We start from the raw sequence: 103,584 nt of genomic DNA on the forward strand, positions 1-103,584 counted from the left end.
AGAGGGTACATGATGGAGACGACCCAATGGCACGTGAGCAGGAGCGGGTTTGAACTGAGTGCATGTTAGTCTTAAAGGGCCATCGCCTGTGCATTGTGTGTTTGATGGCATTTAAAGGGTTAATGCTTCCAACAACAACAACAACAACAACAACAACAACAACAAAAAGCACACACACCACAACGAAAGACCAGATGGGACAACACAAGACAACGTGGCAAAGGAAATGCAGAATTGGTTTGAGGAACAGCAAGACAGAAGATGATGGGACACCTAAAATAAATGAAGAGACCGGAAGAGGACCTTACCCAAGGGCTCGCCCTGAGTCTTGTACATAAATATTACCAATACAAACTCATCAGTTAATTGACATGGCAGGAGGCCGTAAATTAACTTAGTCCTGTATGGGGCTAATGTATGCATACATGTATACACCACAATTAATGTGAGATCCCACACACTGTATTATCTCATAGCAGGGTGGACAATATTACAGATAACAGGTCATGTGGACTTATGAGGCGGCATTCAAGGATTGGGCAGGTTGGGCTGGAGAAAGAACAGTGATTAACATGACGAGTTCTGTGCTGTCACTTCCCAAACATTCAAATTATATATACATATACTGTATATATATATATATATATATATATATATATATATATATATATATATATATTTATATTTATATATATATTTATATATATATTTCCCCCCATCCTTAAGGTGTTTTTTGCAGCCATACTATTTACTATTAGGTTTAAATGAACAGTATCTTTGCTTGCAATTTCTATTTTTGTTATGTTTTTGTTGTTTTTTTTTCAGAAGAGACAAGACAATACACATACACACACTGAAAGAGAGAGGAAGGAAAGAAAAGAAAATATATATATAAAAAAAAGCTGAATGTAAAAATTTCAGAGAAAGAGATAAGAAAGAAAGAAACCAATGTAAAAGAAAGAAATGAATGAGCACCATTATGTTGAGAAATAAAAGAATCAGAGGGTGGAACTGACTGAAGTCTAGTTAAAGCTTTAACAAAGCGTTTTACTTATATTGCAAGCAAATTAGTGATATCAAAGTGGCTGTAGATTCTAGCCTGATAAATGATGGCGGTGATGACTATGGTGCCATGGCAGGTAGGTAGGTGGGTGATGACAACAACACTAATGATGAACACCAATAGAAACAGAGAGAATCCGCCTCTGGCCCTGACATGGTCCTGTCTGCTGAAGTGTTGAAGGATGTGTCGTTTTTTGTTTTTTTTTAACTGGATGTCCGTCCCCATCTCTCCCCAACCCACTGTCACTCAGAAAAACGCAGCGAGAGCAGACCTGTGCGAGTGTGTGACAAGTGTGCGTGCAGTCAGGCAGGGTGGGGTGGGCAGGTTCTTCAAGGGAGGGCGACAGATAGGGCGGTGGGTTCGAGGGTGGAGGGGGTCGGGGGTGGTGTTGTCAGCGGGTCAGACTGAGAGGGCTGGAGCAAGGGCAAAAGGAGGGAAAGTCGCAATGTTCTCAGGGAGTTGCGAGCAGAAGTCTCCAGCCATTGTCCACTCCCTCTGGTACCTCCCCCTGTCCTTCGCTCCCTCCTGTTGGCTTGTTGTAAGGAAGATTGGATGAAAATGTCATGTGTGAGTCCTCAGCCCTCTCTTCGGCTCCCCTCTCCTCCCCCTCCCCTTAACCTCTCCCCCCGACCCATGTTCAGCTCAGTTATAAGGAGGTCTCCACGCAATAGAGATGAGCCAGGTGAGGGGCGGAGGGTTTCTCCGGCCTGTCCCTGCCATGATGGATATGGTGGTGTTGGTAGTGGTGGTGGTGGGGGCTCCGGTTGCTGGGGGTTACTGCGTTGGTGCTGTTTTTGTTGCCGTGGGTGACTGTTGAACTGATGCTGCTGCTGCTGCTGCTGTTGTTGTTGTTGTTTCGGTTGCACGGGGTCACCGGGAGGCTGTACTGGCGGTAGGGGCGGGTGGGGCGGACGCGGGCTGGGGGTTGGGGCTGGGTGGGAGGGGGTGGCGGCTTGCGAAGGGCCGGGTGCAGGTGCTGGTATCTGCTGAGCTCTGATTCGTCGTCCACGTCAGTGTCGTCGATCAGCGGGATGTTGTGGATGAGGTCATTGATGAGGAACTCCGGGTGGGCCATGAAGTTATGGATGGAGTTGCGGGATTCCGGTTTCTCCCGGCCCTCGTACAGCGAACTACGGAATGCTTTCACCACTCGCATCTGCCGAGAGGAAGCAAGACGAGGGAGAGACCACAAGAAAGAGAGAAGTGAAAGTTAGATATAATAAAGGGGGAAAAGAGGCAAGGGAACCCAGAAACAGACAGACTTGTGTCCTCCAGCAGACAAACAGAGTGACAGAAAGACAGGTGTACACTCAGGGCCAGGTGGCTACCATCAAAATTTAGGCAAGACAACTTCTAATGGTGTTTTGGTTTATTTTGAATTTGCCTAAGAGGTGCTCTGGAAGCTGAAAATACTGTTATTGGTTGGATTAATGCAAAATGTGTGGGGCCAAGGCAAATCCGTTCTGGGAACTAGGAATCTATAGTACTGAAAACTATTCTCTTGGGATTGATTTTGGGAAAAACGCTTATTTACTTTTTCTTTTTTGCCAAGAGTTTGTTTAGAAGATTGCTACCCCTCTCATGTCAGTGTACTTAATATAAAACTAACCATAGCCACTAGCCAGTTAGCTTAGCTCAGGACAAAATCAACTATCTTGGCTGTCCGAAAGGAACAAAATCACCTACCAACACATCTAAAAGCTCACTAATTAACATGTCACATCTCTTGGTTTAATCTGTAAAAAACAACAACTGAAGTGTAAAAACCCCCAGATGTTTACGTGCCGCACTTTTTCTTGGCTGGGAGTAAAGACTCTCTGAAGACGTGGTCTCACACCACAATTTTAGGACATCAGATCGGGGTGGCCTTTGTCCGACAATCTATCAATTTCTAAGGTTGACAATCCAACATTCACACCTACTTCACGCTGATAACTGGCCAGCTGTGGGGTGTTGAGAAAGTAAGCATGATTGAACTTCTCTCTCAAGCTCTCTTTTTTCATGTCTTTTTTCACAACTATTTTTGTCACGTTTTATGTGAGTAACAAAGTGCAACACGACGCTCTGTTATTCCCATATTTTAACAATATTGTAGCTCTCTCCTTTCTTTGACGACCAGCTTTTCACAGGGTATCTACAGGTACTAGACAGAGGTGGGACCAAGTCGTTGTTTTGCAAGTCACAAGTAAGTCTCAAATCTTTGCACTCAAGTCCCAAGTCAGGACTGACAAGTCACATTCCAAGTTCTTAAATTGAGTTTTGAGTCCTAAACAAGTCAAAATGCACTCTTCCCCAAATTAAATGCCATTTTAGCAAGTGTATATTAAATTTACAGAAATCATGAATGGTTTTAACAAATAGTATTTATTTGTTTAAGTGAAGTCATGAAGTCAAGTCGACTCGCAAGTCTTTTTTGATTTTGTTAGGTCAAGTCTAAAGTCATTAAATTTGTGACTCAGGTCTTTTCAAGATGATTTTTAACCAAATTAAGACTCATTTTTTGACAAATCATCTTTTTCTTATTTAAGTGTTGCAGGTAAATATAAAGGTTAAGTACATAGTATATAGCTAGTCCTCGGCACAGGTAAGTCTATTTAGGAATATGGTTATTAGAATGAGTTAGATTAATCTACATTTTGCCAACAATTAAGCACAAGTAGTAAAGAGACAATATAAGTACAATGGAAGGTTTAAGGATTTGTATATGAGAAATGTTGAATTTCATGTAGAAGAGCTTGACTCATTTTGACAAAAAGAAATTGAAAGACTGATAATGTTAAAATTAGATAAAAATGTTTTGGGCAATTAAGAGCTCTGAAATTCAAATTTATTAAGGCCTAATTTTCATAAAATTGAATTTCAGGAATTTGAAGACTTTCTAAGGATCTGCACACACCCTGTTTTAGTCCTCCTTCCACATCGGGTAAGCTTTCAAGAATTTTTTTAAACCCAACATGTCTAACAAACTACCTTTTTCAAGCATAACCTGACCCTTGGTAGGTGGGTTTTCTTGCCTTTGCACAGAGCCAGGCTAGTTGTTTCTCCCAAGTTTACAGCTCTTTATGCTATAGCTAAGCTAACTGGCTAACATCTGAATCTGGCAAATCTAAATTCCAAAGAGCGAGAGTTCTGAAATACAAATGATATAAAATGTGTACCCCTTACCATATGGCCTCCAGTGCTGGGAAGGTTACTTTTGAAATGTAATAAGTTACATATTACTAGTAATTTTACCCTGTTAAAATGTAATGTAGCTATTTTAATTACATCATCAAAGTAATGTAATTTATTACATTTGATTACTTTTTGATTACTTTCCTAACAAAAGTCTTAAACTGGGCAATAAAGCTGAAACATATACGGAAATAGGCTATGACAAAAGAAGGCACGCACAGCAGTGCAACTGAATGGATGTTATACTGAAATGTTTAAGTTTTACCAAAAACTAATTCAGAAGTAACCCCTTTGTTTTTTTTGTTGTTGTTTTTTTTTTTTTTAAGATATTTTTAGGGCATTTTTTGCCTTTAATTGATAGGATAGCAAAGTGTGAAAGGGGGAGAGAGAGAGGGAGATTCATGCAGCAAAGGGCCACAGGCTGGAGTCAAACCCGGGCTGCTGCGGCAACAGCCTTGGGGCGCCTGCTCTACCACTAAGCCACCAATGCTCCAGAAGTAACCCCTTTGTCATCACCAACATTCTGATTAGTCAGTGTAATTTAACTCAGTAACATTTATATTGCCATTGAATTACATGTAACTTAAATGTAACAAGTTAGTCCCCAAAACTGAAGGCCTTGTTTCCACAAAATTTTGTTTGTGTCCGTATTTCTGTATAGTTTATGGAGTACACCCCTAGAGTCCGATGCAAGGAAGTGCATCCCTTTATGGCTGGATTAAAACACCACCACAAAAATGGCATAAAAATAGTTTTTCGCTTGTAGAATATGCACATGGAACAGTACAAAGACATAAACAGGATCAACAACAATAATAATAGGCAACAAATACGTGGTGGTGGTGGCCTGTGAGTAGCCAGTTTTCTAAAATATCTTGTGAAGACGTATATCCACTATGCATGCACTGTATATGTTACATAGCTAGCATGCTACCAATGTTAGCGAGCTAGAAATGCCAACAAAGTTTTTAATTAGAAAAAATGTATAAATAGGGCTGTATTACATTATGTTGGCTAGTTTGTTTTTATGCTAACTTCCTGTGGCACAGTCTGTTTGAAATCTGCCACACAAGTTTTTTTTTTTTTCAGCCTACTCAAGGTCAATTCTGGACCCAAAAAAAAAGAAGGAAAAAAAAAAACAGAAGGAGGGTTTTTGCAAACTCATCAGAGATTACGGAGACTGTCATAGGAAAGAATGGACCTCTGGTTGACTCACGTACACACAGCTTTGGAGAAACAAGGTATAAGAGTTAAGTGATAAAAGCACAAATTGGGTTGATCACTTTTACCAGTTTGTCTTATGAGAAGGTTAATAAGTGGTCATGTTTAGGCAACTCAACTTTGGACATGGTTTGAGCTAACTTTACCTGTTACAGGATAAATAAAATGTTGATACAGGGCCACATAAGCCCATAGTGAGGTTTGGCACTATCACCAAATTTATAGGCAAGTGTATTCGCAACCTCACCTCGCCTCTGAACTATTACATCTGTTTTTTAAGCAGTTTTCCTCTGTGTTATTCTTTTAGCAGGGAAATTGGATTAGTCTTCACTTATTTTGTACAGAGCACATTATACCATTGTAAGATATAAAGATCATTTTTCAAACTTTGTAATCATATTACTGTAACCGAACACAAATATCTTGACTCAGTATCAATAGAGCGTCCACCTGATCCTGTCTGTCTCCAACAGACAAAAAAAAACCCAAAACAAAACAAAATCAGAATGAGTTGGCTTATGACTCACATTTTTGTCAGTTCTCACACACATCAACCAAACTTCACAAGACGAGAGCATTCAGTAGCCACCATCACAAAGACTGAAGAAGCTGCAGACACGTCACATGATACAGAAGTGGCATATATGTGTGTGTGTGTGTGTCAGGGGGGTGATACAGTATGTGTGAAGAAAACACTCACACCTTGGCACACTGGATCACATGCATGCACACACGCAGATGAGGGTGGTTAGGCACAGATGGAGAAGAAGCAGGAACTGTGAGTGTGTTAGTTTAATGTACAATAAAAAAAAAAAAGGCAAGAACCTATAGCAGTGACCACACACACACACACACACACACACACACACACACACACGGACATGGACACACAAACACACACACACAAACACGTGCATGCAGCAGCAGTGTAACTGAGTGAACCAACAGTTCAGTTGTTTCCACATCGTGCGGCTTGGAGGTTGACGTCTGCATGCATCACACAGTTGTCAATCATGGGTGCTGTTTGTTAAAGAGAGCTGGTTTATACACGCAAATACATCGACAGCCAGACAGCAAGCTAGTCTGTCAGCATCTCTGTGCACACACACACACACACACACACACACACACACATGCATATGTGCAAAATGTACTGCGGCCATGCAGCAGATAGGGACAGAGGAGAGCAGAGTGGTTAATGATGATGATGCTGATGAGGAAGTTGCCGCAGGATAGAAAAAAACAAGTCTTGCAAAACAGAAAGGTGACATCATGGAGAATCAGCAGGTTAGAACAGTATGTGATTGGTTAGATTACTCAAAACACAAGGTGATTGGTTCAAAGGCCAGAGCAAAGCTCGGGCGTCAGCCCTATCGCAAATAGAGAGGCAGCCAGGTCATGCTGAATCAGATCTTTGTCACTTACGCTCTCTTTCTGTCTCTCTCACACACATAAACACACATAGTGAGGTCTATGAGTGTACTTGAAGGTGCATTATGCAGTGTATGGTGTATGCGTGCGTAAACACATTCCTTTGCCATGGCAGTTGGTCCATGCACCCTTCCCCCAAACCCAAACAGAGGAAAAGAAGCAGCATGAGCTCAAAAGAAACAGAGACAGTTCAATGCAAATACACTGACAGGCACAGGCAGGCAGAGCCCTACATAGAGACAGTTTGGCTACATGAGATCAACAGAGAAGACGCTTTATGTCAACAGCAACACTAACTGGAGTCCAAACTGTGATAATGAGAGGTGGATGGTCAGGCAGCTGAATGGAGATCAGTGCTGCAGCTGGCCAAACTAGGAGAAGACTCTATATATGACTCTGCCATATATGATAGACTGACAGACAGACAGACAGACAGACGTACAGACAGACAGACGGTCAAGCAGTAGGTTCAGTGCTTATCTGTTTTTCCAAAGAGCCTGTCAGACAGTAGAAAAACACCTCATGCAGACTGAGAAGGTTTCAGAATGTTACTTTCTCACTTCGTCAGCGCTCGGTTTGTTTTCATTTTGTCTCCGTGGACAGAGTAAACTTTCGAGTATATAACGTCCCCAGTGTGACCAGAGCAGCCTGGAGGTCAGAGCACTGCTGTGTTACTTATGTCTCTCACCCACTTTCCTTTTCTCTCTCCCTCTCTCCCTGTCGGCTCTTTCAGCAGTGCTTGATGGAAAAACAATGATGGTTAAAGTACGAGGAGGAAAATAGGCGCTGGAAGGTAGAGAGGCTGCTGTGTGCAAAACAACTGCTTATGGGAAGAAACTGCAACATAAATACAGGGAGAAGCTGTGAGGTAGATGACTGGTTAATGGCTCCCATTTCCCAACTCTGAGCATTACCGCCCTTTGATATGTGATGACTGAGCTCTAATCCATAGCAACCCCTCAGCAACGCCTTCCTCAATTCAATGCATATTCTCCTCCATGTCGTCTACTCATAGCCCATTTAAAGAGTGAAAACTGAACTGTCGTTCTTTTTGAATGTGAAAGAACCTAAGCAAAGAATTGAGGAGCTGAGGATGGATTTGAGATTTGGTCTCAACATCCCATTCCCCTAAAGTTTCCAAACTTTTATATTCGTTTCTTTTCCCAAATTAACTGTAATTGCAGGCAGTTGAAACTAAGTCAGTCTGAAATGAAAACAAACTGGATCCATAGATCGGTTCAAAAGATCCAGTTGGATCGCTAAGGTCCAGCACAGCTCAGGTGGATGAAAGCATGAAACAGAGACATCTCCTTATACATGTGATATCTCTTTTTAATATTTAAGGCTTTGTGTTTCTTTGAGATAGTCCTGGACTTTTTTCTCACCCAGTGATGATAGATTTGGCTGTAAAAGTCAGGGAGGTGATGGTGTCACTGTCAGAACTTACACACATCATATTGCAAGGGGGCACAGTGCCAAGACTAAGGGCTGGGTCTGCTTTGCAAAGAACTCTGGGTAGTGGAGTAAAGTAATGACCCTGAAGCGGGTGTGTGTGTGTGTGTGTGTGTGTGTGTGTGTGTCAGTCAGCCGTGATAACACATAGGCAATCATTTTTGGTGTGTTTGTTGCTCAAGAATTCCCAATTCAAGTTTTGTGGGATTGAGTCTAAATACACTATAGTTTGTGTGTTCATGGTAAAGAAGGAACATCAGGTCACCATGTGCAATGGTGTGGCTCATTGGTGTGTTTTTAGCCAAGCTGGTGGCATGGCGCTATGGATGTCATTGTCAGTCCATTTCTTTGGACCAAGTGAAATATCTCCACAATTGTTGAATGGATTGCCATGAAATTTAGTACATAATTACATTAATGTCCTAATATGGATTAATTTTTAAAACATTTATTTGTAACTTTTTACTTTATTTATAACCTTTTATTTATAATCTTGGTGACTTTTCATACAGCACCAATCAGGTCAAAATCTGATTTTCTCTATATAACCAAATACCTGCCTAACTACTGACACTCGAATAAGCCTTGGTGTTCAGTGCTAATAAACAACGGTTAGCATGCTAATGCACTGAACTAAGATGAAAAACATGGTTAACATTAAACCTGCTACTCATTAGCATGTTAGCATTGTCATTGTGAGCATATTAGCATGCTAATATTAGCATGTAGCGGTAGGGCCCTGACACACCAAGCCATCTGTAGGTGCCGGACATGATGTAGCTCGTCGGTGAATGAAATCACTCTGATTGGTAGTTCAGCTTACTGCACAAGAAGAGCAATGGAAGTAAGGAAAACAAGTGGACCACTAAAGTCAAGAGGGCGCGAGGGCTTAACAAACTTGTTATATTAGATAAGATTATTCTTTTTAGCCATTAAACTCTTTAGCGGAAAATGAATCATAGGTTGTGGTGTTGTTAATGTGCTAACTGGCTAAGTAGCATCTTGAAACTGACCTGCATGTCTCCTGGCTTACTTTTTTGAATGACGAATACAGACTATTGCCACCTGGTATGGAAATTAGTTCTTCTCACTCGGGTGAAAAACATACATGCTAGTTGGCTGTTGGCTGTAGTTACAATGATGATTGTAACCTCTTTGCTTTGTGTTTAAGTGCATTTTCTTGGCTGAGATACAGGCAATGCAACAGTCAGCCCTTGTCACCACTTAAACTTTGATGTCAGTTTGGTGTGTCTGGAGCACTCCTGTATATAACTACAGCCTCACAGAGCCGCTGGCATTGCTTGAGACTCATAGTCTTGTTAACAGTTTCTGGACAACAATTAAGCTCTATGACACAGAGGAATGAGATAGCCTATATCAGGGTTTGGATATACACACAAAACAGTACTTGTTTGTAGGATCAGTTCTGTGTCTGGAAGAGTATTTTACACGATCTGGATTCTGCTTTTTGAATAAACCTCATCCTGAAAGCTCAAGCAAACAGGAACAATTTTTACATTTTATCTGACCATGGGCTGCCTCCATACAACATGAAGTGAATCAGAGACGCAGACCTGAGTCACAGTAAATTCTAAGTTGATGCTTGCTCCTTCAAATTTCCCTCCTTGTCAATCAATTTGGTTTCAGGAACTGAACCACAACAGGATGACCTCAAAATGCAAGTATGTGTCATACTACTGTTGAGTAACAGATTTGGACACAACATCTTCGAATTAAGGAAAAAAATTGAAAAAGCAAGCCATGAGCTAGCAGCGGTGGGACCTGAACTGCACATCCCTGCTTCCACACCTTTGTCATTTTAGCTGTCTTTTCTATCAGGCAGCAATGTTGCAGTGATGTCCAGTTCTGAGTAATGATATAATACATTTTAATACTTATTATAATGATGTAAAGCGACGTATGTGTTTCCAAAGTACCTAAACAAAGCCCAGGTAACTTCTAGTGTCTGCAGGATGATCACAACAATGAGGTGTCAGCAACGCCTCTCTGTATCTATACCTACAGGTGATGGAGCAGCGTGGGGAGGAAGGCAGCGTGGAATGGAATAAGGGAAGGATGGACCAAAGGGAGCAAGGAAGGTAGGGAGAAGCAACTGAGAAGACAGATGGAGACAATCAAAATGAAGAGACAGCACAACCACACGCATGCACACACACACACACACACACACACACACACACACACACACACACACACACACACACACGCAGACACACACTCGTACACTAGCACACTGATAAAGGAACACAGAAGTCAAACTACGGCTCTCGGATATGTCAGCAGATGCACACACATAAAGACACTTGCAAACAGACGCGTGCGGAACTGACATACAAAGAAATCAAGAGAAAATGTGAAGGGTGGTTGCTACTCTAGTAAGGAGATGGGAGGATGACAAAAAGGGATGAGGTCAAGGACAAAGTAGGATACAAAAAAAAAAAAGAAAGAATGAAGAGAAACCTACTAAAGAAATCTTATCAGTATGCTACACAAGAGCCTGTATTTAGATCTGGTAAAATCTAAATACCTCTACAAAAGAACAACTCTACTTATGAAGAACAATAAGAATACATTTCACAGAATATTTCTGCAAACAGGGAACCTGTAATATCTCATAATTATAGAAGAAAAAGGAGAGAACTGTGATGGAGAGAGAGAGAGAGGAAAAAAACCAGACTGCATAGAGAGAAAAATCAGGACTTTTTGGAGACATCGGGGGGAGCCAAACTTGTGGCGTTGGAGCTGGAAATACTGTTACAGAAACAACCAGTTGACAACAATTGCAGCACCGGACATAAGTGAGAGGAGCAAAAGAAGGAGAAAGAAAGCAGCAGTGATAGAGCAGAGGGAACTTTTTTGTCTTGGAAACAGCAGTGTGTTATGGGGCTTTTATACTCGAAGGTTTACAGTTTAGAGAATTGCAGAAGCGATATGAAAGCCATTTGGTAATGAATATGAATTCTATGGCAGTGAAATCCAATTGTAGCATTTTCTACCAATAATAGTTGTCACAGAATTGTTATAGCAACACTATAGTCTGTTTTTTTTAGAGAAAAGAAATGACACCACTCCTTTACATTAGCAATGTTTATAGCAGGGGTCAACCAAAGTAACCACGCTTGACCTCATTCACAGACAGGAAATAACACATGGTGCAGGAGGAGCAGCCATTTGCTCTCTGAACTTCAGGATGCGTCCTTGGCTTGTCGGAGAAAATTAAACTTTTTTCGCTGCTTTAATCTCTTCTTTTCAATCACTTTCTTTCTTTATAAACAATGCTGCTCCATTTCTGTCAGGACGCCTCAGACAGAGAGAGAACAGCAAGCCGCCTCCTGCGCCGACCAACACTCAACAACAAAACAGACTCTGGGCTGGAACCGGGACTGGATTTGGACCAGACCAGATCAGACCAGAACTACACAGCCGGTCAGGACTGGGTGCTGTTTGAAAGGGAGAATAAGAAAAAAGAATAGAGGAGACATTGCACACATACGAGCAGCGAGCGAGCCGGAGGGGACACAACCATAGAGAGTAAAAAATACTGCAGTCCACGTGCCGTGCAGCAGTGTGTGTGTTTGTGTCTGCGAATGAGTGTGAGGGAGAGAGAAGGTGACTGCAAGTATGTATGCAGGTATACGTGTGTGTGTGTGTGTGTGTGTGGTATGTGTGTGTATGTGTGTACATGCGTTCGGCGGACTCACTCCCGGGGGCTGGGCTGGTATTGGCTGTTGCGGTGGAGAGAGCTACGTGAGAGGGGGTAGAGATAGTGTTTACGTCGTGGAGCTGACTGAGCACAGAGGAGCGCCGTCTCACCGCTCCCTGAAACGAACCACTTCGCTTGAACGTGCTCACTACCTCCATCTGCAGGACAGAGACAAAACAGCAGCACTCAGTGAGGACAGGAGAGGCCAGTCTGAGTGTAAGTGGATGTGTGTATGCGTGATGTGATTGCTTTAACGGAACATTTCACCCACAAAATAACTATTCCTATATTTATACATCACCACGTGTCACATTAAATTCATGAAGAAAACTTTGTGTTACTTGCATACCTCTATGGTAAACGAAGTATCCAAAAACTGAGAAAATTCTTGATGAATTAAAATAAATGGGGTCCATGTTTAACAATAGCAAAACTATATCACAACATCCACTGACAAACTCTCACAAAACTCTTTCGTAATAATCCAAGTCTCATTTATTCAATCGTACCGTATGTTCAGTACTTCCCAAACACACGCATTTTCAGTGAAACCTCACAACTTAAAACACTTGTCGACTGGTGCATTTGAACTCTGCTGAATGGAAGGCACGAGCAGTGTAGTTCAAAGGTGCACGCATGCCCAGAACATTCAGCATGTGCTACTCATAGGCAGAGGTATTGTAAGGTATTAGACTTGCACCAATTACAATTTTTTACAATTCACAAAATTTTTGGCCTGATCCTGATTTCCGATTTGCAGTGTTTGGACAGCCAATTTTGATTTTGGCTGATTCCGATTTCATTTTTTTCAAAACACTTTACAGCACATAAGATATTGCAATATTTTCTATCTTTCCTTTATTAGAGCATCATCTCAAACAAATAAACAAAAACAGTGACATAGGTTAAGAAACATTTTCCTTTTTGCTCAAATATAATTTCAGGTACAGTATTAAAATAAATAAGTACATACATACATACATAAATAAAAACATAGATAAATAAAATAATGATTCTTGCTGTATAGCACTTGTGGGTAATTTCTTGAATAGATAAAAAAGTAAAAATATCTCCTGTGGAAAACTCACACAGGTCTACACATCTACAAAGTGCAGTGTTATGGACATTCTTATTTTAACAACTAGAAAAAGGTGCACATTCACGGACACGCGCCTACTCAGTTTCAAGCGGCACAGTGCAGCAGTGAGAGCTCCGCGGTTAAGTTTAAGACGGACAATTAACAACTTTCTCCTTCTCTCTTTTGATGTGTATGCGTGAATGATTAAAGTGAGAAGCCGCCCATGTTTCACTTCCTCACATCGCCCAAGCCGTGAGTTGCACATGTGTGTGTGTGTATGCTGCTGATGTTACATGATGTCAATCATGCGGCGTGGCGGGAATTTGACCGGCATTTTAAATCGGCATATTTTAGACTGACCGGCCGGTCACAGGTCATGGCCGATCACATGAAAATCAGCCCAATTACGAGCACTGCCGATTAATCAGTGCAAGTTTATAAGGTACTTTAATGTTTTACAGTGTTTCCCCTAGGATTTTTCCAGCATTGGTGAAGAAGTCTGTGAGTTTTATTTTGCACTGCCAGAAGATATTTAGCACGTCTACTGACATCAGTGGCGTCGCCTGGCCTGGGCATCCGGGGCTTTAGCCCCGAACGTTTTTTCTTAAGCCCCGGATAATTCAACTTCAGAAGAAATAATGATAACTGTACATTAACGAGCCACTAAAGAAGTTGTAGTTTTCCATTTTCAGTGAATGCAACACAGGATGACGTCGAGAATGGTTAATCAGAAAGAGGGGTTGCGTGAAGCATCTGTGTTTTATTGGCTGATAGCCTCGCGTCACCAGGCTCTTCCGGTATCTAAACCGTTGGCGCGCTGGAGGGAGACGTTTTAGCAACAACACGAAAGATCATGGATATAAGACGTTTTTTCAAAAACAAGGAGGCTGACTCGGCTGAGGCTCACGTCTCCGGGGAGCCGTTACCAGAAACAGGTAAATGAATAATTTAAATTCTGTTTATTCCTTCAAAATTATGTGAAACGTGTAGTGTTAGGGGGGGCGTGCCAGCGGAGCTGCGGGACAGTCCTCCCCGGTGATAGACGCTCTTAGGCGGGCTGAAAATCCCCGAAGGCTCGTTACGGCTGGCGACTTTTCCCACACATAAATTCAGTGATACTTTTCTCACATAAGTTACCAAAGATACCGCACACAACTACGTAACTGTTGTTATGTCCTTCTAACGTTGCTGTGTGGGTTGAAGTGTTGGCCTTTTTCTTTTTATTGTGAAAGCTGAGCTTTCACAATAAAACTCGAGACTTCCGAAGGGCTGCCGAGCACCTCTATCTCATTTTGCCTGCATGTATACAGTTATTCATGTAGATATTTGTCAATGTTGTTACTGATTAGGCTACTCATATATTGTTGCAACATTTAAACTCTTTACTACCATCTCTTGTATTTCATAATTAAAACAATATAATTGAGCCCAGTGAGTGCCACTTTAGCAAGGAAGGAAAAATAAAATACCAAAAATTAAACTGACTCATGTAATGTGCATTTTTTGGGGAAAATATGGCTCCTGATATAGTCTGTAGGCATCATCACTCAACTTTTTCACATGGTCTGGTGTTAAAAAAAAAAAAAGCAAACTAAAAATCGCAAATCATGTAACCTCTAACATTTTTTAAAAATTGAGGGGGAATATGACTTGGCTTCAGTCAAAATATTTACAAAATATTTATTTTTTTGACTTTAATTCCTGTGTTATCTATAAGTGCATCATCCTGTTTCTATCAATATAATATAATTTTATTTTGACACATTTTGAAGTACATGTTGGCAGTATTTGGCTGTAGACAAGACGCAATAAGGCTCAAGAAAGCATAGAGCTTTTTTCCCAGGTAGGATCCCCTAGACTTCCCTATAAGGTTCTGGGCTCAGCCCCCAATGTTCTCAGTCCCAAGAAACGCCCCTGACTGACATGATTTGTACTCAGTTGTAGATGCCAAAATGAAGCTCAGCGTAAGTTCAATCAGGAAGACTTTCTTGCTCCTTCATTCACAATCCTCTCCCTCTCACTCCCATTGCTTCCACCAATCAGCTGTCTATGGGCGTTCTCGCTTCTAGTTATTCAATCAAACTTTGCCACAATCTCTATCAGCCAATCAGGTTGCCACTGCAAAATTTTAAATCTGCTCTTTCTTCTGCTGCTGTCAGCTGTCATTTTAGGCAAAGTTGTCGCACTCTCTTCAACCCCGTTAACCTCCAGCCATCGTATCCAGAGTCCAGGACAAGCTCAACAAAGGCTCCCTGGGGTTCCCTGTTCGACTATGGATTCATCATCCTCCCTAAATCATACCATATCCATGGGGTCTAATCACCAAAGACTTTCCACATTTTTTCATTCTTATGTGCACATGTTAATAAATACTATTTTACTATAAAAAACGAGTCTCTCCTGATTGAATTACACTTGATAAAATGTTTCCCATACCCCGCACGTTGTTACAACTCTACTACTCTTGCACGTTAGGGAAGATGTAACATTTGACATCTAGTATTTCAATCAATATTGTGACTCTAACATTGCTTGTAAAAACAAATGACTGATAACAAGTGGAACACAGATACAAGTTACTTGCATGAAAGTTGAATCCACATAGTTCCAGAGGTTTTTGAATAATGACATCAAAACCAAAAATTGTTACAATTGCCCCTGGTCTCCCCTAATCAGCCCTGTGTTTCCAGTCACAAAGACAAAATGACTCAAATCCTGAAGAAATGCAGATGAGAAAGAACTTGTATACAGGGGCGGAAATCCCGGGGGGGACAGGGGGGACATGACTCCCCCTGCAGTAAAGCTGTATGCCCCCCCCCCCAGAATAATTTCAGACATAATTAATAATTTTTGAACAATGTAGTAGTATTTATTAAAAGCACACTGTAAGCGGTGCTCATTATAATTGCACAATAATGTGCTATTTAAATCTTAAAAGATTTAGTCCCCCCCTCCCATTCCTAGTAGTGGTATATCCCACACTCTTTCCAATGGGCGGGGCTGCTTGGCAGCAGCAGCAGTGTGTGGCTGGACCCACTGCCCACATCGCGCATCGCAGGGTAAGATGCACACTCACACAGACACAGTTTAACTTACACAAGTTACAACACATCCCATTTACTGTTACAACAAGCCCCAGGTCCAGGCTGATAATATAAACTGTCTGCAACATTTCTCCTCCATTGTTCAAAAGCCAGAGTTTAGTGATAGTCAGAGAGGACAGGAGAGAAAGAAGAGGGAGAGGACAGGACAAGAGCAGTCAGTGGCGGAGCAGCTCGTAGCTAATGGGTACCTGTCTGTAGGCTCTCCACCTGTCAGTGAGACAAACATGAATGATGTGCAGTCTAACTGATGAGGAGCGGTCATTCCGCGTGACTATTACGCACGGTTGTGGCAGAGCGGCTCATATGGGTACCTGTCTGTAGGCTCTCCACCTGTCAGTGAGACAAACATGAAAGATGTGCAGACGAGGAGTGGTCACTACGCGCGACTATTACGCATGGTTGTGACGGAGCGTAGCTAATGGGTACCTGTCTGTAGGCTCTCCACCTGTCAGTGAGACAAACACGATCAAACACGACTATTACGCACGGTTGTGAGGTGCGCAGCAGCAGATCTCACAGCACACTGTTTATAAACCAGTTTACCAGTTTAATTGCAGGAAATGTTTAGTTGTTAAGCCATTTCTCCTAAGTATAGACATTCACTCTGCCTGTTGGAGAGATAGAGAGAAGATTAAAGCGTCAAATTGCGGTAAAAGATGCTGTATAAAAGACAGGCTACAACTTTTTTCCTTGTCCCCCCCTTGGAATTATTCTCTAAAATTTTACTGTTTATTGTCCCCCCCAACTACGAAATGGGATTTTTACCCCTGCTTGTATACATAAAGATACCATGTCAGTTGTGTGGGCACAATACAGGGAAGCATTCCATTAAGCAGAGTTAAAACACACGGCTTGCAGAGTGTTTTAAATGGTAAAATTTCAGAACAAATGAATGTTTTTGGGAGTACTGAGCATATGACTGGATAAATGAGACTTGGATTATACTGTACAAGATGTGTGAGAGTTTTTAAACAGATGTGGTGTTTTGATATAGTTTTGCTGTTGGTATGCTGTTTGTGAATGAGCTTGCATTTACTTCAATTCATCAACAATATTCATCGTTCTTGGATTCTTTGTTCACTATTGAAGCATGCAAGAGAAAAAAAACCCTTTTCCTCCTCAATCCAACGTAACACAGGGTAAGTAGTTGATCTACAAATGGTCATTTTGTGGGTAAAGTGCTCCTTTAAAACATTTCCTGCCACAGCAGAAATGATAGGAGCAGCTTTTAATTTTGATTTCCTTTGATGACAACTGTGCATCAGTGATACGCATCACAACTGCTTTTTGAATACTGCTGATGAACAAGAATTATATAAATGTTGACCGTCCGTGTATATGAGGTTGTGTGTTTGCATATATAGTTGTTGTCTGCACACTCAGACCAAACCCTCCTAATGAAAAACTGACCACTTTACGCAAAGGCACTTAAGCAGAGACTCTTGACTGGATCTCTAACACTGCTTAGGAGGCTGTTAGCGGATTGTTGCTCATGTTGATGCTGTTTTGCTGTCTTAATGTACGTTCTCACACAAAGCAGTGCAAGAATCAATCAATTAAAGCAACCAAGCAAGTCAACAGCCTGTCTACTTAGCATTATCCTGTACACACCGTGTAAACACTCGCGCACACAATCACAGCATTTATCATCTCTCATGATGTTTATGAGCATCTTAAATACCACTTCCAAGTTTGATAAAGCCATTACACGAGGTTTGAGCAGAACAGAAAAGTTGGCTGTGTGGGAGAAAAAAGACTGAAAGCATTATGTTTGGCACAAGTCAGAGGAACAGCACAGACAGGGTGAGATACAGACTGACTTTTAAAGAACAAATCAGATACAGTGTTTAAACTTAACTAAATCAGTATATTTGTCATAGATGAATCAATAATGCAGCAGAATGACTTTCTTTCCAAAAGTATATTAGTGTATAAAGGCCATGATACCGGCAGTTTATTTATTTAGGCAGTATTACACAATTCAGAAACAACACCCCCCGCAAAAAATATATAAATTTCATCATAAAGCACTTGATTAAAAAAGTGGAAACATCAGGCATTCATATTCAGATTCCTACATTCTTTATGATACGTACTTTTGTCTTTCATGTATTCTGTTTTCATCCCCATTTATCTGTAATTCACCTTAAACAAACTGCCTGTGTGTCATGACCAGGCAAAGCTCCAGGTTGAGGTATTGTGCTGTCTGGATTATCTCTGTGTCTATTCCTGTGAAAAAGGTTTGGTTAAGTTTCGTTTTGGTGATCTGGTCAAACAGTACCTGAGTCTGGATGCGGTTCAGGCCTCTGAACCAGAGGATCTGTCCACGGCGCAGCTCTCTCTCAGCACAGTCAATCTCCTCCTCATCCTCTGCCAGCTCCTCCCCCTCCTCTTCCCCAGGCTCCAGGCCCAGCCCTGCCTCCTTCAGGCATGGCAGCCGCTCTGTTGGCACTGTGGCTATCACCTGGAGGCCAGGTTAGTTAAATTGTTATTTGATCAGAAGATGCTAGTATGACATTATACTGAGCAGCTATGAGCTTTTCCAACCATCTTACACACGATGGATCAGATAATACCAGATTATTAGTTGTATTATTACAACAGAAATAAGCACACAGAACAGCGGCGTTATCTAAGTCAGTGTAAACAATGTTTCCTTAGCCTCACCTCGGAGAAAATTCCAGGTAAACCAGGCCTGCCAGCCTACACCTGCTCTGTATGGTTTGACTCAGCAGGCTGAAGTGCTGCTTACCTGTCCCCAGAGGAGCTCTCCAACTCCCACGAACAGACACCAGAGCCACTGCTCCACGTTGAGAGGGGCACAGCTGAAGGGCTTCCCTCCCCACTGCACAATCACGATCTGTAGCAGAAACACAGGGAGGGACATCATTATTGTCACACATACAAACACAATGTCGAGGGAGAAACCTACAGAGCCTGGGAGTGGCCATAAAATTAATAAATAAGAGAGCCATGAGTCAAACTCCAGCCTAGTTTGACCTGTTTTTTTTTCCTATAGTGGTCATGGCACCACAGCATCACTATTACAGATATCTGATGCCTTGTTGCTGGATAAGGACCGGGATTCAGTGAGGTAATGTTAGCAAAGGTAGATGTGTGTCAGTTTATTTCTGTGGACATTATTCCTCATGGCCTTCACGAATTCATTGTTCTACAGATTGTCGAGTTCTGCAGATTGCAGAGTAGGTGGTTTAACAAGTTAGTTGTGTTGCTTAGCGGCACAGACAAAACTCTTGCACACTCTTTGCGCATGTTTGTTATCTCCTTAATCTAGAATACTTCCAAACAATGGATGATGATGGTTGATAGCAGATAACATTTATGACATTTATTTTGCTTGTTGGCAGTTGTAACATTCAGTGAAGTTCATCACAGGCTGCTGCTGCTGCTGTAGGGTGCATGCGTGCCAGCATGACAGCTCTTCATAAGCAGAGGCTGGCTGTTAGTTTAAGAAGCACTTGATTTAATATGCAGCTGAGTTTTCTAATGGTGGGCACACATTTAAAAGGTCAATACTGCAGATGATCATGTTCATTTAATTGTGGGAAGCCAAAATTGTGATTGTGATTAAAATTCTATTAATCGTGCAGCACTAGCAACCACCATCAAACTGTTGTAAAATAACCACAGAACCCCTCGTGCTTATGAGCACATCAGATGTGTCATTTTGATGAGATATTCTAGTCAGTTTCTTTTGCACATCAACAGGTGTGTTGGATACTGCCACACTGATATTAGTTTTAAGAGCTCCATGAAAATAGCAGGCACCAGCTCCAAATGAACTGCCTTTCAGCAGCAGGCTGGTGCCCATTGGCAGTGCTATGTCTCGCCTGTGTAAGAAACTACAGAAACAGACACCTGGCACCAGGGTTCTGATCTTTTCAACACCTTTATCTGTCACAGTTTCAAGTAGGAAAGTAACAGGTGGCATTATCACTGCAATCTCTGGTGTATCTTACAAACATCAAACCCAGATGTGTGATAGCATATGCAGACATTTTGTGTTTGAGTATCTTATTTAATAATTCATGAGATATAGCCCACCTGTCCAATGGCTATTAAGATTATAAACCTTCATCTCACAATTTGACTTGGCTAACATCAGATCATAGAAATTCATCTGAGTGTATACGAGGAACATTTGAGGAGAACATTATGTTCTCTGGGCCAGTATGTATAAAGCTGCAGTATATGTTTGGTCTTTAATGCATCAAGTATTGGCTCCTTTTCTTAGAAATAAAATGAATAAATGTTTCTAAGTTTTTACATTTAGTTTAACAGGGCTTCCAACCTCAGTGGATCAATGTCTCTCTCTTTTCGCAACAGTAACTGGAATTTCCCAGGGGGTCAATAATAAAGAAAAAGCAAAATCAAGAAAAGTAAATGAAAAAGGTGCTGTGGCTCATGGTTTATATCATTTGTATGAGCCCTTGGTTACAACAAAGAGCCTGATGGAGGTCAGTGGAACATTACAATGTCCATTCTCACGCTCGCATGCTCCATCATAATTAAAAAAAAAAATTAAAATTCCCTAACAGGTGATTTCACAACCAAAATCACCATAGGGAGGCACAACTTAACTCATTTTCCAGGCTAGGGAGAAGGTATATGATCCTGCTGTACTCTATGGTAGAAGCCTGGTGAGGGTCTCCACAGGGATGCCCTCAGTCTTACTCACATGGATAGGTCCAAACAAATCGTCAAATCCTGCGCTGCTTTGGAGGCATTACCATAAGTAGCACACCCTCTTGGCTTGCACATGAATCATCTATTCCAAGCAGCGTGCAAAACTTTCTCCTTGGTTGTAAACTGCATGAACTGGACCACAATTGAGTGCAGTGTTAAACCTGTGGGTGGTTTGGGGGCAAGTGCTCCCTACGCCCTTTGTTCTTTAACTGGGCATTAATCATAAATCTCCAAGTCCTTGACATACAACTGCATGGCAGCGTCCTCGATTTGGCCAGTGGCAACTTGAATATTCTGGTTGATTTCAGTTTTCAAGTCATCTAGTTGTATGACCTTCGCTACCGTCAGCTTCTTTTTCACCTCTCTCTCTTTGTGAAGCCCCATGACCCAGACCTCATCTTTCTATTTTTCTCCCAATTCCTTATTCTCTCAAATTTAGGTGAGAAAAAGTAAACGAAAGTACTTGAATCTCAGGAATTTTATTTGGCCAATACCTGAGCTGTTTCCAATCTGCATCTTCAAACTTGGACCACAGTAACACTATGCTCCTACAGGTCTATTTTGCCTCAGTGTATGTAGTGACAGCATTTTTAAACAGCAACATGATCATCTACAACAAGAGCAAGGCTTATCATAGTGACACTATCATCCTGAAAGAAACTGCACAGTCATAAATCTCACCGAGAGTACAATACTCTGTATCACATACAGTAATAATATCTTTCCGCAGGAGGAGGGATCCATCCTTCTTACTTATCTCTCGCTTTCCCCTCTCTCAAGCTGCCTCAAGTCTTCAGCTCTCTCTCATGTCTAATTTTCTGAATCCCTCTGAACTGTCTTTTCGTTGCTCTCACACTTCAAATCACTGCCATCCCCTCCAGGTCTCTCTCTTCTCTTTTTTCTCCCCAGAGTACCACCCAGTACTGAAGGGCTTTGGGGAACATTCCTCCTTTTCTCTTTCCATGCCTCACTCTGTCTTTGCTTGTTTGTCTGTGTTTTTGTGTACTCAAAATTCCCTGCTCACTGCATTTCGTCTGTTTTCACTGTGAGTCAACTCAACAAACAATCCTCCTTTTGTTGGTAAAGTTTGGAATCTAAGATCTGGACTTGTATTTTCTCTGGGAATGAGTTACAAACAGAAGAAAATGTTACAGGTAACATGCTGACAATGCCTGAAAAAATCACATCCATTTCCTCTACGTTTATAGACTAAGGAAGTGACCAAGACCACACAGGCCATCACCCAAATGCAACATCTGTCTGCATGAGATATTCAAGCTCATATTGTTTTAGAAATACAGTACAGGGACCCAACAACCACAATTATTACAGCAGAAAGTTAAAGCTTAACTCAACAATATAATCATGCTACTTTCAACACTTCCTCATCTAAGATGTTGCTGTTCTTTATCAGTCACTGTGAGTGTATGTGTGTGTTAATGTCCCAGCCAAAATCTATTTTGTAGTTACATGCAACTACCACAAAATGGCAATAGCAACATTTGAAATATGTATGGGAAACAAGCAAGCAACTGAATTTTCCACTACGTGTCCTTGCAAATGTCTCACAATAAAAGCCTTGTCAGGAAATCAATCAATCAATCAATTTTATTTATAAAGCCCAATATCACAAATCACAATTTGCCTCAGAGGACTTTACAGCATATAACATCCTTCTGTCCTTAGGAACCTCGCAGCAGATAAGAAAAAACTCCCCCCAAAAAAAACCTTTACCGGGGGAAAAAAATGGACGGGATTCTGGAATGCTACAGGGCTTTTAATTTTAAATGGGCACAGGGAGTAATAAGCTTGTCTTAACAGCACGAGTGCACGGTCACACATGAGTGAATGTATGCGACCACTGCCAGCTGACGTGATATTCTGCCACTGAGAGTGAATTAGAAATAAAACCCTATCTCTCATAAAAGCCTTCTTCAAATTAAGGCCTGGGGCCCTTTGCAGTTGGAGTAAATAAAGGCCACAGACACTATTTGAGAATTTATGGATGAATTAATACCTCTCTTACAGACTCAATCAAAACTGAACATTGTTATAAAGTTGTAAAGATAGAATTTATAGATGAGCTGTTGTATTGGATGGCATTAGACTTTCAGGTGTCACCTGACAAAGTCGCCAGTTAGTGTATAGTATATATAATGTGCAGTGGAATAACAGTATCATTATACTGAAAATTTAAAATGAATGAAAAAAAATGTGAGCAATATTTCCTTACCTTTACCATTAATGGACATCTCAACTGATTGGTAGATCATGTTATAACAAACTTGCATGTTAAACTCACAAAGAGATGCTCCGTCAGGTTGAGTTAAGTACAACCAATTTACAACAAGAAAGCACAACTCACAGGACATTTGGTAGTGGTTAAGATTCCAGTCAGGGAATGTCTCTCTTACTCCCTACATTTCCTGTCAGTATGTCTACTATCACTATGAAATATGCAAGGAATATTGCCCAACAAGGTGTCCATTATCAGGAATTAATGGACTCCGGGGAGGCAACCATCTGCAGAGTCCATTTATTCCTGACACCTCAAAGGGCGTACCATGGTCACTTGCCATATAGAAACATTAAGAATATTCAATTACATTTTCATGTGCTTTGCAATCAAAAGTTTTCACAAGCCATAACAGCTGAGGGTTTGACTAATATCTGGAAAAATCATTACCATCCTGCAAGGTTCCTGTGCAATGAAAATGTTATTTACTACTACTTTACTACAGTAAATAGGACAAACCTTAGACACAACCTAGCAACAGGAAATATTTCTAGTCTGCTCAACTTATGGAAACCTTTGGCTATTAGCCAGAAAGCTAACATTGTGCTAGCAAAATTCAGAGTCAATAACACTGCGTACAGTTGACAAACAGTAAATATAATTTGACAGTATGTTAACAACAAGACTAGCTAGCTATCCAGCCATGTCAGTAATATCAAGATTTTCAGAAACAAACAATACGCCCAAGGGCGGAAATTCCATTTCAGTTTTGGGGAGGGGGGGGCAACAAAGTTGCAGTCAGATATACTGTTGTAACACATATGAATGGAACCGGCATGGACACATGTATTTAATAATTATACTAAAAGTATTAATAATATTTAGAACAGCATCCATCCAGCACCCATATCAAATATGGGTGTCATTTTTCTTATTACATTATCACAAGAATATAAATCTCTAAATAAATGCAAGTTTATAATAGGCAGAATAAATTCTTCAGTGAACAACCCCATGAAGACTGCCAAGATTATAAACAAAATCAGACCATGGCAATGACTTTTAATGCAGGAAAAATATACTTGAAACTTATCTGTTTAAGGTATGTTGATTTTAAATATAGAAATATTACAGTTACTGTTTGGAAAAGATAAAAAATGGTTTGAGAATGAAGTATTCTCTTTTGTAAACACACTTCTGTAACTTGTTACAATCCTAACTGCACTAAAAGTGGTCCAAAATTCTTAGAGTTTGAATGATTTTTAGCGGCTGGGCTGTTTGTATGACTGCATTCACAGAGAAAATTCATCCGCAAAGTAAATAAAGGTGTCCGACAACTTTACTGGAACTACTTAGTAGGTGTCCTAAATCAGGAATTAATGGACATCCTGCAGCCAATCACAATCGAGTATTCACCAAGACCATGGTATAAAGAAAAAACGCCAAAAAAATAATCTTTAAAAAATCATCTACCAAATTCATGACAAAACAGTGGAGAAAACCATCAAAGGGTGTTAAAGGGTGAACATACCTGCACGGCGAAGGTCCCCACAACGATAGTGCAGAAGATGGGGTTGGCAAATATGCCGTCAAAGACGTTTCTCTCTCCGTGGATTTTGCGAGCGTTGATCTCGTTGAAAAGTTGCATGAGGACGAAGGTGTTAAAGATGATGGTGTAATGCTCAGAGGGTGGGGAGTGGAGCGGAGCGTTGCGGCCACTGTCAATGTTAAACATGCGCTCGCCTGGAAGGTAAAGAAAACAAGAAAAGGCGATGAGAGGTGTAAAAAAAAATAATAAATTAATTGCTGTGTTGTTTGTTAGGAAGTGTGGTTGATCTGCTGCAGGACAAAAACAAGTAACTTTGGTATTCTCCTGGACCCTATTTTCCCTTTTTTTTGTGTCTAAATGAATAATGGACACAACCATTTATGAAATTTGGTCTGGTATTGAGTGAGTGGGCTGCAGCCGGCAGCCAAGAAACAGGTAGTAATGTAACCATTTGGGGCCTGTGTGCACCGTAAGTTTACATCCATTTAAAGGGCTTGTTTTTGCCACTGACAGGCTCAGATTATTATTTTAAGTGTCTGACAACATTATGGAAAGGATCCCTACAGAAATAGACCTTTTTCATAAAGAGTAAGATCTGTTTTGTTTAACCAGAAAGTAAAATTACTGCCATCCATCCCACCAGACTATATTTCATAAAGAGTGACTTTATCATTGTAAAACACACTTTATTCAAAATTGAAATAAACAAATAAAACTCACAAAAATATGTCTTGGTTGATTTGTCCAGTGTTCCCACAGTCACCAACTCTGGTTCGGTTGAAATAAACCCTTAATCCACCCAGTTAGATGTGAAAATATGTACATGCTGGTTCTATACACGCTGAAATTATTTAATGGATTTTTGGGGTTTGGCAATGGTGATTTTGGCTGTTTCTGATTAAACAAAAAGGATATAACTCTTTGACAGAAAGGTTGACCTCTGTAGAGATCCTTTCCATAATGTTGTCAGACACTTAAAATAACAATCTGAGCCTGTCAGTGACAAAAACAAGAACTTCCATTGGACATAACATTCCCCAAGTGGTTACACTCCACAATGGTGGCTGTGCCTTTGCACCATTTGTCTTGTCTTCTTTTGTTGGTGGTTAAAAGCATACTGACATAAAAACAGATCAATAACAAGATTCGGTTTGAAATCTATCGATCAATGCTATTACAGCCTGTTCCAATAAAAGATGAAATTGTATTCCTGGTTGTGTCTGCATGTGTTTACCTATGAACAGTAAGGTGAAGATGATGACCAGCTGGTACACTCCATGGCCCAGGATGTTCTTCATCATGGTCAGTGAGATGAGCGGGTTGTTCCGACCATAAGGTTTCCGTAGTAACAGGGCCTCAGTGGGGGGCTCAGTGGCCAGGGCCAGAGAAGCAAACGTGTCCATGATGAGATTCACCCACAGCATCTGCACTGCCTTCAGAGGAGAGTCCTGAAGAGAGATTGGCAACCAGAGGGCTGTGTCACGAACCATGGAGACTGTGAAAAGGCTGTTCCCCTCCCTTTCTTCAAGACCCCAGTTTCCAACATCAACAGTTTTTTTTGTTTGTAAAGTCATTAGAGTCCAGTGTTTAAGTTCATCTGTTAATTTATCAGTCAGTGTGATTTAATTTCTGTTCCACATGGTTATGGTCTGATCAAACGGTTTAGAACTACTGTGGTGATGTAATGTCTGTACTTCTTGTTGTTCTTTTCGTGCAGGTTATCTGCTCAATGGTGACAACAGTTATGCCTGATTAGGTGCTCTAAGCAGTGAGTGACTTTGCTATGTCAAGTAGCAGAAAGAAAATGTACTGGAATAGAATATGGAAACAATAAAGTTAAGTAGAAGTGCGTTAAAATAGGACTTGAGAACAGAACTTCAGAAGTAAATCTACTGTCCACCACTGACAGACAGCCATGCAGAACAGAGTAGGGCCACTGGTCTAATCTACACCCAAAAAATACAGAAGAAAATGTCAGTGTGATTAATACATAACAGTAAATCTGATGTATTACTTATACTGCAATAAAGTATGTGCTGATGTCTTGTTTCATAGTCACAGTGGAATACTGATGCTAATCTAATGCTTATTTCAATTACGAGAAATCATGCATGGATCATTATAGTGGTTTTACTTAGAGTGCTTTCGTTCTTGAATGTGACATTTGTAACACTGATATAACAGCAGTATTTCTGTCCATACTGGGACTGAGTGTGTAGGATTTAGTGGCATCTGGCAGTGAGGATTGCAGATTGCAACCAGCTGAAACTTCTCCCACGTGCCACACGTTAACTCCTGGTTAGGATTCCTTCACTGTTCTTTGTTCATGAGATTTTTACCAGGAATTAAATTATCTGTGGAGGCCTCTCCAAAACACACAGACCTAGTGATTTTAGTAGGTAAAAACAATGAATATGGCAGTTTGAAGAATGTATGGGAGCAGTTTAGAGTTAAAAATCTGTATTTTACGTGGCGCTGGTGGCTTAGTGGTAGAGCAGGCGCCCCATGCACAAGGCTGTTGCCGCAGCGGCCCGGGCTTGATGTATACTGAATAAAAATGTAAACATGACCCTTTCGTTTTTTTTCACAAGTTAAAGTTTAAGATCTAAAACTTTTTTCATGCACTCAACAGATGAAAGTTTGTGTTAGTGAGCACTTCTTCTATTCCAATATAACCCACCCACCTGACAGGAATGACATATCAAGATGCCAATTAAACAGCATCATCACTACACAGGTGTGCCTTGGGGTGGTCACAATAAAAGTTCAATCTAAAATGTGCAGTTTGATCACACAACACAATGCCACTATCATTTTAGGTAGCTTCGTGTAAAATCACGGCCAGTGGACAACAGATGAAAACTAGTCTTTTGGCTAATTCTGGCATTTTTATACCATGTGTATTTATTAATTTGCAGTGTCCCTTCTGAAATAAACTAAACCAGAAGAATTCCCTAAGACATTCACCTGAGACATTGGGTTGTGTGATCAAACAGAGAGGCCGTGTACACGTACACGGTGATTTTGATAAACGGAGACATCTTCCTTCGTTTGTGCCCTTCGTTAACACGCAAACGGAGATTTCTCCTCTGAAAACGAGTCTTTCTAAAAACTCCGGCCAGAGTGGAGATTTTGGAAAACTCCGGTTGCGCGTTTGCATGTAAACTGAGATAAACGGAGATAAACGGAGTTATAGGCAGCCGACGTCACAGTATGCGCCGTAACTTGCGCCTGTGTCAAAAGTGCGACCTATGTTGCCATGGTGACAGTGGATACATGGAAGGCTTGAGCTTCTCGTTACACTGCCACTTACAGGTTTGGCGTGCTCTTGTGTATATATACACGGGTAAGTGTAAACGAAGATCTTTTTGAAAACGGAGACAGTGAAATGTCCGTTTATGAAAATAGCCGGCAACGTGTAAACGGCCTCTGAGTGTCCTTTTATTGTGACCATCCCAAGGCACACCTGTGTAGTAATGATGTTGTTTAATCAGCATATTGATATGCCGCACCTGTCAGGTGGATGATTATCTTGAAAAAGAATTGCCCACTGAATTTGAGAGGAATATACCTACTAAGTTCATATAAAGTCTTAGGTCTTAAAAATGTAAAAATTGGGAGCAAAAACAGAAGTGTTGCATTTAAATGTTGCGTATTTAATCGTAAATAAAAATATATTGCAAATACCATTATTAATAATGCATACAAACATAAATATTCAAGTTGAAATATTCCTTGCATATCAAACACACGTTAATGTTTCCATGTGTGTAAGAACGTCTCTGCTTACATAAGCTGGCTGTAAAAATGCACAAAAAGCATTTTAGCATTTGCTCTGTCATAGCAGATATGAGGTGAGTGATGTTAACAGAAGTGATGGCTCTGTGTCTGTTGTATTGTATGTGCAAGAATGCATATGTGTCAGCGTGTATGTTTATTAATAAATCTGTCTACCTGAGTGATGCAGGCCCCGGTGAAGGCCACTATGACAGCCACTACATTGACCGTGAGCTGGAACTGCAGGAACTTGGAGATGCTATCGTAGACATTTCGTCCCCACATCACCGCCTTGACAATGCTGCTGAAGTTGTCATCAGTCAGGATGATGTCAGACGCCTCTTTAGCCACGTCTGTCCCCGCAATACCCTGGCACAGATTGAAACAGAGTGAGGAGGCGACAGAGACTCATGACGTGATTCATGCAAGCATTCAAGCATCCAAATTACTTTGGAGTGCCACTGTCTCAATATCGTGTTGTCCTGTCTCCAAGTGCTACTGCCTGGCCTGAGAGAGAGCTGTGACCAAACCTAAATGTACGCCACTAAAAAAAATGTTCCAAATAAAATACAATATATCCATAGCTTTAAAAATATTTGTCAGGCATTTATTTTTTATAGGAAGAGGACAATTCTAAAATTCCTGATATATACTTGAATGTATTAGTCATTCATATATTTTTAACTGTAGAGTGGGATAAGAGAGAATCAGTGTTTCTGAGGTTGTGCATACTTCTGTATGATTACATTATTGTAGCAGCAGAAGCATTGTAACACCAAATAAACATTAATGGTGAAAAATATGTAAGGTTACCATGGCAAAGCCCACATCAGCCTTCTTTAAAGCTGGTCCGTCATTGGTTCCATCTCCTGTTACTGCGACAACCTGTCTCTGTTCTACGATGCTGCTGTCGATGATGCCTGAACACAAACAGGAAGGAAAGAAACAGACTCAAAATCAGTGTGAATGAATGTGTATGTGTGTGTGTTTGGGTGAATAAACTTGAGACTCACCTTTGACCAGTGTGTGTTTGTCGGTTGGTGAGGATCGAGCCAACACACGAAGTTTGGGCCAGATTTTGTCGATTCTTTCCTGTTCAATCTGTCAGTCAGATAGACAGAATAAGAGGGGGGGAGTGTGTGATGATGAATAACACCATAGATAACTATTAGCTATTCTCCTCTTTCACTAGGTGTCACTACTGATCCAGAGTCTCGGATGAAGAATAAAACATCAAAGACGCACTGTGAAATTGGCTCTTTTGTTGAATCATAAAAAGATAAGAGAAAATGAAAATAAAGCCAAGTACTGCAGAAGTCAAGAAACGTAAAAATAAAATAGTTCATTATACATATCTGGTTTAAAATGAAAGAGTATTTTGCAGGGACGTGCAAAATACTAAGCAAGAAATGTGCAACAGTTCGCAGTATCAAGTATAAAGAATGCAGTATGTGTAGTATATGTACTGAGGAAATAGTGCAAAGGATGTGTGTTAATGTAATGTACAGAGAGAGATGTGGAGGCTTTATGTTAATCTAATGTGTAGTGCCTATAGCATTGGATAAGAGTCAGAGTCACTGAGGGTCCCAGGCCTCGTTGATGAGACCAGCAGCAGCCGGGAAGAAACTGTTCTTGTGGTGTACTGGAGTGCTCTCTTGCAATCAATTTAACCACGCTGCACTCCTACATAATAATAATGTACACGCAGTATTTTAGTGTGTACATTTAAATTCACGCTCCACAGAATAGCAGAGTCACATCATAAATCAGCAGCTATCCATGCCATTAAGCATTCAGTTCAATTCAAACTGTTAACAAACTGTACAAATGTTGGCTTTAGTAGTGTGCACTAACTACAGTGGATACAGCTGTATCAGTGATGATATGTAGGGCCAGCCCTACCCCTTAGGCAATATGAGCAGTTGCTTAGGGCCCCGTCATTTCTGGGCCCCCCCTGGAAAAGATTATTTAATGAAACAGAATTAATAAACAAGACAAGAAGAAAAGTCAGCTGGGGTAAGAACGTGTAATCGGAGTCGGCTAGACCATGTCAAAGAAGTCTTCAGTATGGCTACGTTTTGTTCAAACAGATGACCAAAAAAAAAGTCGAGTGTAAACTTTGCAAACAGAAGTTTACATATCACAGCTCAACATCCAACATGTTGTATAATCTAAAAACGGTAGGCTAACTTGTCTGTGTTAGGATGCTCCGTGAGCTTTGAGTGTGAACATAATCAGCACTGGCATATTTCAAAATGTTTGGTCTAATAATGGTTTTATAACTGCAGGCGCAACTGTCTTCTTGAGATCAGATCATACCCGTGTAGCTCTATGTTCGGACATCACACAATGCAGGCTGGAACAATAGTGGGGGGTCCTGTTTATTTTAATAAAATGAGACAAAAACAATCTTAAAATTATTTTATATATCCCTCAATAATTCTTGTGCTTGGATCACCAGTTGATATAGTTGTATTTTTGGAAATCATATGAATACGCACAGGTGCACGTGACGCCACACTGGTCGGCTCTGACTCTGTTGTTATCATTTCAGTATAAAATGATTAGGTTAAAAATGATTTGATATACTGCAAATACTAGCTTTTTATATCTATTTATAATTCATTTAGGCTAATAAGGCTACCAGGTAGAGGCTGATTTAGTCAATCTAGAACTCCCTCCTCCTGGACCTCCTCCTCCTTCTTAACATGGTCCTTCGAGCCGGATCCAGACTATTATTATGGATTCTAAGCCATCAGATGTGACTCTTTGACATTCTGGTCAGAAGACTACACCTCTTGCTCATTTAGAAGATTATGAAGTCCAATATCCTGTAGCTAGAGGTGCTGCATGTCAAACAGAATGTGAGTGCACACAACATACAACAAACATACATGGGTTCCAAGATGATATTCAAGAGGAACAAAGACATGAGCCTGACAGTGAAATAGAAGAGGATGATGATGATGATGATGATGATGATGATGATCCTGTGCCTACTGATCAAGTTGAAATATTGAGGGAACTTTTAGTGACAATAAGAAGCATCCAGCGTTTCATGAATAAGTCATCTACCCCTCATTCCTCTTCCTCCAAATGTTTATCAGAGTCCAGGTCATCTACAGGAAACAGATGCTCTGTGTGCAACTTCCCAGTGGTTTCCAAAGTAGAAGCTCAAGCTGTCCAATTTCCAAGCATTTCCAAGCACCAGTCATTCTCCTGTCCACCAGAGGTCACCTGTCATTCTGTTATCTCATCTGCTATCCCTTATTTACTCAACCTATCAATCCTTGATGCTGCAGTTCCTTCAGCTGGTCTACCTAGACCATTCCTGTCTTCACCCAGTAGTGGGCCACCCACAAAGTTCATGTGGCCAGCCTTTGAATCGTCCAGCTGCAAGCCCTGCCTAGCCTCTAGTTTCCTTTACCTCCCAGCAGAGGCAGTGTTCTCTTTAAATGCCCCAGTCCTTTTCACCTCAAGGCCACCAAGAACAGAGACCCTTAGCACCCTCTACTGGCAGAACACATGTCTACAAGCTCGAAGGCCCTTTTTTCCCAGACCTTACATGTGAGGATAAAATGCAGTGGAAAATGCTTCTGATGGGACTCAGTTATCTACTCAACCCCAGTGAGTCAGAGCATTTTAAATATCATGTGCTCCTTGATCACCTGAAAGTGGACCAGGCTCAGCGACTACCTCTTGCTTTCTCCTATACTTCTGACCCTTCTACCCAAGCCCTCAAGGTCCTTGATGAACATTATGGGCAGCCTAGACAGCTGGCATTGAAGGAGCTCAGGAACATCAGAGATCTCCCTCCTATCAGGGCAGGTGGTCATGCCCTTGACAACTTTGCCCTTCGTGTGCAAGCACTTGTTTGCCTGCTTGATACCATAGAAGCTCAAGGAGAGGCAGGACTTCTGTGTGGCTTTCGTGTGGATCACCTCCTTGAAAAGTTGCCTGCAGAACATTCCAGACGCTTTAAAAACATGTCTACAGGAGAGAAGGTGAACTGAAGTATGACTTGCTTGTGGTTTCATTTTGGTTGCAAACTGAAGCTAGATGCCAAGAATAGAGGCTTCCATCTCATCCTCCAATCAGCAAAGACGCAACCGTAAGTCCTTACCTGGTCCAACGACAGTTCTACTTGGAGCAAATAAACCAAGTGAATCCACATCATCTTCAGAACTCTTTTACGGGTCCAGAGCAACCTGTGCATACTGCAGTTCACTTGAACATCATGCCAGCAAATGTCCTGGGTTCCTTGACTTGACAAAGAAAGGATTGCCTGGATAAAGGAGATCAAATGTTGCTGTCGCTGTGCTCGGTCTCACCAAGCTGCTAAGTGTGACCTTAAAAAATTCTGTGCCCCATCAGAGACTTCCAATCTCAGAATACCCCAGCACCAGTCCAGTGTCTCTTCACATCCTTCAGTTCCCCTGCTGATGAACTGCGCTATCATGTTGAAAGACTATGAAAACTTTTTTTTAAGATATTTTTATGGGCATTTTTTGCATTTAATTGATAGGATAGTGAAGTGTGAAAGGGAGAGAGAGAGAGAGAGAGGGAGAGACATGCAGCAAAGGGCCATAGGCTGGAGTTGAATCCAGGCCGCTGTGGCAACAGCCTTGCCCCGAAGACTTTGGAAACTTGACACTCTAACTGTACAAAGTAAGAAGGCAATTATCAGATCGAGGCAAGACCAACTAGCAAATGAGCTTCTTGAACAAGCCACAGAAAAGAGTTCACGTCAATGATGTTAATCGCTATATCACTCCCCCTCTTAGGCTAGCAAACTTTCCTCTCCTGAACATTCCTCAGCCTGAAGTGATGACTCCACAACACTGAATATCAACTGTCAAAAGATCCAGACAGAGCCAACTCATACTGTGATCAGATTTCAATCAGATCAAAATAAACTGTACATGTAAATCTGACTGGCAGTTGATATTAGAGGCTAGATGAAAGCAGCTATGTCAGTGGGTTTATCAACTGGTCCCACCCAAGCAGCAACCTCAAGGGCTGAAAAATGAACTGATGAAAACTGCAAATCATCATCATTGCCACTTGAAGCTGGCTTTAGAAGGGAGTCCATCCTTATAGACCCCCATGTTAAAATGCTCAACTTTACAGCAAAATAAACATGTTTACAGCCTGGCACAAAAAAGGTTTTGTTCTCTATAGCTAATTTCTACATTCAAGGCAACTGTATGGTAGATGTATTTTTGTATATCTCACCCATTTACATGTTATTAAGGCTACAGTTATGCGTATTCAAGGGTGGGGCCGCTTAAGTGACAGGCTGTGTGCAAGGCGTCACCACATTCACTCCTGCACAGCTCCACCCTCTCATCCAAATATGGTCACTTCTTCCAAAAACCAAGATGGTGACAGCTGAAATGCTGAATTCGGGGCTTAAAAACAGGAGTCCACAAACCAATGGTTGACATCACGGTAGCTACGTCCATTATTTCACACAATCTATGCTCTAACCAGATAATTTGCTAAAACCCATTTAAGTTCATTTACTACAGCAATTTCAAAGTTCATGTGAATACAGAAGGAACCATTTTTAAAATACTACGTAAATTTACTCTGCACTTGACCCCAACTCACCTCTCCTTTCTCATTCCTGATTCGTCGGTTGAAGTCTTTGCCCTCTAGACAGATAAAGTCATCACCAGGGTGAATGATGCCACATTTGGCAGCGATGGCCCTTGCTGTGTTAATGTTATCACCAGTCACCATCCGTACTGTGATGCCTGCACGCTGGCACTTACGGATGGCATCAGGCACCTTGGAGGGATAGGGAAATTTGTTTAAACAAAAACATAAGGCCAATTACTTTTTAGAGACAGGTTATAATCACATATTACAGACTGCACAAAGTCACAGTACCAGTTGAAACTATCAATAAAGACTGACACATACTTTACAGTACCCTACCTCAGGCCGCACAGGGTCCTCTATCCCAACCACAGTGATGCAGGTCAACTCTGTCACTATTTCTGCTTCATTTTCCCAATCTGGCTCTGGGTTTGACGGCAGGTCGCGGTATGCAATGCAGATGGTCCTCAATCCCTCACATGCCATTGGCTCAATCACCTATTAATCAGTCAATATTACAACTATGGTCAGGAAGAGGTCCACAGTATCTCACCACCCATCACACCACAGCCTGCCTAACTTGCTGTGTAAAACCATGTTATTTGCATTCCAATATCTGATGCATAAAATCTGGATTAAATTGCTTGTACACAGTTTGAGGTTTATGCCAGATGACCTTTTGAGTACCTTTGTGAGAATGCTCTCTGACACAGCTGTAAAGAAAAGACCCCCAGCCTACTGCAGACAGCAGAGGGAAGACAATATGATGGAAAGAAGAGGTGACATAAAGCTGCCACAGTGTAAACTGAACAACTGAGCTGGAATAAAGTTGTGTATAGAGGAGAGTTATTTTTCTCACGGCACAAGCTTTGTTCATCGCGAGCCAAATTTAGGTCAGTCAGCCTGTCAGTCAATGAAACAATGCTGGCGCAGCCTGCATAGGCTAATCTACTGTATGTAGAACAAATACATGTGTTTTACTGCTAATTATTGTAATTTTAAGTAGAATGATATAGCAAAGTAGTTTAATAACAGATCTGGAATGTATATAAGTCAGTTGCTTACATGCTGTGTGACTGTTACTGTGGTTGCGGATCTACAATTTGTGACAGATATTTTTGCTGGGTGGTTATTTAGGTATAAGCACTCTGAGTCAGCAAAACAGTTGTCTTACACAGTACTTTACCTGAGTATTTCCATTTTATACTTTATACTGCTTCTCCACTAGATTTCAGAGGGAAACACTGTACTTTTAACTACAATTCATTTATCTGACAACTACTGTATCAATGACTTTTCAGATGGTTTCATGTAAAGCATATTTTGAGACTCAAAGAGGAAAAAATAACAATAATAATAAAAATAAAATAATTGTTTCACCAAAAACTCAAAGATTATATTAAAGTTTAAAAGAGCTTTACAAATGTCAATAGCCACACTTTGATTTGGACTCTTTCCTACACCATTTAACATCTCATTATCCCTCAGTTATCTTGTGACCCTTTGGAGGGGTCCAACAGCCCCTAGGTTGGGAGCCACTGGACCAAACTAAATGTATATAAAATAGTTGAAAACCAAGCAGCAACCTCTGAGGCTGAAAAATGAAGCCAATGCGGTAGTGCCAAAAACTGCATTTCATCCAATGGCCCCTTGACGCTGGCTCCAAAACTTGGTAAGTCTCCATGGACTCTCATGTTAAAATGGCCAACTTTACAGTAGAAATAAACATGTTTACAGCCTGGTACGAAAACAGTTTTGGTCTCTGTAGCTAATTTCAGCATTCCAGACAACTGAGCAGGGGGTGATTTTTTTTTAACTTAACTTTACCTTTTTTTTTAACTCATTTACACTTTATTAAAGGCCAGATTTATGCATATTTAAGAGCGGACCACTTTGAATGACAGGCTAATGTAAGACTAAGGATGGGCGTTCACAGACACAGACTGTGTAGTGTGCGTTTGTGAAGAGGAGAGATAGAGAGAGGTGGAGTGAATGATTGCATCAAGTGCTAATATATCATGACAGTACATGTACAAAAGATGGTGTCCTCTGCGTCTCAGTCAGATCCACCAATCCACACTCTCACCCAAACATGGTCACTACAGACTCCAAAAAACCAAGAAGGCAATGGCCAAAATGCCAAACTCGAAACGGCAATCCACAAACCAATGGGTGACATCATGGTTAAAACTAGCTAAACCTCAACCAGCTACAACAGTTAAAATTTACTTCTGCATTGATGCATCAATATTATCAATCTAATAATGTCACATATATATTAATACATCACAACTAATGGCCAATTTTCTGCAGAACAAGTACTTTTACTGTTGATAATTTCAGTGCATTTTGCTGCTAATACTTTACATGCTTGCTTTGGTGCTTTTACTTAAGGACCATAGTATTACGCCCACCACTTATTTTTACCCACAATCTAGAGTGATTTCAAATGGCCTGTCAGTTTTTCAAAGCTTGCATTGTAGTTATAGTTTAGGCACACACTGGCTCATTTCAGAAAAGATTGTAATTATCAATCCTAAGGTCAAACAGCGCAAACGCTACACCAACTAAAGCAAACCAGTGCTATCAAAATAGCATTTTTTTAAAGGAATGGTTTCTTATTTTGTGATTTATTATTTGCCTTCCTGTTGAGATTTAGATGAGAAGAATGATACCACTCTCCTCACCAGAAGTGATATCAATGTTCCCATGTAACTCTCAGCAAGAAAGCATATGAGTATTTCCCAAAATTTCAAATGATTTCTTCAGGAATTTTTTGGGGCATCTTTGCCTTTATTAGACAGTGGTAGTTGAGAGCTGACAGAAAATAAGGGGGGAGAGAGATAAGAGATGACATGTAACAAAGGTTGAACAGAAGTTCAAAATCTTAAACCCCTATTCCACCATGACAATCTACCAAAAATCATTTTAGAATGATATATTGAAGATACAATGCAGCAGCATTAAGTCATCAAGTCTCACCTGTTTGACCATCTCATCTCTGTCACGTGGGCGGAAAGTGCGCGATTCTCCATTGGCATCTAGGATATAGGAACACCTGGACAGAGATAAAGGACAGAAAATAGTGAGGGAGAGGTAAAAGACTCTTGAGTAGAACATTTTTTGTCTCTTACATTCAAACCCTTTAACCCAGTCCCCTATGAAGTACCATCTGATGTCACCCTATACCACCTCTGCCTCCTTCACTCACTTCTTCAGCATGATCTCAGAGGCACCTTTGCTGTAGAGGCGGAAGGAACCGTCAGGCAGCTTGATCACCGTACTCATGGATTTACGCACTGAGTTGAACGTATACACCTGAGAGAGAGAGATGTATGATTCAGAACAGTCAAATCAAAGGTAGACAGACATACCCCCAACAAGAAACCCAGCTCTGAGTGTGCTGGATGACCTCTTGATCCATTGTGATCCCCAAGCACCAGGAAGCACACACTTGTTTGTCTACTGTCATTGTAGTTGTTGTATTATAGACCCCTGTAAAATCCTATGTGGCTTTAGCAAAGACTATTTGGTACAAATTACACTTCAGGTGTTGTATTTCCTTATATGTCTAGTGTGGAGCATGTGGTGACTCTGCTCAGTGTATTACACAGGCATTGAGAGTATACATTTTCTTTCTCTACAGTTTCAGGTCTTTGGGTTCATGCATGGCCGTTTTTCTAAAATAATGCATTTTTGGCTATGCTAGCAGCACAGCTCTGTGGATGGCAGTGTCACTCTGTCGGTCCCCAGAGGATAAATCTTAGTGACTCTGGTGATGCGAGTCATGCGCTCTCGCTCCGCCTGCACCTCAGGTACCGAAATTCGACACCGATTCATTTTAAGTGAATCGGTACTCGGTAGTACCGACGTGAATCGGTACCAAGTACAAAAAGTACAGAGTTTCGATACCCAACCCTAATTACAAGGTCCAAAGACTTTCTGCCAAATCTTAATCATCACATAATCTGTTAATCTGTACACCTACAATCTGCAATAAACAATTATCTTTGCTTCATTCATCTGTCTCTCCTGAATGAAATGGACCGACAGTGAAGCCCAGGTTTTACTAAGCATATGTGTGGCGGTGGAAAAACATCGCAATTTTGACTTGTCAAAACAAAAATTACATTGCTATACCAACCTCCAGCTGGCTTTAAGTACACTTCAGCATTCCTATTGATGGTGCAAATACAAAATGGAAAAAGCCCTTGAACGTATGTAGTTCTCACAGTAGTTCCCCAGTGGACAGTTCCTCTTAGTGAGTTTCCAGAACTGTTTGGTCTGAAAACATCTTCAGTTTTGTTTAATGTTTGAATTTTATGCTCTCTTCTTGTTCAAGACTTTTCTCTGGGAGGGTAGAGAGAGCATTTAAGAGCAAGAGATTCTGCTGACGCTTTGTTTCTCTGCAATTGCAGGAATGTTATGCCAGTGCCATCTGTATTGCTACGCAATTAATTTCTGGAAAACATCCCAGCATATGTGGTCCTTGTGCATAACACACTACATCTTCAAGAGTGCAACAGACGGCAATTGTGTATTCTGACCCACTGGGTCTGCGAGTGTGCCAAGCTACCATTTGAGCTTCAAACTGTGATATCAAATGTGCCTGTATAGCGAAGCTCATTGCTATATAGGGTTTTGTTGTACAATTCTATAATGCCTTTTATTTATTTATTCTTCTATTTTTGGAAATATGTATGGATGATGTATGGATATATCAACAACAGATCCGTTGGTGGTACACAGGTGCATTGTTCCCTACCTTGTACAGTCGTTCCTCAGGGATCTGCTCTCTGACAGGGGCGTAGTCCTGCTGCAGGTCTAATACAAATCCCAGCAGGCCACACTCTGTCTTGTTGCCCACCTGCTTAGCCAGACCCCCCTCCACATCAGGCGGCTGACACAGAGTAAGATTGAAGCAAGTTGGGGTGTTAGATCAGGGCAGTGAGAACGTCGGGAAGGAGACAAGGGATGGATGAGGCAAAAGGAAATAAAAAAGAACGAGATTAAAACAAAGACATGAAAATTGATATCAACATTAACTAAGGACTATTGGAGGGTCTATAAAATAAAGTATAAAGCCAAAACAGTTGTATCTCTATCTGTGCGTAACTCACTAAGATCTTGGAGGTGTAGGCACTGTTGATAGCAATGGCATTGACTAACAGATCCAGTGTCCGGGGGTTGACCTGTCCAGGGTCCGGGATCACACGATGGTGCACGTCACCTGGGCAACAACAATACAACTTCATTACATAACAAACATAATCTCAGTTCATTGCCTATCTGCTGCCTGCTCCTCGGTCATAAATCAGCTAATATTAATAGCCCATGATTTCTGATTGATGATCACTGATGATCTTTGATGAGATCTGTATATGTGGACACATTTCTGTTTTTATCCATTCTCCCATCTGTGACCTGAAAATAGAAAAAGCTAGCAATACATACCCGGCTTTTCTGCTATCAAAGTGAAGTTTGGTTCTTTTGGTTTCAGTGAGTTTTGGGGATATGGACTGTAGAGCATTGCAGGCATGACATTTCTTGCAGGCCAACCCAGAAGTTAATATCACCCTGTTTCCTCGACAATAAGCCAGTGGGATAGCTCCATTAGATTTTGGATCACTGCTAATAAGCTCCGTGGCAAACAAGAGTTTATGATACTTACACGCTTTGTTCAGCAAGATAGGTAGTGTAGTCTCATTTAACCACTTGTTAGCTACTGCCTTTGGTAGGACACATAGAAGCTTCAAAATTCATGAGTGGGGTATCTACTGATGTATTTTTTCTCATAAAACACAAAGTAAAATTGTCTTAAGCCTGTGTTAACCACAGGCCTTATTTCAAGCATCTAACTAAAAACTGAATGATTCACTGCTCTGCAGTAGGGAGAACAGGTAGTTGCAATAATACAAGGTTAGCAGGAACTAAAGAGAGTGGCCAGTTCTGTTCAAACAGACAGAGTTTAGAGATGATGACTGGATTTACTTAGAAGAGTCAGTCTGTTTTTTTACTACAGAGCACAGTGACACCAGCACCGCATGGAAACAAGTAAAAAGCCTTTTTCATTAAATCCACAGTAAAGAACACCACTTGTAACCATGCTAACTGTACACAACAAAGATGGTGACAGCTGTGGCCTCAAAATGCTTAGCAGACATAAAAGTTATAAGTGCAGATTAAAAATTAGACTAAAGTCAAAAGTAAGCCAAACAGCTTTAGTGCCGGCTCTTTTGATTAGAGATGACTGTGATGAAGGTTGTGTTGTATCAGTATTTAATAGTTCTGTAGTTTGTTGTTTGTTATACTGTATTTTTTTGTGTGGTGAAACTTTAAAAAATATACTGTAAAAAAAAAAAACAATCCTTGCAGCACTTTGTCCCCATTCTTAAGGTACACCAGGGTGCCATAACACCCACTTTTGGAACCATTTATCTCATCAGAGTTAATCAAAATTGGGCCACATGACTTCTGATTCACCTAAGCAGTGAGGGTGTTTTTGAAACTAATTACTTTCATGTAACCCTTCTTCCTTAACAGTTACTCAATATCAGCATTGCATTGTGTTTTCATTATAGTGGAAACAGGCAGCACACATAATTAATAAAGAAATGCTTGGCGTGCTGCACTTATCTATAATTTTAGGTATTCATTATTGTTTATGAATTTTTGCTTTTCACTCACCGAGGTAAGTCTGCACCACAGTCATGCGGTTGGTTGTGAGGGTGCCGGTCTTGTCTGAGCAGATGGCCGTGGCATTGCCCATGGTCTCGCACGCATCCAGGTGGCGTACAAGGTTGTTGTCCTTCATCATTTTCTACATATGAGATAGTGATGGAGAGCAGAGTGATGTGTTCAGGATGGATGGACCGGTGGGATAAGAATGAATGATGATTGATAGCGTGAGGGCAGAAGGACAGAGGAAGACAGAAAGGGATTGATGGAAGGAAGGAGAGAGGAAGGCAGCATAAATTAAGTCACTGTGAAAATTCAGGGACCGAGAAGACTGTTTTTCATTCAAGATAGTTTTATGCAACAGACCAATTACATATATAACGCACTGATGCATATTCATTTAATTAAAGTTAACGTTTTCAGTGAAAACTCATGTGATTTGTTTGATCAGTTGGCCATGCAATACTACTGGACAGACTGGATAACTGGATTGGGTTCTCAGGCACAGAGCTAAAGTGGGACACATCCAAATGTACCTGTCACCAAGTGATTACAGTCTCATAGATTCTCTCTGCAAGAGCAGTGAACATAAAAATTCTGAAAACACATTTCAATGTATGTAATATTCATTCATTGTGCAAAATATGAAAAAGCATTGTTGGTTTATAATTATAGCTCATTTTAAATTTGATATCGGCCGATATTGATGACGTGCCAATATTATTGTGCAACCCTAAATTTTAGCCACCTAAAATGTCCAACCTAAAAAAATCAGTTTAAGTGTACGCCATATTGAGATGTTTTCACTGCTTTACCTTGCTGTCATACAGCCTGTTTTCGATGTGGAAGCTGTTAACGGCTTCAGTTAACCTCTTGTTAAAGCCACCAGACTCCATTGACAAAAACAGTGATTAAACATCACTGAACACAGGAGAACACTGCTGCCTCAATCAGTTGGTAATGAAAGCCATACAATAACACAAACAGACGAATTGATCGAGGCAGCGATAGACCAACAGCTACTGTGTTCAGCGATGTTAAATCATTGTGGAATCTGACTTTGAAGAGAGCGATATAACAGCTCCAGTTCCTCTTCAGAAATCACTGTCTGGTGCTAAAATAAAGTGGTGAAAATATTCTCAATATAGCGTACATTTAAACTGATACTGATTTTTTTCAGTGGAACTTTTTTTTAGGTGACTAAAATACATTTTGCTACTGAGCCAACCACAGCAGTACATTGCTTAGCTGAAGTATTGGTACTCCAGCCTGCTTTTCAAAACTGGGAGCGTGCCTACGGACATCTACTGTATGTAATGCACTGACTATAGATACGTACCTAATACAACCCCACTTCAAAAAATCTGAACTATCCCTTTAAGTTGGAGATCTTTAAACCCATTACAAAACTAACTGCTACATAAAGTATTTCCTGCATTTATTTACATGTTTTATTAATGAAGTAAATCCATTATCATGAAATCAATTATCAGGCTTTTCATAATCATGCCCAACAAAAGAATTTTGAAATTCAATGAAAGTTGCTGGATTATAAATTACATCATATAGCCCAAGCAACATTTTGCAGCTATAGCTCTGTATGTAGAGGTGCAGCTCAGGGCTAAAGAAAGCCCATAGAGCTCTCACTGCTGCTCATAAAGCTTACTGTTGTGAGTGTATGGTAATAACTGAAGACACATCAGATCAGCAGTATGAACATCTTTATTATCTCTCCTCTTCTCTGGATTTTAACAGCTGGATAGTCAGAAGACACTGTTTAAAAACATTTTACTGAGGGAATCATAGTGAGACTCTGAGGGTGAGAGGAGCAAAGGTAGGATTTTAAAAGGTGAGGGAAACATGCACTCCTTCACCTGGTTGTTTCTAATTTGGTCTCTGTGCACACTGTTACAGTGATTAAAGAGCCAGCAACTCCTACTTTTCCATTTGCTAAGTATTCAGTGAATTGGATGGGTGGGTCTACCTTGACAGAGTAAGCCAGAGAGATGGTGACAGCAAGGGGTAAGCCTTCTGGGACAGCCACCACCAGCACAGTGACTCCAATGATGAAGAACTTGACAAAGTACTGAATGTAGACTGGAGTACACTCTGTCAACCACGTGTGACCTGCAACACACACCACACTACATATTAAGATAAAATAAATAAGCCACTTTAAAGAGCGAGTCATGCTCAGCACAGTGGTAAACATTTAACATATGGGAGAAGAGTGACATGAGTAAAATGTGCCAGGAAGTAAAATAGGTGCATTCTGACATATTGTGTGTGTATTTGGGAGGTCGTATGCACACAGACCTTCAACGACAAACGTGTTGATGACGAAGTACAGCACCAGAATGATGACAGTGATGGCCGACATCACCAAACCTGCAGGGAGATTCAAAGAAGGGAATCAGTGTGTCAGTGGTTTGACTTTATTTTATATCTATGTTCTAATCTTCTGTCTGAAGTGACCTATGCCTGCTGAATGGATAACCACACATTGCTTAATTATTCACTTCACTCCTTTTACTGTGTGATCACATTTCATCACAGTTTATAGGCTAGAGAATAGGGGTGTGCAATATCATATCTTTCACAGTAATACATATACATATGTATGAATGTGCAACACTCATTGTAACATAACAGCCTGTCCAAATAAATACATCTCTCTCTATTTTTCCCTTTCCAGTGGCCAGCAATGATTGTCACAAGTTACAGCAGGAAGAGTAGTGGAGAAATGACGGAGTGCACAGGTCCAGGTGGAGAAAAAAACAACTCAATCTTTTTGGATTTTCCCAAAAGAGAATCAAGGTCAAGATGTTAGCCTATGTACTAACTTTTAAATAACAGCTGAAATCACCTGCTGATTTAATTTACACAGAGCAAAATTGTTTTTTGCTCCAATTTTTCCACAGGTGTAAGTTAGAGATCTCAGACTTTTTTTTAAAGCACTCAACAGATATCTCTCTCACATTTTGTTCACAAATTTGTTAAAATCCGTGTTAGTGAGCACTTCTCCTTTTCCAAGATAATCCATCCTCCTGACAGGGCTGGCATATCAACATGCTGATTAAACAGCATCATTACTACACAGGTGTACTTTGGGATAGTCACAATAAAATGACAGTCTAAAATGTGCAGTTTTAACTTCAATCAATCAATCAATTTTATTTATAAAGCCCAATATCAGAAATCACAATTTGCCTCACAGGGCTTTACAGCATACGACATCCCTCTGTCCTTATGACCCTTGCAGCGGATAAGGAAAAACTCTCCAAAAAACCCCTTTAACGGGGAAAAAAACGGTAGAAACCTCAAGAAGAGCAACTGAGGAGGGATCCCTCTTCCAGGACGGACAGACGTGCAATAGATGTTGTACAGAACAGAACTTTGCAATAAAAAAGACATTCATTAGGATTTCACATGACTAGCACTACAGAAATGCATATTTTGGTCACAGATACCCCAAAGAATCAGTCACTATCAAGTGTGACCACAATTTGCCTCATGCAATGCGACACATCTCCTTCACATAGAGCTGTTCAAGTTGTTGATTGTGGCCTGTGGAATGTTGGCCAAGTCCTCCTCATTGGCTGTGTGAAGTTGCTGGATATTGGCAGGATCTGGAATACGCTGTCGCACATGCCGACCCATCCCAGACATGCTCAGTGGGTGATGTGTGGCAAGTGTGCACACTATCCAAAAACTGGGATGTTTTCAGCTTCCAGGAATTGTACACAGATCCTTGCCACATGGGACAGCATTACCATGCTGGATCATGAGGTCATGGCATCAGATGAATCACCTAAAGATGGGTATCAGGATCTTATCATGGTATATCTGTGTATTTAAACTGCCGTCAATAAAATGCACCTGTGTTTGTTGTCCATAGCTTATGCCAGCCCATACCATAACACCACGGCTACTATGGGGCAGTCTGTTGACAGCGTTGGCATTCGCAAACTATTTGCCCGCACACCGCCACACACACCATCTGCCATTTGTCCAGTACAGTGTAAATAGGGATTCATCTGTGAAATGAACACTTCTCCAAAGGGCCAGACTCCATCAACAGTGAGCAGTTACCCAATTAAGCTGGTTATGACAACAACCTGCTAGCAGTTCAAGGCCCTGGTGAGACAACTAGCATGCAGATGAGCTTCCCTTAAACAGTTTCTGATGGTTTGTTCACATCAATAAAGGTGAAGATGCTGGATGTGGAGGTTCTGAGCTGATGTGGTTACATGTGGTCTGCGGCTGTGAGGCCTGTTGGATGTACTACCAAATTCAGGGAAACTGCATTGGAGACGTCTTATGGTAGTGACATGAACATTCAGTTCACAGGCAACAGCTCTGGTGGACATTCCTGCAGTCAGCATGCCAATGGCACGCTCCCTCAAAACTTGGGACACCTGTATCATTGTGTTATACAATCAAACTGCACATTTTAGAGTGGTCTTTTATTGTGACCATCCCAAAGTACATCTGTGTAGTAATGATGCAATTTAATCCTGAAATGGCACTCCTGTCAGGTGGATGGATTGTCTTGTAAAGGGAGAACTGCTCACTAACACAGATGTTTCGTAAATCTGTGACCAAAATTTGCGAGAAGTAAGTCTTCTGTGTGCATAAAAAGATTTGGATCTTTAACTTAAATCTGTCAAAAAAGTGAGCAAAACAAGAGTGTTGCATTTAAATGTTTGTGCAGTGTATATATATTATATGTAAATATTTAAGGGTACTTTTTTGTATTTTAAAACTGTTTAGATGTGTAATGTGTTGTTCTTTTTGTAATTTAATCAAGAATATAATTAGCCCAAAAATGGCTTAAAATTATAATCTTCCATTATAATAGTGATAAACATCATTCTAAATATGACTCTTTGCACCTCACGTGCAAAGTTTCCCACAACTTTCACAATTCAATTCTTGTATTGAGCTCTACGTCATTGCCCCAAAAGCTCTGTGGGACTGATGGCCACAGAATCAACTCTACAATATGTGTAAATTTTTAGTGTCGAAAGTTCCCTAACGACTGCTTGAGGAGTGTGAAACCTGCCAGGTTTAAGTGTGACAGTTCTTTACCTGCTTTGCCAATTTGAACAGCAAGTTTGGTGAGCTTGCCCTGCAGCACACTCTTCTCTTTCTTCGGAACGTTGGTCTTCTTCTTCTCTCTGTCCTCTACCTCCCCTCCTTCTGCACTTTTCAGGGGCTGCATCTCCATGGCAACACCCCCGTCCTGCTTCTTGGCTGAAATGCACACACACAAAACACACATATACTCTCTTCAGCACTCTACCAGCAGGTGAAATAAGCTCATCTCGCATCCAAACCAAGTTTTACACACATAAACACATCATGTACATGTCATGAGCTTGTACCTTTGTTCTGATTGTTCTCCACAGCTCCATCAGGTTGTTTTCCTGAGAGAAAGGGAGGGTGATTTAGACAAATGAACATGAAGGAATAGAAAGACAAATATATGAAAGAGATGTGTTAACATGTGTGCATAATCATAGTCACCAACAGTTCATATTTCTGATGTTGGGACAGCCAAAGACACACTTCCAGAAACAGAAAACCACAAAGAAACAATAATAAAGGGAAGAGTTATAAAGGTACACACATCTTCATACACTGGGTCAAGAGACTGAGAGACATTTTAATATGTTTAAGTCCATCATAGGTCACTGTCACGGCACTGTGTGCTGGGGTCCATTTAGTGGCTGAGGAAAGGAGCGGGGCAGACAACTTTATGCTCACATACCATTGGTGACAGTGCTGAAACTGGCTTCTGTAGAGATGAACAACTGAGAACTGTCCTCTGTTTAGGGAATGTGTGAGGAAGGAAGGTTTTGGGGAACGTGAGAGGATTTGGCAAATAGGGAAAACAAAAGAGAGCAAAGAGGGAAGAATAAAAAACTCAAGTAGTAAATGCGTTTGTACGCACAACCGTACTAGCAGAATGTCTGGAGATGACTCTATAGAATGACAAAAATAAATTGAATATAACTTCAATCTCAAATGAGAGAAAAATCAAAGAGAACAGTATATAAGCCCATAGCAAACCAACATTGCATGAGGAAAACTAACAAGTTATGGCATTTGTAGAAGTCTTATGAATAATGTATTAGCTCCAGTAAATGACTGTCTGAATGATCAAGCCCACAGAGGCTGCTGCATTGAGTGCAATACATCCTAGTGTGCAACTAACACTTTGGAAACAAGCAATAAGAGTATTTTTTCATAGAATAAGCAGCATAAGCTAATTTGTTGCTGTCCATTTCTGCATGCCAGGATGCTTCGGGTGTTTTCTCCTTTTCAAGATGCCAACAACACTACAGGCATACCCATGCATAAGTAAGAACTGCAGTGGCAGAGGCATGGATGAGTGCACTGGTAATGATATTAACCTTAAGTGCTTCTGAAAGTATGTGTAGTCTCCGTTGTTGTCTGCAGCTCTGCTCTGACTGCAGGGCCCTTCCAAAACAAATTTGAGCATAGACTAATGCTTCATGCGTTGACCAACCAACACTCTTCCCTGAATCTCACTGGCTCCCTCACTCTCCCCTGCTCTTTCAATAATTGATTCAATCTGCAACCTCTCTCTCTCTCTCAGATTAAGGGAGGGAAGGAAAAACAGGGGAGAGCAAAGGGAGAGATAGGAAAGTGAAAGAGGGCACAGCGGTGGGGTAAACAAGAGACCATGTGAGAGAAATAGAGAAAAATGGATGGATAGAAAGAGAGGGAGCATGAGAACGAGAGGGATGGAGAGGATGTGGGCTAAATAATCGATGAGGTTAAACTGGTGTGTTTCCTGTTGAAGCTCTAATCTGAAATCAGTTAGGCACCCAGCTAACTCTGCATACACATACACACACACACACATAAAAGCGCTGCAATGTGTTTGCGTAGACGGATTATGAGACAATGGGCCCCTGGGCACGGACATAAAAAAGCCCATCTTTGTGGTTTCTTGCAATTCTTGCAGTTCATTTTGCATCTCTTTGTGGGCATAATTTGTGGTCATTCAGGTCTCTTTGTGGTTGTTCTGTGAGGTTCTTTTGCATGTCTGTGTGTTTTTTTGTGTGTTTGGGTCATTTTATATCTTGTTGAAGTTGTTTCGCATGTGTTTGTGGTTGTTTTAGTGTCTTTGCAGTAATGTCATGTCCCTTTATTGCTGATCAGGGTGTCTTTGTGGTTGTTTAGGGCCTTTTTGTGGTTATTTCATGTCTCTGTGTAGTTGTTGTGCATGTCTTTGTTATTGTTTTAAATCTCCGCAGTAATTTCCTGTCTCTTTGAAGCTGATTTGCTGGTCTTTGTCGTTGTTTTGAGTCTCTTTGTGGTAATATAATGTCTCTTTGTAGTTGTGTTGGGTGTTTTTGTGAGCATTTTGAGTCTCTTTGTAGTAATTTTATGTCTCTTTGTGGTTGTTTTGTGTGCCGTTGAGGTTGTTTTGAGTCTCTTTGTAGTGATTTAATATCTCTTTATAGTCGTTTTGGGTGTTTTGTGGTGATTTTAAGTCTCTTCGTAGATATTTTGTGTCTCTTTGAAGTTGTTTTGCATGTGTTTGTGGTCATTTTCAGTCTCTTTGTAGTAGTTTTATGTCTCGTTGTAGTTGTCCAGGTGTCTCTGTGGTTGTTTTGAGACTCGTTGTAGTAATTAATGTCTCTTTGTAGTTGTTTTGTGGGTCTTTGTGGTTGCTGAGAGTCTTTTTGGGGAAGCTTTTCATATCTTTGATTTTCTTAAGAATAAGAATAACTTTATTCATCCCCAAGGGGAAATTCAACTGATTGACTTTCCAACAAGAAATATAAACAGTCACTTCAAATGGAGGTTCTGGGGCTGAAGGAGTCAGGGGCAACGAGGCCTGTGCCCAGTAGGCCCGTTCAGTAATCAGTCCATGTGTGATAGACATATATAAACATGAAAACTGACTCGAGAGCAGTTTGGAGTATTCATTCATGGAAATGGTGATGTGCAAGTGAGACTATCAGATTTTCTGGGTTTTGTTAGCGTCGGTTTACTTCTTCTACTGTTTGCATATTTCAAGAACAAAACAATTTGTGCTTCTGATGTATCACTAAATATTAAATCTGTTCATCGTGCTATATGAGTAGAAAAAACTACTTAACAGATGCAGTGTATCTCCATCAAAAATCCCTCTTCCTTTCTCTCACTACAGTCCAAAACATTGCAGTAAAATTTGTGTTTCTCTTCTTATTCCCCTCCTTCACTTACCTTTCTTCTCCTTCCCATCTTCCTCCACCTCTCCAGCACCCAGCAGGGTGAAGATGATGCCAGTCTGCGAGTTGACACCCACAGCTGTCACCAGCATTCTGCCTGAGCCCTCCATCACATGGGTACCTTAACATCCAAACAGATAAGTGAGTGATTCAAGTAAGAGACCAGTGGTGTTTATAAGGTGGCATCCTCAAGTAGTCACAGATATGAAAAAACAAATTGTGATCTTGCACATTTTTGTAAGGTTCTTTACTTAAGTTTTTTCTCAATGTTTTTGGGTTTTTTTTTTTTTCACGCTAAACATATTACAGATGACCTTAGCTGCTCTTGCCACTTGGCAGGGAAAAAGTACTGAGATCTCAGCTCAATATGATACAACAGCATTCAGGCAGAGGAAAAAGCTAAGAAGCATAGTTCTGGTAAGTGTGTCAGACAATAAGTAGATTGGTCATAGAGTTTTGTAGAGGGCTAGTCTAGTTCAATGATTTTGGTACTGACAGAAAAGAAAGCAACACCTGGTTGTCCTGAAGTTCACTGGTTCTCATATAATGCTTGTTGGCTGAAGTCATGTCACAGGAAACACACAGATGCTTACTATAGGTGCCTCCTTTGTGTTATAAGTCACAAAGTTATTTTCTTAGACGTGCTTCGAAAGGTCAAACTTATGTTTTGAACCTGACTGAACTATAGTACACTCAACACTTAATTATTATCACTTTGTAAAGTTAACTGTTATCAGTTGCTTACGTAAACATCCAGCAGACACGAACCAACATTAGCATTATTTTAGAGTTGTGGCTCTGGCCATCCCATGAATATTAATCTAACATTCACTCTTTCTCTAGCTTGGTTTTGGTCTCGACCGACTCTTGAGAAAAATATCTGGCTCTTTAACTGCTAAATGCTTCACTTTATTTACCAGCAGACCACTAACTTTGTCTGCCTGCCTTTTGGTACTAAGCAGGTTTACCAGAGCTTTTTCACTGGAAAGAGATGGTTGCTTTGGCTGGAAATGAGATGAGTGGTGACAGTGAACCAAAGCAGAAAAAAAATTGGCAGAAAAACATTAAAACAGCTGAGGGGAACTGATGAGTCAGCTGATTATTATCTGTCGATTTGTCACTAAAATTCATCCATCCATTTTCTGCCTTTATCCAGGGATAAGTCATGGTGGTGGCAGCATTATTATGAATCCTACTGCTTTTCTTGGCATGTTCCACCCTACCGTGCTGTTACTGGCTAGTACTAGCCCTAACCATGAGTTCTTTGCCCTGACCCTAACCGCCCCCGACCTTGATGCATCGACATGACAGGTACCAGACAATCACAGCACAGACAGCATGTGGAAGCAGACTAAGTAAGGTAGTCCTTATGTCCCTCTCCTTAGGAATGTCTCCCAGGTCCTCCTGGGTGAGCCCAAGGTGTTTCCTCACCAAATGCGATGCATAATCTCTCTAGAATGTTCTGGGCCTACCCCAGTATTTCGTCCCAGCTGGACATAGACGGAAAGCCTCTGACGGAAGGTGCCCCAAAGGTATCGTTATCAGATAGCCAAACTACCTAAACTGGCTCCTCCTAGTGCAAAGGAGCATTGACTTTACTCCTAGCTCCCTCCAGATGTCTGAGAATCCTCACCCTGCCTCTAAGGATGAGCCTTCAAACCCTGAGCAGTAAACTAATTTTGGCCTCTTGTATCAGCAGTTTCATTCTTTCTGTAACTACCTAAAAGTCACAGCCATAGGTGAGGGTTAAAACATAGACCAACTGCTAAATTGAAACTGTCTTTGTTGAATAACTGCAGAACATTATGATGTCACAGCAAAGTTGATCTTGGGGATATAAAATGTCATCACTCATTAATTTTATTCTAACAGGCATTTGTGTGAAATTTGTCAGAATTAACAAATTATGGCCAAAAAACATGTTTTGTGAGGTCACAGTGACCTTGACCTTTGACCACCAAAATCTAATCAGTTCATCCTTTAGTCCAGGTGAATGTTTGTGCCAGCTTAGAAGGTAATTACTAAAAACATTCCTGAGATATCATGTTGTAAGAGAAAAGGATGGATGGGCGGATGGATGGACAGACAGACGAACGGATGGACGGAAGGATGTATGGACAAAAAAAAAATGTTAGTACTTTGTCTTTATCAGCATGCATTTTCTATACATCTGACTTTTAGTAAATTAAAATAAATGCATGCCCATGTGCATTTATGGGATACAGTAATGTAGTTTGAGAAGTTGTGTTGGAGCATTACATCCTGTTACTTTATCCACCATTACCCAAAAAGCTGAACCAAGTCCTCTGACACAGCCCCTACAAAAACGAACCATTATCACCTTGACTAAAGCGTCATTTATTCCACTGTAACTGTATTTCATTTTATTGCGTTGCCAGGTGAAACACTTTTTTTGCCGGGTGACCTGTGCTCAGAATAGAGGTATCAAGAATATTTTAGTCTTCACTTGTTGTGTTCATAAAAATGTATCCATATATAAAGAGACAAATGGACAGAAATGCCATGAAAAGCATACCATGTCTTCCAAGTAGTACCAGGGTGGCGGAGAGCAAAAATGAAAAATGTAAAAAACAAACCTGAGAGCAGCATAGGGTCCTTATCCACAGATTTGCGTACATGGTCAGACTCTCCTGTAAGAGAGCTCTCATCTATCTTCAGATCGTTGCCTTGGATCAAGATACCATCAGCTGGCAGCAGGTCCCCTGAACACAGACATCCACAGATCAGTGTGTGATTCACCTTGTAGTTTATGTCCTGTATGGTTAAGAGCATGAGTGTCCAACAGGGTTATCTATGTATCTGTATCACTTGTGGATATATTGGGTTATACATACCACCACATCTTACAGAGATAAACAGTACAGGTATAGGAGGCATTATCTGAAACAGTATGAAAATTTCATATCGCGATTAACGTGACCAAAATGATCAAGGTTATTATCGTTATCATGATGTTGTTAAAATGTACTGATACACACTCTGAAATCATTTCACCAAGTTTTATATTAGAAACCACAAATAAAAATAGCAGCACTTTCTGTTTGCATAAACATTCAAATAATAACATAGCCAATATCTTATGTAAACATAAAAACTACATCAAATGTGCATTAACATTAAGGATAGCTTGTCTTTGAAATGCTTGCTTGAGAGTCTGTGTCACTGTAGATGAGGACAAGGGACCAGTAGCATCACTGGGTTTGCCTGCTGCACACCCACTCTGTAAAAAAGCAATAGCAAAACAAACCCACGCTGCATGCTGCGCCTGCATCTGGGAGACTGCTGCTAACTTTGGTTGTTACTGGACAATATCTACTGTGAGTTTTTCAAAGCACGTTAATCAAACATGTTTTAAAGATAATTAATATTCAAAATGATAATACATAATCATCTGGGATTTTAACGCGGTTCATTGTTAACTGGTAAGTGCTTCATCCCTGGTAGGAAATAGGCTTGTTTACATTTTTGCTGAGAGTTAGATGAGAGGGTCGATACCATTCATGTCTGCGCACTAAATATGACGTTACGTACAGCCAGGAGGTAATTACTTTGGCATAAAGTCAAGAAACAGAGGGAAACAACTTGCCTGGCTCTAACCAAAAGTAACTAAAATCTCCACCTCATGGTTGTATGCTTCTGCAAACCTGTCAATATGCAGTTACAGTTAATAACCATGTCTGTCCAGACACATATGTATCCATGACAGTTGACAATGCTTCAAATATGGATGTTGTTGCAAAGAAGCTATACATTCTAAATCATGGATGCTTCACACACATCTTCAACCTGGCAGCATAGAAGATCTATACAGTCATCACAGTTTCAAGGTGGACACCCAAGATTAGTCTCACCAAAATGGCGTTGAATAATGGCCAGAAAAGGGTTTCAGCAGAACATCATGATATCACAGTGAAGTTGACCTTTAACCTTTTTGATATAAAATGTCATCATTCATCATTTTATCCTATTAGACATTAATGTAAAGTTTTGTCACAATTAGTGTATGAATTCTTGAGTTATGGCCAAAAACATGTTTTGTGAGGTCACAGTGACCTTAACCCTTGACATTTGATCACTAAAATCTAATCAGTTCATTGTCAAGTCTAAGTGGACATTTATGATAAATTTGAATAAATTTCTACAAGGCATTCTTGTGATAATACATTCACAACAACTGAGACAGACAGATGCACGGACAAACCAAAAACATAATGCCTCAGGCACAAACGCAGAAAACTCCACCTAACAACCCATCTAGGTTTTACTTATTGACACATTATATCCATACAAATTCAGGAATGAAAAAAATGTTGAGTTGTGGTTTTAGCACTGACTCCTTTTTAAACAACAACTTGTCATATTTACATTTCTGTTTGAGCACAGATTAAAAAATCAAGTCAGAAATTTTTGATTGGTTACATTTAGAGGTGCTAGTAGGCTGATTTTATGACGGTCGGACAGAGTGAAGCCAGTGTTTATGCTAAGCTAAGTGTCTGCTGACTGCAGCTTCATATCAAGCATACAGAAATGAAAATGGTATCGACCCTCTCATCAACTCTTAGCATGAAAGCAATGAGGCATTTTTCCCAAAATGTGAAAACATTCCTTTAAGGACAGTAGTAGGTATGCAACTTTGGGACATTGTTATGATTTTCTGAAGCAGTGACAAGAGCCGGAGAAAACAGAAACTTTACAATTTTCTGTTTGAAAAAGAGCTGATTTAGATTTTTTTTTTTTGTACTTCACATGCAGGCTAACCCTGGTTTTACCATTTTCAGTCAATGGTGAAAAAAGTGCTCAAATGAGGAAGGGTTTCAAAACACACTCCATCAATTTCAATAAATGTAACTTAACTGTAGGAGACATTTGTTGAAATATTCTGCAAACATATAACTCATGATTATCAGTAGGGATGCACCGAAATGAAAATTTGTGGCCGAAGCCGAAGCCGAATATTATTAAACGCTTGGCCGAATCCAGAGTACCGAAGACCAAATATTGTTGTTTAGTTTTTCATTAGTTTTTGCAGATGAACCCCCTCCAGATTAGTGTTGTCACGGTACCAAAATTGGATCCCACTGTACGATACCAATGAAAATATCATGGTTCTGAGTAGTATCACGATGCCACAGCGAAAATGAGGCAGATGTGCCTTTTGTCATTTATGAAAAGATAAATCACTTTTCTATAATACATCAATGATATTTCAATGGAATAAATTACTTATTGGCTTATTCATACTTCAAAAACAGCATCAATGAGTGATGAACATGGGGGGGATCAAAATAACATAAATAAATAAATAAAATAAGAATCAACCAGCCGCCCTCCTCCCCTGACAAGTAAAGAACAGTCCCTTAAGTGCGGTGAGGTTTGTGGAAATGTGAACGGCTCGTTTCCCCTCTGACACATCACATACCTGTGTTCGCCTGGCTCGGCTGTTCAGGTACTTCTGGGCAGTCCACATGCCAAGAAGAGGAAATTATTGGAGCCGACTTGTCCGTCGCCGGTAAGCCAATGGCCGCCGTATTTGACAGGAATACCGAATGTGTGTTTTTTTGCAATATTCGGCCGAATATATTCGGTTACCGAATATTCGGTGCATCCCTAATTATCAGTATTAGGAGTGTAAATCATAGGTTTTATCACAATATAATATATTGATTCTTTGGACGACAATACAATATTTGCTGATATCACAAAGTCTGCCACAATATGATTTGATATGGTTCAATTCAGGTGCCTATAAAATGATATCAGTAAATATCCTCATTGTCTTTTTCTTGGCTGCTTGCCATTTCCTACCTAGCGCTAGGCCGGCAATAATGTTTACATGTTTAGTGAGGATGTGCTCTCGGATGGAAATGGTGACACAGACGTACCACTGGAACTTCAAAATAAAGGTGAATATTAAAGATAATGATATGTATCAATGTTTTGCACCCATTATATTGCATTGTTGATCATTGAATCTATATATTGTTCCAGATCAATGTAGCGTTACATTCCTAATTATTATTGCCAGTTAGTACAACCTCAATTCTAAAAAAAAATTGGGACATTGTGTAAAATATAAATAACAACAAGGACGCAATGATTTGCAAATCCCTTTTTGAGCTACATTCAATGGAATACAGTACAAGAAACTGATTCACTTTATTGTTTTTTATAAAATAAACACATATTCTGATTTTGATGCCTATAACAGGTAACAAAAATGTTGGGACAGGAGCAACAAAAGACTAGGAGGTTGTCGAAGGCTCAGAAAACACCTGTTTGGAACATTCCACAGGTAAACTGGTAACAAATGATAGTATCATTAATAGGTATGAAAGGGGCATCCTTGAAAGGCTCAGGTGTTCCCAAGCAAGGATGGTCACTTTATGAGAGACTGTGGGCAAACAGTCCAACAGTTTGAAAACAATGCTTCTCAAAGCACAACTGCAAGGACTTTAGGCATTTCACTATCAACAATCCATAATATCATCAAAAGATTTAGAGAATCTGGAGACATCTCTACAAGTAATGGGCAAGGCTGAAAGCCAACACTGAATGCCCGTGACCTCTGACTCTTCAGACAGCACTGCATTCAAAAAACCAACATGACTGTATAAAGGATATTACTACGTGGGTTCAGGAACAAAAACCATTGTTTGTAAACACAGTTTGTCACTGCATCTTTAAATGCAAGTTAAGACTCTGCCATGCAAAGTGAAAGCCATATATCAACAATATCTAGAAACACCGCCGACTTCTTGGGGCCCAAGCTCATCTGAGATGGACAGACACAAAGTGTAAAAGTGTGCGGTGGTCTGACCAGTCCATCATGGATGTTGTGTCCTCCGGTCTAAAGAGGAAAAGGACCATGCAGATTGTTACCAGCTCAAAGTTAAAAAAGCCAGCATCTGTGATGGTATGGGGGAGTGTTAGTGCCCATTGCATCCTGGGTAATTTGCACATCTTTGAAGGCACCATGATGCTTAAAGGTACATACAGGTTTCAGAGCAACATATGCTGCCATCCTGATGACATCTTTTTCAGGGACATTCCTGCTTATTCCAGCAAAACAATGAGACACAATCTGCACGTCACAACAGCGTGGCTTCGTAGTTAAAGAGTGCAAGTACTAGACTGACCTGCCTGCAGTCCAGACCTGTCTACCATTGAACATGTCTGGTGTATTATGAATAACACAATGCAGCAATTGACACCCCGATCTGTTGAGCAACTGAAGTTATATATCAAGTGAGAATGTGAAAGTATTTCACTTTAAAAAGTTCAACAATTAGTGTTCAAAGTTCACTAAAATTTCCTGAATGTTGTTAAAAGAAAAGGTGATGTAACACAGGAGTAAACATGACCCTGTCCCAACTTTTTGGGACATGTTGCAGGCATTTAATTCAGAATGAGTGTGTATTTATTCAAAAAAAATCATAAAGTTTGAGAGTTTGAACACTACATATCTTGTCTTTGGACTGTATTTAATTTAGTATAGGTCAAAAAGGATTTGCAAATCATTGCATTCTGTTGTTATTTAGATTTTACACAGTGTCCGAACTATTTTTAGTCAGAGTAAATGCACAATTTTAATATAGTTTTGCTTCTTGTAGCTGGTGATGGGCATTTGTTATAACTTTGATTATTATGAAGGGTGAACATTAACAATTCAGTTTGATAAAAATATAAATTGATTAATTAATAGTGAAACTGTCTGTAAGTTGCTGGTCTTAATAATAAGCGTTTGCCTCCTTACCGTATTTGACCTGGGCGATGTCCCCCACCACCATGTCAGCCACAGGGATCTGGATGACATTCCCTTTACGCACGACAGTGAACTTCTGTTCTTGTTCAATCCGACTCTGTAGACCCCGAAACTGCTTCTCTTTGGACCAGTCATTAAATGCCGTCACCAGGACGACACACACCACAGACAGGAGGATGGCAGCTCCCTCAATCCAGCCGGTGTCACCCTCCCCTTCATCCTCTGCAGACCCCACCACATTACCACACGCTGGAGAGAGGGGAGCAGAGGGATGTACGGTTAGATATTTTGTGTGAAGTATGCAGCCAGAGACGTGATATCACGACTGATTTGAATTGTATTATCCACCTCAAGTCCCAGCTAGCTGGTTCTATAGATAGTTTGGATAGGTTCACGATATTTCCCATAGATATCAAATGTAAGATAGAAGGCAAAGTTAAAGGGATAATCTGTGATCTAAATATAAATAAATAGCCACAGTAAGACATTTAGATATGATCAACAATCAATATGGCTGAGGTTTAAAATTGCAGTGGATGATACCTAGTGGCTGCCTTTGACTACAGTTAGTGTTTGTCATCATACAATTCACTAGCATTTACAAAAACAGGTTTATGACACAGTGCATGACTACAAATGCCTAATGAAATAAATGTGACGATAGTTTGTGTGCTGCTGTTATTGAGGTTGTACTATGAGGTTTTAGACAGAGCCACAGTGTCATTTATTTTTTCTCCTTTTGTTCACTGAGCCCACTTCCTCTCTACCATGACCTCTTACTGTGGTTAACACACCTGAAAAATCCAAGCTGCTTGGTGGAGGTCTGCACTCTTCGAGTGCTCTAGTTTCTTCTGTTTCCATCTATTGTATAAGTATGCTTTTCATTTTGTGCACAAACTAATAAAATGATCAAGTCATTGCTTATAGAATCCTTCTGATTCACCCAAACAAAAAAAAAATGAAAAGGAAAAAGCAGTCTACCTGATTAATTAATATCATCTACAAAAGACTCTGTAGATGATTTGTTGATGGAAGTACTCCAGTTTCCAAATTTTATATGAATACATCTGAGCCAAATATTGCAGCTGCAATTCAGCATAAGAATGCAATGTCAGCCCAGCTGAATCATATGCTTTGGTAAAACTCAGTTCTTCTCTCTGTTGTCTGTCTGCACCGAGGTGTTCTATCACTTCAAAGGGAGACTGCAGATATTTTGATGTGTAACTCCCTAAAACTTCTTCCCACTGCACTTTCCAAAGTTAACTTACTCATGAACCTACAGGACTACGCAACTTTAGCAATGACACATTCTTCATCTTATAAATAAAAAGTTGAATTCATAAGCAATTAAGCACACACAGCTCCAAAAACTTAGAGGTTTTGCTGCCATGACAGTAGCTCATGGTGGCTAAAATCAGCTAATTTTATCAGTGTTAATTTTAGTTAACAAAAAAATGTGATGAAAAATGTTCCTCAATGACGAATGACCATTTCCATGAAGACAAGACAAACTAAAAATAGATCTTTGATAATAAAAACTGACAAAATTATGTTTTGTTTTCGTTGATGAGACAAGCTGAGACTAAAATTTGGTGGGCTATCGCACTGTATAAGCAGTATGAGCTCAGATCATCAACAGGTTGCAATAATCAGTCTCAGGATGATTCATTAGCCTGCAAAACCCTCTGAACTGGAGCAGTGTCAGCTTTTACTGCAACTTGTGAGCTGTAACAAACAGCCATGTGTGTCTCACTGGATGGTGGAGCTGTTTAATGGACTGGTGTAGTTTTTTTTAGTTGAAGCAGTGGCTGTTAGCACCTAGCTGCGCTTGTTAGTCGCTTGACCATAGCAGAGAGTAGCTGCCAGCTACTGGACTTCACATCTGTTGATCCTTAGCCCTCAGGAAGAGTGCTGAGCTCTGAAGCCAATTTTCAAAGAGGCCAAACAATGAGATGCACAACCGCCGAGTCCATCGTGATGCCATTGGGCCCAAAAAGACTTTTTCTCATTGCCTTACATTGTGAAAGAGACATCTGTGAATCAATGATACATTTTTTTGAGTGTCACAACCCTCCTGAAATTACTTGTTTTACTATCAGGATTTGATACATTTGGTCCTATGAAATTTGAAAATGACATTTGATTAAATAATTTTATCTCCATTTGAGTTAGCAAAGCACTTAACCAGGAGTCAGCCGACTCACCCAGCAGAAGTCTCTGGTGCACCAAAGGCCCAATGATGCGGAAGCAGCACCGGTTATCCAGGTAATTTTATATGAGGTAGTCAACATTTTTGACTTCATGCACCACTGAGCAACAGTAGTAGAAATGAACAGGGCCCACCCACCAACACCAATGTTTCCCCTACCATTATATCTGACAGAGCTGAAAGTCAAGTTTTAATCAGCGACTCTGAGGGGACATGAGTTTAAGCCTCCAGGCTAACATGTTTGAAAGAATTCAGGCTGAAATAGTTATGATTCTGCTTTTTGAGATCAGTGAGTCAGACTTTACAGAGAACAAATCCTAGGTGTCTTAAAATAGTTATTTATGGTCTCACAGTTTGACATTTTGAGTTTTTTAAATGACAGTAAGTGTGTGGTCATAAATCATCCTTTAAACCTGTCAAAAACTCTGCTGGAGTAATGCAAGTTTGTAAATGTGTACAAATTATTGGTAGAAAAAAATTCTGTCTACATGAAAGTGCAACACTTGATTCAACCTCTCACCTTGATTCCAATTTACAATACCTACTAATTTAATTGATTCAAAAATAAAACCACTTTGACTAAAAGCAATGACTAAAAGTTGACCAAAATGTTTGAAATGATTTTTCATCTACTAAAACTAAACTAAAACTATGAAGGATGGAAAAAAACTAAATGTGACTAGAACTAATTAGCATTTCAGTCTAAAGATCTAGACCTGATCTAATATAGCTGCTAAAATGAACACTGCATAGAATAAATGTAAGTGACATGACTAAATCACTTTGCTGACTTTACAACTCTTCTTTACTTGTGCTACTGTTATGATGTGTTTTATAATTTGGCATTATCATTACATTGGCAAATTAAGTTGAGGTTCATTAGCAGTAAAGCACATTTCTCAACTCAGTACACTTTGTTTGCAAAATTTAATGCGTACTGCTCTTTAACTGACATTACTGAGTCAGTTTGCTGATTTTATGACCCCTGAGTATGAAAGTTCATTCTTTAAAATGGTAATTTGACCAAATAATCTTAACTCAAGGTCCCCTTACTACCTTTATTTAATACCATTTTGCTCTTTATTTGTTTTAGTAAATTTATGTCTCTTTTCTACTTGTGTTACCAATTCGCTACATTTTAAAATCAACTTCATGACCTAATTGCCACTCGTGGCCACAGTGTTTTGCAAAATTTTCATAAGCTTGTTTTGATACTCTGATTCATCCTTCCCACAATTAGTTCAGCTCTCACCTTTGCACTGTGAAGAGCCAAAACTCTTTTTCCACCTCCTAAGTGTCTGCCTTTCTTCTCTCTCCACAACCTTGGCTTCCTCCACGTCTCTCTCCAGCTCCTGTCTTTAACCTGGATACCAGTGATAGGTGATACTGTATGCTATGTACGATGATTCATCTCTCTATGTCTTTCCTCTTCTATTGCCCTTACTACCCAACATCCTCTCTCTCACAGTCTCCCAAGCCTCCTCCCCAGCTCCCTCTGTCCCTGCCCTCACATTCGGTTTCCTTTCCGGGAGGCTGGTAGAAAGAGAGTCCCAAGGAGATGATGGCGGCAGCCTCCAAGATGATGAGTGTAACATCCTGTAAGGCCTCCCACACAAGTTCCAGGAAAGTCTTGGGCTTCTTCGGGGGGATGAAGTTTTGGCCGTATGTTTGGCACCGACGCTCCAGGTCTGCCGGGTCCCCACTGAGACCTGACAAATGGGATGGGTAAATAAAACAGGCCGAGATGTTAGCAAATTTTTTTCTGTAAAAACAAGAAAGAAACTCATATGAAATTCACATGCCAGGAGTGATCAAAACACATCTGCACACACTGGCAAATTCACTATTCAATTAAGCAATATCTAACTTAAGGTCAAGCTGTTGTACTGAATAGCCTTGCTGATATTCAGTACAGCACCATCTCGAGTGTGATATTTACTAGTTTTAGTAATTTAATTCAGATGTTGTTTTGTGGAAATATCTCCATCTTTACAGCACATAGTTTGTTACAACAACAAACTACCAATTAACAGTTAATGTAATTAATGTAATTTAGAACACCTGTAAAGCAGGCTGTTCTCATGCACTGTTTGACATATACCTATGAAAAGTACTGCACCATAATTCATACAAAAACCACGCAATCATGAGCCAGTAATTCATGTATAACCCACATAATCCAGAAGGCTGCAATCCCAAGACCAATGCACTGACAGGACTATGAGGATACGTATGAGGATACGTTGCATAGTGAAAAGTCCTGGTGATGTTGCATTTATAACAGCACTCATAGAATTCCTGTTGTCCAATCAAATTACTTGGCCAGAACTAATTGTTGTATGAGTGTCTTTTATGCTATTTTAAATAAAAAAGTTTCTTTAAATCAGTGACCATTTGAATGGTTCCAGGTTCACTGTCATCCAAAGTGTAGCTAGATAAAATTCCATATGGCATGTTTAGCAGGTAGTAATTTATCACTAGGAAACACAAAGACATTAGACACTCATTACACACTACTACACTCATGCACAATCAGCACAAAATCACACCAAAAAGGCCAAAACCTCCTTGACAAACTTCCTCTATCCAGTAAAACAGTGTAAAACACAGAAATCACAATAGAATCAATGACTTATGGCTGCTAACTCCAAGTTTACTTTCCTCCCTCCAAACTCTGTCTCTCCCATCTCCAACCTCACTGCAACATCTCCATCCTCACCATCCTCTCCCCTTCAACCTCACCCCTAAGTAATTCAGTTTCCATGGTGACCACGATATCAGGTCCAGGGCTTCCTGTCTCTAACAGGTTTCTGCCCAGCAACAGGTGATGTCACTCCCCCAGTGTGCTAGGTTTGGAGCGGAGCCTTTTTTTTTTTTTTTTTGATTGGCTGTTAGGGTGGGGGGAACAGCAATTTGTATACTGCGGTTGGCCAAGATTGGTGACTATCTTTGCTTCCGTTTGCCTCTGTGTAAGTGTGTGTGTGTGTGTGTGTGTGTGTGTGTGTGTGTGTGTTGGGAGACATTCTGGTCCAATGTGCTTGCTGCAGGGAGTCATATGTAGCTCCCAGGGTTGCCGAAGAGTTGTGTAGCAATATGACGCTCAACAGGGTTCAGGCCAAGGCGAGGCAGAGAGAGACAGAGAGAAAGAGAGAGAGAGAGAGAGAGAGAGAGAGAGAGAGAGAGAGAGAAAACAGGTGACCTTATGCTGAGTAATCGTAGTGAGCTGTATCCTCCCTCCATTAGTCCATCCCTCCCTCCCTCCATCTATCGTCGATCCCGTCGTTCTTCCCTTCCTCCTCATCCTCTTCCATAGCCTCTCCTGTTGGCTCTCCTCCTCCTCCTCTCTTTTTCTCCCTCTCTCAATCTCTCCTTGATGTGTCCTTGACAATGCGGCAAGCTGTTCTAGCTTTCACTCATCATCCCCCCATACACACACACACACACACACACACACACACACACACCACATATACACAAACACACACTCCTTCTCTCACTCCCTCTTTCTCTTTTTCCTCATTTCTCCTCCACATCTTTTCTGTCTCTTCAATGTGGATATAATGGTCTCATACCGCAGTCCTGGGGTAACCATATCTGTGTGTGTGTGTGTGTGTGTGTGTGTGTGTGTGTGTGTGTGTGTGTTTATGAGAGCAAGAGAGAGAAAGAGAGAGAGAGATCCCATTCTATATTGGTTTAACCCCCACTCTGCTCTATGTATTGTTTTACAAATGACGCTCAGCATGAACTGCATAATAATGTCTACACGTGAGGTATATTAACCCCGGTGTGTGTGTGTTTTATCTATTTGTGTAGAACCGCTGCAAGATATGCATTTCTGTGGACATAAGTTTTTCTCAACTGTAAATACACACATTTTCCCATCAATCTATCTGATCTGCTGATTCATGTTCCTCCTCTGTGATCATCAGTTTGATTGTAAAAGGAGACAGCAGGAGTTTTTGTTGTACTCTCAAACGCCTCAGATCTGGAGCAGAAAATATCTTGAGCTTTGAGTTCAGAATGATCAGTTTTCAGTAATGACATTAGACTTCTCCAAGGTGGGAAACATCGTTCCTTATCTGTGTTTGCACTTTGGCTGGTTTGTCGCGCAAGACAATTATTAATTTGTGAAAGTTAGCACAGTGTAAAAGAAGCCTGCCTGAGTGTAAGGAGGGCAGTGTGTGTGTGTGTGTGTGTGTGTGTGTGTGTGTGTGTGTGTGTGTTTGTGCCAACTGTACTTTGTAGGGACAACTGCAGATACATGACTCTGTGTGTATGCTGGGTTTGTTGGAACCTGCTGCACTGATTTCTGACCAGCTCACAGTATCAAATTAGCAACACTCAACACAGACTTACTGTAACTTAACACCCACCAACTCTCTCACTTTTTCTCCATTTCTCTCTCTCTCTCTCTCTCTCTCTCTCTCTCTCTCTCTCTCACACACACACACACACACACACACACACAAACACTCATATTCTTTGCTTACACTTGAACACACACTCCTCTCCCTCCATTCCCCCCTCTGTTCCTCACCATCTCACAGTTCTCAGTCATCTTTCTCTCTCTTGCTGACTTTCCCAGCCAACTTCTCTCTGCTGTTGTGTTGCTAGGTTACAAACTAGTTGAAGGAGTGGGTGTAGTGTGGTACCACACCCCTGTAAGAACACCCAAGTGGGCGCATGCATGTACAAAAGACACAAAAACCCAAATTTTACCTTCACAAATCAAAAATAGGCTATTTGACTGGCATAATCATATCAACTTTTGTGTGTGTTTGTGTGTGAGAGAGACAATAGCCCATTTTACACTGCCTGTTTAAGGTGGAAATATCACGCCATTATGCCCCCTTGCCGTGCTGTATATAAGGTACAATCACAGAACTGAAGGAACAAAGTGGTGTCATTTAATCCGCCTCGAGCGATAGCAACAACGCCAAAATGACATCTGTATAAATAGGACAGCTGGCAGGGCGGGTGTGATGTTCTGACGTCATGCTATATGTACGACCCACCGCATAGATTTAATAAGTAGCTTATAGCAGTTAGTGGCTAACTCAAAGAAGACTGGGAAAACAATGAGACTCAGAAGCTCCTTACCCTCAAAGCAGAGGACGAGATCATCCGCCATATAACAGTTTGACAAATAAAAGTTAGATATTATTAGAGCCCCAACTAACAATTATTCTAATTACAGATTAATCTATTATTAACTTTTACAATTAATGTTCTACAAATTGTCCGAGAATTGTGAAATAAAGTCTTCAGGTTGCTTATTTTGTCCTATCAACCATTTTAAATCCAAAGATCTTTATCTTTATCTTTATTAGTAGGAGTGTAAATCACAAGTTTAATCACGTTACGATATCAATTCTTTGTACAATGATTTAATATTTGCTGATACTAGAGGTCAACCAATTTATCAGTCAATTAATCAGCACCAATAGGATGTCTTACAAACTACTGTTTTCAGCAGAAGTTGCCTCAGATAAAAGCCGATGGCTGCGCAGCCTCCTCCAGTCTCGCAGGAATGTAACTTACATCAACGAGAGGAGCTGAAGAGAGGAGGGTTGTGTAAATTGGAGCAAAATTGAGCTTCTTCAGTGGCTACGGCTCCAGAGAGAGCAGCTCCCTTCTGCTGTGTGACTGTGTCTTAGTGTTTTACTCTTCATCTTAACATGTATTTAAAAACACTTTATGCCTGGACAGCATCAGAGATTTCGGGGTTATTAGCGCTAGAACAGAAGTCCATCACTGAGTAAATGCTGCTGACATTGTGTTATTTTTCATGAATCATTGAGAAAGTATTTTGAGTATTTTAAGTATCCAAAATGACTCCACTTTAAAGCATCTTGTTTGAAATTACCTTTGATTTTTTTTTTTTTTTACCAGACAATTAGTCAGCTATTTGCTCTCTCCAGTTCCAAACTATAGTCCTTATATCAGCCCTCAAAAATCTAACATCGGTCAACCTCTAGCTGACATCACAAAGTCTGCCATGTATGATTTGATTCAATTCAGAGGCCTGCAATCATTATAAGACAATATCAGTAAACACCCTCCTCGTATCTTTCCCTAACTGCTTGCCATTGCCTGCCTGGCACTAGACCACTAGCACTGTATCACTATATCAATCCAGATTAATGTATCATTTCAACCAGAGTTAGTATTCTTTATTTGTCATTACAGGTCCATGGCGTAGGATTTAGTGGTATCTAGCAGTGAGGTTGCAGAACTGCAACCTCACTGCTAGATACCATGCAGACACCAATATGTGAAACAACCAATAGTCCTATCTAGAGCCAGTGTTTGGGATTGTCCGTTCTGGGCTACTGTGAACAACATGGTGACTCTGTATGTAGATGTAAAAAGAGATGTTCGAATACCATGTATTTCCTCCCTGATACCAACCGTGATACTTAACTTGCATATAGGCCAATACCAGGTACTGATCTGGTACCATTGCATTAAAGAAAAGAAAAGTAAAAAAAAAAATCCAGCCCTACACTAACTTTGTATGGATGTGAAATGATCACTATGATTGTTGTATGGCATGGCTCAGGTTAAAACCTGTGTAAAAAGAACCAAATACATGTAGAGAGAATGAGTGGCAAAGAACTTTCTTTTATCCAATGTAAAATATTGCCATTTTTTTTTTACATTTTGTGGCTAATGTTACACTATTCAATGGATATAAATTCTTCTTCACCGCTCTAAAACAGCAGTTGCCTTTGGCTACTCCGCACAACTTGCTGTGCAAGCTACTGTTTTTGCCATTTTAGTTTATTTATAAATTACCTGTTACAGGATTGGTGCATACTCCCGTGTACTGGCTGATACCTGATCCAGCATATTAGATTGTATTGGAGGCTGTTCTAATACTGATATCAGTATCAGAACAACTCTAGATATAAACAGCTAACAAAACCACAACAATTCTTCATTTCAGGTGATTACACACCCAAGAAAACATAATTGTGAATATTAAAGCTGATGAACAGGCCCTTGTACCTTTGCGCAACTCAGGGGTACTGGCAGGATGACAGTTGACATGGCAGTTCATTTATGTCAAAGTCAGACCCTGCACACAGGAGTGAGATGGCACATCCTTCATAAAGTGTGGGTGCTAGAATGGCCAATTTCACATCTTGTACCATTTCTTTTTTCCACTACAGGGCGATGAAGAATACACTAATGATATGAATACGTCTTTGTGCGTCAAATATAAACCACAGCATTTAAATTTCAGGTGAATCAAAAGATAAGTGTCTGATAAGACGTACCTCCTGTCGCCACTAGGTGGCGCTATGACCATCATGGAATATGGTCATATCGATGTGTTCAGGGTGAGACTATTATGAATCATGTGAAGTTTGGTGGAGATCAGACCATTTACTCCAAAGTTATAGCAATTTCATGTTTCATGGCGAGACATCTTAATTTAACACTCCGCAGCGGGCATGTCATGAAGAAGATCTTGTAATAACTTCTGATCACAACGTAGTCAAGCTCACACAACCCAAGTTTGAAGCCAATCTAATTAAATCTGTAGGACAAATTTGTTAAAATACAACACGTGGGAAACACTAAAAATGACCACAGAACTCAAAATGGCCAACTTTCTGTTGGGTTAAGGCAATGGTTCCAAGAGACTTTTTTGTGCATCTGGGCATGATTCACATGTGTACCAATTTTCGTGCATGTTGGTGAAACATGCTGCAGGGGCCTAACTTTAAAGGGCGTGGCCAAGCAATTTAGCCACGCCCATTGACAAAACTCATATCATGTGTCCAGGCCTAGACTATAGAGGAGCGTGTGAAGTTTCAGGCAGATTGAAGGAAGTACACTTAAGTTAATGGAAATTGCTGTGTTCTGGGGAAACATAGACCTTCGCCCTGTTCTCATGGCAACGCCGTTTGATGAAAACTCACAGTTTCTGCAATAAAGCATCATCAAGGTCTTATGGCTTTTTTAAGAGAGTTTGAGGTGGATCTGGTCAACTTTGTAGGAGATGTACATCAAAGTATAAAACATGTTATTTCCTGTTACCAGTAGGGGGCGCTATAACTATCACTAATTATTGACATGTAGATGTGTTCAGGGCAGGACTGTCATCAATCCTGCGAAATTTGGGGAAGATTGAACCATGTATGCTGGAGTTATAAACTACATCCTGTTTTGTGGCGGTACAGCTAAGTTTGACGCCTTGCCACGGTCACATGGTTTGACAAAAACTCATTCATTCATTCATCTTCTAACCGTTTCATCCTCTTGAGGGTCGCGGGGGGGCTGGAGCCTATCCCAGCTACATCGGGCGAGAGGCAGGGTACACCCTGGACAGGTCACCAGACTATCGCAGGGCTGACACATACAGACAAACAACCATTCACGCTCACATTCACACCTATGGACAATTTAGAGTTACCAATTAACCTAGTCCCCAATCTGCATGTCTTTGGACTGTGGGAGGAAGCCGGAGTGCCCGGAGAGAACCCACGCTGACACGGGGAGAACATGCAAACTCCGCACAGAAGGGCTCCCACGCCCGGGATCGAACCGGCAACCCTCTTGCTGTGAGGCGAGAGTGCTAACCACCACACCACCGTGCCGCCCTGACAAAAACTCAAGCCTCAAAAAAAAATTTTCTTCTTCAAGGTCTTGCAGTGGGACAGACCAAGGTTTGAAGTCGATCAGATTAAATGACTAGGACTAGTTCGTTAATTTAGGACCCCTGGAAATGGGCAAAAATGCATCAAAATTGCACAGTAAATTCCAAATGGCGGATTTCCTGCTGGGTTTAGATGGGGTTTAAATGGGTCCAATAAGCTTTTTTATATGTCTTGGGATGTTACATGTGCCTACCAAGTTTCATACACGTCGGTCAAACCAGCTTTGGGGGTTGGGACCTCAAAATTTTGTGGGGGGTGTTAAGCCTCCCAAAAATGCAATTCATTGAAGAAAATAATAATAATTCCTTCAGTTTCAATCGCAAGTTAATCAAAATTATATATTTCAGATTAATTGATTAATTGAAAGAATAATGAATATAGTTGCAGGGCCATGGACTCATATTTACAGACCCTGCAGGTGTGCTTTTCGAGATTCACACTTTTATTCCATTCATCCATTTATGGATTTACTTTATCAGCTTTCCATCCATGCATCCATTATAATCCCATCATCCATTCACCAATCAATTCATCCAGGAATCCATTCCAGCCAGGATTACACTCCATGAATAAAATGTGTTTTTACTGTTTGATGAAAGAGCTTTCATTTTATTCTGCATCATTCAGTCTGAGGTGCATTGCGCTGCAGTGAAATTGGTAAATTCAGTCTACTTGCATAGTAATAATGCACAAGTAAAATAAAATTAATGCTGTCTTGGAAATTTTTGTGATCAAAACATTGTGTTATTATGGTAGTGTTTTAACAAAATTTGATGTTGTCATTGAATGATTGATGGCTTGTAATCTGTTTCATTTATTTGAGCCAAACGATCATGATTTGGACACAGTTTGCAGCAACACCAATGTAGACTCACCAAGTCAGTCTTTAGACGCTTTGCTTCACTAAAGACTGATGACTTTCTCCCTGATTTTGTGTTTAGATGGGCGGATACAATTTCAGAGTTTAAAAAAACTCCCTACGTTGCAGAACCAATAGTAAATCTGCAGGGCGGTCCTTCGGTGGCTCGCTGAACTCTTGTGCTTGTAAACATAGTCCCACTAGAAACATGTGTAGCGGTACAAAATGGCTCATCCGTGCTCGCAGAAAAGTCCATCAAAGTTAGTGGATGTTTGTCGCGTTTGGGGCGACACATTCTCGCCAACTAAAAGAAACAAACATAATCTTTTACAAGGCCATGACTCATCCCTCCGGCAGGACTATAGAGGGAATCGCCTTGTAAACAACAAGGCAATTCCCTCTATAGTCCGGGTAGAAAACCAGCAGAGCTTTTAGCTATATGTATAGCCTATGTATCACATTTTTCACATCACTGTATCACCGTTTAGACTAATCCGATGTTTGTAAAGTCTATAAACACAATGATTGAACAAACATTACTATTTCTGTGTGCACGTTTAGCTGGGCTAACCGTTAGCTGTTAGCCCTGTTAGCTGTTAGCGGTGTCTGTAATAGGTAATAACTCATTAAACGGTCCGTGAAAAAAAATATCTTTTCCAGCGGATATCTTAGTTACAACATGATTGAGCTAGCAAAGCAGTTTTGTGTTGCTATGTGTGGTATTTATTCAGTTTTGGGAAATCACGATGTCTAGAAAGCATCAGTGGCTGCCGCTGACAGGCACAGCTAACACTAGCAGCAAAGCTAACATCTGGACGTCATCTGTTAAAAGCCTCCTGTTGTCGGATATGACATGAAACTACTCCAGTTAGCTCAGACATGTTGTAACTAAGACATCCGCTGGAAAAAAATATTTTCTTCACGGATGAGCACACGTTTGATAAAACGGAGTTAAATCTCTCGGCATCCATTTTCAAGCTCTCTGTGTGTTTGTTTCCTTGCGGACGAAAAAAGGGAGAGCGCACATTTCCGAGTAGGCGTGTCCTTTTCAAAAATGCAAGAGGCGTTGCTTTGTTGCCGGCCGTTTTCGCCGGTGTGTTAAACACACTTTAGAAAGGAGTGTCCCCAGACTATCAGAAGGCGGAGATCTCTGATTGTCTGGTGGCGAGACTAACACCAATGTGACTCCACCAAATAATACAATGCCGTCCATCCTTTCACTTTTTCTTTCAGTTTATCTCAGTGTAGCATTTTATCTTACTGTTAGCCCATCTCCATTCAACCACTCCACAAATCCATCCACAAAGCCATCTATTCACCCATTCATGTGTCTACTACTCATTCACCCAAACATCCATTCCATCAGTCTATTCATACATGCACTCTAATCTACTCCTCCATTATTCATCCATCCACTGATCTACTTTTTTAACTATTCATCCATTCGTCCAATCATGCCCACTCACCATCAGTGGTGCTGGACTGTAGTCTCTGGCAGAGCCCTTCTGTGTCTCCATAGCTGTCCTGGATCTTCTGTAGGGCATCATTCCCTCGGAGCTCCATCAACTCCCTGAGCTCTGTCACTGTGACCCCAAAGTCTCCCCCTGCATGGCTGCCATCTGCCCTTCCTCCTCCGCCTCGTGTCCCTTTGGGATAAAACTCCACTGCGCTGTTTGCCATTTCTCCCATAGTGGCTGTTGTTGACATGTCAGTAAGGTTTTTTTCTGTTTTGGTCCTCCCTTCTCTCTGCAGTCTGTCCTCAACTCAGTTCCCCTTTCGTTTGGTTGGTGGAGGGCTGTTCATGTGCTCAACAGTCAGAATCTTGGTTGGATCTTGATTTCCCACTTATAAAAATGTGTAATTATAATGATACACTTAAACCCTTTTTTAATTTCATTTAAGAGCAATCAAGGGGCGTTGGTTGTTTTTTTTTTTTTTTCTCCTCACTATCTTGGCCTAGCCTCCCACTGCTCCTTTAATTCTCCATAGCAGGAGGAGGAGGGTGAGGGGGATCAAGGACGGCAAGCAGGGGCACTTCAGAAGTGTGATGTCTGAATGAATCCAGCTTTCTTTTCCTTCGTCTCCTCTGCGACTCCGCTCTTTCCTCGTTTCTGTCCCCCTCCCTCCAGGGTCACGGCCAGTCCATGGACAGACGGACGGACGGGCTGACAGGCTTACAGACGGGGATGGAGGGATGATGGACGGATGGAGAGAGGGGCGAGCAAGGCAAAGGCGGCTGATAAATCAGAGACAGGAAGTGGATCCAGTTCAGAGGTAGCTACTGCTGCCCCTCCAGGACCTAAGAGAGAGCAAGGGAGAGATAAAACATTACCACCCTGTTGTCTTGATCTCACCCACTATCATTACACTCTGACTGGATTCAGTTGTCAAACTTGTACTTTTGATGCAGTAGCTACCATCAATACATCAGTACAAACATACTACAATTGATTCATCATAAACATAAGACCATTATTAGTATGATCATAGTCCTGTAAGTACACCCAAAGGAGCTGTATGTGATATTCCGAGCATATCTATGATTCAGAGTCTGAGTCAGCATTGTCAACACATGGCTCTCAACATGGAGGTGGCTGAGCAGGTGGCTAGCAGCTAATGGTGCTAGCAGCTAATGGTGCTAAAAAGGCAAACAATACTAATAATGGCAATAATGTGCTGACGGAGCTAACCGGGGTGAACCAGAGGGTGGGTGTCACACTTTCAAAGCGACGCCGTCACAGTGCGGAGTGGTGGCAGTTAGCTAGCCAGTGGGACACACAAACAAAAAAAATCACATCCACTATCATGTACATGTAAATGACTGTCTACAGCAACAAAGAACAGAGAAGCTTGAATTACAACACACACAAGAGAGATTGTGACTTCATTCTAGAATCAGAACGCCATTACTCCACATTATCTTTACATAGCAAATAGCTTAGTTGTTTGCTGCTATAGTAATATTCAGAATGTTGTAAGAATGTATGCGGAACATTTTAACCTTTGCAAGGTTTTTCCACACATGAAGCTATGTAAACACCTCTGTCTCACTTCATGCAATGTTTAAGCCTCCATTTATTTTTTTTTGGCTACTTTCAGGCAGGATATCGAGCTGTAAACACATGCACATATTATTACTTAAAAATAAAGTTGATATGGCTAACATGTTAGCCAACAGTGGCATTTATACCTTCAGTTGGTATTGAGTAACATTAACGTTATTTTAGCCACAATTCAATACACCAGCTCCTGAGAAAAAAAAAAAACTTATTTCCCTAGCTGCTAAATGCTGTGTTCTCCAGCTAGTTGCTAACTTTGTCTGTTGTTTAGTGATGGGTAGGTAGCGTACATTTGGGTTGTTGGGAGGTCAAAGGTGCTGTAGAGTTGGTGATACCTCTTGGTTTATCGCTACAAGTTTATTTACACTTCAGCAGCAGTCTGGTCATTTCACCCATTAGTAATTAAAAGCACAGATTATAGCAGCTTTTAGTGTTCCCAAATGGACAGTGGAGTCCAAATCAAGTCTTAGATTGAGGTCTGCATCACTGCATCACCAGACCTGTTTTTATCAAACAATCTCCTGAAAGGCCATAACATTTTCATCTGATACTAACTATACTGAATATCATAACACCAACACCTTGCCTACAGAATGGCATTATTCTGTTTCTCGTCAAGAAAGCCCATGAAAAGACCAAAACCAGTAACGTGATGGCTTGTCTCTCTGTTCTTTCATACTTCTCTACCCTGTCTGTGGCTCTCAGCTCCAAGCCCACTGGTTCCTAGTCAAGATTTAAATCTCTAAGAACACCTTACAAATATATAGATTCACTTTTAAAAAGGATCAGTAATTCCTTAAAGAGGTGGGTACTGTAGTTTTTGTCAGCTGTAGAACATTTGGTGCTCTAGTGAGTGTTTCCAGCAAGCTGTTCTCATGCACTGTTTGTATGTTTTAAAGTACATTTAAGTAATGAACCAAAATTCATACAGATTATAAAAAAAACCGTCTTGTGCTGGGATCAGTCCAATGATGATGCAGCAATCTGTGACTCTGGGGGGGGGGGCTCGACTTCTTTTTTATTTCAACTACACACCTGTAAAGTTTCGTGATGATTGCATACACACACTAGGTGAAAACAATACCAGTCATCTGTGATCAATATCATCACCATCATGCTCCTTTAGTTTAAGCCATGCAATGTTACTTCAAACCAGGTATATTCGGTCACTCCATCACAAACCGTGCCTGGCCCTGGACTCATCTACATCCCTTGTAGGTGTGATTAATGTTTGACTTGTTTAGTTATAAAAAGCTTGCGAGATCTGAAAGAGGGAAATTTCCTGAAGTGAGCTGCTCTTGTTGAATCCCCTGAAAAACAATTTCCTAATCACTGAATTAACATTCCAACCCATCTCTGGAACTGATTTAATTGAAACTAAATCTGACACTGATAGCGTTCAGTCAAACCTAGTAGAACAGCAACTTCAGCCACACTGAGTGAGACGAAGCTTCATCCCACATAAGCACTTTGTGCTGCCTGTAACTAAATCTGCTCAGCATCACACATAACACAACATATTTCTGATTGCCCTATCGGGGTATTTTACATTAGGATGAGCATAAAAAAAACTGAAAGAACTGAATCTCATCATTAATTCCTTTTCTCCTCCCTCCTCTCCCTGCTTCACTCTCCCTCAGCTCCCTCTGCCTCTTGCATCTTCTCCCTCCCTTTTCCCTCTCTGCCCTGCCATGCCTCTACCCTGACTGAGAGTGTTAGTTTATGACTGAGTCACTCTGCTCTGCCTTTGAAGCTTCCTCTCGCTCTCCATCTTTTCTTATTTGCCTGCTCTCCCATCTATCTATCTATCTATCTATCTATCTATTCTATCTATATGGGTTTACCGTCTGTTTTTTTACATCTTGTTTTGTGGTGTCTCGTTGCTTATTATTTTACCATCCTCTTTTTTCCTCTCTCCTGACTCCCTCATTTTGTCACTATCCCTGTCTATCTGCTTCCTGCTACTGCAATCATTTATTTACTCAGCCAGTCGTGCATTTTCTTCCCAGCCCAGTCTCTTACTCACTGATTCTGTCTGATTTTATAACGCTCACGCAAGAAAAAAGCTCTTCTCTTCAGCCTCCCAACTACTGCAACTAACTCTGACCGTGTCTTTCTGTTTGTCTCTGAGCTTTGATGTGTACAGTGTACATGTGAGCCTGCATTACATAATTTGAAGAAAAAAACAAACACTTTGTTACTCAGTTTGTCATGCCTCTCTAACTCTTACATACACACACACACACACACACACACACACACAGAGAGATGAATACAGTCCACTTTAGCCACAGGATACAAGCATCTCAAATGTACAGTCCACAAAAGACACTTACACTCATGCCCAGAGACATCACTTGTATGATCATTGACATGACACACACACAAATGTATCATACACCACAGTGCTTTCAAAATGAAAGTAAGACAGAGGGAGAGGGGGGCTGTGCTGACTGAAAATGTGTTTGAACATGAAAAGAGTCAGACAAAAGGTCACCACAATCCTCAGCGGCCAGCCCATTTATCCTGAATGCTAGCCCTGCCTCTCCACACACCATCCCTCAGGGGGTCAGAGCAATTTGATTGTATTTTTGTTTTGTTTTTTTTTTTCTTAAGAGAAAGTGGCCCGCTCTTTTCCCTTGGGTATTTCTCTTTATCACAGAAGCAAGAAAGTTGAAGAGGTGACAGAGTGAGGAACACACGGTAGAGAAGGTCCTTGCGGGATTTGATTCTAGGCCAGCAGGGCCTCGTATGCTTTGTGACTCTGTGTGTGTATGTGTGTGCTGGATGGGGCAACCCAAGCTACATCCACACACACTTGAGCACATGTGACTTAACAAGTATGTGTGCACTCATCTGTACTTCTTGAGCACACAATTGTCATCATAAGTGACTGTTCACATTACTGCTCTGTGTGTGTGTGCGAGCTTGTCAGTATTTCGTCTCCCCGTCTACACTGGCTAGTCTGCGGTCCACCTGTGCACCTGCAGTCCTACTTTCTGACAGGCATCTGAAGGGTCACCTCTGGCGGGGCCCTTGTATCTGGGCTGCTGCCTGCCGTCGCTGGCTTGGCGCCAGTCACACACTTCTGTAATGCCCAGCGGGAATAGCACACTTAGAAGTGTGGAGCCAACAGGGCACAGACATCTGCATTACTGTAGAGCACATTAAAGCAACTGGATGATGCTGGTGATGACGAGGATGATGATGGTGATGGTTTGACAAAGGGAGGGGCATGCGGTTGGACTAGGAAAGACAGAAAGAAAAAGAAAGTACTACTTGAGACTGATCAATGTCCACTGATGTGTATCCATCTCTTTTGCATCTCACACATGCATAGGCACACACTCAGTGTCCCATGTCCGTCCCACATGAGCCTCTATCCACCTCCACCCAAAGCTCCACACACACACACACACACACACTTAATACTTGCAATTGCCAGCAAGACTGTGCAGGAATGGCCCCATGAAACAGTGTGCTTCCCACACAAAACGACCTTTCCTGGTCACCTTCAGACGTGCCTGAGCTTCATCCCTCTGCTCATCCTCATCCTCAACACATATATGGCAACAAGAGGAGGTCCTGATTAATGCCGAGAAACTACACTGTAGGCCTACTAAAAATGCAAGGGGGAGAGAGAGTGTAGCCCATGGTGCGCCACATGCCTACCCTATGTCCCTCCGCAAGGTTACCGGCCCGGCCCACTCTACCCAACTCAAACCGACCCTGAACAGGACGACTTATATGAAGGTCCCTCCGGCCAGAGATCATTAGCAGATCAAATCGACACCCCCGCAGCTGAGCGCTGCAGGTGCGACGTGCCGTAACCGAGACAAACAACGCAATTGATACCCAATAGCTTATAGCCTGGTACATAGGCTGCTAGCGCCCGGGAAAAGCAAGAGGCAAGCGGCAGTCCTTCACCAACTGACACCGGACACAGATGGATGGATGGATGGATGGATGGATGGATATGTATCATTAGCTTCACACAAGCACATTCACGCGTACACGCGCGCACACGCATACACACATACTCATGCCATAGCGCTGTTTGCCAGGGAATTATGGTATGCCCTACTGTATATGCTATTATTACAGCTGTGTAAGGCCTGTGGGGAGAATTGCCACATTAGGCCCTGTTTCACATTCTTCAAGTCCCTTACAAACATCCATGCTACATGCTATTAATGAATCAGAGCGAGCAACACATCTTCCCTAATAAAAACGGCGCTCGTGCGCCCGGGGTAAATATCAGTCACGCACGCGGGCACGCACGGACTCACCGACTCACCGTGCAGGCCGAGCTCAAGGACATCAGCATCAGCGCGCGGGCGGGGAGGCAGAATCCCCGTTAATCTGCGTGTGCGTGGAGCGGAGAATGTCCCAGACCGGATGAGAGTATACAAGAGGGACCGGGGCTGCGGCAGCTCCGGTTGCCTGGAGTCCGAAGGAGTGGAGGGATGAAAGACGACGACGGTGCTGATGAATATTCCGCTCCGCGCGGTCACCTGACGGTTGGTCGGCGGAGTTCTGCGGCGATTGAGGAGAGAGAGAGTCAGAGAGAGAGAGACGGAGAGAGAGAGAGGATGCGCCGGGTTGAGGGTTTAAACACCTCCGTTGTAGGGAGGGGGGCAGTCCGTGCTCCGAGACGAGGGCTAGCTGCTCCCGGCGGTGAGAGCTGCTAATTTGACAGAATTAGGTTAACTGTTAAGGGCACTGGGAGAAAAAGAAAAGAAAAGAGACGCCGCGGTGAGAGGAGAAGCTCATGCGACATCTTTGGAGGAGGAGGAGGAGGAGGAGGGGTTGAGCCACTGCGAGAGCCCGCGCACACAGGAGCTCGGTCGCAGCATCCGCGAGATGAACCGAGTGGGATGGAGGAGGGGGAGAGGGGGGGAGGGGGGGGTATACGTCAAGCCCTACCTACTCGGCTGCGTGATGACGACACCGACACACCGCAGTGTATGCTTTTTGTGTAGGGTATTATCAGCTGGTATTTAGAGCCATCTTTTAAAGACCGACATGCTGATGATCCCAAACGAGCCTTTTGTGCTGTAGCTCACTTTGTGATGAGTCTCTGCAAGACTGGAAAAAAAATGAATACAAATTTGGTGTGTGACAGGAGACAAACGTGCATGGGAAAACATCATCTAGGAATTTCCTACTGGAATTAACTTGCCTGATCTTTTTCAATAAACATGAGTCCACCTGACTGACAGTCTTTTGCATTGAAATGATGAGTTGAATGAATGTACTGCATTAGCTTAGTCACGTAAAATTAAGATTCAATAATACTGCTCTAATAAATTTCCCAGCATGCATTAAGCATTAAAAGGGCTCTTTTTGTAGTTGGAAGAAAACATATGAAAGAAACTTGCTGTGTGTCTTTAATGCATGTTGATCATCATCATGGTTGTTTCTTCTAATAGAAGCCTAATGAAAATATTGTAAAATATGATGAGGGTTAGTAGGTCTATTGAATTCAGTCCTTAACTCAAACTTTAACAAGCCTAGGTAAAGCACCATGGGGTATTTAGTATCATGCAGGTACTAATCAACTTCAGACAGCAGTGGCGTGTCCTAACATGGGGCCAGGAGTGGCCATGATACAGCTTCTGCCACCCCCACCTCCCACTCTTCTGCGAATGTAATTGGATAATTGGAGGCTGACGTTACTCAGTACATTTACATGACATTAGAGAAAATCGATCTATTGTTTTAGATCAACTAAAACTGGACTTTTAGAATACATGTAAATATGTTAGTCCAACTGAAATCATACTAAATCGAATTTCTCAAAGTCAGACAAACACACCAGGATAATGTGACTGAGAGTCGGATTACTCCTGCATGTATACAGTCAGTCGGACCCAAACTGGCCTAAAGGGTCTGCACATCCGCCCCAGGCTTTGACCCGTAAGTCAAATAGCATTAAATGCGTAACACAAAAATAAGCTGGTAACAACATGGTGAAATCAGCATTCAGAGCCGTACTTTTTAAAATATGTAGATCGGAGGAAAACATGGAATGGTAACCTGTTCAAAAAAGTGGTGGAACAGTTGGGTATCATATCGCCTTTTATCGTAGCAGTGTTGGACATACCTCGGTCAATAAATCGATTGCCGTCCTGTGCTTATATACTGGGACAAGGACAGTAGTCCAATTAAATGGCAGAGTTGAGCTATAACCGTAGCTCGACTTAACTGTTCATGTAAATGTACTGACTGTCTTTAAGAGGGTACTGTGCGATTGTTTTAAAGCTAGCACAAAGGCAGTGGTACCCTGTGAAACTAGATAATGTAAGGTGTCCATTAGTACCAACCATGTCAGTCATGATGGAAAGGAGGCTAAATAATGCTCAATTAAATTTTGGTGAGAAGACAGCTGGCTTTGCCTTTTCCAGGGGGTCCTTTGAACTCTCACCTCAAGATATCTGAATGAAAATGGGTACTATAGGTACGCACAAGTGTCCCCCGAACTTAAATAGGCTTGTTTCCCATATTTCTTTCCTTACAACAGTGTACTCCTTTGTATTAAAGCTGTGTATTTGACAATTTAAGGCAAAAGACAACCAGCCTATTTGAAGAAAAGTGAATCGCATAACATATACAGATACATATATATTTAAAATATATATACATACACACATAACATAGTAAAGATGGGACTGTTGTGGAACTCAAAAAATGCTAACTGTACTGGTATTAGTCTCTGCACATCAGATTATTAATAATATTAACTGTATAAGAGAAGTCAAAGTATATCAGTATGTGATTCCTCAGCTCTCCATATTAATATAGTTTTTAGTCTGTTTTTATACTTTGCCAGCATGACTGTATTCCTAAAATTCAGTTTTGGCTTTTGTATTTTGTTGTGCCAACATTTTCAGAGGCCCCCATCTGGCCACCTCTATAAAGATTTCTGGGGGCGTCACTGCCAATCAGATAAACTGACTCTTCAAACTGAGAGAATCAGTCTGTAGTGTTTGACTGAACGGATGATGATGATTCGACTCTAATTACTGAGTTTAATTCTCAAATAGATTTTTCAATTTAATTGCCAAAACTCATAAGATGACTTTGAACTGATCATTATGTTTTAAAGTTGAAGCTTAAATGATTTAGTGGTGTACAGCAGCTGAGTGATTAAATGCTGTACAGTCTTGAATCGAAACTTGACATCTTTAAACACTTGGTGGAAAAAACATAGATCATTTACTTCAGTAAAAGTACAACAATGTAAAATACATTACATGTAAAAGTACATCATTCAAAATCCTACTTGTAAAATGTGTCAAAGTATGAAAAATACTCGTGATGTGCAAGCAGCAGATGGAGGAAGAGGAGGAACTAATTTTGATTACTTTATACACCGTTGGGTCCAGTGTTTCCCTACCTGGGGCTAAGCCCCCTCCAAAGGGTCACAGGATAACTCTGAAGAGTCTAGAGATGATTAATAGGGGAAGTTGCTACACAAGTTTGTATACACAAGTTTGCACTTTTTTTTTTAGACTTTCATGTCACCTTTTTGGACCTCGAGCCAGTATTTTCATGAAACAATCTGAGAAGTGAATGTGTGTTTGGTGGAATTACTAACAACTCATCTGAAACTAGACACTGTTTTTTTTTTAATGAAGGACCACACACCAAAAGGTTTAGGAGCAACTGGTTTAGTCTTTGACATAGCTTATCATATCTTTTTATGTAAAATGTCAAAAATGTAAGTCAAATAAATGTATGAATTAAGAAATGCAATATTTCTGTTATATTTTAGATATTCTATTTTATATAATCCAAGTCTGATTTATCCAGTCGTATGCTCAGTACTTCCCAAACACTGCATTTTCGCTAAAACATTACTATTCCAAACACTTCCATATGAACAGTCACACAAAAGGACTAGAAGCACCCATTTTGTTTACACAGAAGTGTTTTAAATTATAGTAGTGTTTTAAAAAGTAGTAGCATACATCTGGATAAATGAGACTCAGATTATGCTCCACAAGTTGTGTGAGAGTTTGTTAACAGATGTTTTGTTATAGTCCTCTGAGGCACAGGAGGAGATGAGTTTTATATTTCTGGATGCAGAAAATGTTTTTATGACATGAGAAATAGAAATGGATGCTTTGTATACACAGAAATGTCACCTGAAGAGACAAGCAGTACCACAGACTAAATCTCAAACTTGTTGGACACACAGTTTGGTTGACAAGTAAACTCTGAGAATTACATTATCTTACCTGGGGACACCGTGGAGTCCACTCAACAGCACTAGAGGATCAGGCCCCCACTTTTGGAGGTACTTGACTGGTTCACAGCTCATGGGTCTGGGAGAATAAACCCAGTGTTGATCAATGTGTTTGGAAGCAGCAGAGCCTTCCTCCTCTTCTCTGTGCAACCAAACTAAGCAGAGGCCTGAGGCGCTGTCCGCTGTGCTGAAAGCTAGCACACCCTAGTGCTGAAGAACAAAGACTCTACGTTCATTTCATGCAGCCCCCACCAACTCACACATACACACACCAGTCCCCTCACACCCACATCCTCCCATCCGCACGCATGGCTTTACCCAACTGGCTACTGTCAAAGCTTGTTATGCAGTGAGCCAGTGTGAGGAGAAAGAGGAGAAATGTATTTATAGATGAATCAGATGAACTTATTAATAGAGATCCTCTACACTGCAGGGAGATGGACCACAGACTTGCCCGTCCATGCAGACACACACACTTATATATACACATGCACACACATCTTGATGAAAAGCTTTGTTGCTGATTTTATCTTTCCTTCTCTTATCTTTAACTGTTCCACACCATCTCCCAGAGGCACAAAAATCAGAGGCTGAAAAAATCAGACACTTTCTTTGTGTATGAGCACTAATCTTTTTTTATTATTCTAATATACACAAAAATGTCTTCCTCCTTTCAAACACCTCATCTGGAAGGAAGTGGAATCTTCTAAGAATAGGAGTTCTGCCTGAGTGGTGGCCAAATAATGTTAGTGTTGTTCTGGGTGAAGGGACATTAGGCCTGCTAAAAGTCACAGTTCAACCCCAAATCAAAAAAACATATTTTCCCTCTTACCTGTGGTGCTATTTATCAAGCACAAATATTTTTGGTGTGAGTTGCCAAGTGTGCCAAGTGTTGGAGATATCAGCTGTAGAGATGTCTGCCTTCTCTCCAATCTCATGAACTAGATGGCACTCGGCTTGTGATGCTCAAAGCACCAATAAAATATATTTGAAAATTGTAAGAGTAATGTCTCTTTCCAGAAATCATGACCCGGTTACTGAAGATAATCCACAGACCTTGTTGTGAGCAGTTTCATGAAGGAACTATATTCTTCCTATCAAACTACACCCCACCAACCATGCATCTACTCCTGGATGAGAGGCTCGTGCTCATGACAGTGCCAGATGTAAATATTAATGACGTCCTCCTCACCTAAAGTGTAACGTTAGCTAGTTTAGTAGTGCTAGGTAAGCTAGCAGTAGATGCACTATTTTCTTTCAGCTAAACTACACCCACCAACCGAATAGCTGCTCCGAAGGAAGCATACATCTACTCATGGACAAGAGGCTCATGCCAGTGACAGAACAATATGTTAACACTAATGGCATCCTCTTCAGCTGAGTTGTTACATTAACTAGCTTTGAAGTGCTAGGGGAGATAGTCATAGTAGATGTACTATTTTCTATTATTATCTATCTATTATCTATTGTTCTATTATATACACTATTATTTTTACCCCCTAAATACACCCCAATCATATCACCAAGCTAACATTAAAGCTCAGTCCAGGAAAAAAAACATTAATGTTTACATGTCACAATGTCATGAGCAAAAGCACATGAGAAGATGCAGGCTTCCTTTGGCACAGTGATACAGTTGGTGGGTGTAGCCTAGTTTGGTAGAAAGAAAATAGTTCCTACATGAAACTGCTCACAACAAGGTCCGTGGATTATCTTCAGTAACCAGGTCATAATTTCTGGAAAGAGACATTGCTGCTGAGTTTTTCAAATGTAAGTTTTTGGTGCTTTGAGCACCACAAGCCGAGTGCCATCTAGTTCCATTATATTGGAGAGAAGGCAGACATCTCTCTGGCTGATATCTCCAACACCCTGCAACTCACACCAAAACAATCTAGATTGATGAATAGCACTACAGGAAGGAGGAAAAATATGTGTGTTTGGTTTTTGGGTGAACTGTACCTTTAATGTTGCCAGTAAAACAGGGTGCATCTTGAAAGGTCTTGGTAGACTTCTGACTGATGGTTTGATGGTTTTGTCTGCCTGCTGACCCATCCATCGTTTCATCTCAGTGTTCACATGGACTGGATGAATCATGCAGACTGCTCTTTCTGCTCCATCCTCAGTACTAAGAGCGCACACGCACGCACGCACACACACACACACACACACACACACACACACACACACACACACACACACACACACACACTTACTTTCTTAAATCTATTGTCTATGCATTAGGCATTTAGAGTGTTTAGGAGCGCTTGGTTGATGTCTAATAGGTCTGAGGGTGAAGGCTGCAGAGCTTTTATCAGTTCAAGGGCACTCAGCTCCTAGACTGCAGGCCTGATATAACATTAACATCCCAAACTGTCATTTTGATATAAACACACACGCACACGGAGACACACACACACAGCTGGTCGTGTGTGTGACCTTCTGACATCCCCTCAAGCCCAGAGTAAAGGCTGAAGTGATGTGTAAGCAGATCAGAAACATACAGCGGAGAGGAGAGGCGATCAGAGCAGGCTGGAGAGTGTTGAAGTGTGATACAAAGATAAGCTCACCCTCTCTTGCTTGCCATTTTCCCTCTTCACCTCCTTTTTCTCCTCACCCCTCCTTCCATCCTTGCCTTACCCTCTCCACCTCTCATCCATCCACGTCACTCTCCTTTTCCCTACTCCTCCAACTCCTTTCCACAGTACTCCTTCCCATCTGATGGTTAATTCATGAAGTCTGGCTGAACATGCACCCTCTCCATTATTAATACAACATTAGGGAGACAGACGGAGGAGAGAAAGGGAGACAGGGAAGGAAAAGGGAGAGGGGAAAAATGTGGGAGATGGGGAAAAGGATAGAAGGTGAGAAGAAAATAAATGGAAGGAGTTAAGGAGAGGGTGAGAAAGGGAGAGAGGGAGATGGAGGGTTAAAGGAGATGCAGACAGAGATAGAAATAAAAAAGATGAAAAGATGGAGAGAGGATGACAGGAATGGAGCAAACGGAGAGCAACTAAGAGAAAGACAGACAGATTTTTCCCCAGCAGCTACATGAGAGAGGGAATAAAACTGGAGTTAGTGGAGAGTGACAGATGAGAGGGGAGAGAATGTGTCAGGAAGAGGAATATTGTATGACACGTGACACTACTGGGATGCACCTAATGTCTCTTGTCCCGCGGAGAGAGGCAGGTTGCATGAAGAGGAGTGAGACAGGAGAGAGGGAAAGACAGACTCAGATGTGTCAGTGTTGATCATGTGACTATGACTCCTTTATCCTGGAGACACACACACACACACACACACACACACACACACACACACAGACTTAAGAGAGAGACCTGATTTTACAAGATAAATACAAAAAGGTAAGTAAGCCAAAGCACTCCTCCTCTAAAAATATCAAGTCTGAGAAGAGCTGTACAGTAAAGAGAAGGAAATCAAAGCAACCTTTATCAGTATTCTTCTTAGCTGACAGACAAAACAAAGTCAAACATTTTTTTTTTTATGATAAACAGCAGTATTGGCTGAGTTTTCACTACTCATACTGCTGGCAGCACACATATATTTACATTCCCCTAAAAACATTCCCACTATTAAAAAATCAGGACGAGGTGTACCATCACACTTTATTTTCACACTACACTTTCGCCAATCATATGGTTACCTTTCAGCTTTTAGCCCTGGGCTGTCACACTGTTTCACACTGGCGTGTTCACAGATGGGCTAATTTTAAATGTATTTACAAGTGAACCTTAGACTGATTTTTTTTTTTTTTTTAACACAAATCCCTTTAACCACATAAAAAGACCACAGCCAACAATATGATCTTTTTTATAACTATTGCATTTGTTCTGTTTTGTATCTATGTCAGACATACAAAAACATGATCAAATAAGAAGAGAAGAAAGAAAAAAAATATAAGCATACATTAGCAAAATTGAAAAAAAAAAGCACTGGCAACAAAATATACAAAATATATAATATATTAAAACAATCTAATGATGGTGTACAGTTTGTTCATACCAGTGGTCTAAGGTAGTTACCATAAGGAGCGTGCGCGCACACACACACACACACACACACACACACCACTAGTGACTGTTTATAAAAAAGCCAAAGGAATCTAATATAGGGACCTTTGCCACTTTTCCCTCCCATTTGTTTCTCTTTTGTCCTTTTCTTACTGCCACTTTTATGTTTAAAGGCATGACTTGACTTGCAGACAGGCTCAGCTTGTCAGTCTTCAATTCAATTTCAATTCAATTGTATTTATAAAGTCCAATATCACAAATCACAATTTACCTCACAGGGCTTTACAACATACGATATTCCTCTGTCCTTTGGACCCTCACAGCGGATCAGGAAAAACTCCCCAAAAAAAGCCTTTAACGGGGAAAAAAACCGGTAGAAACGTCAGAAGGAGCAACTGAGGAGGGATCCCTCTTCCAGGACGGACAGACGTGCAACAGATGTCGTACAGAACAGATCAACATCATAAATTTACAGTAATTGTGGAAGCATATGTTGTTAGTATATATTAACATAATAGTATATGTATGTGACAATAATCATATGTGTATAATAACTATAGACGTATTACTAATAATAACAGCAATAGTAGGAGGCATCAGGCAGGACCATGGCAGCAGCACAACCACAACACACCATCCAGGCGTAGCTGCGATACAAGGGGAACCTGAAAACCTGTCGAGTTATCAATATGCAGAAATAGCACCTGAATGTTAGCAAATGAAGGAAAAAACAACTTTTCATAAACTGGAGAGAGAAAGAAAAAGAAAAGGGGCTTGGTGTATCATAGGAGGTCCCCTGGCAGACTATGCCTATGCCAGCCTAACTAGGGGCTGGTCCAAGGCAAGCCTGAGCCAGCCCTAACTACACTGAACAACAATATAAACGCAACACTTTTGTTTTTGCTCCCATTTTTCATGAGCTTAACTCAAAGATCTAAAACATTTTCTATACACACAAAAGACCATTTCTCACAAATATTGTTCACAAATCTGTCTAAATCTGTGTTAGTGAGCACTTCTCCTTTGCCGAGATAATCCATCCCACCTCACAGGTGTGGCATATCAAGATGCTGATTAGACAGCATGATTATTGCACAGGTGTGCCTTAGGCTGGCCACAATAAAAGGCCACTCTGAAATGTTCAGTTTTATCACACAGCACAAAGTTTTGAGGGAGCGTGCAATTGGCATGCTGACTGCAGGAATGTCCACCAGAGCTGTTGCCCGTGAATTGAATGTTCATTTCTCTACCATAAGCCATCTCCAAAGGCGTTTCAGACAATTTGGCAGTACATCCAACCGGCCTCACAACCGCAGACCACGTGTAACTACACCAGCCCAGGACCTCCACATCCAGCATGTTCACCTCTAAGATGGTCTGAGACCAGCCACCCGGACAGCTGCTGCAACAATCGGTTTGTGTAACTGTCAGAAACCGTCTCAGGGAAGCTCATCTGCATGCTTGTCGTCTTCATCGGGGTCTCGACCTGACTGCAGTTCATCGTTGTAACCGACTTGAGTTGGCAAAAGCTCACATTCGATGGCGTCTGGCACGATGGAGAGGTGTTCTCTTCACGGATGAATCCCAGTTTGCACTGTTCAGGGCAGATGGCAGACAGCGTGTGTGGCGTCGTGTGGGTGAGCGGTTTGCTGATGTCAACGTTGTGGATCGAGTGGCCCATGGTGGCGGTGGGGTTATGGTATGGGCAGGCGTATGTTATGGACAACGAACACAGGTGCATTTTATTGATGGCATTTTGAATGCACAGAGATACCGTGATGAGATCCTGAGGCCCATTGTTGTGCCATTCATCCACGACCATCACCTCATGTTGCAGCATGATAATGCACGGCCCCATGTTGCAAGGATCTGTACACAATTCCTGGAAGCTGAAAACATCCCAGTTCTTGCATGGCCAGCATACTCACCAGACATGTCACCCATTGAGCATGTTTGGGATGCTCTGGATCGGCGTATACGACAGCGTGTTCCAGTTCCTGCCAATATCCAGCAACTTCGCACAGCCGCTGAAGAGGAGTGGACCAACATACCACAGGCCACAATCAACAACCTGATCAACTCTATGCGAAGGAGATGTGTTGCACTGAGTGAGGCAAATGGTGGTCACACCAGATACTGACTGGTTTTCTGACCCCCCAGACCCCGTCCAATAAAGCAAAACTGCAGATTTCAGAGTGGCCTTTTATTGTGGCCAGCCTAAGGCACACCTATGAGGTGGGATGGATTATCTCGGCAAAGGAGAAGTGCTCACCAACACAGATTTAGACAGATTTGTGAACAATATTTGTGAGAAATGGTCTTTTGTGTATGTAGAAAATGTTTTAGATCTTTGAGTTCAGCTCATGAAAAATGGGAGCAAAAACAAAAGTGTTGTGTTTATATTTTTGTTCAGTGTATGAGCTTTATCAAAATTTAACTCTTAAGTCTAGTCTTAAATGTGGAGACGGTGTCTGTCTCCCGGGCCGAAACAGGAAGATGGTTCCGCAGAGGAGGAGCCTGATAGCTGACGGCTCTGGCTCCTGTTCTACTTTTGGAGACTTTAGGAACCACGAGTAACCCTGCATTCTCAGAGTGCAGTGTTCTGGTGGGATAATAGGGCACTATGAGCTCTCTAAGATATGACGGAGCCTGACCATTTAGAGCGTTATAAGTTAGGAGAGGGATTTTAAATATAATTCTGGATAAAGTGATGTTGTGTAGGTATGATGAGGTGCTGCAATGCTTGAGTGCAGTAACTCTCTCTCTCTGATGAGCTGTCTGTCAGAGCAAGATCAAATGAATGATTCATATCTAAAGCCTGATTCCTAAACAAGTAATATTCATAATAGTTTAAATAAACAATCTGATTGTGTGTCCTGATTTTTGCTAAGCAATAGTTTCGTGTGAAAGGAATTAAAGGCCCGTCCCATGTAGATGCCTGTTCCAAATATAGGCCAGTGTTGATTTCAGTGATTTAAGCAAATAATAGCCTGGGCTACAGGTAGCTGACTAACAGTCCTCACAGTATCCAGCTGTCATACGTTAGCTAGAAGGGGCCTCACTTAGGGTTTTTTGGCAGGGAAGTGGCAGTAAACTGTATAGATGGTTGGTTAAGGGGGTTTATAGTTTCCATTGCAGAATGTACCAGTTTGAGTGGCCAATGTGGGCCCCTATGCCAATTTTTTTGGGGGGACCCCAAACATTTGTCTGGTTTGCCTCTCCTAATGGTGCACCCCTGATGTCATTACTCCAATCTACACTTAAACTGTACTATTCAACGAACTGTTGGAGTGAGAAGATGATTACCATAAAATGGCCTTTGCCTTTTTTTTCACATAAGAGAGTGACCTTTGACCTTTTGGATAATAAATAGTAAAATATCGTCACTTCTTCATTTTATCCTATTAAACATTTGTGTGAAATTCTGTCATGATTAGTGTATGAATCTTGAGTTATGGCCAAAAACACGTTTTGTGGCCTTTGACCTTCAGCCACCAAAATCTAATCAGTTCATCCTTTAGTCCAAGTGGAAGTTTGTGCCAAACTGGAAGAAATACTCTCAAGGCTGTCCTGATATGTTGTGTTTATAAGAATGGGACAGACAGATGAACATAAGGACAAACCTCTGTGCCTCTGTGCCTCCAGCCCCGGCTATCACTGACACAGAGGCATGAAAAGTCTGTCTAAAGAAGACTTCTTCAGTCTGTCCATGACACTCAACCAAGCCCATTGGTTCCTAATGTTTTGTTTTTTCAAGTTGGAAATCTTTTAAGTGAGGCCACAAATATATGGTTTTATTTTTTGAAAAACTCAGTAATCTATCAAAATCGCTGGACACTGTAGTTGTGGGAGCCGTATTGTGTTTTATAGGTTTGGCTGAATAATTTAAAAGTATTCTGTATTTGTTTGAAAGTTCATGGGAATGTAAGTAAATAAATGATTTAATTGAATAATAAGTTAGTTGTAAATAGGCAAAAGATAAGTTAAATTCATCTGATTCACTTCATGTTTAGTTAAAAACAATGTTTTGTAACTTTGTTAGGAGTCACTTTTTGTGTTACTGTCACTTTAAGTGACTTGTCTCAACTTCTCTCTTGAGCACACACAGGTAGCAGCAGGCAGTTGAGGCTCAATAGAGGACCGAGCCACACAGTTTTTCTTGCCGTAGGGCCTTTGCTGTTTAGGAAAGAGAATTTGAGCACTCCTGTAAACCTGTGGAATAAATTTTGTTTATCTTTTATATTGGAGTCCTGTGGAAGTTTTTTCCTACTACAGTGAAGGCACACGAGTCAAGGAAACAGCAGTTTTGAGCTTCATCTCCCACTGTAGTTTTTTCCCAAATGTTACTCAAACAGGGGGAAATAGTGCATTTGGTGGGGATTATTTGCAGCAAAGATTAATACACACTTTGCTCTCTAAGATAAGATAAGAAAAGATAAGATAAGATGTCACCCATCAGGCTTTGATACACAGGGTATAAGAACTGTCAGTTTATTATATGGTTTGCGCTTTCCATGGCATTTATTAAAAGAAAAGGTAACATATCACCAGGTATATCCTTGAAACATGATAGGACAGGGTGTGCAGAGTTATTCTGAACAATACACAGCTGAAATGAAATTGTAATTTTAACAGTAGAAACATTAGTCGTACACATACGGCAGATCACACCCCCACATATTTTTTATCTGCTTGATCCTCTGCCACAAATAACAAACTTGCTTCAAATTAATTCATGAAAATATCTCTGGTTACGACAGCACTTAATAAACCAAAAGGAACTCCAGCTGCAAATTATCTCACTATAATCACTATGATACATAGATACTTATGATGGAGAGGTCATTGAGCCAATTAACACATTTACATGTGAATATACTTTTTATGTCATCACATGCACTGTTAAGACAAGTATCTTAAAAATGAAGCATATATACAATACATAAAATCGGGTTTTCCTGAATATGCAGATTTATACAGCAAGGTGGTCTGCATTCTTAGACAATCAAGACTTAACCTTTGCTTCATATTTATTATTGTCCAGTATTATTCAAATGCAGAAATGTGTTAGGATAATGCCAATCAATAAGAAATATCTAATTGCATTTACCACTCCCTGGAATATTTAATGGATTTGTTGGAATTATTTCATAATTTATTCATAACAACTGGGTGATGAATTTTGGATTTTCCCATCATATCCATTCAGCGGAATTTGTAGTTAAAACCCGTCAGGTGAGGACTGTGAAAATATTCCTGGTGCTGAGGGCTGAGATGTGTTTAAGAAACCTGGTGCTGATGAAATGCTCCACAGTGCATCAGTATTCTGCAGGGCTGGGTGATCAGAGACCAGAGAGCAAGAAATGTCTCCCCACTGTGGCAGGGAATGGTAGTGTGGCTGTGTTTTTGTCACAGCTCACAGACTATCTGGGGCAATACCAAGTGTTCCTCTCTCTCACACAAACACACACACAGACACAAGTACACAAATGCACCTAAACCCCGACACTTACATGCAGGGAATAACATAGGCACAGGCACATAATGCTGCAAAGAAACACACACACACACACACACACACACACACACACACACACACACACACACACACAACTGGCAACTGTTTACAAAAAAGGAATCTGATATAAACAATTCCCATATACAAGTCATATAGGTGTGTCCTTCAGATACACTTGGCTTCCATGTCGTAGAGCTGAAGAAGGTCAGAGATCACAGCATCGATGTCTGCTTTGGTCACGTCGGCACACAGCACCTACACACACAAACACACACAGACTTCAGCTCCACACCTGGCCTCAATAAACAGTGGACATCAAAGGTCCACACACCATTTCAAGCGGCCCAGATTTTATTGCCTTGAGGACTGAAGCAGAAAACTATAACAAATCCAGACTTATTCCATTTGCATTTGGATATAGTAATTTCTAAAATCAGAGCTCTTACAAAAGAGAAATCATTTTTAAAATCGTTTGACAATAGATAACTATAATTGCTACCACACTTCAATTAATACTTGACAATTACAAGAGGAACTTTTGCTTTGAAGACTGGCTGGAGCTGGATGGTCAGGCGGCACTGTGACTTCAGTTAAAGAGCACAATGGCACACTTGGCATGACCCTAAAAGCAGGTAACACCTGTGCAAGGCTATAGTTACTGTTTGTGTCTGTTACACCATACAAATGCCCTGAATTTCCAGAAAGGATGGCACATTGGGTATCCCGTTTCTTTGGTACCAAGTAGCTCCAGTGAAAAAGAGGTTTCTGGACTGAGGGCACAGTTACTGGACACTACTACTGCTGTGTGTTTGTAAATGTTATTTTTCAGTGCTTTGAGTAGCACATTAATAGAAACAAGAACCATATAGGGTTCTCTGACATGACCCCATAGAGAACCCTGTTTGGTTCCTGGCAGAACCCAAGGAAAACATATAAGAAGGAAAGGTTATGACCTCAGTGACAGCGTTCCAGGAGTCAGACCTTGGTGTCAGTTCTATCGGAGTCAATGCGAAGGGCAGTGCAAATCAGACTAAAGCTCAGTTCAGACCAAAGATTTGCAACAAGACTAAACAGTTTTACAAAAAGTTGCAGCAGTGTGAACTGGCCAGTCTGAGCTTGACTCAAGCCGGCTGATGGTGTCACCTGAAACTCTGCTTGTCAAACTGTAGGCAGCTGGTTTTAGAATGTAAAGCACATCACCTTTTTCCAACAGCCAATGGGCTTGTAGTGAAGCCTGCTGGTCAAGTCAATATGACCGCAGACGGCATGTTCACTTGCTTTGGCAGGTGCTCGGTCCCCACTAAGCCCTCCGTTTCCGTCCTCACAGTGTGCGGGTGTCTGACAGCGGGTTGACATTTCTGCTCGTTGTATGTGCCTATCGCTGTTTCAACTCTTCGCAAATCTTTGGTCTGAACTGACCACAACCCATCACATCTTTGTTGTTTCAGCACTGACCAAAAAATCATTCCACTAGATTCAAAACCACACAATATGTGATGCTCACTGATTTTTTTTTAATCTAATTATGTGTGTTCATTTTCCTTGTTATCCATCTCCAAACAGATCATGGCTCTGTCTGTCACCTGTATCTCAAGGCCCTGTTGTGTCCAGGATAGCTGTATGCTACCTGCTGTTAGCAGGTGCATGTATTTAGTTTTTAATAACTATTCATTCATTCATTCATTCATTCATTCATTTATTTATTTTCTGTAACCTCTTATCCTGCTAGAGGCTGTGGGGAGGCTGGAGCCTATCCCAGCTGACATTAAGTGAGAGGCGGGGTACACCCTGGACCAGGGCTGTGCACAGGCTAATAGAGGGGCAGGGGCTCAAAGGCAGAAAAGGGCACTAGGTCTAGCATAATACAGTATGTAATATAAATTGATAAAGTAGACTGCTAGTCATAAATAGCTAGCTAACAACCTAGCTGCATACCCTAGTATGTAACTTTTTAAATCTTTGTGCAAAGAAAGTATCACCAACAGCGGTATCAATTCTAAGAAGCAATAAAACACTTTTTTATCTTATTTTTTAAAATTGGTTTAAGATAAAGATTCTAACATTTTAATATTCCTTCACCCCTTCCCTCTTAGATGCGGTTTGGGAGGGGCATCATCACCCAGGGATTCCAATCACCTGATATTTTGTTTCAATCAACATCTGTTAAGCAGGGCAGGGAGAGCAGGCTGTGCGCGACAGGGAAAAAAAAAAGAAAGAAAAGAAAACGACCTACAGAAAAAGGGCACTTTTCTATGCGAGGCAAAAAGGGCAGGGGCTCAAGCACCCTTTGAGGTCTACGTGTGCACGTGCTTGCCCTGGACAGGTCGCCACACTATCGCAGGACTAACACATAGGGACAGACAACCATTCAGGTTCACATTCACACCTATGGGCAATTTAGAGTCAATTAGAGACAATTAATCTAATGTGCATGTCTTTGGACTGTGGGAGGAAGCCGGAGCACTCGGAGAAAACCCATGCTGACACTGGGAGAACATGCAAACTCCACAAAGAAAGGCTTTCAATAATGAACCAAACTTTAAACTGTTAATGACATTAAACATTACTCAGGGGGGCTAATGTTAGATTTTTTTTCCTATAATTGTCAGGAGGTGGCGCTAATTGCCAAATTATTATAAAGCTGGACCTTCATCACCGGACAATAATAAGTTGATAAAATAACTCAACTTTATAAATGAGGTATAAAATTGTTACTTTAAGTCTTGATATGTCTGTCATCAGTAAATCAGTCTGAGTATGCCAGCTTGAAAAGGTGTGTTTTCAGACAGGATTTGAAAGTGGAAAGGGAGTCCATATTGCAAATGTCATGGGGGAGAGAGAATGGATGAAGGCTCTAGAACCCATGGTAGTCAAGCGGGCAGATGGTGATGTGAGTGGGACTGCAGAAGAGGATCTAAGAGTACAGGAGGGTGTGCAGATATGAAGGAGTTCAGACAGTTATGAGGGAGCTTGAAGATGAGAAACAGTATCCTAAAATCGATGCGATATTTAACAGGAAGCCTGTGACGCTGTTGGAGAACAGGAGTGATATGATCTATGGAGGGGGTTCAAGTAATGATATGTGCGACTGAATTCTGGACCAACTGGAGTTTATGAAGGCACTTGAGAGAAAGACCAATAATAAACTTCATATGTAGTGGCATAGAGCTGTTCATGTTCTCGACAGTGGCCTTCTCCTTTCCAATCTGCAACCTTCCTTCTCCTTTCCACTAGGGCAGTGCGATATGACGATATATATCGTGTGACGAGAGAAAAATGTCTATCGTTTCATATTTTTATGAAATATTTTTATCGTTTATATCGTTGTGACGCAAATTACACTTTTTACGGCAATATTTTTCAGCATTTGGAGTCTGTCCATCTTTTGCACGGATCTCATTGATAAATTACTCTTCTTGGCTTTTTAATTCGCAAAGCTTTTACAGCACTTACAGTAACATAACGAGTTTATATAACTCCGCTGTCTGTCTCTGCTGTGCTGCACACACTGAGGGCTCAGCCGCGCAGAGAGCAGAGAAACAGCGAGACAGCAACAATATTCACGCCAAATCAGGTGGTGCGGAGTACAGCTACAGTGTTAAGCGGAGGTGTGTGGGGGTGTGGCGTGTTTGTGCTTTAGAACATAACCGCTGTGAAACAATCAGAAAATAACATTTTATTGATCTGATTCACAAGCTTTCTCGCTACCAGCGCTCCCTCTCTTCACTCACTCTCTAGCTTGTAAAAAAATACCCTGAAATATCGTGATATTATTTTAGGGCCATAATGCCCACCCCTACCTGCCACCACTCTTTCTCCCCGACAGGCAGCTCTACTCCATAGCTGTTTAGAGCCAGGTGCAGTGTTGCTATGGCAATGTGTTGCGGTGTGTGGCGGATGCACATGGCTCCATGGTAACAGTCTCTAAGCAATGCCCAGGAAGTCTCAGCGACAGGGGTTCGGGACCAAGCATGGCGGTTCACAAGCGACTTCACAGACAACAGGTAGTGGAGTAAATACTGGAGGGGAAGAGAAAAAACACAATGTAATCCTGTTGATTATACATTCCATATTTGGGTCAAACAGCAATTCAGTTTAGTTTGTTTTAGTTAGGCAACAAATTCATCGCGTGTGCAATGGGCGATGAGCCAAATACAGGTTAAAATCATTCTGATGGACTTCACTGTCACTTGAAGTAGACACTTTAAACCTGGGTGACTTACAATTTCTGGAACACTGAACGCATCAGTCACCCCACATTAATTTGAATTTGTGAAAAAAACTGTGTTGCCTCCCTGATGAACCAGAAAAATGGAAAAAACAACGTGATTTTTCTTCATGAATTTAACATACCACAAGTAACTGATACACAAATGACCATTTTGTGGGTGAAGTATTACTTCAGAGATATTAAATCAGCCGAGTGACCCAGCATTTTCAGCTAATATTGAAAAAACACTTCTTCAGCCATGATCGCACAGCCACTGTACACACAAACACATTTGGACAACCATGACAACCTCAGACAGTAACAGCGACAGACAGCGATGCTCAACACTAAATACGGGGAGACAGGAATATGTGCACATGCACAAACATGTGCACGCACACACACCTACCTTGTGAGGGTGTTCAAAAGAGACGTGGAAGTTGAGCTGTCGGAGGATGAGGAGCTCACACTGCACCACGCTGTCCCTCAAATCCCAGAACTCCTTGTCACATTCTAGAGGAGCGCTGCCACTGTTGAAATACCTGCAAGGGAGGAATGGAAGGAGAGAGGGAGGTGAAGGCAGACAGCACTCACGATGACCACTTCCCACAGTGATACACACATACACACAAAAAAGAAAAAGAATTGCTGTTTTCATTTACTGACCAAGTTTGACCTTTAAGCAGCTAAATAAACAGTCACAGACACATTTGATGACAGACACTTATGAGTTATGTTACTTTTAGTGTATTAGACATGAAATACACGCAAAAATTGTCCAGTATTACTGAAAGGTGTAAAGTCAGAGTGCAATTTAAGATTATTTTCATTATTGCCATTATTTGCCAATTATTAACTGATCAGTTATTCATATTGATTAATCAAGTAATCATATCAACAATCAGTTGTAAGAGGTATTCATCACAGGTTCCTAGAATCCAATGAGACATGTTTACACATCTTGTTTGTCCACCCAAGATATTCAGTTTACAATGATAAAAAATATTTAAACAAATAATTGATTGATTGATAACTTGTTGGTAAGAAAGTTAACAGCAACACTTCTGAGCACAAATACCAAAAGTTTACCGGCTCCAGCTTCTACAATGTGACTATTTACTGCTTTTCTTTGTCGTCTATGCTATCAAAATGAATGTATTTGGGTCTTGGACTGTCGGTTGTACAATATTTAATTTGAACATGTCAGCTTGGGCTTTGGAAATCTGTGATGGATATTTTTGGCTGGAGCACAACAAAGTGGGACAAGCCCGATAAACATGTATGTCTGTCACTGACTAAGTCAGTGTTGGAGGTTCCCCACATTTTCCACAACAAAATACATATACACAGATCCCACAAAACATTCCACCATCAATCATCTAATCTATCCACATAGCTTAAAGGGACACAACACCCCATCATCAAACACACATACAGTGGTGGAAAAAAGTTTTTGGACACCCCATGCATTTGTGAAATATTGCATTAAGAATCACTCTTAGGTCTTCAAGTGCAATTTCTTTAGTACAGTCACAGCCAAAAAACTGGATGTTTCAACAAGATAATGCCCCTTGCCACACATCCAAGGCCAGTAAAACTTGGCTGCAGGAGCACAGTATCCAGGTCTTAGAGTGGCCAGCTCAATCCCCGGACATGAGCCCCATTGAAAATCTGTGGTGGATTATCAAAAGGTCTGTTTCAAAGCATAAACCAAAGAATTTAGAAGAATTAAAAGCAGTAATTCAAGAAGAATGGGACAAGATTACCCCTCAACAGTGTGAAAGGCTCGTGGGGTACATGCCAGCTAGGATTAGAGCTCTACTACGTGCCAATGGCAGGACTACTAAATATTAATTTGATGATGTGATGGTTTATTTATTTTTTGTTCAGTTTTGAACACATTCTCTGTTATTTGACTTTGATACCAACAATGTTGAGAACTGACATATTGAAACTATCAAGAATTTAGTTTTGTTAGTTTTTCTTGTAAACAATAAACAAAAAAATATAATTTGTATTTGTTTGTATCTGTCTAATGCAGCCACACCTTTTGAAACACAAAAAAGATTTTTTTTTTTGGGGTTCGAATCCAGCCTGTAGCCCTTTGCTGCATGTCACTCCCTCTCTCTCTCTCCCCCTTTCACACTTGTCTGTCCTATCATTTAAAGGCTTAAAAATGCCCAAAAAATATCTTTAAATAGTTTTGGTGTGAGTTGCCGAGTGTTGGAGATTTCGGCCGTAAAGATGTCTGCCTTCTCTCCAATAATGGAACTAGATGGCACTCAGTTTGTGGAGGAAAAATATGTATATTCGACTCGGAGTTAATTGTCCCTTTAATCATGCCATGGGATATGTTCAGTACACTTGAAGAAAAAATACTGCTGGCTCACTACTGAAAACTGCAGATGAATATTTAATATCCAGTAATTTACATAATAGAAATCACTGACTATTCATGTAACAATTTGGCAACAATTTAGCACACTGACCGTACATGGTCCAGCCATATATAGTATTAGGTTTTGACCTAGTCTTGTTCACTATTGTGACATTTTACAGACCAAACAATTCATCAAATAATAGTTAAAACAGCCTGCAGAGAACTCAATCATGAAAATTATTAGTTAGCTGTGATGAAAATCAATGATATTATTGTTTTAAATGAAATGTCCTCATTGATGACAACAGAGTTCAGAAAGTTAAGAGAAACAATTTTAGTTCTCAAGTAACATCCAATGACCAAAAGCTAACTATGTTTCCATGTGAGAGGCTTGTATCTGCCATGAACAGTTTGCTTAGTGTGTTTGCTCTCAGCAGTATCATTTAACTGTGGCCACAGAGAAGCACTCACTCGTACCGCTTTTCCACCAACATGGAACCGGTTCCATTCTGTTTCCTGCACCTAATTTGTAACTGTTTAGAGCATTTCAACCCAAAACAAAATTGATTCAGAACCCGAAGAGTTGGTTCTCAGTTGGAACCAAAAAATAGCAGATTTTCTTGACCTGAAGTGCAAACTGTGACGACATCAGTGGGCTTGTCATGTTCTACAGGTTGGAAGGAGAGGATGGAGAAGGCAACAACGAAGAAGTGAAGTGAAAAATCATTACATAAAAGCATGCAGTGGTTTTAATAGTTGGTCAATGCTTGGTTTTTGAGTAAAAACAAATATCTGTAATAACAAAACAGAAGTTTGCACTGTGTGGAGTTTGCATGTTCTCCCCGTGTCAGCGTGGGTTCTCTCCGGGCACTCCGGCTTCCTCCCACAGTCCAAAGACATGCAGATTGGGGACTAGGTTAATTGGTGACTCTAAATTGTCCATAGGTGTGAATGTGAGCGTGAATGGTTGTTTGTCTCTATGTGCCAGCCCTGTGATAGTCTGGCGACCTGTCCAGGGTGTACCCTGCCTCTCGCCCGATGTCAGCTGGGATAGGCTCCAGCCCCCCCATGACCCTCAAGAGGATGAAGCAGTTAGAAGATGAATGAATGAATGAAGTTTGCAGGTAAACAATGTAATCTTTGATTTTACTACGGTTGACTTCCATTGTGCTTTGTGCAATGATTTCTGTTGATGACACATCCTTCATTACAGTGGGTCCACTCAAAACTGGTGGAAATGCAGGCTGGTTCGCAGGATAGCACCAAGGTTCCAAGAAACCTTAACAGAACTGATTTAGGAATCAGAGCTAATTTGGTTGAAAAGCAGTTTCAGTAAGTGTCTACTGTTGACCAAGCATATTACCTATGGCTTACGTTGATGATGTCACGGGTCCTGATGTGCTGCTCCTCCACCTTGCCAGCCAGGTACACACAGCTCATGGCCACCAGGTAGGGTTCATACGCATGTATGCTGACACGTTCAAAGAAACGGTGGTACAACACACATGCTGTGGCCACGGGCACCGACCGCATACCCAGCTTCACTCCTGAGCATGGAAAGAGGGAGCAGAAGCCAACTCTTAAAGGGTACACTCATTTCAAAATCAAATCAAATTGGGGCAGCGGGCTAGTATAATTATGGCTCAAAATGTTAATGTCTTGCGTGCTTTACATCATCACAATCTTCTTCAACTAAAATGAAAGAATTAAACAATCTACCTGAATCATAAGGAAAGCAAGCATACATTAAATTGATAAATTCTGCATTCTCTCTATGTAAGACAGAGAGAAACATTTCAGGGCAATGGCTGATTAGTATGTCTACATTTCTAGCAGTACACCACAAATCTAACTATTGAAGAAGCTCATTGACCACTTGAACAGCAAAGTAAAAATCAGAAATGGTAAAAAAAATAAGTCAAAGTTTTAACTTAATACATTAAGATTATGAGACAGTAAGCCATAATTTTGAGACAGAGTCAAAAGTAAACGAATACTTGACTTGCTATCTCACCATTCTGACTTACAGTAGCTCAGAAGTCAACCATGATTCTTTTTATTTTTGCCATGCCTGAGTTTTCATCTTTTTTTCTTTTCCTGGCATTATAACGTTACAGTAATAATGCTGGGGAGACGACCTACTGACACACACAGCCCCGTCAGTTACCTGTCTCAATGATGAAGCGACAGACGCGAAAGTGTGTCTTCATGTCTCGCTCACACTCTCCGTCCCCGCCGGAGACTCTCCTGCCCGCCAGCAACAGCGCTCCGTCTCGGGTGGCCGGTAAACGAGAGGACGGCCCCTCCATGGCTCATGTAGCATCAGCAGGTCTATCTGAGGTTGGACAGTACAAAGACTGTCTGCGAGGGTCGACAAGAAGGCAGCTAGGTTAGCTAATATTAGCTAGTCCATTGGCCTGAGAGTTGACCTGTACCTCAGTGTAAACTCACCACCAGCGGCTGTAAGGTTGTGCTACGGCAAGACTAGTTTATGCTCCTAATTTATAAAACAAACAGTCTTCTGGACGTAACGTTACAGCCTCGGTCTTATTCGTTGCTACTAGCATAACACCAACTCCATAGTAGAGCGGCACATCCATCACCGGAAGGTAAATAATACAACTTCCGGTCACATTTCAACATTTGTTTTGAGAGGAGAGGATCGTTATTTCACTTTGTGCAATATGTAAAAAGACGTTAATTTTGAAGCTATGCGACAAACTGAATACTAAAAAGACTCCTAAACACGTTATACTTTCCTTTTCACAGTCGGTCCTTAACAAATTAACCCCTCATTAAAACTCCCGGTTACATCTTTCGAAGTGCTCTCCTTAGAGGTCACGGCAGGCAGGGAGCGATCGTTTATAATAAAAAAACCCCAACACATACTCAAATTGGTATTTGAACAGCATGTAACTACCTACAGAGACAGTCCACAAACTCATTCATTTTTATTTAGCTTTTATATATGGTTTTGATCCGGCTTATTATTATTATTGATAGCATTTACTGCTTTTATTTTTTTTTTCTATATTTCATTTAATCGGCATCTTTTTTGTTCTTTGCCTCTGATTCACATGATTATTCTTTCTAATATGTTTCTGCCCATGATCATTTTTGTCCCTCAGTTCGGCTTTTATTTTATATTGCCTTTGTTTTGAAATATGCTGTATAAATAAAGTTGTGTGTAAGAAATAATAGAAAAACATAATGCAAATGTGTGATAATTTAAAATAAATAAATAAACAGCCCCTCCGGGAAAAAAAAGTTTTGTTTTGTTTTGTATTTTTTGGCATGGTGTCGCAATTTTCTGTCTAGGAAAAGTCAATGAACCTATAAAAATTTTAGTTTCCTTGGGAAAAGTCTGGAAAGGAGGAGAGGAGAGGTAAGTGCGATTGCGTTGCTAGGCAACAACGAGTCAACAAAAACAGACGCGGAAGCTGTAGACAGACGCAGAAATGTGCAGTTACTCAGCAAATCAGGTAACGTAAGTGTGTGCGTTGTCTGTGATAACAAAAAAATGGGAACATAAGTGACACATTCTGCGGTACCGTTTTACTTACATTCTGACATAACCTAGTTTACTGTATCCTCAGTATGACAGTGCCTTCAAACCGCGCAGGCTGCAGAACTGGTGCAAGACAAAGAACTTCAAAGAGGTAGTTAACGTCATATGCTGTTGTATTGTACTGATTGTATTTCCTGTTGCATGGCAGCATTGTCATCTGAAAATTTGATGATGAAGATTTGATGACCTACTGTGTGTGTGTGTGTGTGTGTGTGTGTGTGTGTGTGTGTGCGTGTAGAGACCCACTGCACATGAGGGTCACACCACCTTCATTGCTGACGATAGAGGACATCTGCTCCCAGGAGTGGTAAAAGTTAGAGAGTATCCAACCTCTTTTTCTTTCTTAATTAAAAACTGCTGTTATTGTGAATCTAGGAATGACTCCATTCCACTGTATGACTGTGTGTATGATGCTACAGAGGGGCAGTGCATGGCCAGACTTTAAGGGGACCTGGGATCTGCCTGCTCGTATCCCAGCCCACCGCATCAACCCTACAAGCCGTTCTGTGGAGGGTCTCAACAGGCTGAGGTCCTGGGGCTTTGACCCACAGCATACTGGCAAATCTCAGCCACACAGCGGCAGCACAGACACAGATAGGCCGGAGGATGTTGGTGAGCAGGTGAGTTTCTGTTAACAGCAGGCAACGCACACAAGCATAGGATATACTTTGATCCTGCCTTATCTTTTCACAAGATTAAGTACTGTTTGATGGGTGGTTGTTTCAAGGGTGTGCCGATCATCAAAGTTATAATATTTAGATTTGCTTTTTAAGTTTTTGTTTAAGTTTCTTCCAGCCCTACCCATAACCCCAGCCAGGATGAAAAGAAGCTGTCTCTCCTCTGAAGGCTCTGAACAAACAAAACCAGTGGCCTAACAACATCAATCCCAGGATAGTTAAAGTGTGTTGGGCAGCTTGCAGCAGTCTTTCAGTGCCTCTTTAATCTTTCCTTGACTTTAAGGAAGTTGTCTAAACTGTGAAAGACTTCCTGCATTGTCCATCTCACTCTGACTACAGACCTGTTCTGCTGGTTCTGTGGTGCCTGAGGAGCCTGCTATCTGCTTTCCTGGACCCGCTGAGCTACACATTGGAGTGGGGGATAATCTTTTGTTTCACAAGACCCTCTCACACCTGTAGAAGGGGGATAGGAAGCACTGTGATCGTCATGCTGTTGTTTTTTTTTTTTTTTTTTACTTCTCTAGCATTTTCAACACCATCCAGCCCTGTCTTCTAAGGGATAAGCTTCTAGTGATGCAATTGCACCCTGACACTGCCTGCTGGATCATGAACTACCTCACCAGCTGCCCACAGTATGTCAGAGTGGGTAACTGCCTCTGTGGTGGTAAAAAGCAACACTGGTGTACCTTTAGGAACTGTACTGGTACCGTAATTCTTCTGATGACTCCTCCATTGTTGGATGCATCTATAAAGACAAGAAGGAGGAGTCCAGAATATCGATAGAGAACTTTGTCACATGGTGCAATAACATATCACCTGAAGCTCAATATTAACAAGTCCAAAGAGCTGGTGGTGGACCACCAGAGGAACAGGTGGGCCCCTGTTAGCACACAGGGTGAGGAAGTGGAGAGGGTGGACTCATGCAGGTGCCTTGGGGTCCAAATAAACAAAAAAGAGAAACCAGAAGCCACAGAGCAGACTGTTGTTCCTGATGAAACTCAGATCCTGCAGTGTGAGCAACACACACCTGCAGATCCGTAAGCGGTCTATAGTATCCAGCGCTCTGTTCTTTGCTGTGATGTGCTGACTCAACAAGCTGGTAAGGAAGGCCAGCTCTGTGGTCAGGCTGGAACTGGTCAGTGTAGAGTCAGTGGCAGAGAGGAGGGTGAAAGATAAGATCAAAGCCACCCTGGATAACCCCCTCTGTGATGAGCTGTGGCAGAGAGGCTCATGTGCAGACGTGTGTAGCTCATTCAGCCACCAGATCATCCCACCCAGGTGCAAATCTGAGTGCTTCAGGTGCTCATTAGTGCCTGCTGCCATCAGACTGAAAAACAGCAGTTGAGACTGCGGATTGCCAGCTTCACCACCTCTTTCCTCTTTCCTTCCTTCCCAAATCTCTCTCTCTCTCTCTCTCTCACACACACACACACACACACACACACACACACACACACACACACATATTCAGTTGTATACTGCAGCTATATAATGCATCTTTTACTTTATCTTCTATGCTATGTCATGATATATGACAATTTATTAATATATGAATATGTTATAGTGTCTTACTACACTATATACTGCATTATGTTTCTTCCAGCAGGATGGTGCTGCCCTGTCAGTGGAAGTAGCCAGCCAAGAAGCACCATCATCATCCAAGCAGAGAGACAAAGAGGAGTGGCAAGACCAGTGAACTTCATTTAATTCTTCGTGGGTGAAAGAAAACTACAGAAATAAACACCTGTGTACCAGTTTGGACTTATCTTAACATGACTGACCAGAGTACAATATGAGCTCCAATGGCAATAAACATTGCAAAATAGGAAGTTATTGTTCTCTCTTCTGTGGAAACAGAAGTTGACTGTAGACATGCGTTTCTTAGTCCATGGTTTGATTTGGTACTCTCAAATTCTGAGATAACTTTAACAACATTTTGCAGCATGATAATAATAAAGAAGAAAATCGTAATCTGTATACTGCCTGGCTGAAGAAAGGAGAACACTGATTATAAATGGAAAAGTGTGGAAATTACAACATTGTGCCTGTTCTCCAAGAATACAAAGACCATAACATCAACATGAATTTCCTAATTGTGTGTTTGACCATCATGGACTGGACTTTCAAGAGCACAGACATGCTCCTATTTTATTAGTGCAATAAAATTGTAGTTTACAGCCAAAGTGGAGGCATGAACAAAATCCAGAATACTGCAGGGCTCTAGGTTTGATCATGCCAAGCAGCAATGCCTATTGTTGATGCCGGTGCAAACGTGAAAAATAGTGCAGTTCTTTGAACAACTACTTGAGGTTGGCTCCAGAAGCCAGTCACTCTTTACAGACCCTTATATTTAAATGCTCAACTTTATGGCAGAAATAGACAGCCTGGTACAACAAACAGTTATGGTCTGTATACCTAATATATCCATTCATGACAACTGCACAGACAGCTGAATTTGTATATACCTCACCCATTTACATATAAAGGCTTAAAGTTTTGCATCATCACTGATGTGGCAGTGTTGAGTAACAGGCCATCTGCAAGGCATCACTACAGTCTATGAGTCACATCCACCCCTCACTCCTCCAGAGCTCCACCTCTTGTAAAAAAAAAATGTGATGACTTCTGGCTCCAACAATTCAAGATGGTGACAGCCAAAATGCTGAATTGAGGCTTGAAAACAGGAATCCACAAAGCAAAGGGTAATGTCAGGATAGCTACCTCCACTATTTTTTTGCAGTCTAGTTGTCATTGTAACGTGTGTTCAGATAAAGGACATTGAATCATACAGTCTAACTCTGTTTTCCATATTTTTTCCATATTTTACAATTCTGAATAACACAGAGCCTGTCCCAATGACTAATTTTCATACACACATACAAACATGAGTTTCAGTCTGTTCCTCCCTCCTCTACACCTCAACATTTAAAAGCTATGGACAAAATAAATAACCACCTCTAGTATGTGTGTCCTAAACTGTCAGATACATAATGCATTTATTTTATGGGGATACACGAGGCCAGATGCATATAACTGTATGTAGATTCACAACTACAGTTGTGTGTATGCACACAGGAACAAGTGTGTATAGGCATTCTTTTAGTCAGATTTATGAAGCCATGCATATAAATCTCAGAAGCGTGGATGTGGAATTGAGAATCATTGGAGAAGTTGCTCATTGAATAAGTTTTATTTGGTGGTTTCAGTTCTTGAATCACAAAAACTACTGAATGTAGAAGAGTAACAGAGTCTGTCAACTCTGTAAGTTCAGAACAAAGGGCCCTGGCAGAGGTAAAAAAAAAACAAACAAAAGATTACGAACA

The 103,584-nt window shown here is 41.1% G+C and overlaps 3 protein-coding genes across 8 annotated transcripts; 1 reads left to right on the top strand and 2 right to left on the bottom strand.

Moving 5' to 3' along the window:
* Nucleotides 1-715: 715 nt before the first annotated feature.
* atp2b3b (ATPase plasma membrane Ca2+ transporting 3b) lies at nt 716-76,510 on the bottom strand. Of its 4 annotated transcripts, none has more exons than XM_049581639.1 (26): nt 75,927-76,510; nt 70,037-70,869; nt 60,554-60,751; nt 56,825-57,082; nt 51,648-51,773; nt 49,046-49,171; nt 46,186-46,227; nt 45,890-46,054; nt 43,115-43,186; nt 42,783-42,925; nt 40,808-40,940; nt 39,241-39,350; nt 38,886-39,020; nt 37,332-37,438; nt 37,103-37,178; nt 34,460-34,618; nt 34,130-34,309; nt 29,530-29,617; nt 29,330-29,436; nt 28,694-28,885; nt 25,974-26,187; nt 24,722-24,933; nt 19,000-19,107; nt 18,529-18,711; nt 12,137-12,223; nt 716-2,219 (listed from the first exon to the last, which is right to left on the bottom strand). In XM_049581639.1, exons 2-26 carry the CDS (start codon nt 70,275-70,277, stop codon nt 1,710-1,712), a joined length of 3,972 nt encoding a protein of 1,323 aa, XP_049437596.1. In that variant the 5' UTR covers nt 70,278-70,869; nt 75,927-76,510; the 3' UTR covers nt 716-1,709. The 4 variants fall into 4 exon arrangements, with proteins under 4 accessions (XP_049437596.1, XP_049437593.1, XP_049437594.1 ...); XM_049581638.1 differs by having other exon boundaries at nt 2,062-2,219; nt 12,064-12,223; XM_049581636.1 differs by lacking the exon at nt 12,137-12,223.
* Nucleotides 76,511-88,385: 11,875 nt separating this feature from the next.
* On the bottom strand, nt 88,386-98,633 carry ccnq (cyclin Q). The gene is made up of 5 exons (XM_049581770.1): nt 98,184-98,633; nt 97,380-97,563; nt 94,046-94,178; nt 93,227-93,445; nt 88,386-89,681 (listed from the first exon to the last, which is right to left on the bottom strand). The coding sequence occupies exons 1-5, from the start codon at nt 98,323-98,325 to the stop codon at nt 89,592-89,594; spliced, it is 768 nt and encodes a 255-aa protein (XP_049437727.1). The 5' UTR covers nt 98,326-98,633; the 3' UTR covers nt 88,386-89,591.
* Nucleotides 98,634-99,427: 794 nt separating this feature from the next.
* cfap126 (cilia and flagella associated protein 126) lies at nt 99,428-103,039 on the top strand. Of its 3 annotated transcripts, none has more exons than XM_049581805.1 (5): nt 99,428-99,498; nt 99,613-99,675; nt 99,823-99,897; nt 100,004-100,204; nt 101,865-103,039. In XM_049581805.1, the coding sequence occupies exons 1-5, from the start codon at nt 99,475-99,477 to the stop codon at nt 101,955-101,957; spliced, it is 456 nt and encodes a 151-aa protein (XP_049437762.1). In that variant the 5' UTR covers nt 99,428-99,474; the 3' UTR covers nt 101,958-103,039. The 3 variants fall into 3 exon arrangements, with proteins under 3 accessions (XP_049437762.1, XP_049437763.1, XP_049437764.1); XM_049581806.1 differs by having other exon boundaries at nt 101,868-103,039; XM_049581807.1 differs by having other exon boundaries at nt 99,823-99,891.
* The last annotated feature ends 545 nt before the right edge of the window (nt 103,040-103,584 follow it).

Source organism: Epinephelus fuscoguttatus, linkage group LG7, assembly GCF_011397635.1.
Source record: "Epinephelus fuscoguttatus linkage group LG7, E.fuscoguttatus.final_Chr_v1".
NCBI lineage: Eukaryota > Metazoa > Chordata > Actinopteri > Perciformes > Serranidae > Epinephelus > Epinephelus fuscoguttatus.

Coding starts and splice junctions, on each gene's coding strand:
- atp2b3b (XM_049581639.1), bottom strand. CDS start 70,277: ATGTCAACAACAGCCACTATGGGAGAAATGGCAAACAGCGCAGTGGAG. Junction 37,179..37,331: donor TCTGAGATCATGCTGAAGAA/GTGAGTGAAGGA, acceptor ATCTCTGTCCAG/GTGTTCCTATATCCTAGATG. Junction 26,188..28,693: donor CCGGGGCCTGCATCACTCAG/GTAGACAGATTT, acceptor ATCTCTCTTCAG/GACTCTCCTCTGAAGGCAGT.
- cfap126 (XM_049581805.1), top strand. CDS start 99,475: ATGTGCAGTTACTCAGCAAATCAG. Junction 99,499..99,612: donor GCAGTTACTCAGCAAATCAG/GTAACGTAAGTG, acceptor CTGTATCCTCAG/TATGACAGTGCCTTCAAACC. Junction 99,898..100,003: donor TGCTCCCAGGAGTGGTAAAA/GTTAGAGAGTAT, acceptor ATGATGCTACAG/AGGGGCAGTGCATGGCCAGA.
- ccnq (XM_049581770.1), bottom strand. CDS start 98,325: ATGGAGGGGCCGTCCTCTCGTTTACCGGCCACCCGAGACGGAGCGCTG. Junction 97,564..98,183: donor TCGCTTCATCATTGAGACAG/GTAACTGACGGG, acceptor TTCCATGCTCAG/GAGTGAAGCTGGGTATGCGG. Junction 94,179..97,379: donor ATCATCAACGTAAGCCATAG/GTAATATGCTTG, acceptor CCTCCCTTGCAG/GTATTTCAACAGTGGCAGCG.